The 108,510-nt window shown below is 40.7% G+C and overlaps 14 protein-coding genes, 1 non-coding gene and 2 pseudogenes across 21 annotated transcripts; 11 read left to right on the forward strand and 6 right to left on the reverse strand.

The window, feature by feature from the left end:
- The first annotated feature begins 4,396 nt into the window (after positions 1-4,396).
- Positions 4,397-7,139, forward strand: LOC104423990 (annotated as a pseudogene).
- Positions 7,140-8,487: 1,348 nt separating this feature from the next.
- Positions 8,488-11,556, forward strand: LOC104422785 (3-dehydroquinate synthase, chloroplastic). The gene is made up of 8 exons (XM_010035212.3): positions 8,488-8,956; positions 9,199-9,349; positions 9,446-9,613; positions 9,725-9,951; positions 10,023-10,146; positions 10,815-10,877; positions 10,969-11,112; positions 11,196-11,556. Exons 1-8 carry the CDS (start codon positions 8,613-8,615, stop codon positions 11,325-11,327), a joined length of 1,353 nt encoding a protein of 450 aa, XP_010033514.2. The 5' UTR covers positions 8,488-8,612; the 3' UTR covers positions 11,328-11,556.
- Positions 11,557-14,270: 2,714 nt separating this feature from the next.
- Positions 14,271-28,292, forward strand: LOC104422786 (rac-like GTP-binding protein RHO1). 2 transcript variants are annotated; one of them, XM_039303782.1, is made up of 9 exons: positions 14,271-14,422; positions 14,664-14,934; positions 15,872-15,959; positions 16,045-16,154; positions 16,243-16,306; positions 16,753-16,817; positions 16,920-16,985; positions 17,084-17,205; positions 27,908-28,292. In XM_039303782.1, the coding sequence occupies exons 2-8, from the start codon at positions 14,836-14,838 to the stop codon at positions 17,183-17,185; spliced, it is 594 nt and encodes a 197-aa protein (XP_039159716.1). In that variant the 5' UTR covers positions 14,271-14,422; positions 14,664-14,835; the 3' UTR covers positions 17,186-17,205; positions 27,908-28,292. The 2 variants fall into 2 exon arrangements, with proteins under 2 accessions (XP_039159716.1, XP_010033515.1); XM_010035213.3 differs by lacking the exon at positions 27,908-28,292 and having other exon boundaries at positions 17,084-17,590.
- LOC104422787 (GDSL esterase/lipase EXL3) lies at positions 23,647-27,596 on the forward strand. Its single transcript, XM_010035214.3, has 5 exons — positions 23,647-24,030; positions 25,949-26,079; positions 26,369-26,602; positions 26,739-26,994; positions 27,111-27,596. Exons 1-5 carry the CDS (start codon positions 23,745-23,747, stop codon positions 27,305-27,307), a joined length of 1,104 nt encoding a protein of 367 aa, XP_010033516.1. The 5' UTR covers positions 23,647-23,744; the 3' UTR covers positions 27,308-27,596.
- Positions 28,293-36,371: 8,079 nt separating the features above from the next.
- LOC104423991 (GDSL esterase/lipase EXL3) lies at positions 36,372-40,968 on the forward strand. Its single transcript, XM_010036401.3, has 5 exons — positions 36,372-36,808; positions 38,746-38,876; positions 39,166-39,399; positions 39,536-39,791; positions 39,910-40,968. The coding sequence occupies exons 1-5, from the start codon at positions 36,523-36,525 to the stop codon at positions 40,104-40,106; spliced, it is 1,104 nt and encodes a 367-aa protein (XP_010034703.2). The 5' UTR covers positions 36,372-36,522; the 3' UTR covers positions 40,107-40,968.
- Positions 40,969-48,342: 7,374 nt separating this feature from the next.
- LOC104422788 (GDSL esterase/lipase EXL3) lies at positions 48,343-52,332 on the forward strand. The gene is made up of 5 exons (XM_010035215.3): positions 48,343-48,782; positions 50,735-50,865; positions 51,155-51,388; positions 51,525-51,780; positions 51,896-52,332. Exons 1-5 carry the CDS (start codon positions 48,497-48,499, stop codon positions 52,090-52,092), a joined length of 1,104 nt encoding a protein of 367 aa, XP_010033517.1. The 5' UTR covers positions 48,343-48,496; the 3' UTR covers positions 52,093-52,332.
- Positions 52,333-53,230: 898 nt separating this feature from the next.
- On the reverse strand, positions 53,231-55,984 carry LOC104422789 (F-box protein At4g35930). The gene is made up of 5 exons (XM_010035216.3): positions 55,824-55,984; positions 55,009-55,459; positions 54,234-54,308; positions 54,002-54,111; positions 53,231-53,905 (listed from the first exon to the last, which is right to left on the reverse strand). The coding sequence occupies exons 2-5, from the start codon at positions 55,360-55,362 to the stop codon at positions 53,647-53,649; spliced, it is 798 nt and encodes a 265-aa protein (XP_010033518.1). The 5' UTR covers positions 55,363-55,459; positions 55,824-55,984; the 3' UTR covers positions 53,231-53,646.
- Positions 55,985-70,140: 14,156 nt separating this feature from the next.
- Positions 70,141-76,559, forward strand: LOC104422790 (protein MID1-COMPLEMENTING ACTIVITY 1). Of its 4 annotated transcripts, none has more exons than XM_039303565.1 (9): positions 70,141-70,709; positions 70,896-71,519; positions 71,787-72,205; positions 72,913-73,022; positions 73,908-73,979; positions 74,273-74,379; positions 75,702-75,795; positions 76,141-76,259; positions 76,411-76,559. In XM_039303565.1, exons 2-9 carry the CDS (start codon positions 71,118-71,120, stop codon positions 76,510-76,512), a joined length of 1,425 nt encoding a protein of 474 aa, XP_039159499.1. In that variant the 5' UTR covers positions 70,141-70,709; positions 70,896-71,117; the 3' UTR covers positions 76,513-76,559. The 4 variants fall into 4 exon arrangements, 3 of the variants coding, with proteins under 3 accessions (XP_039159499.1, XP_039159501.1, XP_039159500.1); XR_005547008.1 differs by lacking the exon at positions 76,411-76,559 and adding an exon at positions 75,977-76,103 and having other exon boundaries at positions 70,145-70,709; positions 76,212-76,325; XM_039303567.1 differs by lacking the exon at positions 76,411-76,559 and adding an exon at positions 75,977-76,049 and having other exon boundaries at positions 70,145-70,709; positions 76,141-76,282.
- Positions 76,560-77,731: 1,172 nt separating this feature from the next.
- On the forward strand, positions 77,732-79,855 carry LOC104422792 (SKP1-like protein 1B). Its single transcript, XM_010035218.3, has 2 exons — positions 77,732-78,224; positions 79,528-79,855. The coding sequence occupies exons 1-2, from the start codon at positions 77,931-77,933 to the stop codon at positions 79,711-79,713; spliced, it is 480 nt and encodes a 159-aa protein (XP_010033520.3). The 5' UTR covers positions 77,732-77,930; the 3' UTR covers positions 79,714-79,855.
- LOC104422795 lies at positions 79,850-80,839 on the reverse strand. The gene is made up of 2 exons (XM_010035221.3): positions 80,707-80,839; positions 79,850-80,621 (listed from the first exon to the last, which is right to left on the reverse strand). Exons 1-2 carry the CDS (start codon positions 80,730-80,732, stop codon positions 80,306-80,308), a joined length of 342 nt encoding a protein of 113 aa, XP_010033523.2. The 5' UTR covers positions 80,733-80,839; the 3' UTR covers positions 79,850-80,305.
- A 27-nt stretch (positions 80,840-80,866) lies between these two features.
- Positions 80,867-82,857, reverse strand: LOC120285895 (annotated as a pseudogene).
- A 1,971-nt stretch (positions 82,858-84,828) lies between these two features.
- LOC104422794 (SKP1-like protein 1B) lies at positions 84,829-87,240 on the forward strand. The gene is made up of 2 exons (XM_010035220.3): positions 84,829-85,275; positions 86,886-87,240. Exons 1-2 carry the CDS (start codon positions 84,982-84,984, stop codon positions 87,057-87,059), a joined length of 468 nt encoding a protein of 155 aa, XP_010033522.2. The 5' UTR covers positions 84,829-84,981; the 3' UTR covers positions 87,060-87,240.
- Positions 87,241-87,660: 420 nt separating this feature from the next.
- LOC104422793 (pentatricopeptide repeat-containing protein At3g51320) lies at positions 87,661-90,819 on the reverse strand. Of its 2 annotated transcripts, none has more exons than XM_018864052.2 (2): positions 88,325-90,819; positions 87,661-88,154 (listed from the first exon to the last, which is right to left on the reverse strand). In XM_018864052.2, the coding sequence occupies exon 1, from the start codon at positions 90,636-90,638 to the stop codon at positions 88,905-88,907; it is 1,734 nt and encodes a 577-aa protein (XP_018719597.2). In that variant the 5' UTR covers positions 90,639-90,819; the 3' UTR covers positions 87,661-88,154; positions 88,325-88,904. The 2 variants fall into 2 exon arrangements, with proteins under 2 accessions (XP_018719597.2, XP_039159498.1); XM_039303564.1 differs by having other exon boundaries at positions 87,661-88,215.
- A 1,555-nt stretch (positions 90,820-92,374) lies between these two features.
- On the forward strand, positions 92,375-93,398 carry LOC104422796 (UPF0434 protein RPC_0266). Its single transcript, XM_010035222.3, has 4 exons — positions 92,375-92,636; positions 92,713-92,767; positions 92,934-93,074; positions 93,111-93,398. Exons 1-3 carry the CDS (start codon positions 92,521-92,523, stop codon positions 93,054-93,056), a joined length of 294 nt encoding a protein of 97 aa, XP_010033524.2. The 5' UTR covers positions 92,375-92,520; the 3' UTR covers positions 93,057-93,074; positions 93,111-93,398.
- A 1,094-nt stretch (positions 93,399-94,492) lies between these two features.
- On the forward strand, positions 94,493-95,191 carry LOC104422797 (E3 ubiquitin-protein ligase RNF13). The gene has a single exon (XM_010035223.3). It carries the CDS (start codon positions 94,601-94,603, stop codon positions 95,021-95,023), a length of 423 nt encoding a protein of 140 aa, XP_010033525.2. The 5' UTR covers positions 94,493-94,600; the 3' UTR covers positions 95,024-95,191.
- A 77-nt stretch (positions 95,192-95,268) lies between these two features.
- Positions 95,269-95,340, reverse strand: TRNAE-UUC. Its single transcript has one exon. It is a non-coding gene; the product is annotated as a tRNA-Glu (tRNA).
- A 1,780-nt stretch (positions 95,341-97,120) lies between these two features.
- LOC104422798 (protein FD) lies at positions 97,121-99,063 on the reverse strand. 2 transcript variants are annotated; one of them, XM_010035224.3, is made up of 3 exons: positions 98,432-99,063; positions 98,148-98,225; positions 97,121-97,698 (listed from the first exon to the last, which is right to left on the reverse strand). In XM_010035224.3, exons 1-3 carry the CDS (start codon positions 98,933-98,935, stop codon positions 97,627-97,629), a joined length of 654 nt encoding a protein of 217 aa, XP_010033526.2. In that variant the 5' UTR covers positions 98,936-99,063; the 3' UTR covers positions 97,121-97,626. The 2 variants fall into 2 exon arrangements, with proteins under 2 accessions (XP_010033526.2, XP_039159388.1); XM_039303454.1 differs by having other exon boundaries at positions 97,638-97,698; positions 98,451-99,063.
- Positions 99,064-108,510: the final 9,447 nt, after the last annotated feature.

Consider the following 108,510-nt stretch of genomic DNA (forward strand, 5'->3'; position numbering starts at 1 on the left):
ATATTTGATAAGTCATTTTTTAAAAATGCATTTTCTTTCAAGAGATTATCTTTGCTTTCTTTAAGAGTAGAAACATTCGTGTCTAAATGTTTCAACTTTTCTTTCAAAACATTTTCCTGTTGTTTTAGTGCAAAGTTTTCCTTTTTAAGTTCGGAAATCCTTTTAAGAGAAGTCTTAAGACTAAAACACAGCTCATCAATGTATTTAGAGACTTTAACATGAATTTTAAAGTTACTTACCTCAAATTCACTTTGTTTGAATCTCGAGTCTGTCTCGGAGTTTGAATCGAATCCGATTGTGCCATTAGACATATATTGGCATAATCATCATCACTTTCTTCACACTCGTATCACTCTGGGTTTCGCTTTAAGAGCCTTTCAATACTTTTCAGCTTTTCCTTTCTTCTTTTTCGAAAAGGACGGTTGGGTCGATGTGTCCATTTTTCTTACATTCAAAGCGAGACTACATCTTTGTTTGATTCATCATCATCAACAAACTTGGTATGTTGCTTTTGAAAGCTCTGTTTCTTTGGATTGAATCTTCTTCCTTTTCTGTTCAGCTTTCTGAATCTTCTTATCATGAGAGCAAGCTCCTCATCATCCATATTGTCTTCAGAATCTATGACATTAGAATCATCAATGGATTTTAATGCAATGAATTTCTTACCTTTAGGATCTTCATCTTCATTGATTCATTCCACTTCATAAGACTAAAGAGTTCCAACCAACTCATCGACAGATAGTGGCATGATTCTTTGTGTCTCTCTTATTGAGGTCTTTATGTGATTCCAATCCTTGGAGAGTCCACGTAGTAACTTGTTTACCTTCATAGGATCAGAAATTGGTTGACCTTGATTTTGAAGACCATTCATGATTTCTGTAAAACGAATAGATTCTCCTGATTTCATTTTAAAGGCTTCATATTGACCGAGGAGAATGTTGATTCTGGTCTCTTTCACTCGATCAGTTCCTTCATAGGTGATATGTAATCTATCCCAAACTTATTTTGCTGTATCACAAGAAGATATTCTGTTATATTCAGTAGGTGATAAAGCACAATATAAAGAATAAATTGCTTTTGCATCAAGAGCTTGTCTCTTGATTATCTCTTCCTGAGTCATTTCACTTGACTCAACAGTTTCTTTTCCTCTCTCTCGTGACGGATGTAGCTTTAGGAGTGATTCATTTTTCTACAACGTCCCATTTTAGAGGATCCTTTGATCGTAGAAACGATTTCATCTTGTTTTTCCAGATGTTGTAATCATTTCCATCAAAGTAAAGTGGTCTAGTATTGCTCTGCCCTTCCACTAGCCCTGGAGTTAGCATACTAGCCATGGATCTTTAACTCTGAAGTAAAACACTTCAAACAAAGTGAGTACACAGGCTCTGATACCAATTGATATAGCTAGTATAAGCACCTAGAGGGGGTGAATAGGTGTAAAAATAATTTCTTGAGATATGAAAGCAATACTGGACTAACAACAGAAAGGAAGCTCTCCTTTAGTTAACAAATCGAACTATGATCAAAGTAAAGCGGAGAGTAAGGAAGAGAAAATTGAACACAAGGTTTATAGTGGTTCGGCTTATTCCAAGCCTACGTCCACTCTTCGCACTGACGATGACCTACTAGCTGGATTTCACTATGAACAAAAGAGATATTACAAAGACCTTTGCTTTCCCTTGATTCCACAAAGTGTAGATATTCTATCACACTTCCTCAAGGTCTCTCAAAGTATAGACTCTCTTTTGTGTACAAAATTTCGCTCTTATAAATGAATTGACTAAGAATCAAAGAACTTCAGACTTTGGAATTCTTCTATCGTGCACTCCTCGAACAACTGGAACTTCTTCCTTTTATACTCCTTTGTGCCATCATACCCGTTGGCACTTACCAAAGGGATTCTTCCAATCCTCCCGTTGGACAGAATCAATTAGGAAGATTATTCGAGCTATTAAAGGAACATGTCGATAGCCCATCAATCATGCTCGCCCATACAATCAGGATCTTGGTTTCCATAAGTAGAACCTTCCAGGAATACTTCGTCAATCATCAGATCTTTAATCATTCTTGATTTGAATAAAGGAATCTGTATGTCTTATCCAACCAAGAGATCTTTTCCAGTCGATAAGGCCAAACTCCTTAATGAAGTAGTTCTGGATAGCCTTTCTTCAACGGATTAGAAACTGTCAATGAGAATAGACTTTGAGTCTTGAGTCCGGTAGTCCAGAGGTCTTCAGACTTTAATAGAAGAGTCTGCAAGGCTTCAGACTAGACTGATAGAAACGTTTTGTCAGCTTCAAAATATTCCAGAAAGATTTCTCCAACAGATTCATCCCTGCCATGCAGATCAATTCATTGCAGATAATGTCCATGCTGATGTGCATATGGGATACAGTTTTGTGCCAACTTGGTTGTCCATGGAGAGCCTCTTATTAGGTATTATTAATTTTCAGACAACCCACTAAGGTTAACTTAGATCAGAATGAAGAAGAGATTATAAACTCGAGTTAGGTATTAAAAGTTGTTTGTCCTTTACAGAAATGATTTTAGATTATTTGAATATTCAAACGGCAATCACCAGTTTATGGCAGCGGAGCGTGAAATGGTTTGTTTCTAGGAACTGTAAATTACAGTAACATCCTTGCTATGATTGTGAATTTTTTATTTTTTATTGGTAAAAGTAAGCAATATATTGGGGAGGCCAAACTGTACAAACGAGACGGCTTCAAAAACTTGCACTCATGAAGAACAGGCTCTAAATGAGTGAAAGGAAGCTGCAAGAAAAGACAAATGGCTACAACAAGAACAGCAAGGAAAGGCCCAGGTGGCAAGCACAATCGGCAGCCAAAGGCAACCAAACCGGCCAAAAACTCTAAGTCTGATCCTTAGAGAAGATAATGGGGTCAACATCCCAAGAGCGTTGCAACCTTCTATTTTTTATGGAGTCCTCCACATCCTTGAAAGTGACTGCCTTGTCTTTAACAACTTGAAGGAGATGCTTCTTCATGGCCGGAACAGAAACCTGCTCCCCCTTGAAGAGAATGCCGTTCATGTTCTTCCAAATAATATGGCACATCACACCAAAAGAACAACGGGCAACACACTTATAAAACTCCTTGCCCAAAAGCATAGTTATGGCCCAACGCAGATTATCAAGCCAAGGTCTATTCCACCAAGGAAGATTACACCTAGCCGCCCAAAAGAAAGCAATACTAGCCGTAATGCGACATCCAAAAAAGAGATGATCTATAGAGCCAGGCATAACATTGCAAAAATGGCAAAAAACAGCATTAATCCTACCATAAGACATAATGAAAGACTGGGTAGAAAGGCTATACTTGGTGATGAGCCAAAGGTGAAATTGGTACCGTGGCAGGATATGATTGTTCCAGATGAAAGAATGCCAACCGACACATGCCTTCTTCCACCTTAAAGCCTCCCAAGCCGAGCCGACCGAGAACATGCCGAACGAGCTCTCTCTCCAACAAAAACGATCTTGGTCTCCAAACAAGAAAGGAAGCGGTGAACCCCAGGACTCCAACACCACCCTGACAGCCTGGCCATCTTCAAAGAAAAGGTCAGCCACCGAGGCTTGTCTAGAGAGACCAGAGCTGTGGATGATCGAATATGAGAAATAACCACCCTGACAGCCTGGCCATCTTCAGAGAAAAGGTCAGCCACCGAGGCTTGTCTAGAGAGATCAAAGCCGTGGATGATCGAATATGAGAAATATAAGTTCAAGGGGCCCCTAAGGTGCCAATTGTCGAACCAGAGTGACACTGATAGGCCGAAAAGAAGCTAAGCCGAAATTCTGTCCTGATTTAAAGAATCTTCTTCCAAGCCCAAGAACAACAAGTCAGCTTCGTAGCAACCTAGAAATTCTTTCTTTTTAAGAAGGTGGAGTGGATCCACTTACACCACATTGACTCATTATCTGAAAACAAGATCTAGATATGTTTGAGCATGGCCACCTTATTGCACTCATGCAATTTACGGATGCCAAGACCACCCTCCAACTTAGGAAGGCATACATCATCCCTAGAGACCTTAGCACCCCATCTGCCCAACTCGAGGCTTCACCAAAGAAATTATCTAAGAATACGCTCAATCTAGTCCAGCATTACGCTCAATTTGGTCCAACATTGCCGCATGAAGAATAAAGACACTTGCCCAGAGAGAAGGCCTGAATAGTACGGAGAACTGGCAAGCTTATAATTTGTTTTGCTACTAAAGAACTGCTTTTAAAGCACCGAAGTGAGCCTAACTGGGAAAATAGAGATCTTCACAGAAGGATTAATTATTAACAGAAAGGATGTGCCCCCAAGAATAATTATGGATAAGTCCGACTGGAATTTGTCTAGCCCCAAGGAAAGGCGGATTTGATCTGCAGAAAGCGATGATGGGACAGAGCATCCAAACTGAGCAGATTCTGAGTATGAATGGCGGCTGCAGAGAAGAGAGCTACACTGAGAATTCCAAAGGACGGGTCCCCACTTACTGATTATCACGACTTCTCTCAAATATTTTTAGTTTTGTCAATTAACATTCTCAGGTACAATTACAGTTGAATTAATTATCGTCTACAGGGCTGTTTCTTGTAGGAAGGTGCTCGGTACTTCCGATTATACTGTCAGTCATGTCAGATTGAAGTAGCTACTAAGCAGATAATCTTCTAAATCTAAGCCATGAGTCAGCTCACACAGATGTGATCACAGGAGTAATCTGTCTCCTTAGTTTCTTCTCTTCTTCAATATCAGCAAATGCTATTGAAGCTGAAGACAAGCAATAAAGTCTCTCTAATTTGTTTGATGCCATGGTTTTCTTACACAGCATCTATGAAACCTTTACCGTCAATCCCTCGGTAGTTCTTTCAATTAGTATCCGTCTCCAGTGATGTAAATCAAACCACAGACTCGTAAGACCCCTTAATGCAGCTAGCAAAGTGGTCGTAAAAGCTCATCAGATTCTCCCGATAATGAATGGTGCCAATGCAAAGTTCGCTACAGGATAATATGAAGCAGAATTCTACAACCTCCGGATAAATTTGGTTTTTGATAAACAAACCGAGGGCATAAACAAACTTCAAGAGCAAAGTAATAAGATTTAATTCCACACAAGATGCGTAAATCATCAGCCAAATTCATTGAACACTGCCTTGACATATTACCTTTCCCTCAATACTATGTTGCCCCCATTTAAACTGAAGTTTCTATTTCTTTTCCAGGTCGCACGTCTTTCCAGGATGATGCCAGTGTTGTGCACGGCGCCACAGGATTTCTGTACCACGAAAGTTTCTGCTACCATCACAATCGCCGATCTCGGCTGCTCTTCCGGGCCAAACACTCTGTTGGCAATCTTTGCAAGCTTGAGCATCATCCACAACACGTGCCGCCAACTCGGCCACTCGCCATCACAGTTCCTCATGCTCCCGAACGACCTCCCTTCCAACGACTTCAACACGGTCTTCATGTCCCTTCCAGAGTTCCAGAAGAGGATGAGAGAAGAGAACGGCCTGGATTTTGGGCCATGTTACATCGCCGGAGTTCCAGGTTCCTTCTACAGGAGGCTTTTTCCCTGCGAAGAGCCTGCACTTCGTGCAATCTTCCACGAGCCTCCATTGGCTCTCCCAGGTCCGCACTCACCCTTTTTAATAGAAAATCGAATTTTACTTCCCTCAACCATAAGATCATTGTACTTTCAACCTATAACCATAAAAAGTCTTTGAGCTTTCAAATTTTTGTATGAGCATTCCAGCAGAATTTGATGGCTTCTGATGGTTCTAAGCTTGACGAGAAAAAAGGAGTGAATAGTTCAATGATAAGAATTCTCACCTGAAATTCCCTTCTGCAGGTACCTGTCAAGCTGAGTGACCGATCTAACAAAGCGCTGGTAAATAAAGGGAAAGTTTATATTTCAAGGACGAGTCCACGGGGAGTCGAGTCGTGGAAGCTTATTTGAACCAATTCAGGACAAACTTCTCTTCATTTCTCAAGTGGCGATCAGAAGAAATAGTCCCGGACAACGCATGGTTCTGGCTATCAGGGGCCGGAGGATGCCGGATCCATCTCCCGATGAAAGTTGTCTGCTTTGGGACTACTTAGGACTAGCATTTCAGGATTTGGTCTCACAGGTCCGTGTTGCTCCAAAAGTATTTCTCCGCATCCGTGTGTTCTACTCATTGCATACGCAAGGCTCGGTCTCCGGAATTTTTACAGTCCAAGTTATTAATCAATTTTGCCTGGCCCAAGTTGATCAATCCTGGAGTATAAGTTGCACATTTTTGCAAAACCTGTCACTTGGCTACTTGAATTGAATCGAGCAGCCTGTGAACTTTGCGATTTCTTAACTTTAGCTTTCGCTGGTGATCTTTAAGAAGCTAAAAATGTCACCATTTGACTAATGGATGCTACAGAATCACGAAAGCTAGCGGTCTCCTAAAGCCTGGCCACCTTGCAGCTCTCAGATCAGATGATGAGTCATCGGACTGGCGTCATTGAATACCGCAAGCAGAATGGCGTTAGCAGGGCACCGAACGTTTAACCCTTTCGCACGGTCTAAATACACACCTCAATCAATTTGCTGAAAGAGAAAAAAAAAAAATGTTCGAACCACGCAGGGATTGGTAGAGGAAGAGAAGCTGCACAGCTACAACACGGCATACGACGATCCCTCTGCAGAGGACGTGCGGGCGGAGGTAGAGAGAGAAGGGTCCTTCGAGCTCGACTGGCTAGAGATCATTGCAGTTCCATGGGATGGTGCGGATGGAGGGCACAAGTATGACAGGAGGAAGACAACTAAGATAACGGCGAAGGCCATGAGGGCAATTATTAAAATAATTAAATTATAAATTATTCATTTATCTAACAACTTAAATTTTTAGAATAATCGGTTGTGATCATACAAAATTCTCACATTCTATTGAGTTTAAGTTAGAAGATTTTAAGTTCAAATCTTTTAAAGACCCATTTATCTCACAATAGTGAACGAGTTCATGATCATAGGCCACTTTGGAGGTCAGAATGGACTTCTTGATCAAGAGGTTCACAGACATGGCGGCTAGGGCCACCAAGGAAGTGGAGCACTCTTGTCTTGTGGTGTCTTTGACTAGAAAGTCACCTGAAATTTGCCTAGATTGCTAATTCATAGAGAGAGAGAGAGATAAATTTGTGTGGAAAAGAAAAAAGAAGGGTCACCACCTAACTTAGACAAGGCCATATGTGTGCTGTCAACGGGTTTGCAGTTTGCACTTCAATTGTCATCGTATGTTTTGTAAGTCTTTTTTTTTTTTCCTTGTAAAAAGCAAAATAAAAGAAGTCCAGACACATACATTTAGGAATGTTCCAACCGGTTAAATCTAAGCCAAGTTCATAATTTTGCACGAAACATGGATGGTCGGTGCAAACACGCGATTTGCAAGGGAAAAAATGATGAAAAGAATTACTCACTTTTCAATTAATCACATATTTTCCAAGAAGGAGAGAAGGAGGCAAAGGGTCCACAAAGTCGACAGTTGAGATGTCGGTATCACCAGTACATCAGATAGGCCGTGCTGCCTTTGCCTGCGCAGCCACAAAATGGGTTGACTTTACGGTGAACGAGTCTTCCCCTCGGACAAGCAGCTTCGAAGATTTATGGTTATCGTCGAACCTTCAAAGCACGGGAGAGGATCCCGGGAAGACAAGGGGATTGATTCTCGCTGCTTGAACGCCAACAGGCTCGTGCTCGAATTAAGATTGGAAGATGAACTATGCCCCCCATGTTTGTTCCAAATTATTGTGCCTTTGACCACCGAATCCAAAATTCGCTTTCAATGAACATTAAGAATATGGATCTTAAATTTACCCTATCAGAACCGAGTATTAGATTTTTAGAATCAATAACTAAACTAGTCGAACCTACAACCAGCTGATTTAAAATTCTGGGATCAATCCAACAATCGGTTTTTTTTTTTCTATTTCAGTTTTTTTTTTTCAATTGCTCTATTATAAGTAATTTTTTCTGCATAAATTCTCAATTAAAAAGCCTTGTTGGACTTAGCTTGAATTGGTTTAAAACTAATTCTATCCAAGAACTAGCCTTGAATTGGCCATTGAATTTCAATGGCCTGTTCAAATTTTTCACTCGAGAACTTCAAATGGTGCTTGTGAGGATCGGCTTATAGCAACCAAGTAAGGGTCAAATTCAGATTCGACCCAATTGCTCATCCCTAATTGCCATTAAATCTATTGAAATCACTAAATTAAGCGGATCTAATGAGTAAACCAAATCAACCTAATCAAATTCAATGGATATGAAAATGAATAAATAGCCCCATAAATATTTTCTCAATTCTCATTTCTCACATACTAATTCTCATTTTCCCCAAAATATAAAATTGGCAGGTAAATAAATAAAAAAAAAAAGAAAAAAATTGCAATGATTAGTTCTCACCAAGATTTCCAAAACGAGAGAGACTCCTCCCTCCCCACCTAACCCCACATCCGCCACCAGCGCCACCAGCCCCCGTCCGCTTCTTCTTCCCCGCACCACCACGCAATGCCCACCATTCCACATCTCTCCCTCTCTCTCCTTCTCCCCCGGCCCGACCCGACCCGACCCGATCCCCCTCCCCCATGGCCTCCACCGCCCACGCCTTCCGCCTCTCCGCCTCCCCGAAGCCCTCCGCCGCCGCCGCCACCGCCGCCGACGCGTTCCTCCGCCCCGAGACCCTCTCGTTCTGCTCCTCCGCCGGCGGCGCCCGGCTGCGGCGGAGCGGCGGCGCGTGCTCCCTGAGCGTGACCGCGGCGGGCGCGGCGGGGTTGAAGGTCCGCGCGAGCAGCGCGACGCCGGTCATGGACAAGTCCAAGAGCGAGGCCGGCCCCAAGGCTCCCACCATCGTCGACGTCGACCTGGGCGACCGGAGCTACCCGATTTACATCGGGTCCGGGCTCCTGGACCAGCCCGAGCTCTTGCAGAGGTCTTCTCCTATCCTGTCGGAACGCATGCGTGCTTTGAATCTCGCGTCATTTGAATTCGATTAGAAGAGACTCTTCGGAGGGAGTTTGATTGCGATGTTTTCGATCGTGGATTCTATCGGATGGAGCCTGATCTGATTGAATTTACGAGTGTCCCTGAACTTCGAATGGCTGCTTTGCCTCTAGAGTTGCTTTCAGATTCCTTTGATTAAAAAAACGATTTTTGTGCTTTGCTCTGTAATAGGCATGTTCATGGTAAGAGGGTTCTTGTGGTGACCAACGACACCGTGGCGCCGATTTACTTGGATAAAGTCGTCGATGCTCTAACCAAGGGAAACCCAAATGTTTCCGTCGATCATGTGATCTTGCCCGATGGTGAGAAGTACAAGGACATGGTGAGTCTCTTGAAGCTTTCTGTTCGGGGGGGTTTCCATCGTTTTGTCGCCTGGTGGAACGGGCTTTTGAGTGACGTGTGAGGTTGTTTTGATCAGGACACCCTGATGAAAGTCTTTGATAAAGCAATCGAATCGCGTCTGGACCGCCGGTGCACGTTTGTCGCCCTCGGCGGTGGTGTGATCGGTGACATGTGTGGGTATGCCGCTGCTTCGTTCCTCCGTGGTGTTAACTTCATTCAGATTCCCACGACCGTTATGTCTCAGGTCTCTTGTCACTGAGAACTAGTGAATCCTTTATCGTCAACTTGGCTGTTTATATCTTTTCTCTTGTGCTGCCACGCTGATGGATCATCCTTTGTTTTGTTTCTGGCCCAGGTGGATTCTTCTGTTGGTGGGAAGACTGGCATAAATCACCACCTTGGGAAGAATTTGATCGGTGCCTTCTACCAACCACAGTGTGTGCTTATAGACACCGACACTCTGAACACCTTGCCAGATAGGGAATTAGCATCAGGCCTTGCTGAGGTTGTTAAGTATGGGCTTATAAGGGACACTGAATTTTTCGAGTGGCAGGAAAAGAATATGGATGCCTTAATAGCCAGGTAATATTAATACCGTTTGCTGGGTCCTTGGCTGTTCTTGTGCAAAATGTTGATGAGTTGCTTTGTCACAGGGATCCATCAGCACTAGCATATGCTATAAAGCGTTCCTGTGAAAATAAGGCTGAGGTTGTGTCCTTAGACGAAAAAGAAAGTGGATTGAGGGCAACATTGAACTTGGGACACACATTTGGCCATGTAAGTTTCATGCCGAAGCAATTGGTGTTTGGTTTTACAGCTTGTCAATACATTTTCTTGACCCTGGGATATTCATTTGGGCTTCTGTTTTGAGTATGAAATTTGGGATTTTTTCCAACTCCAAGGCATATTGTAAACTTATTTCTCTAACAAGACATGGAGGGTAAGCATTATTATGTAAGACTGTTATAGAATGACACAAGTTAGTGCTAAGGAGCCTCACAGAAGGAATGTGCTGCTGGTGCATCTGTTAATTGACCCAGATTGCATTAATGCTGCAATTTCAAATAATGAGTTTTCCTTGCAGCATTTTCTTGTGATGCAGTTTGCAGCCCAATGCATATTCAATCATCTGCTGATCTAGGTCTCATGCCCAAATTATAATTGGCAAAGCATATAGTTTAATTTTCCCAAAAGCCTGCTACCTTTGCCTTCTTATATGTATATTAGATCAAAGCCTCATTCTAGTGCAGAGCTGTAGCTAATCCTAACGGAAGATGTACTAAATAGTGAAGTTAAATGGTTCCATGCAGTCATATGTACCTAACAAAAGACTGGTTTAGGAGGATAGTGTCATATGGCTCCTCTTATTCATTAACAGGTCTGTGCAATTCTTTTATGTCCATCCTTTATGGTTTGCAATTTACCATGTACTTCTGGTATTTCAGGCTATTGAGACCGGTTTAGGCTACGGTCAATGGCTGCATGGAGAAGCTGTTGCGGCAGGCATTGTAAGTTCTCTATATTTGTCCCATTGTTGTTTTTACAGCATTATCTTGGCCTGTGTGACCTGTAATGCTAAACGAAGTCTCTGGACTTCAGGTTATGGCTGTTGATATGTCCTACCGGCTTGGTTGGATTGATGAATCGATTGTGACCCGAGTTGACAAGATTCTAAAGCAGGCTAAATTGCCAACTTGCCCTCCTGAAACCATGACCGTGGAGATGTTCAAGTCTGTTATGGCGGTAAGAGAGTTCTATCCACATGATCCTATTTGAGTTTGAGAATCCGTGATCCTACGGGCATTAACATTCGTTTGGAAATGCAGGTCGACAAGAAGGTAGCAGACGGGCTGCTAAGGCTCATCCTTCTAAAAGGGCCTCTGGGCAACTGCGTCTTCACGGGCGACTACGATAGGAAGGCCCTCGATGAAACGCTCCGTGCATTTGTCAAGTCTTGAGAACAGAGATGCGGAGGGAGCTTTCATCCCTGCGATATGTGCAATTTTTTCGTCAGCAGATGTATGTGTAGTTTTTGTTGTAGTGTGGGAAAGCCAGTGTTGCAATTGTTCGCACACCTTCAGTTCGTCGACCTAGATTGTATTGGTGAAATCTTATTGATTGGGAAGGGTTTTTACTTTAGACAGACGGGATCGTTAACAAAAATAAAGATGTTTATGTCTGTCCCTCTGTTCTCTTTTTTTGCAAATAGAATATTTCAAATTGAATGCAGCACTTACATCAAAACGATAAATAAAGGAAGACTCCACTAAAACAATATTTTTATCTCTAGATGGGAGATTGTGGAAAAGAGAGGAGGATGCAGTCCCTGATTAAAATTCCAATTTGTGAGTGCATGAGCAGCTCCAAATGTTAAGCTCCAATCTGGACTGAGTAGCTGTAGGGAGTGAGAATTTACAACCAAAGATTGAATACTCCCATGGATAAAGGCCTAGTTTGGTTCAACATTCTCAAGAGGCTTTAGGCCCTCAAAACCCTTTGAAAAAAATATTAGATATTTGATTTAGCATTTTGAAGCCTCATTGGCCAAATATTAGCATTTTGAATGCTGAAAGCTCAAAGCATTTATGTTTTGGGCTTTTAACATTTTCGGAATACTAAGTAGAGGTTTAATGATTTTTTTTCTTTCCAATATTACACTCACTGATACTCGCGTTTTCCTCTTTTACCCTCAAAAATACTATTCATCGTTTTCTTCCTTGGACTTGTTGCTCCACTGGTGAAGCTCAGCCAACAAAGTGATGTTGCTTGGGTTGCTTGATATCAAGTGAGCCGCCTCCCCACCACCACCAGCACACCACCAGTAACAAATCAAGCCGCCTTCCCACAATTTTGCCCTCTCACCTTCCCACCACCACCACCACCAACCGCCTCCCCACCACCACTAGCACCACAAACAATAGCAACTTGAGCCACCTTTCCCACAATTTCACCCTTTCCAATACTCTGCATCTCCTCTTTTGTTTTTCTTTTCTTTTTGTTTTTCCTTTTTCTTTTCACCTCAAAGTTGCTTTACAAAATATGCACAAAAATGAATATCCAAACACTCTTGCATTCACTAAATGCCCATTCATTCAAAGATACTTGGAAAATCTAAAACCATTTCTCCAAATTTAAACCAAATAGGCCTAAAGATCTTTTTGTTGGATGGTATTAGTTAGATCTTGCAATTGCCTTTAAAAATTGCTTTTTGGATGCTAAAGGATTGAGCATGATTGTAGGCAAGAAGGAGAGCTGTTGTTTCCACTTCCGTTGACGAGTCCCAACGTCCTCTACTTGTCCAAGCCTGGACTGCTAAGCTGCTAGCCAATTGTGCAATAATATCTATGGCTCCTTTGTTATCTTTCCACACGCCATCAACATTAAATCCCTTGATCTGAACTAGTAGCAAGGAGTCTATCCCTCTGCTCTATTCATGTTACTTGAGCCTATTATTATTTAGGCTGCGCATGATAATGCTTCTTGGTTGGAGAATAATTTTTTTAGAAATAATTATTTTTTATTTCTATTCAGGGAATAATTTCTAAATAAAAGAACTCGTTTGGTAACTAAACAAAATATCTACTATTGGAATAGAAAAAGAATAGAAATGTGTTTGGTAACACAATAATTTCTTTTTTATATTTATTTATTTTTATTCTTACTCATGGATCGCCGACCGCCAACTGCCGCCGTTGCATGATCGCTGGCCGCCGTCGTTACCGCCAACCACTGCCACACAACCCATCAGCCACCGACCACCACCGATCGTCGGCTGTGGGAGGTGGCAGCCGATGGGTTATGCGGCGGCGGTCGGCGATGACGATCATGCAACGGCAACGGCGGGCAGTTGCGACAACGACCAATGACCCGGCCCGACAGTAGCACCGGTGACGAGCGGTTGGAGGTGGCCTCGACAAGAGAGAGGAATAAAAGAAAAAAAAAATTGACTTATTTCTAGAAATTATTCCCAAAAATAAAAAGCAACTTTTTTTTGCTTATTGTTTCTGTTTCAAAACCATTTAAGGCTAACTTTCTATCCCCGAGAACAGATTACCAAACAGATTTCTATTTTTTTTTTTGTTCCGAAAAACAAAATAACAGAAATCTTGAGGAATAGAAATGTTATCATGCGCTACCTTAATCTCGGAGCCTAGTTGAATCCATCGGGTTGAACTGAAATGTTATTGGCCTGAAATCGTTGTGTATGTATTGGATCCGGGTAGCTCAAACTTGACCTGGAGTCATTTTTTCCCTAAACTCACTTCCACCTTAAAAATTGAGAGGAAAAAATAATAATAATCAATCTAATTGGCTTACTTTCAAATCCTTTTCCAAACGAGGTTACCCTCATTTTCTTTTCATGTCATCGCCAGCCACGCGATATACGACTCGGCGGGTCGGTTTGGAGATCAAAATTTAAAAACCCGCCTGGCTGCCTCGTAGGCCTCCAACGTTCCATTTCTCCCGGACCACAGCATCGTTGTGCGGTCGAGACACGAAGCATTTATGAAATTCCCGACGTAATCTTGCGGTGGCCAAGATTCGGAATATCGAAAAATAAGAAATCAAAAGGGAGAGGAGAGGAATGAATGAAAGCGAGCGCCACGCCGCGGGGCGTCATGATGACTCGCTCCAATCCCGTTCTATTCTCGGGCGGGAGCTGAGCTGGACGCTGGACGCTGGACTCCAACGTCCGATTCCAATCCGTTTTAATCCCGAAGCAAAGCCCCGAAATTAAAGACGGGTCGCCAGAAAAAGCGACAGCTCAAATTCAAAAATCGAAATCTGGCCCCCCAACCCCACTCCCCCGAATAAAATAGAATAAATAACAAAAGGTGGGTAAAAAATTGAATAAAGAAAATTCAAAAAAATTACGAACATAAATCAAATAGCGAAAAGGGACAAAAGAAGAAAAATCGAAAATTTGGATTTTGGCTTTTGTGGGGTGCAATAAAGACGAGGGAAGGGCTGGTTTCGTTGAGCGGAAAGACTGGTGCGTCTCGTCTCGCTCCCACGAACGCTTCAACGGCACTGATTTCCGGCTTCGGAAATGGTACTTTCTCTCTCTCCCTCTCTCCCTCTCTCTCTCTACTTTCTCTCTCTTGCCCGATCTGCAGTCCGCCATCGTCGTCTCGATCCGCATTTCCCCATCGCTCCTCGCGTTGATTCTCTCGCCCGATCGCCGGTTTCCGCCTTAGGGTTTGAGCTTCGCTCTTCTTCTTCTTCTTCTTCTTCTTCTTCTTCTGAGATCTGGTGCCTTTGCGTTCTTCCGATGCGCGCTCGCAATGTGCCAGATGCGCGGTTGAATTGGCGTGGCTTGGAGGCGGCGGCGGCGGTAGCGGCGGCGGCGGCATTGCGATCGGGTGTGCGGCTCGAGGCGAGATCTGAAGGTGTGAAGTTGGAGGAGGAGGAGGAGCGGGAGGAAGAGGAGGAGGGAGGAGGGAGGAGGGAGGAGGAAGGGGGGAAATGAGCGCGTCGAGGTTCATCAAGTGCGTCACCGTCGGCGACGGTGCCGTCGGCAAAACCTGCCTGTTGATTTCTTATACCAGCAACACTTTCCCCACGGTGAGTACTCGTTGAGAACGCCTTCTTTTTACCGCTTGTCTTCGGCGCTTGCGTTTTCTTTGCGAATTCGCTTCTCGGTCGCTGGAGAATGATTGGATTATGTAGCATTTTTCCGGATGATCTGCTTTGGATCGTTGCGAATTTTTGTGGAGGTTCTTGTTAGGTTCTTTACCTTTCGGGGAACCGAACATAATTGTCAAGGAAAAAGTCTGGTTTTTCTATGTTTCTATGTTTGTTTTCTCTCTCTTTCGTCGCCTAATTGAGAGCAGATCTTTGAGGTTCGTATATCGTATCGGTAGTACATTGCCTTGAATGCGGATACGGATTATAGAAGTCCTTGTGTTACGTACTATGGCTCTTTTCTTCTTTGTGCTGCTTGCTCAATTTGGAAATGTAGCAAATAACATTTGATGTACTCTCTTCTCTGGTTTGCTGAATAATGGGGAAATGCTATTATATGTTATTGTTTCTCTTCTTATGCTATGCTACCGGAAGGTTGGAGATATTGTCCCAATTGTGCACATCATACCCCGCTAGCATCAGTTTGTAGGATACACTCCTGTAGCTTCTATTATATGCCCGCTATAGTGTTGTCTGCTAGATTTCAATTATAGTATTCCGTGTGATTGCTGAGAGTTTTTGGGACTCGATTATTTTAAGTGTATTAGTGTTTATGGATCTTAGTGATATATGCTGCCATTTTCTCATTCTATTGATTATATGGTTCCAGTTGTTGATTTCGGGTAAATGTGTTTCTGCTTTTTACTTACATTTCTTATGAGCTTAATGGAGCAAATGATCTATCAAATTGTTTGGTTTCTCCTGTTAAGTCTGCTTTAAGAAATTTTTGTGTGATTGATTGGTTGGATGTCGAGGGGTTTTTTTATTCAATATTTGAACATTTTCTCATGATTTTATTACTGAATGATGGAAACAGGACTATGTGCCCACGGTGTTTGACAATTTTAGTGCAAATGTGGTGGTTAATGGAAGTACTGTTAATCTGGGATTGTGGGATACTGCTGGTAATTTCTACTTCTTTTGCTGTTGATGATTTTGCCAATTGTTTTGGCATTTATTTGTTTTTGTCTTTTTCATTTCGTTGAACAGGACAAGAGGATTATAACAGATTAAGACCTCTAAGTTACCGTGGAGCAGATGTTTTTATACTTGCTTTCTCTCTCATAAGCAAGGCCAGTTATGAAAACGTTTCAAAGAAGGTCAGAGAGCCTAACAGTGTATAATGGGCTTTTGGTTTTTGGTCTACATGATTTTGTATGCTGATATGTTATCACTTTTTTTTTCCAGTGGATTCCAGAATTAAAGCATTATGCACCTGGTGTGCCAATAATTCTCGTGGGAACAAAGCTGGGTAATTTCTCTATTTAATCGGCATTTAGCTTCTTTTCTGCCTTTTCTCGACGACATTTGTGTGTTTCTTTGTGCTGACCTACATGTGTATGTTTTATATACTCCATTTTGCAAGTTGGAAGAAAATACGATGGCCAACTATTAATAGTTGAACTGCATAGCACTGTTTACAGTTAACATTTTCAAGCAGTGTTCAGAATTTATCAATTAACTCCCCATGATTGATTTCTTCTTTAACAATATTATCTGAAAGTTTTAATTTGTTTGCTCTATGCAGAAACTTCTCTACAACTGTAGTGATCTTAACATGGAGTTGACTTGAATATAATCACTCTTTGGCTTCCCATTTTATATACCCTCTTCCATCCTGTAAACTTGCATTGAAGATGCAGACACTGCATTCTTCCAGGATCTAAACGTATTGAATACTAATGTTAATTGGTCCAGATTTGCGGGATGATAAGCAGTTCTTTATAGACCATCCTGGTGCAGTGCCTATTACGACCCAGCAGGTACTGATCATTGCTCATTGTTCATTTTAAGCCAAATGAATAGTATGATTGTTTCCTATGATTATTCTATTTATATCTGAACCTTATTATTACTTCTTCTAGGGAGAGGAATTAAGGAAGCTGATTGGAGCTCCTGCATACATTGAATGCAGTTCGAAAACACAACAGGTATAGATGATATTCTTCAACGAGATATTTCATCATGAGTAATTTTGCTTTTGAAGATGCCAGTCTTCTTAATGGATGAAGTCCTATCTTGAGCGCAGAATGTGAAGGCCGTCTTTGACGCAGCCATAAGGGTTGTGCTTCAACCACCAAAACAGAAGAAAAAGAAGAGCAAAGCACAAAAAGCCTGCTCAATATTGTGATTGAGACTAGGTGTAAAGAGATGTAACAAGCTTTTCCAACCTGCCTGTATCTCCTTTTGTCCTTTGTTCGTTCTACCAGTAAGCAGGCTGCTTTTGTTGGATCAATCCTCATCGCAACTAACGAGACCCGGTCCTCAGTGAGCATCTGGCGCTATGGGTACCCTTATATTGGTGTCATGATCTCTAATTACAATCATCATCATTGTGTCATCTTAACTCCAGTTCTGATTTTGCTTTATCTATTGTGAGACTCCACTTAGGAAACAAAAACAGAAAACCTGTCTTAACGGGCAGTTATATTTCTCGCTTTGCAATTCCTTGGCAAGGCTTGCATATGTCTGTGCTCCTCTCATGTTCTTGTCTTTTGCTAGTCACTCCTGCAGAATTGGATGAGCTTTTCTGATAGATCCTCCTCCCTCTCTCTCTCTCTCTCTCTCTAACACAAGCACGCACATAATGGCGGCCCACTAAGGAATAAAAGTCAACATCAAAACAGAAAGAGACAGAAGTCATATGTGCTGCAAGATGGGAAGGTTTTGGGATGACCATTTTTTCCTACGCTTGAATTGAGTTTGTAAACGTGACTAGCACTTTGCTCGTGCTTAGTAGTAACCTCTTATGGACACCAAGGTGAACTTTATTTGGACTGGTTCGATCATCTTACTCACTTCTCCCTTCACTGAACAATTTGAGTACGGCTCATCACCGTCTCGAGATTAAAATTTTCTTTTTACAGGGTAAGATCTCTTGGCATCTAAATAAACCTGTGATGTGGGCGCTTCCTATGACAAAAATAAAAGATTCACCATCACCTCCTGAACTTATTTGATCGAGTCTGTGTGAAGCGGGCACAATGGTCAATCTTTTCGGTGGGAACTTCATATCGGAGTCGTAATTAGTGGTAATAACATATGATTTGTCATGATTTATGCAAAAGTTCCCGAATGACCGTTGAGTTCTACTTTTGTGATCCAATAGTGGCAAATGCCTCAAGGAACGGTTTCTCAAGAACCATGGATGCCCTCATTTTCGGTCGGTACGCCTGCGATTAACATTGAGCAACTGTGTTTCTTGCCACCCCCGACAACGTTGCCCCCAATAGTTCTCTTTGCTCGTTTCTTACGTGGCCCTTGGCCTTTCTCCTGTCGACTTCTCTCTTTCGAAGTGCTTCTTTCGTTGTTCCTTCTTGTTCCATCGTTTTTGCATATTCCCATTGTTACCCGGATTCCGCCCCTTCTATATGCAGTTGCAAGTCGGCATAGTACCCAATGCCCATGACAAAGGCTGTCTAGTTACATGGACATAGGCAGTTCAAAAGACTAAAATTGCTTACTCCTAACTCATAAAAATGGAGAGAAAAAACTGCGTATGAGATGATTAGTTGAGGATTTAAAAAGAATATAAAAGAATCCTGGGCGGATTGAGCATACTATATGGTGAACATGGAACATAACCAATCATATATATGTACAGAGCATATATGCAATCAATGTGGTATGTCTTTTTGTGAGCTCTTAAGATATATATTTAAAAAAAAAAAAAAAATAGGAGGAGGAGGAGAAGAAGAAGAAGAAGCGCTATAAAGATCTCTCTAAGTAAAAATCTCAACATATAATAGAGGACATGGAGCCGCAAAAAAGCTGATAGATACCCCCACGATTATATACCAAATTAGTCCGACAGTGGCATGTTCAATTCTAGGTGATTAATTGACAAAATGCCAATGGGCCAACAATACATTAAGTATCATCACCATGGTCAAATTGATCTTGAACATCGGAAATTGAGAACCAACGTTGGGAGTTTTGTGCTCAAATGTAAAGTTTCGAGATCCAAGCATCGATTCCTAATTATATTTTAGAAAAGTTTTATGTTCCTTTCAATGAGGAAATCATCTTCTTAAATTTAAGCCGATAGGAAAATAGTTTTCGTTAATTCATTTTCTTAAATGAAACTACGTTTTCTACTGGACCAGATCAGTCCCTCAATGGGCAGGAATAGGAAAGCGACCTCTTCTATGAAGTCTTTCGTTATAAACAATACAAGAACAGCATGCGGTTGGGACTTAAGAGAGAGCAACGATGCAGCCACAGGATTTGCAGTTGGAATTAATAATTTGTTGGGGAGATGGCAGCTACGGAACTATTTGCAAGAGTTCCCGAATGACCGTTGAGTTCTACTTTCGTGATCCAACTGTTGCAAACCCCTCAAGGAACTGTTTCTCAAGAACTGTCGACGCCCTCCTTTTCGGTTGGTACGCCTGTGATTAACGTTGAGCAGCTGTGTTTCCCGCCGTCCCGGTGACGTTGCCCCCAATGGTTCTCTTTGCTCGTTTCTTACATGGCGCTTCTTTCGTTGTTCTGTCCTGTTCCTTCGTTCCTGCATATTCCCGTTGTTACCTGGATTCCACACCTTCTATATGCAGCTGCAAATCGGCATAGTACCCACTGCCCATGACAAAGACTGTCTAGTTACATGGGCATAGGTAGTTCAAAAGACTAAAATTGCTTGCTCCTAACTCATAAAAAAAGGAGAGAAAAAACTGCATATGGGATGATTAGTTGAGAATTTAAAAAGCATACTAAAGAATCCTGGACGGATTGAGCGTACTATATGGTGAACGTGAAACATAACCAATCATAAATATATATGTACTAAGCATAAATGTAATAAGTGTGATATGTCTTTTCGTGAGCTCTTAAGAGAGTGAACTGCTTGATTTGTAAGGTGTAAATTTAATATAAAAAAAAAAAAAAAAAGCCATAAAGATCTCTCTAACTAAAAATCTCAACATATGATAGCAGACATGGAGCCGTGAAAAAGTTGATAGATACCCCCAGGATCATATACCAAATAGTACGACAAGGGAAGACTTAATTCTAGGTGATTAATTGACAGGATGCCAATGGGCCAACAATGCATTAAATATCATTTTTTGTTCGGTTTAATACTTTCCGTCCGAATTGCCACGTAAAGCGATTCAAACGAGGACCAAACATCTAACCAAAGAGTATTTCAGCGCGCGGTGCCAATCCCAGCGAGATGATCTCAGGCGACATGCATACTTTAACAAATATCTTGACACGTGAACGATGGTTATCGGCTCTTTTGTTATCATCAGTGTGGTTAGCAAATAAATGGTTTTGTCCAAATTCAATTGCCAGATACGGACAAAAATTATTTAAGTAACACCGACATTGACACGTGACACGTAATACGACAAGACACGACAAGACGCCACACGACACAACACGACTCGACACTCTAACACGTATTTTCTAAAAAAATAGAGAATTTCAACATGTTGGGACACATTGTATATTAAATATATATTTTTATATATAAATAATAAATTATCATTTTTATGATTATTTCAATCAAATTAATTTGAATCAAATTCATAAATAAATATAATTAGAAACTCCTAGAATAAATATGCTCTAAGAATATTAATCCGCAATTTATTAATATCATTCATTATTTCAATTTGACAAATTCAAATCTATTTCAATAATTCATAAAATTTGGAGAAAAAACAAGCGATCCATATTCTGAACTTGAATGTTAGATATGTTGAAAGATAATAAAAAAAAATTAAGGGGTGAATTGTATATTACGGGAAGTGGGAGTCAAGAGAAAAGAGAATACTAGGTTTTTATTCTTTCTCCATTTATTATTTTTATTATTGTGTTTTATTTTTTGACATATATATTTTGACCTATCGTTTATTGAACTTTTAAAATTGACCTTGATATTGGAATCATGTATCAAAAATTCATATATCAAAATTCCGACTCGAGTGTCGAAGAGTGTCGAAAGTTGACTAGGTGTCAGATTTTTTACGTGCGTTGACCGAGTGTTCAATAGTGTCGACATGTCCGACACAACACAAACGGCGCTCTTGGAAGTATTGGTTCTTCATAGAAAATTGCACATCAACTTTAGCTATAAATATAATGCGGTCCCTCACTTTTAATTTGTTCAATGTGACCTCTAAACTTTACCCCATTATGTAATGTAGTTCCCGAACTTTTAATCTATTAAGGAGTGGGTTTCGACTCCCACACCGCAAAAGGCAAAGCAAAAATCTAAGAGTGAGTGTTAAAGTAGGATTAGAGTAGGACCGATAAAAAAAAAAAAAAAAATATATATATATATATATATATATATATATATGATCTCTAGACTTTTTGTACATATTCAATTTAGTTTTTAAACTATATGAAAATGTTCAATAGTATCCTTCTATTAATTTAAATTCAGGGACAATTTATAAAGTGTACGAAATTAAAAATCCGCATTGGAGTGAAGTCCAAGTGCTTATATTGAAAAAATTGAAAATAGAGGGATTTCATTATAAATTGAGTTAAAATTCAGATATCGATCCGTCATTATCCCTTTTATTATTAAAGCTAGACATTGGGCTTCGTTGGGTGGGATCGTGTATTAAGTAGCTCCAGCCCCCACGGAGACTGAGGCATTTCTTTCCTCCTTGTACCGCCGCATTCATTGCACGTCTATCATTACACGACCATGTCGCACAAATGCTTCCTCGTTTTGCCTTCTTGAATGTATTTGATTTCACTGTTTGTAAACGTGACTAGCACTTTGCTCGTGCTTAGTAGTAACCTCTTATGGACACCAAGGTGAACTTTATTTGGACTGGTTCGATCATCTTACTCACTTCTCCCTTCACTGAACAATTTGAGTACGGCTCATCACCGTCTCGAGATTAAAATATTCTTTTTACAGGGTAAGATCTCTTGGCATCTAAATAAACCTGTAATGTGGGCGCTTCCTATGACAAAAATAAAAGATTCACCATCACCTCCTGAACTTATTTGATCGAGTCTGTGTGAAGCGGGGACAATGGCCGGTCTCTTCGGTGGGAACTTCATATCAGAGTCGTGATTAGCGGTAATAACATACGACTTGTTATGATTTATGCAAAAGTTCTCGATTCACCGTTGAGTTCTACTTCCGTGATCCAATAGTTGCAAACGCCTCAAGGAACGGTTTCTCAAGAACCGTCGATACCCTCCTTTTCGGTCGGTATGCCTGCGATTAATGTTGAGCAACCTATGTCTATTGGTACGCTTGCGATTAATGTTGAGCAACCTATGTTGCACGGACACATTAACATGCTTCATCCGACACGTGTCGGAGCGACGTTGACACGCTCGGATACGCATTGACCGCGTGTCGGATTTATTGACTAGCCATGCCCGAAGTCGTTACCTTAACCGCAAGGAGGGGGATACCGAAGGCAGGGCTAGGGCTAGTGACTAGAGTGAAGTCGTAACAAGGTAGCTAGATCGAGTTATCGCTACCATGGCCAATAATGTCCAATAATGTCCAATAATGTCCGGTTCTTCTGGCTGATGCCTCGTCCCCACCGTAATTAAAAGAGGGTACGAATTGTTTTGGTCTATGTAGCTGGGAAGACGAATTAAATAAGCGGTCGCGTTGCTTTTATTTTCTGTTTTTACTTCTTTTGGTAATTTGATTGGCTTGTTAATCATATGTTATCCCACATGAAGACTAGGAGGAGGGCCAAAAGATCCATCGATGATGAAAACGACGGGCGGTTATAGAATGGTGTCAAAAACCCCGTCCATCGCATTCGCTAACATCTCAATGGGTATCGGCTTATTGATTGATTTGTCATTCTAAACTCTCATATAATATTAAATTTGACTGTGGTCAAGATTTTTCCTATGTTCATAAATGACTCCTTTCGGGATGGATCAATTATCCATTCCAAGATATTCATTTTTGCCATTTGTTTGCTTCTCTTTTGGAAATCTAAGATTGATGTATGTGTAATTACATCCGAAAAATATAAATGGTTCAATAAGAAATAAGTGCATTGGAAATTTTAAAACTTATTAGAAAAGTGCAATCGAATTATAAAATATGTCAAATGAATCCAACTAAAGTCTTTCCATTGATTGCACTTTTGAGACTTTTAAAACTCGATTATACTCTCATGATAAATTTTAAAACTTTTACTATACTTATCCCGTTAATCTATTGTGTTTCCCTGATAGAATCGAAGGAGCTTGTTTCGTTCTTTGCCTCCCACCCACCCTCCCCGGCAAAGAAAAAGGTTCTCTGTCTCCATCTGTTTTTCTTCTTGGGAAGGGAGAGGTAGGGACAAGTTTAGCAGGCATTAATGAAATCGAAATCGAAGTGACGAGAGTATTTCCTTCTCCTCTCTTTCCCTAGCTCGCAGGGACTGTTATGTGCATGCATGCCCGGACTAAGCAACGAGGGACGATGATTAACATCGTTTCAAAGCCTCAAATTCTTGCTCAGATCTGATATTAAAACCTAATACCAATTACCGCTGTCGCCTAGCTACTCTGAAAGCTCTGGACAGTCGATAAATAGCTTCGTCTTCTCCATGCTTACCTGAGGAAAAACCAAAGCAAGCTCTCTCTCTCTCTCTCTCTCTCTCTCTCTCGTTGTTGTGCTCTTCTTCCTCTCCTTCTCCTTCTCCTTTATATTCTTGTTGAGTTAGAGAGGTTGTGCTAGCGAGAACGTGCCCGTCGAGAAGATGTCAAGCTTTAGGAAACCCTTTGGCTTATCTTCTCCTTTATATGCGGTTATCTTGGTCTCCCTTGCCCTCGTCGCTCGCGGGAGGCTCGCCTCCTCGGCACGGCCCAGGCCCCGGCCGCCCCTGCTGGCGTACATCGCGTTCGGTGACTCCATCATCGACCCCGGGAACAACAACAACATACAGACGATAGTCAAGTGCAACTTCCCACCGTACGGGCGGGATTTCATGGGGGGGAAACCGTCCGGGAGGTTCTCCAACGGGAAGATCCCGCCGGACCTGTTCGGTAATGTGCATAAAAATCCATCTGCTTTGAACTAGTTTCAAAAGCGGGAAAAATCGATCACTTGAGTTCATGTTATTATCATCTTGAGGTGACCAGTGTGTTTTCACCTGTAGTGAATAGTGATACTGATAGATGCATGACTTGTGCCTTTTCCCCCACCTTTGAACTCTTTTGCGTTGATCTTTCAAGTGTAACCATAGATTAGTCAGGGCGAGGTAAGCTTGAGCCTCCAACATGCGCTATTTTATTTCATAAAAACATGTAATTCTATGAATGAACCTAATAACTTTTTAAAGAGTGCGTTTGTTTCATAAAAAACTCCATGATAAAAAAGAAAAAAAATGTACTTTTTAGTTTTCCTTTATTTGGTGATTTTCCGACACATTTCGGGAATATGATTAGTTTTCCTTTATTTGGTCATGTATAATCGAAAATATTTTATGATGTTTGGATCTCATTGGATAAAGATTTCAATCTCATGACTTTATTTTAGGCAAAAAAATCGAAATTTTTATTAATGTTTTTATTTGTATATAAAAATCGAACTTTTAATTACTTTTACTTTATTTTCTTTAAAAGTTTGAATTTTTAATTTCTCTTCTTTTCTCTTTACTTTTTCTTTTTCTTTTTTTTCTTTTTTTCTTTTTCCGACTTTCTCCGCTACAACCGACCAACGAAGGCCATAGGCAAGCTTTAAGCTTACTTGGATCCGGCGAGCCTTAACTTGTCGACTCGACTAGCTCGAGCTCACCTAGATCAACCAAGCCTTGAGCTTGTCAATCGCGTCATGGTCGGCTAGTGGAGGAAGAAGGAAAATAATAATAATAATAATAATAATAATAAGTTTAAAATATTCAAAAAAATTATAAAATAAAAATAAATCAATTTATTTTACCCAACAAATTTATTTTAAGAAGAATAATTTTTATAATTAAATTTTCATAAACCAAGGATCCTAAAACTAGGAAAATATTTAGGAAAACATTTTTTTGGTTCTTTTAGAGGGGAAACCATTTTCTTAAATTTAAGTTTTGATAGAAAAACATTTTTCATTGATTAAAAAATTATTTTTCGTTAACTCATTTTCCTAACAAACCAAACACTAAAAATTGAGGAAAATGGTTTCCATGAATTGCTTTTTGCAAAACAACTGGACCCTAGTGAAAAACAATGTGTTATAATAGACATCAAGTTATAAATCTATTGTATTTGTGCCAATTTAACATAAACTTTTCAATTAGATCAATTTAGACCTAAATCTTTTCCGTTTGTGCCAATTAAGTCTATCCAGTCAATTTCGACTGGAAATTGCTAACATAGATGCCAGTCATACCATGTAACACGACCAACATAAACATGGATAATTTTTTTTATTTTTTAGAGTTCTTTTTTACTTTTCTTTTTCCTTTTTTTTTCTTTTCTTTTCTTCTTTTCTTTCCTTCTTTATTTTTCCCAACTATGGGCTGGCAAGTTTGCCGACCGACCATTGCCGATCACATAAGAGAACCGGCGACCCTCACCTGGTCTAGGCAAGGCAAGGATCGTGATGCCTTCTTTTGGTATGAGATTTCTCTAAGGTTGACAAAAAATGAAAAGAAGAAGAAAAGAAAATAAGATGTTTTTTTTTTTAGCGGTACTAGTCCCTCTCCTTTCCATCAAGATGATGTTTCTAATTCCTATGCCGATTGATGTTTGTGCAAATTTGTTGCCGGTCTCTTTGGAGGATTGTCTATGGTACAAGTACGATGCCAATGCAAGTTTACGAGGTTTCGTCGTGTGATTTTTCTTTGTTAATTTATCCAAATTCAAAAGAACGCCTTTCAAAATAAATTGCGAGGTACCAACACTTTTTTAACATTTTACCATAGCAAACGTTATTAACCCGATTTTACGAATCTTGGGACAAAATTTTCTCCAGTCGAAGCATTTGGAGTTAAACAGTACTTGCCTGCTTATTTGGACCCGAGCCTCAAATTAGAAGACCTCCTCACCGGCGTCAGCTTCGCTTCCGGCGCCACCGGTTACGATCCTCTCACTCCACAAATCGCCGTAAGCTCTCTCTCCTCCCGATCTGCTCTTAGAATTCGACCCTCCTTTCTTTGTTTTCTTGGTAATTAGGAATTTAGGGATTGTCTTAGGCTTGTGCGTCGGTAGGCGTCAATACATGTGAAAGAATAATCGTTATGACACCGAGGAGCGTCGGTGTGTGCTAGTGTGCGCGCTGTATAAACACCAGGCCTCCTCACGAGTTGCTCGAGCTTTGTTTAGTCCAGCTCGATCTTTTTGCAATCAAATGGAATCACCTGAAATTTCTTCCATCATATAATTATTCCGGCAGTCGGCCTTGTCGCTATCAGATCAACTAAACTTGTTCAAGGAGTACGTGAACAAGATAAAATCGGGTGCCGGAGAAGAGAAGGCGGCGGACATCGTCAAGAATAGCGTCTACATGGTGGTGTGCGGGAGCGACGACATCGCAAACACTTACTACTCGACTCCATTCAGGCGAGGGGAATACGACATACCGGCCTACACCGATCTCATGCTCAACTCGGCTTCAAGTTTCATTCAGGTAAAGTCTTGAAAGAGAAACATTCTTTACGAACAATGATGACGACGAGGACGAAGAAAGACCAAAAGACATGATAATATAGGGATTAAATTGCAAGACAGAACTGATTCTGAAGTACTGGTGTACGATTTAGCAGGAGCTCTATGGATTAGGAGCAAGAAAGATTGGCATCCTGAGCCTACCACCGATCGGATGTGTGCCTGCACAGAGAACGCTTGATGGAGGATTAGAAAGAGCCTGTAATGCGCCCGCCAATCAAGCAGCAACCCTCTTCAACTCCAAGCTCTCCTCAGAACTCGAATCCCTCAAACAGAAGCTCCCTGGCTCTAAACTAGTCTATATGGACATCTACCATAAATTGCTTTCCGTCATCCAAAACCCTTCGCACTACGGTAACTCGCTGCGTTATATACTCTCTCTACACAAGATTTTGGCTTTTGCATTCGAATCTCTATCGTCATGCCGTCGGTCAGCCTCATGTTTTGGTCATGTCGATGCATGTGTGCAGGATTCGAAGTGGCAGATAGAGGGTGCTGCGGCACGGGGAACATAGAAGTGAGCATACTGTGCAACCGTCTAGACGATCTCGAGACATGCCAAGATGACTCGAAGTACGTCTTCTGGGACGGTTACCATCCGACGGAAAATGCCTATAAGATCCTATCGGATCATGTGATCGACAATTATGCCGACCAGCTTTTATGAGACCGCTCGGATTTATTAGTTGTTTACAGGTGAAGTGGATTAGATAGTACACCTCGATCGACAATTATGCCGACCAGCTTTTATGAGACCGCTCGGATTTATTAGTTGTTTACAGGTGAAGTGGATTAGATAGTACACCTCGAAGCTTCCATAAGGCCCCCCTGCTTCTTGTTGCAGATTGAAGTTTCCATAAGGTCCCCAGCTTCTTGTTGCAGATTGAAGTTTCCATAAGGTCCCCAGCTTCTTGTTATAGATTGTAACAGAGGCAGTAGAATATCGCACCTATCTTCCAGCCATCTTATTTATTTTGTTCGGCTCAACAAAAGTGTGAAACATTGAACTCTTCATTCAAAATACTCATTATCGAAAATATGATGGTACTTAAGCGAATGTCTCCTTACCTTCATGCTGCGGGTAAGTTGGGCACCTTGAAACTTTAGAGAGTGTCTGAGATACTATCTTAAGGTATTCCGTCAATTACTCCTAACATGGTGGTCCTGCAGCTAAAATAACAATAATTCATTGTCCAAAACAGAAGAAAAAGAAGAGCAAAGCACAAAAAGCCTGCTCAATATTGTGATTGAGACTAGGTGTAAAGAGATGTAACAAGCTTTTCCAACCTGCCTGTATCTCCTTTTGTCCTTTGTTAGTTCTACCGGTAAGCAGGCTGCTTTTGTTGGATCAATCCTCATCGCAACTAACGAGACCCGGTCCTCAGTGAGCATCTGGCGCTATGGGTACCCTTATATTGGTGTCATGATCTCTAATTACAATCATCATCATTGTGTCATCTTAACTCCAGTTCTGATTTTGCTTTATCTATTGTGAGACTCCACTTAGGAAACAAAAACAGAAAACCTGTCTTAACGGGCAGTTATATTTCTCGCTTTGCAATTCCTTGGCAAGGCTTGCATATGTCTGTGCTCCTCTCATGTTCTTGTCTTTTGCTAGTCACTCCTGCAGAATTGGATGAGCTTTTCTGATAGATCCTCCTCCTCTCTCTCTCTCTCTCTCTCTCTCTCTCTCTCTAACACAAGCACGCACATAATGGCGGCCCACTAAGGAATAAAAGTCAACATCAAAACAGAAAAAGAGACAGAAGTCGTATGTGCTGCAAGATGGGAAGGTTTTGGGGATGACCATTTTTTCCTACGCTTGAATTGAGTTTGTAAACGTGACTAGCACTTTGCTCCTGCTTAGTAGTAACCTTTTATGGACACCAAGGTGAACTTTATTTGGACTGGTTCGATCATCTTACTCACTTCTCCCTTCACTGAACAATTTGAGTACGGCTCATCACCGTCTCGTGATTAAAATTTTCTTTTTCCAGGGTAAGATCTCTTGGCATCTAAATAAACCTGTGATGTGGGCGCTTCCTATGACAAAAATAGAAGATTCACCATCACCTCCTCAACTTATTTGATTGAGTCTCTGTGAAGCGGGCACAATGGCCAGTCTCTTAGGTGGGAACTTCATATCGGAGTCGTAATTAGCGGTAACAACATACGATTTGGCATGATTTATGTAAAAGTTCTCCATTGACCGTTGAGTTCTACTTTTGTGATCCAATAGTGGCAAACGCCTCAAGGAACGGTTTCTCAAGAACCGTCGATGCCCTCATTTTCGGTCGGTACGCCTGCGATTAACATTGAGCAACTGTGTTTCCCGCACCCCCGACGACGTTTCCCCCAATAGTTCTCTTTGCTCGTTTCTTACATGGCCCTTGGCCTTTCTCCTTTCGACTTCTCTCTTTCGAAGCGCTTCTTTCGTTGTTCCTTCTTGTTCCATCGTTCCTGTGTATTCTCGTTGTTACCCGGATTCCGCCCCTTCTATATGCAGCTGCAAGTCGGCATAGTACCCAATGCCCATGACAAAGGCTATCTAGTTACATGGACATAGGCAATTCAAAAGACTAAAATTGCTTACTCCTAACTCATAAAAATGGAGAGAAAAAACTGCGTATGGGATGATTAGTTGAGGATTTAAAAAGAATATAAAAGAATCCTGGGCGGATTGAGCATACTATATGGTGAACATGGAACATAACCAATCACATATATGTACAAAGCATATATGCAATCAATGTGGTATGTCTTTTTGTGAGCTCTTAAGATATATATTTAAAAAAAAAAAACAGGAGGAGGAGGAGAAGAAGAAGAAGCGCTATAAAGATCTCTCTAAGTAAAAATCTCAACATATAATAGAGGACATGGAGCCGCAAAAAAGCTGATAGATACCCCCACGATTATATACCAAATTAGTCCGACAGTGGCATGTTCAATTCTAGGTGATTAATTGACAGAATGCCAATGGGCCAACAATACATTAAGTATCATTTTTGGTTAGGCTTACTTTCTGTCCGAATTGCCACAGAAAGCGATTCAGATGAGGACCAAACATCTAACCAAAGAATATTTCAGCACGCGATGCCATTCCCAGCGAAACAATCTCAGGCGATGTGCATACTTCAACATATATCTTGAGACATGAACGATGGCTATCGGTCATTGGTTATCATCAGTGTAAATGGTTTTGTCCAAATTCAATTGCGAGATACGGACAAAAATTGCCCAAGAACTTTAGTTGAATATATAATGCAGTCTCTCAACTTTTAATTTATTCAATATGACCTCCAAACTTCACTCCAATAGGCAATATAGTTCCTAAACTTTTAATTTATTCAATGTGATCTTTAAACATTTTGTGCATGTTCAATTTAGTTTCTAGGAACTATATGAAAATGTTTTCATCAATGTGGTTAGCAAATAAATGGTTTTGTTCAAATTCAATTGCGAGATAAGGACAAAAAATTGTCTATCAACTTTAGTTGAATATATAACACAGTCCCTCAACTTTTATGACAAATTTACCCCAAACTAATTTATTCGACCACAAAAACTCAAAACTGATAAATTTGTGACAATTATACCCTTCGGTAAATTGAGCGTACTATACGGTGAACGTGGAACATAACCAATCATATATATGTACAGAGCATATATGCAATCAGTGTGGTATGTCTTTTTGTGAGCTCTTAAGAGAGCGAACTGCTTGATTTGTTATATATATATATAAAAGAAGAAGAAGAAGAAGAAGTTGATAGAGGACATGGAGCCGCAAAAAAGTTGATAGATACCCCCACGATTATATACCAAATTTGTCCGACAGTGGCATGTTCAATTCTAGGTGATTAATTGACAGAATGCCAATGGGCCAACAATACATTAAGTATCATTTTTGGTTAGGCTTACTTTCTGTCTGAATTGCCACATAAAGCGATTCAGACAAGGACCAAACATCTAACCAAAGAACATTTCAGCACGCGGTGCCATTCCCAACGAAACAATCTCAAGCGATGTGCATACTTCAACATATATCTTGAGACACCACCGGCCATGGTGGCTCCGTTGGGTAGGCTTCAGGCCTTTGAGGGAGAGGTCGGGAGTTCGAAACCCCTGCAACGCAAGTTACAGGGAGGCTAGTGGGCCATTAGGTGATTGACGCGTGGCGCCGGGATGGTGATCTCCCTGCTAGCGACACCTAGGGGTTCACGTAGCGGCTGTCAACCAAGGTGGTTCCTCCAACATAATAAATAAATAAAAATAAATAAATAAATAAAACATATATCTTGAGACATGAACGATGGCTATCGGTCATTGGTTATCATCAGTGTAAATGGTTTTGTCCAAATTCAATTGCGAGATACAGACAAAAATTGTCAATGAACTTTAGCTGAATATATAATGCAATCTCTCAACTTTTAATTTATTCAATATGACCTCCAAACTTCACCCCAATAAGCAATGCAGTTCCTAAACTTTTAATTTATTCAATGTGATCTTTGAATTTTTTGTGCATGTTCAATTTAGTTTCTAGGAACTATATGAAAATATTTTCATCAATGTGGTTAGCAGATAAATGATTTTGTTCAAATTCAATTGCCAGATAAGGACAAAAATTGTCTATCAACTTTAGCTGAATATATAACGCAGTCCCTCAACTTTTAATTTATTTAATGTGATTTCCAAACTTCACCCTAATAGGTAATATAGTTTCTGAACTTTTAATTTATTCAATGTGATCTCTAAACTTTTTGTGCATGTTCAATTTAGTTTCATAGTATTTTTTTATTAATTTAAATTTGGGAACAATATTGAATATTTTCATAAATTTGCATTGGAGTGAAGTCGAAGTGATTATATTAAAAAAATTGAAAGTCGAGGCATCTCATTGAAATTCAGAAATCCTATTGGGCTTCCTTGGGTGGGATCGTGTGTTAATTAGCTCCTGCCCCCACGGAGATTGAGGTATTTCTTTCCTCCTTGCACCGCCGCATTCATCGCACGTCTGTCATAGACTCATTACACGACCATGTCGCACAAATACTTCCCTCGTTTTGCCTTCTTGAAAGTATTTGATTTCACTGTCGTAGCTGAACCTCTTTTAGACAAAAATCAGGTATATTCCGGGTCCCTGCCGACATCCACGCAGCTGTTTCTTGCATCATCACCATGGTCAAATTGATCTTGAACATCGGAAATTGAGAACCAACGTTGGGAGTTTTGTGCTCAAATGTAAAGTTTCAGATCCAAGCATCGATTCCTAATTATATTTTAGCAAAGTTTTCTGTTCCTTTCAATGAGGAAATCATCTTCTTAAATTTAAGCTAATAAGAAAATATTTTTCGTTAATTCATTTTCTTAAATGAAACTACGTTTTCTACTGGACCAGATCAGTCCCTCAATGGGCAGGAATAGGAAAGCGACCTATTCTATGAAGTCTTTCGTTATAAACAATACAAGAACAGCATGCGGTTGGGACTTAAGAGAGAGCAACGATGCAGCCACAGGATTTGCAGTTGGAATTAATAATTTGTTGGGGAGATGGCAGCTACGGAACTATTTGCAAGAGTTCCCGAATGACCATTGAGTTCTACTTTCGTGATCCAACTGTTGCAAACCCCTCAAGGAACTGTTTCTCAAGAACTGTCGACGCCCTCCTTTTCGGTTGGTACGCCTGTGATTAACGTTGAGCAGCTGTGTTTCCCGCCGTCCCGGTGACGTTGCCCCCAATGGTTCTCTTTGCTCGTTTCTTACATGGCGCTTCTTCCGTTGTTCTGTCCTGTTCCTTCGTTCCTGCATATTCCCGTTGTTACCTGGATTCCACACCTTCTATATGCAGCTGCAAATCGGCATAGTACCCACTGCCCATGACAAAGACTGTCTAGTTACATGGGCATAGGTAGTTCAAAAGACTAAAATTGCTTGCTCCTAACTCATAAAAAAAGGAGAGAAAAAACTGCATATGGGATGATTAGTTGAGAATTTAAAAAGCATACTAAAGAATCCTGGATGGATTAAGCATACTATATGGTGAACGTGGAACATAACCAATCATAAATATATATGTACTAAGCATAAATGTAATAAGTGTGATATGTCTTTTCGTGAGCTCTTAAGAGAGTGAACTGCTTGATTTGTAAGATGTAAATTTAATGTAAAAAAAAAAAAAAAAAAAGCCATAAAGATCTCTCTAACTAAAAATCTCAACATATGATAGCAGACACGGAGCCGTGAAAAAGTTGATATTGATAGATACCCCAGGATTATATACCAAATACTTAATTCTAGGTGATTAATTGACAGGATGCCAATGAGCCAACAATGCATTAAATATCATTTTTTGTTAGGTTTAATACTTTCCGTCCGAATTGCCACGTAAAGCGATTGAGACAAGGACCAAACATCTAACAAAAGAGTATTTCAGCGCGCGGTGCCATTCCCAGCGAGACGATCTCAGGCGACGTGCATACTTTAACAAATATCTTGACACGTGAATAGTGGTTATCGGCTCCTTTGTTATCATCAGTGTGGTTAGCAAATAAATGATTTTGTCCAAATTCAATTGCCAGATACGGACAAAAATTATTTAAGTAGCACCGACACTGATACGCGACACGCGACACGACAAGACAAGACACGATAAGACAAGACACGACGCGACACGACACAACACGACTAGACACTCCGACGCATCTTTTTAAAAAAAATAAAGAATTTCAACATATTGTGACACGTTGTATATTAAATATATATTTTTATATATTTACATAATAAATTATCATTTGTATGATTATTTCAATCAAATTAATTTGAATCAAATTCATAAATAAATATAATTAAAAACTCCTAGAATAAATATGCACTAAGAATATTAATCCGCAATTTATTAATATCATTCATTATTTCAATTTGACAAATTCAAATCTATTTCAATAATTCATAAAATTTGGAGAAAAAATAAGCGATCAATATTCTGGACTTGAATGTTAGATATATTGAAAGATGAGAAAAAAAACTTAAGGGGTGAATTGTATATTACGGGAAGTTGGAGTCAGGAGAAAAGAGAATACTAGGTTTTTATTCTTTCTCCATTTATTATTTTTATTATTGTGTTTTATCTTTTGACATATATATTTTGACCTCTCATTTATTGAACTTTTAAAATTGACTTTGATATTGAAATCAAGTATCAAAAATTCGTATAGCAGAATTCCAACTCGAATGTCGGAAAGTGTCAAGAAAGTTGACCAAGTGTCGGATTTTTCGACACGTGGTGACCGAGCGTTCCATAGTGTCGAACACGTGTCGACGTGTCCGACACAACATGAAGGCTCTTGGAGAGTGTTAGTTCTTCATAGAAAATTGCACATCAACTTTAGCTATAAATATAATGCGGTCCCTCACTTTTAATTTGTTCAATGTGACCTCTAAACTTTACCCCATTATGTAATGTAGTTTCCGAACTTTTAATCTGTTCAATATGATCTCTAGACTTTTTGTACATATTCAATTTAGTTTTTAAACTATACGAAAATGTTCAATAATATCCTTCTATTAATTTAAATTCAGGGACAATTTATAAAGTGTACCAAATTAAAAATCCGCATTGGAGTGAAGTCCAAGTGCTTATATTGAAAAAATTGAAAATCGAGGGATTTCATTATAAATTGAGTTAAAATTCAGATATCGTTCCGTCATTATCCCTTTTATTATTAAAGCTTGACATTGGGCTTCTTTGGGTGGGATCGTGTATTAAGTAGCTCCAGCCCCCGCGGAGACTGAGGCATTTATTTCCTCCTTGTACCGCCGCATTCATTGCACGTCTATCATTACACGACCATGTCGCACAAATGCTTCCTCGTTTTGCCTTCTTGAATGTATTTGATTTCACTGTTTGTAAACGTGACTACCACTTTGCTCATGCTTAGTAGTAACCTTTTATGGACACCAAGGTGAACTTTATTTGGACTGGTTCGATCATCTTACTCACTTCTCCCTTCACTGAACAATTTGAGTACGGCTGATCACCGTCTCCAGATTAAAATTTTCTTTTTCCAGGGTAAGATCTCTTGGCATCTAACTAAACCTGTAATGTGGGCGCTTCCTATGACAAAAATAAAAGATTCACCATCACCTCCTGAACTTATTTGATCGAGTCTGTGTGAAGCGGGCACAATGGCCGGTCTCTTCAGTGGGAACTTCATATCGGAGTCGTGATTAGCGGTAATAACATACGATTTGTTATGATTTATGCAAAAGTTCTCGATTGACCGTTGAGTTCTACTTTCGTGATCCAATAGTTGCAAACGCCTCAAGGAACGGTTTCTCAAGAACCGTCGATGCCCTCCTTTTCGGACGGTACGCCTACGATTAATGTTGAGCAACTTATGTCTATTGGTACGCTTGCGATTAATGCTGAGCAACCTATGTTGCATGGACACATTAACATGCTTCCGTGTCAGAGCAACGTTGACACACTTGGATACGCATTGACCGCGTGTCAGATTTATTGACTAGCCATGTCCGAAGTCGTTACCTTAACTGCAAGGAGGGAGAAACCAAAGGCAGGGCTAGTGACTAGAATGAAGTCGTAACAAAGTAACTGGATCGAGTTATCGCTACCATGGCCAATAATGTCCAATAATGTCCGGTTCTTCCGGCGGATGCCTCGTCCCCACCGTAATTAAAAGAGGGTACGAATTGTTTTGGTCCATGTAGCTGGGAAGACGAATTAAATAAGCGGTCGCTTTGCTTTTATTTTCTGTTTTTACTTCTTTTGGTAATTTGATTGGCTTGTTAATCATATGTTATCCCACATTAAGACTAGGAGGAGGGCCAAAAAATTTATCGATGATGAAAACGACGGGCGATTATAGAATGGTGTCAAAAGCCCCGATGTCCATCGCATTCGCTAACATCTCGATGGGTTGGACTTATTGATTGATTTGCCGTTCCAAACTCTCATATAATATTAAATTTGATTGTGGTCAAGATTTTCCCTTTGTTCATAAATGACTCCTTTTGGGATGAATCTATTATCCATTCCAAGATATTCATTTTTGCCCTTTGTTTGCTTCTCTTTTGGAAATCTAAGATTGACGTATCCGTAACTACATCCAAAAAATATAAATGGTTCAATAAGAGATAAGTGCATTTGAGATTTTAGAACTTATTGGAAAAATGCAATTGAATCATAAAATTTGTCGAATTGATCCAACTAAAGTCTTTTCGTTGATTGCATTTTTGAGACTTCGAAAACTCAATTATACTCTCATGATAAATTTTAAATTGATAAACTTTTACTATACTTATCCCGTTAATCTATTGTGTTTTCCCTGATAGAATCGAAGGAGCTTGTTTCGTTCTTTGCCCAAGAAAAGGTTCTCTGTCTCCATCTGCTTTTCTTCTCGGGCAGGGAGAGGTAGGGACAAGTTTAGCAGGCATTAATGAAATCGAAATCGAAGTGACGAGAGTATTTCCTTCTCCTCTCTTTCCCCAGCTCGCAGGGACTGTTATGTGCATGCATGCCCGGACTAAGCAACGAGGGACGATGATTAACATCGTTTCAAAGCCTCAAATTCTTGCTCAGATCTGATATTAAAACCTAATACCAATTACCGCCGTCGCCTAGCTACTCTGAAAGCTCTGGACAGTCGATAAATAGCTTCGTCTTCTCCATGCTTACCTGAGGAAAAACCAAAGCAAGCTCTCTTTCTCTCTCTCTCTCTCTCTCTCTCTCTCTCTCTCTCTCTCTCTCTCTCTCTCTCTCTCTCTCTCTCTGTTGTTGTGCTCTTCTTCCTCTCCTTCTCCTTCTCCTTTATATTCTTGTTGAGTTAGAGAGGTTGTGCTAGCGAGAACGTGCCCGTCGAGAAGATGTCAAGCTTTAGGAAACCCTTTGGCTTATCTTCTCCTTTATATGCGGTTATCTTGGTCTCCCTTGCCCTCGTTGCTCGCGGGAGGCTCGCCTCCTCGGCACGGCCCAGGCCCCGGCCGCCCCTGCCGGCATTCATTGCGTTTGGCGACTCCATCATCGACCCCGGGAACAACAACAACATACAGACGATAGTCAAGTGCAACTTCTCGCCGTACGGGCGGGATTTCATGGGGGGGAAACCGTCCGGGAGGTTCTCCAACGGGAAGATCCCGCCGGACCTGTTCGGTAATGTGCATAAAAATCCATCTGCTTTGAACTAGTTTCAAAAGCGGGAAAAATCGATCACTTGAGTTCATGTTATTGTCATCTTGAGGTGACCTGTGTGTTTTCACCTGTAGTGATAGATGCATGACTTGTGCCATTTCCCCCACCTTTGAACTCTTTTGCGTTGATCTTTCAAGTGTAACCATAGATTAGTCAGGGCGAGGTAAGCTTGAGCCTCCAACATGCGCTATTTTATTTCATAAAAACATCGACACTCAATCCTATGAATGAACCTAATAACTTTTTAAAGAGTGCGTTTGTTTCATAAAAAAACTCCATGATAAAAAAGAAAAAAAAATGTACTTTTTAGTTTTCCTTTATTTGGTGATATATGAATAAAAACATTTTCGACACTTTTCGGGAATATGATTAGTTTTCTTTATTTGGTAATGTATAATCGAAAATATTTTATGATGTTTGGATCTCATTGGATAAAGATTTCGATCTCATGACTTTATTTTAGGCCAAAAAAATCGAAATTTTTTATTAATGTTTTTATTTGTATATAAAAATTGAACTTTTAATTACTTTTACTTTATTTTCTTTAAAAGTTTGAATTTTTAATTTCTCTTCTTTCTCTTTACTTTTTCCTTTTTCTTTTTCTTTTTTTCTTTTTCCGACTTTCTCCGCTACAACCGACCAACGATGGCCATAGGCAAGCTTTAAGCTTACTTGGATCTGGTGAGCCTTAACTTGTCGACTCGACTAGCTCAAGCTCACCTAGATCAGCCAAGCCTTGAGCTTGCCAATCGCGTCATGGTCGGCTAGTGGAGGAAGAAGAAAATAATAATAATAATAATAATAATAATAATAATAATAAGTTTAAAATATTCAAAAAAATTATAAAATGAAAATAAATCAATTTATTTTACCCAACAAATTTATTTTAAGAAGAATAATTTTTATAATTAAATTTTCATAAACCAAGGATCCTAAAACTAGGAAAATATTTAGGAAAACATTTTTTGGTTCTTTTAGAGGGGAAATCATTTTCTTAAATTTAAGTTTTGATAGAAAAACATTTCTCATTGATTAAAAAATTATTTTTCGTTAACTCATTTTCCTAACAAACCAAACACTAAAAATTGAGGAAAATGTTTTCCATGAATTGCTTTTTGCAAAACAACCGGACCCTAGTGAAAAACAATGTGTTATAATAGACATCAAATTCTAAATCTATTATATTTGTGCCAATTTAACATAAACTTTTCAATTAGATCAATTTAGACCTAGATCTTTTCCGTTTGTGCCAATTAAGTCTATCGAGTCAATTTCGACTGGAAATTGCTAACATAGATGCCAGTCATACCATATAACACGACCAACATAAACATGGATATTTTTTTTATTTTTTAGAGTTCTTTTTTACTTTTCTTTTTTCCTTTTTTTTCTTTCATTCTTTATTTTTCCCAACTATGGGCTGGCAAGTTTGCCGACCGACCATTGCCGATCACATAAGAGAACCGGCGACCCTCACCTGGTCTAGGCAAGGCAAGGGTCGTGATGCCTTCTTTTGGTATGAGATTTCTCTAAGGTTGACAAAAAATGAAAAGGAGAAGAAAAGAAAAGAAGATGTTTTTTTTTTTTAGTGGTACTAGTCCCTCTCCTTTCCATCAAGATGATGTTTCTATTTCCTATGCCGATTGATGTTTGTGCAAATTTGTTGCCGGTCTCTTTGGAGGTTTCTAAGTACGATGTCTATGCAAGTTTACGAGGTTTCGTCGTGTGATTAAAATACAAAACACCGCACAATAATGTGATTTTTCTTTGTTGATTTATCCAAATTCAAAAGAACGCCTTGCAAAAGAAATTGCGAGGTACAAACACTTTTTTGACCTTTTACCATAGCAAACGTTATTAACCCGATTTTACGAATCTTGGAACAAAATTTTCTCCAGTCGAAGCATTTGGAATTAAACAGTACTTGCCTGCTTATTTGGACCCGAGTCTCAAATTAGAAGACCTCCTCACCGGCGTCAGCTTCGCTTCCGGCGCCACCGGTTACGATCCTCTCACTCCACAAATCGCCGTAAGCTCTCGCTCCTCCCGATCTGCTCTTAGAATTCGACCCTCCTTTCTTTGTTTTCTTGGTAATTCGGAATTTAGGGATTGTCTTAGGCTTGTGCATCGGTAGGCGTCAATACATGTGAAAGAATAATCGTTATGACTCCGAGGAGCGTCGGTGTGTGCTAGTGCGCGCGCTGTATAAACACCGGGCCTCCTCACAAGTCGCTCGAGCTTTGTTTAGTTCAGCTCGATCTTTTTGCAATCAAATGGAATCACCTGAAATTTCTTCCATCATATGATTATTCCGGCAGTCGGCCTTGTCGCTATCGGATCAACTAAACTTGTTCAAGGAGTACGTGAACAAGATAAAATCAGGTGCCGGAGAAGAGAAGGCGTCGTACATCGTCAAGAATAGCCTCTACACGGTGGTGTGCGGGAGCGATGACATCGCAAACACTTACTACTCGACTCCATTCAGGCGAGGGGAATACGACATACCGGCCTACACCGATCTGATGCTCAACTCGGCTTCAAGTTTCATTCAGGTAAAGTCTTGAAAGAGAAACATTCTTTACGAACAATGACGACGACGATGATGAAGAAAGACCAAAATACATGATAACATAGGGATTAAATTGCAAGACAGAACTGATTCTGAAGTACTGGTGTACGATTTAGCAGGAGCTCTATGGATTAGGAGCAAGAAAAATTGGCATCCTGAGCATACCACCGATCGGATGTGTGCCTGCACAGAGAACGCTTGATGGAGGATTAGAAAGAGCCTGTAATGCGCCTGCCAATCAAGCAGCAACCCTCTTCAACTCCAAGCTCATCTCAGAAATCGAATCCCTCAAACAGAAGCTCCCTGGCTCTAAACTAGTCTATTTGGACATCTACCATAAATTGCTTTCCGTCATCCAAAACCCTTCGCACTACGGTAACTCGCTGCGTTATATACTCTCTCTCTACACAAGATTTTGGCTTTTGCATTCGAATCTCTATCGTCATGCCGTCGGTCAGCCTCATGTTTGGGTCATGTCGATGCATGTGTGCAGGATTTGAAGTGGCGAATAGAGGGTGCTGCGGCACGGGGAACATAGAAGTGAGCATACTGTGCAACCGTCTGGACGATCTCGAGACATGCCAAGATGACTCGAAGTACGTCTTCTGGGACAGTTACCATCCGACTGAAAATACCTATAAGATCCTAACGGATCACGTGATCGACAATTATGCCGACCAGCTTTTATGAGACCGCTCGGATTTATTAGTTGTTTACGGGTGAATTGGATTAGACAGTACACCTCGAAGTTTCCATAAGGCCCCCCTGCTTCTTGTTGCAGATTGAAGTTTCCATAAGGTCCCCGGCCTCCTGTTATGGATTGTAACAGAGGCAGTAGAATATCGCACCTGTCTTCCAGCCATCTTATTTATTTTGTTCGGCTCAACAAAAGTGTGAAACATTGAACTCTTCATTCAAAATACTTTCATTATCGGAAATATGATGGTACTTAAGCGAATGTCTCCTTACCTTCATGCTGCGGGTAAGTTGGGTACCTTGAAACTTTAGAGAATGTCTGAGATACTATCTTAAGGTATTCCATCAATTACTCCTCACATGGTGGTCCTGCAGCTAAAATAACAATAATTCATTGTCCAAAACAGAAGAAAAAGAAGAGCAAAGCACAAAAAGCCTGCTCAATATTGTGATTGAGACTAGGTGTAAAGAGATGTAACAAGCTTTTCCAACCTGCCTGTATCTCCCTTTGTCCTTTGGTAGTTCTACCGGTAAGCAGCTGCTTTTGTTGGATCCTTCCTCATCGCAACTAACGAGACCCGGTCCTCAGTGAGCATCTGGCGCTATGGGTACCCTTATATTGGTGTCATGATCTCTAATTACAATCATCATCATTGTGTCATCTTAACTCCAGTTCTGATTTTGCTTTATCTATTGTGAGACTCCACTTAGGAAACAAAAACAGAAAACCTGTCTTAACGGGCAGTTATATTTCTCGCTTTGCAATTCCTTGGCAAGGCTTGCATATGTCTGTGCTCCTCTCATGTTCTTGTCTTTTGCTAGTTATTCCTGCAGAATTGGATGAGCTTTTCTGATAGATCCTCCTCTCTCTCTCTCTCTCTCTCTCTCTCTCTCTAACACAAGCACGCACATAATGGCGGCCCACTAAGGAGTAAAAGTCAACATCAAAACAGAAAAAGAGACAATTTGAGTTTTTAAACGTGACTAGCACTTTGCTCATGCTTAGTAGTAACCTTTTATGGACACTAAGGTGAACTTTATTTGGACTGGTTCGATCATCTTACTCACTTCTCCCTTCACTGAACAATTTGAGTACGGCTCATCACCGTCTCGAGATTAAAATTTTCTTTCTCCAGGGTAAGATCTCTTTGCATCTAAATAAACCTGTGATGTGGGCGCTTCCTTTGACAAAAATAAAAGATTCACCATCACCTCCTCAACTTATTTGATCGAGTCTATGTGAAGCTGGCATAATGGCCGGTCTCTTCGGTGGGCACTTCATATCGGAGTCGTGATTAGCGGTAATAACATACGATTTGTTATGATTTATGAAAAAGTTCTCGATTGACCGTTGAGTTCTACTTTCGTGATCCAATAGTTGCAAACGCCTCAAGGAACGGTTTCTCAAGAACCGTCGATGCCCTCATTTTCGGTCGGTACACCTGTGATTAATGTTGAGCAACCTATGTTGCACGGACATGTTACACGTGCTTCCGTGTCGTGTCTGACACGCTCGGACATACATTGACCGCGTGTCGACACAGGGTCAACTTTTGTCGACACGTTTTGATACGCGTGTCCGAAGCAGAGATGAGGTCGCGAGCGAATGCGAGCCCGACAGCAAGAGACGGCCAGAGGAGAGACTGAGGCGAGGGCCGTGAGGAGGAACTTCACGGGGGAGGTGTGCGTGGGGGAGAGCGGCGCCGTCGAGTGGGGCAACGGCAAGGGGGAGGAGGAGGAGGAGTTCGCGGCGGTGTGCAGCCTCTCGGCGCGTTCCATCCATGGGAAGTCTCGCTTTCACCGTATTCAACGTGAGCCACCTTCTTTTGATCCCTTTTCACTGAAATTTTTTCTGGTTACTCCCTTTTCTGCTCCTTTGGCGAATGGTGGTGCTTTTCTTGATCAAGTCTTCGATGCTTTCGGAGATAGGCATCGTGCAGTGAAGAGGAGAAGTAGGCGCTGCTAGGATTTTGAAAAGGAAAATAAAATAATAATAAAATAAAAAAGGGACTTGGCATGTTGGAGAAAGGGGGAAGTGACGAGCTGATAATCTGTCAGGTGATGGGGCAGGGAAAAAAAAGTGAAAAATTTGGGGGTGAGGAAAGAGAGGAAGGCAAAAAGGAAGTTTGGGTGCTGGGGGGTCGAGGGTGGACCCCTTTATTTAACCGAAAAAGTTATTAAATGAAATTAAAAAGTAATTTCAAAAATAAAAGTAGCGCATGTTGAATGATTAGTGTAAATTCATTATAGGTTCTTTTTTAACTATTTATTTATTTATAAATTTGAATTAAATTAATTAAAAATAAAAATATTCATTTAATATACAACGTGTCATAGCGTGTCGAAATTTTTTATTTTTGAGAAATAACGTATCAACATGTCGTGTCATGTCACGTGCCCGTACAACCTATGAGCAACCGTGTTTCCCGCCGCCCCGATGACATTGCCCCCAATAGTTCTCTTTGCTCGTTTCTTACATGGCCCTTGGCCCGTCTCCTATCGACTTCTCTCTTTGAAAGTGCTTCTTTCGTTGTTCCTTCTTGTTCCTTTGTTCCTGCGTATTCCTATTGTTACCTGGATTTTGCCCCTTCTATATGCAGCTGCAAGTCGGCATAGTACGGTACCCACTGCCCATGACAAAGGCTATCTAGTTACATGGACATAGGCAGTTCAAAAGACTAAAATTGCTTCCTCCTAACTCATAAAAAAAGGAGAGAAAAAATTACGTATGGGATGATTAGTTGAGGATTTAAAAAGAATACAAAAGAATCCTGGGCAGATCAAGCGTACTATATGGTGAACGTGGAACATAACCAATCATGTCTACACGTGTGGTATGTCTTTGTGAGCTCTTAAGAGAGCGAACTGCTTGATTTGTAAGATGTAAATTAAAATAAAAATAAAAAGCTATAAAGATCTCTCTAAGTAAAAATCTCAACATATAATAGTGGACAAGGAGCCGCAAAAAAGTTGATAGATACCCCCACGATTATATGCCAAATTAGTCCAACAGTGGCATGTTCAATTCAAGGTGATTAATTGACAGAATGCCAACGGGCCAACGATACATTAATTATCATTTTTGGTTAGGCTTAGGGGTGTTTGGTTGGGCATTCCAAGGGGCTTTGGGCCCCCAAAGCTCATTGGGGAAAATTTTTGGTGTTTGGCAAATTTTTTGGAAGCTCCTTTGCTCAAATATGAGCATTCTGAATGCTCAATGCTGAATGCTAGGGTGGGGCAGCATTGAGCATTTGGCATTTAGGAAATGCCATGCCACTATTCATCTTTCTTCTTCCCCTGTCTTCTTCTTCTTCTTCTTGTCTTCTTCTTCTTCCCGGCCACCGGGCTTATCCGGCAGCCGCCGCCGCCGCCGCCGCCGCCTGAGGGTCGCTTGTTGCCGGTGACCACCGTCCGGGGGTGGCGCAACGCGCGACCCAAGTGGCGTCACCTGGTTCACTCGGAACCAAGCGACGCCACCTGAGGTCCGCGCGACCTCAGGTCGCTAGATCTGGCGGTCCGGAAGCCAAATCTCGGCCGTTCGGCACCGCTGGCCGCCGGATTTGATTTTCAGATTTAAAAAAAAAAATTAAAAATTAAAAGCAAAAGCCCATTTGCAATAAGTTTTGCCAAACGGTATTTTTGCACAAGCCACTTTCCAATGCATAATTTGCCAAACGTCCGAGCATTCCCGAAAACTCCTTTACCCTAAAGATATTTGCATTTGGCCAAAGACATTTCACCAAAGTCGAACCAAACGGGCCCAATACTTTTTGTCCGAAATGGCCACGGAAAGCGATGCAGACAAGGACCAACCATCTAATCAAAGAACATTTCGGCTCGCGGTGCCATTCCCAGCGAAACAATCTCAGGCGATGTGCATACTTTAACATGTATCTTGAGACGTGAACGATGGCTATTGGTTGTTAGTCATCATCTGTGTGGTTAGTAGATAAATGGTTTTTTCCAAATTCAATTGCAAGATAAGGACAAAAATTGTCCGTGAACTTTAGCTGAATATATAATGCGGTCTCTTAACTTTTAATTTGTTCAATATAACCTCTAAACTTCATCCCAATACGTAATGTAATTTTAAAAATTTTAATTTATTTAATATGATCGCTAAAAATTTTTGTGCATGTTAATTTAATTTCTAAACTATATGAAAATATTCAATAATATCATTCTATTAATTTAAATTTGGGGACAATAGTGAACATTTTCATAAAGTGTACCAAATTAAAAATCCGCATTGAAGTGAAGTCCAAGCGATTATATTAAAAAAATTAAAAGTCGAGGAATCTAGTGTAAATTGAGTTGAAATTCAGAAATCCTTCGTGTCATTCTCCCTTTCATTATTAAAGCTTCACATTGAGCTTCTTTTTTTGGGGGGGTAGCTTCTGCCAAAGATTGAGGCATTTCTTTCCTCTTTGCACCGCCGCATTTATTGCCTGTCTATCATTAGACGACCATGTCGCACAAAGACTTTCCTCGTTTTGCCACCTTTAATATATTTGATTTGTCTGCTGTACCTGTCCCATCTTTTAGACAAAAAATCAGGTATATTCCCGGTCCCTGCCTCATCCACGCACCATGGTGAAATTGATCTTGAACGTTCGGACTTGAGAACCAATATTGAGGTTTTTATACTCAAATGTAAAGTTTCAGATTCAAACATCGATTCCTAACTTATTTGATTGAGACTGTGTGAAGTGGGTGCAATGGCCAATCTTTTCTGTGGAAACTTCATATCGAAGTCGTAATTAGTGGTAATAACATACAATTTGTCATGATTTATGCAAAAGTTCCCGATTGACCATTGAGTTCTAATTTCGTGATCCAACTGTTGCAAACCCCTCAACGAACGGTTTCTCAAGAACTGTCAACGCCCTCCTTTTTGGTCGATACGTTTGCGATTAACGTTGAGCCATTGTGTTTCCCGCCGCCCCGATGATATTGCCCCCAATAGTTCTCTTTGCTCATTTCTTACATGGCGCTTCTTTCGTTGTTCTGTCCTATTCCTTCGTTCCTGCGTATTCCCGTTGTTGCCTAGATTCCGCCCCTTCTATATGCAGCTACAAATCGGCATAGTACCCACTGCCCATGACAAAGATTGTCTAGTTGCATGGACATAGGCAATTCAAAAGACTAAAATTGCTTACTCCTAACTCATAAAAAAAGGAGAGAAAAAACTGCGTATGGGATGATTAGTTGAGGATTTAAAAAGAATACTAAAGAATTCTGGACGGATTGAGCGTACTATATGGTAAACGTGGAACATAACCAATCATAAATACATATATGTGTGTGTGTGTGTGTGCGCGCGCTAAGCATATATGTAATCAGTGTGATATGTCTTTTCGTGAACTCTTAAGAGAGCGAACTGCTTGATTTGTAAGATGTAAATTTAATTAAAAAGAAAGAAAAAAGCTATAAAGATCTCTCTAACTACAAATCTCAACATATAATAGCTGACATGGAGCGGAGAAAAAGTTGGTAGATACCCCGCGATTATATACCAAATAGTATGACACTGGCATACTCAATTCTAGGTGATTAATTGACAGAATGCCAATGTGCCAACAATGCATTAAATATCATTCTTTGTTAGGTTTAATACTTTCCGTCCGAATTGCCACAGAAAGTGATTCAGACGAGGACCAAACATCTAACCAAAGAGTATTTCAGCGCACGGTGCTATTCCCAGCGAGACGATCTCAGGCAATGTGCATACTTCAACAAATATCTTGACACGTGAACGATGGCTATCGGTTATTTTGTTATCATCAGTGTGGTTAGCAGATAAATGATTTTGTCCATATTCAATTGCCAGAGGAGGACAAAAATTGTACGTCAACTTTTAGCTATAAATATAATGCGGTCTCTCACTTTTAATTTGTTCAATGTGACTTCTAAACTTTACCCCATTATGTAATGTAGTTCCCGAACTTTTAATCTGTTCAATACAATCTCTTGACTTCTTGTACATATTCAATTTAGTTTCTAAACTATATGAAAATGTTCAATAATATCATTCTATTAATTTAAATTTGGGGACAATTTATAAAGTGTACGAAATTAAAAATCCGCATTGAAGTGAAGTCCAAGTGCTTATATTGAAAAAGTTGAAAATCGAGGGATTTCATTATAAATTGAGTTAAAATTCAAAATCCTTCCGTCATTATCCCTTTTATTATTAAAGCTTGACATTGGGCTTCTTTGGGTGGGATCGTGTATTAAGTAGCTCCTGCCCCCGCGGAGACTGAGGCATTTCTTTCCTCCTTGTACCGCCGTATTCATTGCACGTCTATCATTACACGACCATGTCGCACAAATGCTTCCTCGTTTATCCTTCTTGAATGTATTTGATTTCACTGTTGTAGCTGTCCCTCTTTCAGACGAAAAATCAGGTATATTCCGGGTCCCTGCCGACATTCACGCAGCTGTTTCTTGCATCATCACCATGGTCAAATTGATCTTGAACATTGGGACTTGAGAATCAACATTGGGAGTTATGTGCTCAAATGTAAAGTTTCATATCCAAACATCGAATCATGGTCATATTTTAGAAAACTTTTCCGTTCCTTTCAATGAGGAAATCATTTTCTTAAATTTAAGCCGATAGAAAAATATTTTTCGTTAATTCATTTTCTTAAACGAAGTTACGTTTTTTACTGGACCGGATCAGTTCCTCAATGGGCAGACAGGAATGGGAAAGCGGCCTCTTCTATGAAGTCTTTCGTTATAAACAATACAAGAACAGCATGCGGTTGGGACTTAAGAGAGAGCAAAGATGCAGCCACAGGATTTGCAGTTGGAATTGGCAATTTGTTGGGGAGATGGCAGCTACGGAACTATTTGCGTATCTTCCTATTTAGGAAGGTGCGGGGCACCCGGTATAAAGTAGTATAGCGACAGCAGCAGCAGGGGCGGCGGTGGCGGTGGCGGCATCGGATTCCACCATGGCGCCAAAACGCCGTCCTAGACCAGCCCCCCTCCTCGAATCAAGAACCGCCCTCGCGACACGAGTGTATCGGTGGAACACGGGACGGAAACCTAATGAACGGAATGCGCGATCGGAACGGCCCCGGGCGGGTGTGCAGGCCTGAAGGTGATCTTGTGTGCATTTATTTGGTGATTCTTGACAGCAAAGGCGGATCGAGTCATCGCTACCATTGCCAATAATGTCCAGTTCTTCTGGCGGATGCCCCGTCCCCACCGTAATTAAATGAGGGTACGAACTGTTTTGGCCCATGTAGTTGGGAAGGGGAATTAAATAGGCGGTCGCTTTGCTTTTATTTTCTTTTTTACTTTTTTTCTTTTTTTCGTAATTTGATTGGCTTTTTTTTTTCATCCGTGATGATAACGACAGGCGATTCTACAATGGTGTCAAAAGCGCCGTCCATCATGGGTATCGGCTTAATTCGTTGTTCCAAACTCTCATATAATATTAAGTTTGACTGTGATCAAGATTTTCCCTACGCTCATAAACGACTCCTTTCGGAATGGATCAATTATCCATTCCGACATATTCCTTTTTGCCCTTTGTTTGCTTATCTTTTGGAAATTTAAGATCGAAATTACATCGAAAAAGTATAAATGGTTCCATAAAAGATAAGTGCATTAGAGGTTCTAAAATTTATTGGAAAAGTGCAATCGAATCATAAAATCTTTCGAATTGACCCAATCAAAGTCCTTTCGTTAATTGCACTTTTGAGACTTTTACAACTCGGTTATACTCCCGTGATAAATTTTAGAATTTTTACTATGCTTATCCAGTTAATCTATTGTGTTTCTCCTGATCGAATCGAAAGAGCTTGCTTCGTTCTTTCCCTCCCTCCCTCCCTGCTCGGCAAAGAAAAGGTTTTCTCTGTCTCCATCAGCTTTTCTTCTTGGGAAGGGAGAGGTAGGGACAAGTTTAGCAGGCATTAATGAAATCGAAATCGAAGTGACGAGAGTATTTCTTTCTCCTCTCTTTCCCTAGCTCGCAGGGACTCTTACGTGCATGTGTCACGGGCCGATCGATCAACTCTCGATTCACCCGTGCGGCCTTAAGGTTTTACCCAACTTTCGGGCCGTGACATTTGCATGCCCGGACTAAGCAACGAGGGACGATGATTAGCATCGTTTCAAAGCCTCAAATTCTCGCTCAGATCTGATATTATAATCTAATACCAATTAACGCTGTCGCCTAGCTACTCTGAAAGCCCTGGACAGTCGATAAATAGCTTCGTCTTCTCCATGTTTACCTGAGGAAAAACCAAAGCAAGTGCTCTCTCTCTCTCTCATTGTTGTGCTCTTCTCCTTCTTCTTCTCCTTCTCCTTCTCCTTTATATTCTTGTTGAGTTAGAGAGATTGTGCTAGGCGAGAACGTGCCCGTCGAGAAGATGTCAAGCTTTAGGAAACCCTTTGGCTTATCATCTCCTTTACATGCGGTTATCTTCGTCTCCCTTGCCCTCGTCGCTCGCGGGAGGCTCGCCTCCTCGGTGCGGCACAAGCCCCGGCCCCGCATGCCGGCGTTCATCGTGTTCGGCGACTCCATCATCGACCCCGGGAACAACAACAACATACAGACGATAGTCAAGTGCAACTTCCCGCCGTACGGGCGGGATTTCATGGGGGGGAAACCGTCCGGGAGGTTCTCCAACGGGAAGATCCCGCCGGACCTGTTCGGTAATGTGCATAAAAATCCATCTGCTTTGAACTAGTTTCAAAAGCGGGAAAATCGATCACTTGAGTTCATTTTATTTTATTGTCATCTTGAGGTGACGAGTGTGTTTTCGCCTGTAGTAATAGATGCATGACTTGTGCCTTTTCCCCCACCTTTGAACTCTTTTGCGTTGATCTTTCAAGCGTAATCATAGATTAATCAGGGCGAGGTAAGCTTGAGCCTCCAACATGCGCGTAATCCTATGAGTGAACCTAATAACTTTTTTAAGAGTAAGTTTGTTTCATGAAAACCTCCATGATTAAAAAAATGTACCTTTTAGTTTTCCTTTATTTGGTAATATATGATTATGAACATTCCGACACTTTCTTTACCAAAAAAAAAAAAAAAAACATTCCGACACTTTTCGAGAATATGATTAATTTTTTTTTTTTTATTTGGTAATATATGATTGAAAATATTTTATGATGTTTGGATCTCATTGGATAAAGATTTTGATCTCATGACTTTATTTTAGGCCAAAAAATCGAAATTTTTTATTAATTTTTTTATTTTTATATAAAAATCGAATTTTTAATTACGTTTACTTTCTTTTCTTTGAAAGTTTGAATTTTTAATTTCTTTTCTTTTCTCTTTACTTTTTTTTTTCTTTTTCTTTTTCTTTTTTCTTTTTCTTTTTCTGACTTTCTCCGCTACAACCAAGCTTTAAGCTTACTTGGATTTGGCGAGCCTTAACTTGTCGACTCGACCGGCTCGAGCTCACCTAGATCGACTTGACCAACTCGAGCTCACCTAGATCAGCCAAGCCTTGAGCTTGCCAAATCGCGTCAAGAAGGAAAAAAATAATAATAATAATAATTTTAAAATATTCAAAAAATTTTATAAAATAAAAATAATTCAAAATCAAAATTTATTTTAAAAGAATAATTTTTATAATTAAATTTTCATAAACCAAGGATCCTAAAACTAGGAAAATATTTAGGAAAACATTTTTTTGGTTCTTTTAGAGGGGAAACCATTTTCTTTAATTTAAGTTTTGATAGGAAAATATTTTTCATTGATTAAAAAATTATTTTTCGTTAACTCATTTTCCTAACAAACCAAACACTGAAAATTGAGGAAAATGTTTTCCATGAATTGCCTTCGCAAAACAGACAGACCCTAGTGAAAAACAGTGCGTTATAATAGACATCAAGTCCTAAACTTATTGCATTTGTGCCAATTCAACATAAAATTTTCAATTAGATCAATTTAGACCTAAATCTTTTCCATTTGTGCCAATTAAGTCTATTCAGTCAATTTCGACTGGAAATATCAGACATAGATGCTAGTCATCCCATATAACATGGCCAATATAGACATGGATAAAAAAAAATTATTTTTTAGAGTTTTTTATTACTTTTCTTTTTCTTTTTTTTTCTTTTTTTATTTATTTTCTTCTTTTCTTTCCTTCTTTATTTTTCCCAACTATGGGCTGGCAAGTTTGCCGACCGACCCGATCACATAAGAGAACCGGTGACCCTCACCTGGTCTAGGCGAGGCAAGGTTCGCGATGCCTTCTCTTGGTTTGAGATTTCTCTAAGGTTAACAAAAAATGAAAAGAAGAAAAAGGAGGAAAAAAAAGAAGAAGAAAAGAAAAGAAGATGTCTTTTTCTTTTAGCGGTACTTGTCCCTCTCCTTTCCCATCAAGATGATGTTTCTAATTTGTGCAAGTTGCCGGTCTCTTTGGAGGATTGTCTACGGTACAAGTACGATATCAATGCAAGTTTACGAGGTTTTGTCGTGTGATTAAAATACAAAACACCGCACAATAATGTAATTTTTCTTTGTTAATTTATCCAAATTCAAAAGAACGCCTTGCAAAAGAAATTGCGAGGTACAAACACTTTTTTGACCTTTTACCATAGCAAACGTTATTAACCCGATTTTACGAATCTTGGAACAAAATTTTCTCCAGTCGAAGCATTTGGACTTAAACAGTACTTGCCTGCTTATTTGGACCCGAGTCTCAAATTAGAAGACCTCCTCACCGGCGTCAGCTTTGCTTCCGGCGCCACCGGTTACGATCCTCTCACTCCACAAATCGCCGTAAGCTCTCGCTCCTCCCGATCTGCTCTTAGAATTCGACCCTCCTTTCTTTGTTTTCTTGGTAATTAGGAATTTAGGGATTGTCTTAGGCTTGTGCGTCGGTAGGTGTCAATACGTGTGAAAGAATAATCGTTATGACACCGAGGAGCGTCGGTGTGTGCTAGTGCGCATGCTGTATAAACACCGGGCCTCCTCACGAGTCGCTTGAGCTTTGTTTAGTCCAGCTTGATCTTTTTGCAATCAAATGGAATCACCTGAAATTTCTTCCATTATATGATTATTTCGGCAGTCGGCCTTGTCGCTATCGGATCAACTAAACTTGTTCAAGGAGTACGTGAACAAGATAAAATCAGGTGCCGGAGAAGAGAAGGCGTCGTACATCGTCAAGAATAGCCTCTACATGGTGGTGTGCGGGAGCGACGACATTGCAAACACTTACTACTCGACTCCATTCAGGCGAGGGGAATACGACATACCGGCCTACACCGATCTCATGCTCAACTCGGCTTCAAGTTTCATTCAGGTAAAGTCTTGAAAGAGAAACATTCTTTACGAACAATGACGACGACGATGACGAAGAAAGACCAAAAGACATGATAACATAGGGATTAAATTGCAAGACAGAACTGATTCTGAAGTACTGGTGTACGATTTAGCAGGAGCTCTATGGATTAGGAGCAAGAAAGATTAGCATCCTGAGCATACCACCGATCGGATGTGTGCCTGCACAGAGAACGCTTGATGGAGGATTAGAAAGAGCCTGTAATGCGCCTGCCAATCAAGCAGCAACCCTCTTCAACTCCAAGCTCATCTCAGAAATCGAATCCCTCAAACAGAAGCTCCCTGGCTCTAAACTAGTCTATCTGGACATCTACCATAAATTGCTTTCCGTCATCCAAAACCCTTCGCACTACGGTAACTCGCTGCGTTATACTCTCTCTCTACACAAGATTTTGGCTTTGCATTCGAATCTCTATCGTCATGCCGTCGGTCAGCCTCATGTTTGGGTCATGTCGATGCATGTGTGCAGGATTTGAAGTGGCGAATCGAGGGTGCTGCGGCACAGGGAACATAGAAGTGAGCATACTGTGCAACCGTCTGGACGATCTCGAGACATGCCAAGATGACTCGAAGTACGTCTTCTGGGACAGTTACCATCCGACGGAAAATACCTATAAGATCCTAACGGATCACGTGATCGACAATTATGCCGACCAGCTTTTATGAGACCGCTCGGATTTATTAGTTGTTTACGGGTGAATTGTAAGGCCCCCCTGCTTCTTGTTGCAGATTGAAGTTTCCATAAGGTCCCCGGCCTCTTGTTATGGATTGTAACAGAGGCAGTAGAATATCGCACCTGTCTTCTAGCCATCTTATTTATTTTGTTCGGCTCAACAAAAGTGTGAAACATTGAACTCTTCATTCAAAGTACTTTCATTATCGGAAATATGATGGTACTTAAGCGAATGTCTCCTTACCTTCATGCTGCGGGTAAGTTGGGTACCTTGAAACTTTAGAGAATGTCTGAGATACTATCTTAAGGTATTTCATCAATTACTCCTCACATGGTGGTCCTGCAGCTAAAATAACAATAATTCATTGTCCAGCGTTGAGTGGTCACTGACTCATTGTTACAATTCATTTTTCGCATTAATTGTTCGAGCAGAGGGAAAATGATGTGATCAAGAATCAGATCAGAATCCCGGTACCCCCTTTAAAAGAAAACAAGACTTCTTTCTCAAGCCAATTCAAACGTTGCACCCGCAGAATAAGCAGTAAATGAGCCAAAATAATCTAATGTTCGAGATGACAGAGACAGAGTCCACCTGTTTAAGACAGGAAGGATTGATTGCCACTTTACATACCTCAATAATTTATCTGATCAAATTCATTACATGAGACACATCGACAATTTAATTATTATAGCAACCATATAAATGGTGACAACGTGAGATTTCTTATTAAAAAGTTCTGAGACTAATAGAGACAAAATACTCTAAAGTTCGAGATGACAGACAGAGTCCATCTGTTTAAGACAGGAAGGATTGATTGCCAGTGACCACTTCTGTACGTGCCTCAATAATTTATCTGGTCAAATTCATAACGAGAGACACATCGACAGTTTAACTATTGTAGCAACCACATAAATGGTAACATTGCAAGATTTCTTATTAAAAAGTTCTGAGGAGATTAATAGAGACAGGTTAGTCATTATAGAGCTTTCTAACCACAGCAAATTGAAGACATTATTGGATAAGTTCAGGAAATTCTAGACAGGAAGAAAAAAAAATTATACACAAACAAACACACATACATACATACATACATATATAATTTTATATACAATTAGTGACAAGAATATCCATCCCGGCACATCAAATAATTGGATACTATTTCTTAAAGGTAACACAATCCATTACAGGGAACAGAACCTGAAAAGTCATGCGTACATATGTATAGTGCAAGTAAATGCAAATCCAACTTCAACATATACTGCTAAAAGAAAAACCTAATCCCCGCAGCCTGTGTAAGTATATACTTCAAGAGCTCGCCATTCTTTTCAACCACACAAGAAATATACAATATCTATTTCAAACCACCACATCCAGACAATTGTCAGCTTAATATCAATTACCGGTGGAGTACACATCGCCATAACACCTAATGCATCCAACAAAACTACAAAATTGCATCCAGCATCCTATCTAAGAACACCTAGAGGGGGCAAAGCAAACTATATACATATGATAACACCAAGTGACCCAAAGCCACGGGAAAGAATCAACGAAGTTTATTTTGAGCGACAGCCTGACATAATTCCTCCTCATAGAATAAAGCCCGATTTGATGCCAAGGACTTGCATAGAGGCTTTGTTAAAACTGATGGTACCATACATCTGGAAGGGAACGTTGATTCCTGGAAAAGAACAGCTGCGATCTGCCGCATCTCAGCTAACTTAATACGAGAAGGTGGCCGTGGACCATGCCTTGGTGCTTTTGGAGTATGAGGACTCGGCATGAAAACTCCCTTTCCATCACCCCTGGTCGGAGCAATCATATTGAGTATGCATAAATGATGTTTATGGCTTAACCAAGACAAAAATTAGGCATAACAGGATAAAAACCATCAGTTATACCTCTTAAATGGCCAGTGTTCTGTTGGGCGAGGAGTCATGGTTCTTAACATTTCTTGTCGTGAGCGATCTGGCGTAGTGTAGTTGAAGTGAAACTGCCTTGCAATCAAGACCTATAGCAACGATCAAAATGGGACCATCATGTTGAGCTATAGTTTCAATTTAATCCACGTAGACGGTAAGAAGAAGACACAAAAACATAAAGGGAGAGATTGACAGAGTCCAAGACACTTACCGCCTTCCTAACCCTTTGCGAGACATGGAAAACTGCCCTTAGCTGGTCATGATGTAAGTGACACATTATTTTGACCTTAAAATTGGAAGAAAAAGAATTAGATTCTTAAGAGAATAAGATTAGATTCTTAAGAGAATAAGCATTTAGCTTAGGGAAACAAAAGAGAATCATCCAATCAATAATAAGAGGGCAAAGCAAAACTGTACTTTATCCCAAAATAAACAGAAGAGACAAAAATATGAACTTCCAGCCGGAACTCTTATTGCCTTCACTTCTTCCGAAGTTAGTACTCACAAAACAACCAAAACCATGTTGATATAGTAAAAGTATCGTGTCTAATGTCCACACCTAATTACAGGAGCTTTTTACAGTTGAAGCTAGGTATATGACTTACTGGAGGCTCATTTGCAAACTTTAACTAACAAGGGACGAAGGTTTTCGAAAATGCCCCAGAATGCAATACAAACCCCCCAGCCCCAAGCAAACCCACAAAAGAAAAATGGAAAAAGAAACCATCCATGCACTTTACGTCCTTCTCTACGAAGATTCTTACATGTCCCCGACCTGAGAATGCGAATTAAAATCTTTCACCATCTTCAAAACTACACAATGCCAGACCCATAAAAACAGGCAACGCGAGCAAAGAAAGTTTTTCTTAAGCCCAAAAACTAACACCACAGCTCAATCAGACTAGGGAATATGCTGAAAATGCAGACATAACAACAAATAAAGAGAGTGAATCTCGGCCAGATGCGAAGAAGATGGCAAACAGTACCAGTAAATCGATGGGGAGAGCCTCGAGCCTGGATTCAGTTTTACAATCATTGTCTCGAGGTGTATTGGGTGTCCACAGTAAGTTATTTTGTTTAACCAAATTTACAGGGGACAGCAGAAGGGGGCTTTTTTCAACCACTTCATCTTTGAGGATTAAGTCATCCTCAGCCTTCTTAGCATCCACAACCGCAACCCTCTTCTTCCCGATATCAGTACAGGACTTGGCTCCTGAGCCTCTGCTGTATCGGAGCTGAGCTAGAGCCCCGGGTTTAAGATACTTCTTGCTCGAGCTCCGCGATCTCCTCTTTTGCCTCGCACCCTTTGTCTCCCTCTCTTTCGGCGACACTTTCCCCATTTCTACCGCCCGGTCTTATTTCCTCGCTTCAGTTCTTCTGCTTCTCCCCTCGAGAAAAATCCAATACCCGCTTCAATTCAGCATTTTTCACCATTCTCTGAAGCAAAAGGCAAAACTTTTAAATTCCCCTTACACATCAGAACTTCACATCTGCCGCGACAATAAGTTCAAGCGACCAAATCACCGCAAAAGGCACGACAATAACACAAGCTATCCCCAAAGCTACCCGCGAATCGGGAACTAGCTATCCCCAATCCGCATTCCTCGATATTTCCGAAACTACGGCAAATCGCGAGTTCCGCGAAATCGCCAAAAATCGACACGATTGCTGAGTTTTGCGAGACAAATGAAGTCATCTATCGTGGGAACCGACGGCAGCCGTATCTCATCGGAAACCGCGATTAAGCTATCCGAAAGCCGCACATACATTCAGTCCGCCGATCGCATGAGAAAAGGCTTACCTCATCCCGGAGAGCTCCGCGACACGGAACCCTAGAAACCGACGCTGGAAGAGCTCGATCAAGACGAAATCTGCACGGAGCAAGCCTGGAGGAGTTCGATCGAGAGAAAGAATCTGCAGAGAGAGAGGAGAGAGAAAGAGAGAGAGAGAGAGAGGGAAGATGGGAAGCAAAACTAGGGTTTGGCCTGTATTTGAATTGGGCGAATTTGCCCGCCAAATTTTTACGAGCAACAGTTGCTGCGATTTTTTTTTTTTTAAAAGAGGGGAGGAAAAAAAAAACTCTCTCCCAATAAATTGACGTGTTTTTCGGGGGAAAATAAAGCTGGGCGGACACGTGGGGCGGTCCCGTTGGTCGAAGGTTCGCCGCGGTGGGCCCGAGCAGGTGCTTCGAAACCGATGGTGGGGACGGGGGCCACATCAGACGGCGGCGATTGCGTGATTTAGATTATGAGCTGGATCTTCTTATATATATATTCATTTAATATCCGGTCGTCGCTCTTGATTTGAATTTTTTTATTTGATACGAAGCATCCCGGAGCTTTTGGGGAAAAATATAATTACCAAATTATACATTTAATTAGAGATGATGGAAATTTAATTTATATATACTCTCTCTCTCTCTCTTTTTGCGTTTTTTAAAGTGAACGGTTGGAGAAAGTTTACATTTTTGAATTAATTTGAAAATGGAAAATGACATTGTAGTGGGGGCCCGAAAATCAAAATAAGCCGAGGCGGGAAAAGATGAAAAATAATCAGGGAATTCTCGTGCGGGGCGGGGGGGGTGGGGGGGGCGTTAAAATGACGGATTCGGCCTCGTCGCGAGCTATTAATAACGCCGGCGGAACGCGCGCGTAGAGCTCCACGTCGACCGGAACGAGGGTAAACTGGGGAGAAAATCCTCGGGGGCAGTTTCGGCAATTCGGAGCGCGGGTCGAGCGGGGGGAGATGGACATCGGGAACTTCACGTGATGATGGTTACCCGCGTGAAAGGACGGATTAGACCCTCCTTAAATTGGCCAAAAGTTAATGAGCGTGAATGGCGCGGTGTTTTCACGTGAGAATAGTTGGGTGCAATGGAGAGAGCATCCGATGTATTTTAGTTTTTTGACCATCTAAGTAAGTATATATATATATATATATATATATATATTTTATATTATACATATTATTTTATTTTATTTTATTTTTTGCTAATCATATAAATGGAACGAGAATATGTCGGGATTAATGGGCATGAGGACCTCAGGTCAAATATGAAGGGATTAATGGAACATACTTTTTTGCACACTAGTATTTGTTAATTAATGGCCAATAAAAAGCCTAAAGTCGGGTCAAATTATTGCGTTCGATCTCTTTGGCAGGAAGCTCGGCTCATGCCTTGTTCTTTCGTGGTTGAACATGGAATTTCATTTTGCCTCATGTTTGAACATTGAATTTCAATTCGGTTTGAATGTGATTTCTTTCGATCGACATCTGAACAAGCATAAAAAATAATTTGACAAGGCTTTTTAAGTAACAATAAGTATCACACCCGTTCTCTATTGTTTGGAGTTGGGTTGAAAATGGTAATAGGTCTATGAAATATATATGGAGAATACATGAATACTCTTTTTTTGCTAATTACCAAAAAAAAAAAACTAGGCTATTCCTTATCCTAAAGTAGATCATCCCTAACTAGGGATTAGCAAGTCATTGCTCCTCCGTCGAGTATAACAACTTGATTTGAAGAATTAATTAGCCTATAATATAAGAACACTTCAAATATAATTTAACTTGAATCGATTCACATTTCTAATACTTTAACAATTCAAATAGAAATATACATTGTCCTCTAGGATAGTTGCCAGCTTTCCCCGATCTTTGTAGGGCACCTATTTATAAATCATTATTATACTGCGTTCATGCATAAAATGCTTTGATACTTTGATCAAACCCTTAAATATTAAGAATCAATAGTAGAAGTGATCCCGAAATGTACTGTTTCTTGTTTGACCAACTAACCAATAATTACAGATGTTGCTCTTTAGTGGTACTTATTTGGTAGTTATATGCCTTTAATCATGTGAAAAGCATAAAGCTTTACCCAACAAATCTATTGTTCCACGTTTCTTTGACCTCTCCTTTTTTGCAAATTCTTTTAATAATTTCCATCGATGGTCGGTCAAAAGTGCCACTAAGAAACAAAGTGAAGCTGAAGCCATTATGAGTCAAGCATAGGGAAGATTGGACCCTCCCCTAGAGAGACCCACTTGCACCTTTTACTCGCTGGTGGGTAGAAAAAAAAGAAGGTAATTTTATGCAATGAATATACCCATCATGGAACTCGATCTCTTATATCATCTCATCACTATTAGCTATGTAGCACCGACACGAACACACGACACGTCATTTATTAAAAATAGAAAATTTCGACACGTTCCAACACATTATATATTATATATCTTTTTATATATAAATACATAAATAAATAATAATAATAAAAATAGCCTAAAATTAATTTACACAAAAAAATATTAAATAATATCATTCATTATTTTAATTTGTTACAATAATACACAAAACTTAGAGGAAAAAAACATTGTTTAAAGAAAAATGCTGAAATGATATTTTAAAATTTATTTATTTATCATACATAGCATTTTTTATTATTTCTTTCAGAGTAAAAGACTTTTTTAAAAAATAAAACAATTCTAAAAAAATAAAACTGAAAAAAAAAATTTGACCCCGTGTGTGTATATTTTATAACAATTTTATTATTTCTTTTGTGTATATTTATATTTTGACCTCTCGAGTATTATAAATTTTTAAAATTGACCCCGTGCATGTCGGAGCGTGTCGGAAAAGAGTTGACCACGTGTCAGATTTTTTGACACTTGTTGACTGCGTGTCGGACACGTGTCGGAGTGTCGGACACGACATGAAGGTTTCCGGAGAGTGTCTGTGCTACATAGACTATTAGAGGTGTGCAAAAGAATTTGGAACCACTCGAACCATTTAGAATCGGATTGAAACCAACGGTTCCTATAGGGATAAGTCTAGTTCCCAGTTTAAATTTGCTAAAATTGGCAAGTATTGATTCGGTTCCTAGTTCCGAGCATGGAACGGCCCACCCAAATCAATATATATATTTAAAAAATGAAATTTCAAATTAATTACTTAATTATTTTATAGTTTTTTTATCAATATATATGTACATATATATTTGTAGTATTTGATATTATTAACTCATCTTGTTTTTTAGGTGTGTAGTAGGATTGAGTCCCTTACTTTTTGTTCATTCTAATAATACATCTACTTCTTTCTTAGTCAAAACAAAATAAACAACCGAAAATGATGGAGGAGATTGATTGGAGATGCTCAACCCAAATTTAAGGCTGACAAGCTTTAATGTTCTACATAGAAACTAGGTTCACCATGCTATTAATTGATAGATGTGATTTTGGAGGGATTGGAGATTGGTCTCATAGACTCACCCAGGAACTAGATTGGACTGGCAGTTTGGTCCCAAATGGATTTATGAAACCAATGGGCAATTCTCAATTATAATTTTTCAAAATCAGTCTCTAGTGGGTAGTTCCTCGTTCTAAGGCAAATATCATATGCTTGGATCATGTACACTCCTAATTACTGTCATGCAACATATAAAAGAACAAGAGAGACCGAGTGCTAGAGCGTAGACTCTATAGTTTCGACGTCTACAATATAGGGTATTTTGGGTAATACTTAAAAACTAATCTACGAGGCGGCTCGTGTTAAATCATTTTTAACGCCAAAGCGTGATTTTCTTTTTTTCCTTTTTTTTTTATATGAAAAACATATAGCAATTCCAATAATTTCACGAGTATCGCCTGTACCAAATAATCGGGGCCACGACATTTTATTTGTCCTTTAACCCCCATGCCATCGAATCGTCCTAATTTTGTATTTACATGATCGATATCTACATCTAATTTCCGACTTTCCTAAGTATGGGAAAGATTATGTTCCTGATAAATAAAAGATGAAGTGCACCTCGCAGCAACTAGCAAGCCACATCCGAAGGCCGACAAAAAGGCCCGCGGGCGGTAACACACTCCTTGGGCCTATGAGCTTGGCTACCTATGGTGGGCTTCGTGGCCCATGGGTCCAAAAAAAATTCAGCATTTGAGCTACCCTCGATTGAAAATGTCACCGTACAAATTTGTTGGTCGAAACTTATGGACCCCGTGGGGGCCCGACTGTGAAGCATGGTATAGATCCCTGACTTTGTCAAAGGTTACTATAGAATATTCAAACCTGCCTTTGATTGCCCGGATATAAAACAAGATAAAATGAAATTGTACGAAATCACCAGGCTTGTTAATCCCACTTTATTTTCCAAGTAGAAGTACGAGAAATGAGGGACGAGAGAAAAGAGAGATTTTTAGCAACTTACATGATAGGGATTTGCTCGACAACAATGACCATTGTTACCATACATCGTTGTTAATTACTCTCTCTCTCTTAGGCTTCATCTCTTTTTTCCTAAAAAGAAAATCGAACATTTATTTTCATATCGGTTTAGAGAAGATTTAAGCGATTCGTTGAATACCGATGTACCGATAATAATAAGAAAAATTACATAGCCAAATAATTATCAATTTCATGACAATATTCAAATAATAATCCATTGAGTTAGAATCTAGTGAAATCAAATGTTGTAGCCCATACAAATAGGCCGAATATGACTGGTTCTTGGCGCTCCATGGCTTAGCAAGGATAGTCCATGGTCGGCGTTAGGGATAATTTCCAAGTTCACTCGGAGTAAACAAAAAAACATAAAAATCTAGAAATATAATTTTTTTTTGAAACATCCAATTTATACTTATAAAAAGCTCTTGAAAATGATATAACTTTAATTAGACGCATTTGACGCTCGTTTTAGTGTCAAAAATTTTAATATTATCACTTCAGTGTCACTTGTGTTTAAAAAATGTTTGCCCTAATTTGACCACCATTCTGATTCGAACGGCGGGGTTGGACTTTGGGATTTAGGCTGTGGTTAGAGGAGTAGCGATTGTTTCTTTTCACTCTCCTTGTATTTGATTAAGAGGGGTTCTTATGCTCCGTTTGGGAACAGCTTTCCCAAGGGCCTTTAAGGGGCTAAAGGCCTTTGGGCCAAATATTGAGTGTTTGGGAACTTTTTTTCACTTGCCTTTGCAAAATGCAAAGCCTTCCCAAGGCTGAATGCCCAAGGCAGGTTGGGGGCTGCCTTGGGCATTTTCGAAATCTTTGGCCTTGAAGATAATGAATATTTTTTTTTTCCGAAATTGTCCTTGTTAATTTTTTGTTTTTCCGGCTTTACCCCGACTACTGTTCATCGTCTTCATCCTTCCCTTCTCTCTACTGAGAATACGGCCAGCATCTATGCGCAGTCACCGGTGAAGGGCAGGTGGTTCAGCGAAGGGCAGGTGGTTCGGCTAGGGTCCTACGACTCTCCAACGAGGGTCGCTGTGCGGAGGACGCCGGCAACTCAAATCGTGCACAGATCTGGGTCGCGCCAACCAAATCGTGAGCGCCGGCAACCTCTGCGGTGTGGTGGGTTGGCCGCGACCCAAATTGCAAGATCCTGGTCGCCGCGACCCTCGCCGAGCCGTGTCCTCCGCACAGGAACCCTAGCCGGACGCTGCCCTTCGCCGGACAGCCTAACCTTCACCGCGCCGCCTCCCCCTCATTGGACCGCCTACCCTTCGCCAGCGGTAACTGGCGAAGCCTTGGCCGGCCAACTCTCCTTTTTTCCCTTTTTTTTTAATAACAAAAGCATTTTGCAAATTTAATTTATTCAAACACTATTTTACTCAAAGATACTTTACAATAGACTTTCACAAGTACCATTTACCAAACATAATTTGCATTTTGAAAAACTCTTTTGACTCAAGTATCTTTACATTTTCTCAAAGACTTTCCCCAAAAGTCTTCCCAAACGCACTCTTATTTTCCCTTGAATTTCTTGGGCTCTTGGGAGGATTTCTTTCAGTGAATCGATCTTGATCCCTATTCCGAATCTTACCCTTGCAACAAAGTAAAAAGGACGAAAAAAGAAAGCAAGAAATTTCAGCTCAGTGACTGAAAAGCAAGAAAGGATAGAGAAGTGTCGAGTGCACTTTCCATTTTGCAAGCTCCTTCATCCTCACATCTAGTCATGTAATATGTTTTGTCAAATTTTATTAAAAGAGGCACTTAAATAATCACGTTTTCTCTAAAAATGACTTGAAGTGATTTAATGAAAAGTTATGATATTAAGGCAAACATATATGAAAGTTACAACATTTCTAATGTCATTTAAAAAAAAAAACTCACATCCTATCAAATCTTAGTATTATTAAAGTTCCAATGTTAAGATATATCAACAGAGAGCAGAGGATGTTGCTAAGGCTGCTGAAGTTGGCAAAAGAGAAAAGCAAGTGAAGTTGATACAAGCAAGAAGAGAATAAGTGACTGTGACTGATACCAGTAGAAATGAACGACTGAGATGAAGAATAATGAAGATCGCGATTGTTGGAGAAATCCTCTTGAAGTGTTTTGAAGTTGACAAAACGTTTCCATCAGTCTAGTCTGAAGGCTTGCAGACTCTGCTATTTAAAGTCGAAGACTTAGGACAGTCGAGACTCAAGACTCAAAGTCTATCCTCATTGATAGTTTCTAATCCATTGAAGAAAGGCTATCCGAACCTGGATGTTTCATTAAGGATGTGACATTATCGGCGGAGAAGATCTCTTGGCTGGATATGACATGATGGAATCCTTTATTTGATCATAATTGATTCGAAGATTAAGGATCCGATGATTGGCAAAGTATACTTGGAAGGTTCTACTTATGGAAACCGAGATCCTGATTGTATGGGCGAACATGATTGATGGGCTATCGACATGTTCCTTCAATAGCTCGAATGATCTTCATAATTGATTCCGTCCAACGGGTAGATTGGAGGAATTCCTTTGGTAAGTGCCAACGGGTATGATGGCATGAAGGAGTATATAAGGAAGACGTTCCAGTTGTTTGAGAGTGTGCACGATAGAAGAATTCCAAAGTCTGAAGCTCTTTATTCTTAGTCAATTCATTTGTTGAGCGAAATCTTGTAAACAAAAGAGAGTCTATATTTGTGAGAAACCTTGAGGAAGTGTGGTAGAACATCTACACTTTGTGGAATCAAGGAAAAGCTGTGCTGTAACTTCTCTTTTGTTCATAGTGAAATCCAGCCGGTGGGTTGTTAATGCGAAAGAGTGGACGTAGGCTTGGAATAAGCCGAACCACTATAAACCTTGTGTTAAATTTTCTCTTCCCTACTCTTTACTTTACTTTGATCGTATTAAGAGAGAACTTCATTTCTATCGTTTGCCTAGAATCGCTTCCGTATCTCGTGAAATTATTTGTGCACCTATTCAACCCCCCTTTTAGGTGCTTATACTAGCTATCTCAGCGATCAACGATGGAAAATTTGTCAAAGAAGATAAACACGGATTGCGGATTGTGGATTGCCTCTATGAAGACATGTAAAGTCGTTAGTCAGTTAGAAAGTCAAAACAGAAGTTAGTTTTTCAGTTAGTCTTCATCTTCTTAAATAGGAAATGTATATAGTTTTGCAAGTGGTTGTCTTTTGCTTCTTCTGAAAAATGCTCGTAATATTCTCTAAAAATGTGCTCGGAATATACGAGATGAGATAGATGAGAGTATGGAGTCGATATAGAGATTTTCTTTTGATTGATGTACAAATCGTGAAGTACATTGTGATCAAGAGAAGAGAAGAATACAGAGTTTTTCATTGATCAATCTTGAACTTTACAAATATATCTTCATACTTCTATATCTTCGATTCCTCTGTACAAGAGTTTATGAATTGCTAATTCTTCAGTATGAATTCATCACCTTCACATGGTATCAGAGCAGGGCGATCATTACAGCTAGAAGGATTCATTCAGTAGCTACTTGTTTGATCGAGAAAGAAGGAGCTGAAGCTATACAGATTGCTGTATCACGGTAACTGTGTTAGTTTTTTCATAAACACCATTGCTATCCTGTTTTCTCCATAGTTGAAAGAATACAACAATGGCAGCAAGAGCATCGAAGTATCCCTTCCCTATACATGTGAATATTTCTAACTTTGTCACAATCAAACTTGCCGAGGACAATTTCCTTTTGTGGCAAACTCAGATCCATAGGTTTCTAAAAAGTCAAGAACTCTTTGGCTTCGTTAATGGTGATATTACACCACCTCCTCGAATGCTGTAGAATATAGTTGAAAGAGGTGAAGCTGAGGTTGTAAATCTAGACTATATTGACTGAACAAAAACATATCAGCTAGTATCCTCATGGATAAGTGGAGCGGTCTCTGAGAATATACTAAGCTTAATAATCGGCTTAGAAACATCTTATGAAGTGTGGTAGACACTCTTGAATCGATTCACACAAAAGTCAGCAGCGAGAGAGTTTGAATTGAGGGGGAAACTTCAAGCCTGTCAAAAGCATGATTGAGCTCTTTCAGTCTATCTTAGGGAATACAAGTCAATATGTGATCAGTTAAATGCTATCGGGAAACCAGTGGATGACATAACCAAGCTATTTGGTGTATTGGAAGGGTTAGGAGCTAAGTATGAAAGTTTTCGAACAACAATATACTGTCTAAAACCTCAACCTGAGTATGATGAGGTAATTGCACAATTAGAAAGGTTCGAGTCAAGAATGCATAATTATTCTAGGACTTAATTTAACCCCAATATGGCTTACTTTGGACAAAGATACTCTCAAGCACAGTTTAAAGAAACTACTGATGGAGGGTATGTTTCTCAAAATTTAAGCTTTGCAGCTCAAAGAGGTAATTACAGAGGAGGCCGTAGCTATGGAAGAGGACGTTCTCTTAATAACAGAGGCCATGTATTTAGATACCCTAGAGACAATTCAGGTTACAGGTCCAGCAATATCAGTTATATGCAAGAAAATCAGAGAATCAAACCTTATTACAATTCCTCTGACTCTGTTTTTACCTCTGGATTCCGTCCCTATGCTGGTCCATCACAGAGATATCAAGAAGTGAAATCTTATCCTTCTAATCTAACCCTTCATAAGAATGTGTAGGATGAGAAGCCAATTAACAACATAAAATTAGAGTGTCAAATCTGCAAGAAACCAGGCCATGATGCTTTGCACTGCTAGTATAGATTTGATAACTCGTATTAAGTTGAGGAAAAACCAACAGCTTTAGCAGCTATACATCTCGAGGATGCCAAAGGTAGCGAGTGGTATCCAGATACTAGTACAACCGCACACATTACAGCTAATCCTGGTATACTTCAAAACTCTTCTGAATATACTCGATATGACACTGTCATGATTGGTGATGGATCACACTTGTCGATTACACGTACTGGTAACACATTGTTACATACTGAAGAAAGTTTATTGCCTCTGAATGATGTTCTAACCATCCCTGATATAAAGAAAAATCTGTTGTCAGTATCCAAATTAACAGATGATTATCCATGCTCATTTGTCTTTGACAAATTTGGTGTATATATAAATGACAATTGGACCAACACAACCTTGCTGCTCGGAAGGAAAACTAAAGGCACATATCAAGTGAATTCACAAACAACACAAGCCTTTCTAGCTCAGAGACACAGAGCAGTAGAAGATGACACATGGCATCAAAGATTAGCACACACTAATCCAAATATCTTGAAGTATCTGCAGAATCAAAAACTTATTCAGTGTAGCAGTAGGATGCTAAGTGTATGTAGCAGCTATCAAACTGCTAAGAATGCAGCTTTACATTTTCCATCCTCTGAATCTGTAACAACTATGCCCTTATAGAAAATTCATTGTGATATATGGGGTCCATCACCTGTGACTTCATTTCAGAATTTCAAGTACTATGTTCTGTTTGTGGATAATTTCTCTCGATATAGTTGGATATATCCATTAAAGTTGAAGTCAGATTTTTATAAGATCTTTGTTATGTTTCAAAAGCAAGTAGAAAACCAATTTGAGTCAAAAATCAAGGTCTTTCAATGTGATGGAGGAGGAGAATTTCTTAGCCACAGATTTCAAGCTCATTTGCAAGACTGTGGTATAAAACAGAATCTCTCTTGTCCCTATACACCTGCACAGAATGGGATATCTTAGAGGAAGCATCGGCATATTGTTGAATTAGGTCTTGCTATGTTATATCATGGCAGAGTTCCACTGAAGTATTGGGTTGATACTTTCATTACAGCTAACTATGTCATCAACCTACTTCCAACACCAAGATTGTAAATGCAATCACCACATAGAAAGCTGTATCACTAAGAACCAACTTATGATCACCTTAGAGTATTTGGTTGTGCCTGTTATCCATGTTTACGACCCTATGCACAGCATAAGTTTGATCCAAGATCTCTCACCTGTGTGTTCATTGGCTATAGTGACCATCATAAAGGCTACAGATGCCTTGTGCCTTCAACAGGTCGAATATATGTCAGTAGACATGTGAAGTTTGATGAGAAGTCTTTCCCATTCACTAAGTTGTGCTTGACAAAGTATGCACCACTTACAACATTATATCAGATATGGGCAGAAGAAGTTCAGTTAACAGAGTCAGCAAACAAAGAAAGAGTCTTTACTATACCTTATACTGGTTCTCATACATGTGCAGCCCATCTGCAACTCGATAGAGACAATATTGTCATCAATTCTCAAGATTCACAACAAAATTCTATACCCTATACTGATCAATCGAGACATGTCATTTCTACAATGGTCACACATGATGCGGAAACTTCATCCGTACAAAATCTAGACATATCTGATGCTGATACAGCAATACCTAATAGTACAAGCATTGGATCTGACCAAACTATTTCTCATACATCACAAGGGATCCTTTCTAGTCACTCAATGCAGGAAACAACTTCCAGTCATCCAATGCAGACACGATCAAAGTCTGGAATTATCAAACCGAATCCCAGGTATGCATGTCTTGCTGTCTATGCGGTACCTTCTGAACCAAAGTCAATTAAATCTGCATTAGCACATGAAGGTTGGCATAAAGCAATGATAGAAGAAATGGATGCATTATATCAAAATGAAACCTGGGACTTAGTTCCTCAAACTGAACACATGAATGTAATTGGCTGCAAGTGGGTCTTTAAAACAAAACTTGCATCTGATGGTAGTCTTGATAGATTGAAAGCTCGTTTAGTTGCTAAAGGCTTCCATCAAGAAGAAGGCATTGACTTCACAGAGACTTTCAGTCCAGTAATCAAGCATGCCACAATCAGAATAGTTCTATCTATAGCAAAGATGAGACGGTGGCCTATTCATCAACTTGATGTTAAAAACGCAGTTTTACATGGCACACTTAATGAAATAGTCTACATGGAGTAGCCTCCTGGTTTTCAAGACCCACAGAGACCTTATCATGTGTGTCTACTCAGAAAATCACTCTATGGTCTTCGACAAGCTCCTCGAGCATGGTTTGATAAGTTCAGTGATTTTTTACTCGAATATGGATTCTTTTGCAGCTCTACAGATCCATCTTTATTCATATATCATCATAAACAGGATACCATTCCTCTACTATTGTATGTTGATGACATTGTCTTAACTGGGAGTTCCTTTCAATTACTCTCTGTTCTTATTCATTCTCTCAGTCTCAAATTTCACATGAAAGATCTTGGACCTCTGCATTATTTTCTTGGCATTGAAGTCAAACAAAATTTGGATCATTTGTTTCTGTGTCAGACCAAGTATGCTAGTGATCTTCTCACTCGTGCTCACATGTTTGAATGTAAACCAATTGCTACTCCTCTGTCCCTAAAACCAATTATCATGCAACAAGACTCTGTTCCTTTGTCCAACCCTACTGAGTATCGCAGCTTGGTAGGTGCTCTTCAATATCTCACTTTGACACGTCCTGACATAGCCTATGCTACCAATTTACTGTGTCAGAAATTACAGACACCAACTTTGGCAGATCTGTCTAGACTTAAAAGGGTGCTGCGATACATCAAAGGCACTATCAGTCTTGGTCTATTCATTCATTCTCAAAGCTCTTCACATCTGTATGGTTTTTCAGATGCGGATTGGGCAGGGTGTACAGATTCACGAAGATCAACTACAGGATTTTGTACTTATATTGGTTCCAATCTTATTTCTTGGGCAGCCAAGAAGCAAACCACAGTAAGTAGATTCTCTACAGAAGCTGAGTATCGTGCACTTGTTTCCACCTCTGCTGAACTCACATGGATCAGTTTTGTCTTGCGAGACATAGGATGTGCTCTCACCTATCCTACACATCTATTTTGTGATAATAAATCAGCCATTGCTCTCACTGCTAATCCTATATTACATGCTCAAACAAAACATATCGAAGTAGACTTCCACTTTGTTCGAGAAAAAGTCTCCTCAGGATCACTCAATGTTCAGTATGTCCCGAGCAATTCACAAATTGCTGATATTTTCACCAAATCTCTCTCACACTTTACACATTGTCAACTACGCACCAAATTGGGACTTGGTTCTCTACCTATTCCCAATTTGAGGGGGAATGTTAAGATATATCAACAGAGAGTAGAGGATGCTGCTAAGGCTGTTGAAGTTGGCAAAAGAGAAAAGCAAGTGAAGTTGATACAAGCAAGAAGAGAATAAGTGACTGTGATTGATACCGGTAGAAATGAACAACTGAGATGAAGAATAATGAAGATCGTGATCAACGATGGAAAATTTGTCAAAGAAGATAAACACGGATTGCGGATTGTGGACTGCCTCTATGAAGACATGTAAAGTCGTTAGTTAGTTAGAAAGTCAAAACAGAAGTTAGTTTTTCAGTTAGTCTTCATCTTCTTAAATAGGAAATGTATATAGTTTTGCAGGTGGTTGTCTTTTGCTTCTTCTGAAAAATGCTCGTAATATTCTCTGTAAAAATGTGCTCAGCAATATACAGATGAGATAGATGAGAGTATGGAGTCGATATAGAGATTTTCTTTCGATTGATGTACAAATCGTGAAGTACATCGTGATCAAGAGAAGAGAAGAATACAGAGTTTTTCATTGATCAATCTTGAACTTTACAAATATATCTTCATATTTCTGTATCTTCGATTCCTCTGTACAAGAGTTTATGAATTGCTAATTCTTCAATATGAATTCATCACCTTCACATCCAAGACGTTTTGAAAACTAGGCATCATTAAAACAAAAGATAAATGGTGTTATTTATGCGAATTTAAATGTCGATATTTGATTAATCGTGAAAATTTCAGTCAATTCTCGTTATAAAATTTAAAGTGAACAGATAGAGCGAAGGACATTCCGAAACCACGTGACCTAAGAAAAAAAGAGAGAAAAAGTCGTCCCCGCGGGGAAAAGGGAAAAAAGTAAAGAAACTCGACACGTGTCGACGCCTGGTTGCTGCACGGGTCCGTGTCTCTCGCTCGTACAAACGGTGGGGACCACCCTCGTGACCAGCGCCGAGACCGGACGTCTTGGGCCTCGGGACCCAGGAGTCCTCCCGAGCACCCTCCAGGACACGTGACTTCCTCCCGTTCGAAGCTGCAGGTGTATTGACGGTAATACCCCGCAAACTGGGGTGGATCGGTCCCGCCATCCTCTCCGTGCTCAGGTGCACGTTAATTCTGGCCCAAAGTACCATTCCCATTCTTCTAGGACTTGAAATTTAAGACGAAGTCAGCAATCAATTACATGAAACGAGTGAGTTTTCCAATTTTTGTCGCGTTTGACTTGACTTGTGTAATAGTTTTAAAAATTGATGTCCATTCAGTTTTAAAGTCCCATTTCTTTCGTGAAAAAATGAATGATTTGAAATTATTTTTTTTTTTTAAATAATTGAAAGACATTTAGGAGAGTATATAGGAAAATGACTACTTATTTCTAGCGATACAAATAGTTATACCTATGTAAATATTTTTTAAAAGCAACGGAACCTAAACATGCTTAAAAAACGTTTCATCAATTGCATTGGAAAGATATCCACACACCCCCTTAAAAGCACATCTCTCAATTGCACGATATGAGTCAAAGATCTACACTACAACTTCAAGTAGAGAGAGAAAAATATGTTTATATGCAAATAATTGACCTACTATCTTGTCACTCGATAAAAAAATTAAAAATATTGGAATTAACCGTCTTCTCCCTTAAAAGATAAACAATAATTTCACTTTTTTTTTAATATTGACAAATGATTGGTATCTAAGATAAACGGAGTCAAATTAAATTACCTCGAAGGGTAATTAGTTATTATTATTTCTCACATTATTCTTGCATATTTGCGGGCGTGGCCAACAAGGTAATTCAGCACAGAGCGGGGAGACCGGCGGTCGGTCGGTGCCTGCGTGGGGTCCGCCGTGTCGTGGCGAACTGCCCCGTGCGCACTGCGCAGGTCGAAGAAGACGACGAAGGAGACCGAAACGCAGAGACCGAACAGGACTCCACCGACGCAGTAGCGAGCCACCCAGAAATCGACATTCGTCCACCTCTCCCGCACTTCGCGAAGAGCAGCAGCCGAGGAAGAAGAAGAAGAAGAAGAAGAAGGAACGTCTGCCGGGCTCTGAAACCGATGCTTCTCCATCTCCTTCTTCTTCTTACTCCGCGTCGCTTCTGTACGGTCATTCCCGCCGCTGCGTAGCTACGCCTTCCTCGCGCGTTAATCCGCCGGAGCGGCCGAGATCTGGGGGGCCGTACCCCGTTGCGCCGAGCTTCTTCCACAGGAAGACAGCTCGGTTGCCGAGTCGCTGCGTCTCGCGAAGTGCCGTCGGATTTCTAGCCGACGAGCGCGAGCCGCGGCGAGGCACGGCGGCCGTGGAGATCAGTCCGCATTGGCGGCGGTTTCACCGGAGGAGGCGTGTTCTGTCTTCTTCTTTTTTCCTTTTGGGTAATTTTTCTTTTTTTTTTCGTTCGATATAATCGCCTACTACTGATGTCCGAGAGACAAGCTAATCGTCCGTCATTGCTTTATTTATTACCCTTTTCCCTTTGTCCGGTCAATGAGCTTGCTCCATGATCTTCCAAAGCTCCACAATCTCACTTCGCTTTCCCAACTGCTTTTCTTCTTTGGCAGTCGATTGGAACTTAACCCTCTGGAAAATTCCTTGCTCGCTATGGTGGGCTGGGAGTATCATGGGCAGCATTGCGGTCTTTGATAAGTTACGGCACTGGATTGTTGAAAGAATGTTCTGTGAATGCAGTATGACTTGTCGCCCGGTTACTAGTCTTTGACTGGAGGGGTAGATTGAGAGCTGGTATTGTACGCTGAGCTGCGTGCTTTTTCGAGGGGGCGAAGATGGTGTTGGCATGGGATCAGGCCGCTGGTATAGCCCAACTCACGGGACTCGACGCGACTCGATTGATTGGAATGATAGTGCAGGCGGCGAATAGGGCGCGGCTGCACAAGAGGAACTGTCGGCAGTTCGCTCAGCATTTGAAGCTGATCGGTAACTTGTTGCAGCAGCTGAAGATATCGGAGCTAAAGAAGTACCCCGAGACGAGGGAGCCTCTGGAGCTGCTCGAGGACTCTCTCAGAAGGGCCTACCTTCTGGTCAACAGCTGCCAGGAGCGGAGTTACTTCTATTTGTTGGCTATGGGGTGGAACATCGTTTATCACTTTAGGCGAGCCCAGAATGAGATTGATCAATACCTGAAAATCATCCCTCTCATCACCCTTGTCGACAATGCTAGAGTTCGGGTACGGATTTCTCTCACTTTGTGTGTCGGCTGTGCAGTGTAAATGCTATACATTTCACATTTCTCGACATCACATTGATATTGAACTTATCATTCAAAACTTGGTGGAAATACTGAGACCCTTTGATGAATATAAGCAGCACCAGCAACGAACTGTCTGATCTCCAATTTATAAAAATTTTATCAACTTGAAAAGTTGGTTGATTGCATATACGTGGTCCTAAATAAGTGTTCTAAGTTGAAAGAATAATATTTTCGCAACATGCAGGAGAGAATGGAAACTATTGAGAAGGATCAACATGAGTATTCTCTAGATGAAGATGACAGGAAGGTGCAGGATATAATCCTACAACGAGAACAGTCAAAGCATGATGCCATGCGGTTAAAAAAATCTCTTTCCTGTTCCTACCCCAATCTTGGATTTGGTGAGGCGCTGCGAAAGGAAAATGAGAAGCTTCAGCTGGAACTACACCGTTCTCAAGCTACTTTGGATATGAGCCAGTGCGAAGTGATTCAACATTTGATCGATGTCACGGAAACTGTTACAATGAATATGGCGTCAGAGAATGATTCCCCAAAAAAGGGATCCAAAGGGGTTATAAACAGTGCTTCAGACGCTAATAATGAAAAGAATCATCCTTCAGATGAAAGCCGTTCTAAGAAAAGTGATTGCTCTACACCTAAAAGGTAGTTTCTGCTCAAATTCAGCTGAAGTTAAAGAAATTTGTTAAATATGATTATGTTGCAAAAATATACTTCATATTATTGCTAGAGTTGATGAGGCCCCAGTTCAAATATAACAATTATTATTCTAGGCACAGCTTACTGTGAGTGAAACTAGCAGCAGAAAGTAGATTTATTCACAGAACAATGAAGGATCTTTCCTTGTCTTGTTTTTCAAACCATGTCAGCTTGGTTTTGGCTGATGATGTATATGCTCCAAGGATGAACACTTTTTACTCTTAGAACATCTATAAGATAGAGTAAACTAAATTAAATAAGGGGAAAGTATAGGATTATTTTTGTAATTTTGATTGTTCTAGAAAAGTCACATATTATTTCAGGTGGCTTTTGTTATTTTGATTTTTCCAAGGAAAAATCGCCGTGTGTTATACTTTGTGAGACTAAGACAGTGCTTTGATTGACTATAACTCATAAAAGTGGAGGATGCATAAGAACCGTAATGTGTATGTGTAGAAGTCACAGAAACTGCATGCTTCCCCCATCTCTTTCCCTGGAGGTAGATGCATCTGCAGATTATCTTTTTCAATCATGACATATGGTTAATGTGCTGTTTCTTTATATCAATTTTATTAGGATTCTCTGCCGAGCATCATCCATCCTTCGTAGTTTGGGCCATGCTCTAAAACCTGATTCCCTATTCTTCTGTACAGAAAAGTGCCCACTATCTTGTCAGGCCATGAAGCATTTTCAGTTAGAGGTTTGCATCAACATGAAGAATGGCATGCTGACTTGCTTGGCTGTTGTTCAGAACCACTTCTGTGTATGCTTTCTTATGAAACCCTTCTTTGGAGCTATAAGAAAAGAAAATGATGCATAGCAATTTTCAAGAAATGATTCAGTTGATCATGACATCTATCTGTACATTTTTGTTGGTGGATTAGTCACGTGATTTATCTCATGGAAGGCTATTACTCATGGTGTAGTCAGTCTCGCTGGTCCATTGCCATGAAGGGAAAAAAAATCCATATTTCTGTCTTGTTGCTGTTCCCTTTAATGTTAGTGCTCAATAGGGAGGAATAGTTGAAGTGTGATTCTCTAATAAATGGTGGTTATTGGGCATAAGATTCCTTTATGCACAAAAGTCAGACATGCCCCATTAAAAAGATGTTCCTTTGACAAATGAGTTTGATATGAGGAGATTTTTAGAGAGGACTGAGGAGATATTGTGCACAGTAGCATAAGATAAGTGGGAAGGCTATGAAGATGGCCCTAGGTAGATCTTTTAACTCTGAGATTGGAAAGGCTGAAAAGACAAGATTAAAGAGTGTAACATGTAAGGTGCAGCGAGTCTTTGTACTTTAGTCAGCTTGGCACTGACCAGAGCTTAAGATATTCGTTTAACTGCCACTAATGAGAGAATCAATAACCAATAGCTCTAGTAATTGTAGTTAGCATGATTCAAAATTTGGCTTGGTTGAGCAGCTTTATGTGCACACAAAATGTGTGAATTTGGTATGCTTGTTTCGTTATTGGTCATCACCAAGAATGTCTTTGTATGGACTGTTGCAAATCTGGCCTAAGGCATGAGCGGACGATGTTCCACTGCACAGTACAATGCATTGGTCTTATTGAACAAAGTTCTGTTATTCCAAGTGCAATTCTATTGATATAAATACAACTTCTAAGCTGCTCATTTGGTTTGCAGGTGTCAAAACACTCTTATTCCCTTGTGGCACATTTTCAAGGGTTGCTACTGTGGCATCTAACAGGCATATATGTAAGAAACTTCACCTTCTTTTTTCTGATCTTTTAATTTATTATTATGTACTAGCCAGTGGTTGCTTGGTTAATCCAGTGGTACTGACCTTTCAATGTTCTTGTCACTTAATTTCTTGCTGGAAATGTGATTGTGTCATCATTATGGGACAAATCTGCATTTGAATTTATGCCTTCTTATGATCTAAATTTCAACTTTTACTACTTGAATAAATGAGTGCTTTGTCTTCGGAAGTCTATCTCAGTTTGATGTTCTAAAATACTTACAAGAAATTTTCATTACATGGTCATCAGCCTCGGCAGAAGCATGTAATGAGTTGATGGCTTACTCATTGGTATTGTCATGCTGTTGCTATACTTGCTGTGTCAGGAGGCGGCTTCGCATGTTATTGAACATCCAGGTAATAGGATTGGCCAGCTACACAGATTTTTGTTTAACGATGTGTCAAATTCATAAGCACTTGTCCTTTTTTGTCCCTGCCAATAATCCTTCCTTGAAAAGGAATGGCACTTTGAAGTCATATCCTGTTTTTGATTAGAAAAATAAAGAATCTCATCGTTTTCTACTTTAGGAATCAAACCATTGGAGCTTGATCTACTAAGTCCAAACTCAAACACATCTGAGCAGATGATTTCAGCTGATCCTCTACTCATCCTGTTGAAATGGAGAGGAGGGAACAATAAGCATTCCAGAACAACCATTAATTTTACCATTCCATTATGGGCGTTAAATTTGTAAAAATTGTTAGGAATTAGCTAGAAATGGCTGCCAGAATATAGCCAAATATTAGCCATCTCATCAGAAACACTAATTGTTCGGGAAATTGAGCGTCTTGATACCAGGTGAAGTTCTAAATGATTCTAGTAAATATGAAACTCGGGAGAACATGCTCAAATACAGAGTTTTTTTTCTCATGCAATTGGTATTTAACATTACAAATATACCTAGGTTCGTCACGGAACTGACTACCCTTACCACCAACTTGTTACGCTGTGTGGGGTCAGTTACATGGATTGTGTTACTTTATTATGCTCTATTTCGTTTTCAAATCCTCAATATAAATATTGGCATTTTGGTTATGATATCCTTTTGCTTCCTCTTAGGTCTTCTTTGGCACCTCTAATCTGCATCCTGGTAACAGAAAAATGACCTTCTGAATAGGTGATTCTAAATCTAAGGTCAAATATTGGCATTCTAGTTAGATATCCTTTCGCTTCCTCTTAGGTCTTCTTTAGCATCTTTAATCTGCATCCTGCTCACAGAAAAATGACCTTCTGAAGAGGTGATTCTAAATCTAAGGTTACTGTTCTACATGTCCAAACCATCTCAAATGGGTCTCTCTCGCTATGTCCTCACTTGGTCTTCACCAACTTTGGCAGAACGTGCGCATCTCCAGATTTGTCTTTGTTAGGGTGGATACACATCTATCAAAGCATTCTTCTCTCCACTACGCTTGATTTGTTTACCTGTCATACTTGACTGCCCAGCATTTCAGACCATAAACATCTACAATCTTTTTATTCTCTTGTAGAATATCTTCTTAAGTGGTACACTGGGATCCCATGAATCGCCACATGCACTTCTGCACTTAGTCACGAATGGGGACCGAACCTTTAATTTACCTGTAAATTTTTGGAAACACCGATGAACTTCATACAAAGAGCAATCTGCTCTATTTGTTTTTATACTTATGACCTTTTTCATTTTTAATCCGTGTTGCAGGGGGGATGGTTTGATGATTTCCTCTCCCACTTCTTGTGCTGTTGTTGTGCCCTCGTTCAAGAATGGCGGGAAGTGGAGATACGTGGAGTAAAAGGTAAACCTTTCACATAAAACTCTAGCATGAAAGTCAACCTATCAGATGCTTTTATTCCTAGACAGCACTTCATGATGCTGGATCCCCGGACATCTTATGGTTTACCTGTTGATGCTTTTGAACAGCAGTTTGTTTGTTTTTTCTTGGACGTGTGATTCACTTGAACAAAAACACCTCGTAGGTCCAATGAAGACCGAAACCAGCGCTCCATCCTTGCAGTACATGCAATCTTAAATTGGAAGGAGGAAACAACTGTACATTAATCAGAAGTTTTAAGTACAATTTAGTCTTGACATACACGTAGAGAGGTAACGTTTGCTTCCTTTGTTTCTTCTTATTTCTTAGGCTGCCTCAAGTCGGATGAGTCTGCTGTGCCTAAGATAGCCCCGACTAGAAGTATCTCTTCATCATTCCAGGATCTGTTTATCATGAACCACATGGAGAGGATATCTTGTTCAAGAATAGTGGGTTTTGACCTCTATTATCTTGTGTGTTCTATTCTTTCAATTATGGATAGATCCAGAAACCTGTTCATATATTGATATTGATCGGTTACTCTTATGTTCTTCGGGCAATTATCTCTCCTCGTTAATTCCCACGTTTTCTGTGTAGAAGACTTTCCTGCTTTCTGGTGGTTTATACTGCTATTTTTTTCCGCCCCGCATGGTTTTAAGTACGGCCGGACAATTATCCGTTCTCTTGTTTGGCTCAAGGTAAGGATTTGCATCACTTATTCGATATTCATATGCTGTGATTCACACTCTCGCCTTTCTCGCTCAAAGCTTGGTTCGAGCATCACGCTCGCGCATTCTACCGAGCCATTGTAGTAGCATGGACCATCGCGGGAATAATGAGTTGCCAATGGTATTTGGCCGCTGTAGCAACACGGAAATGTACTCTTTTGTTCCATATGGCCACCTAAATATTGATGTTTATGTTGTGTACAACCGGTGTCATTTGTTTTAACCGGGTTGCTGGAACATTTGAGTTCAGACCAACTGATCTTGCCCTAAAAGTTAGCCTTAACAATAAGACACCGTTGGTAAACTAAACTACATATGAGCCTGATTAAAAAATGAGAAAGCTTATATTTCATATTTTTTGTGCTTGTAACACCTTCGTATGAGACAATTTGTGGGTGAAAATGATAGAAATGGTCTTGAAACTTTGGTCCGATGTGCAATGTCGTTTCTAGACTTTTAATGTCCCTATTTCCATGAAAACACAATAGATGAATAGTCATTTTTTCAAAGTGGTTTATGAATTATTAATAAATGATCAATACCATCCCTAGATTACTTTAATTTTTTTTTTTGTTTATTTTGAGTTAACGGAGTTCACTAATGTGACTAATCCATTAAGTTCAAACAGTGAGCAACCAAAAAAAAGAGTTATACTATTCAAATAAGATATATATCTTAGGGGATATGATAATTCATGTTATCAAATAGTGATCTACATGTTGATACTTAATTTTTTTTTACCTAAAGTTGATGGGAAAAAAGATGGATAAATTGTCTTGTCATTTTTATAAATACAACTCAACATATATAATTCATTTTGTCAAAAAATATCTAATTTGACATTCGAGCAAAGAAATGATTATATTGGATATATATATATCAAGTTTATGGACTATATTAAACAAATTAAAAATTTAGACATCGGCTGGAGATTGCGGGTCTGAGCTCAAGAGGCAAATGGCAAGACTCTTGAGAGCGAGAGGGAGGGAGCATTTTTTGAGAAAAAAAAAAAGAGCGCGGGCTTCTTTTTCTCGGGAGATGCAGAAGACAGAGGAGTGAGAGTGTCCTCTAGTTGAAGAGAGAGGAGGGAGGGAGTTTCAACGCGAATGGAGGGGGAAGACCAGCGATTAATAAGGAGAGTGGGATGCAAAAATTTGAAGAATGGTCATGAGATGTATGGCCTGATGGGGTGGGATCCATACCGACACGTGTCGTGTTCTCGCTGCCTTCTCACGTACGCAATATTTTCTCTTTCTCTCACTCTCTCTCTCTATCCGAACGACGAAATCGGCTGCTAGGGTTTGCCGATCCCGATCCCGATCCGAGACCAGCCCCACCCATAGCCGGCGCACGAATCCGCCACCGGGCCAGCGGGGAATCGGAGAATCGACGATGTCGTCGGCGAAGAAGATCACCCTCCGGAGCTCCGACGGGGAGTCGTTCGAGGTGGACGAGGCGGTGGCCGTCCAGTCGCAGATCATCAAGCACATGATCGAGGACGACTGCGCCGACGGGGAGATCCCGCTCCCCAACGTCACCAGCCGGATCCTGGCGAAGGTCATCGAGTACTGCAAGAAGCACGTCGAGTCCGCCAAGCCCGACGACCGCACCACCGAGGACGACCTCAAGGCCTGGGACGCCGAGTTCGTCAAGGTCGACCAGGCCACCCTCTTCGATCTCATCCTGGTCAGTCGATTCTTCAGCTCCTCGGAACGGCTTTCTAGTTTTTTGCATCCCTGCTAAGTAGTTTCGGATTTCGACCTAAAGTCAAAGTGGAGTAGCTGGTCAGCATAGGTTTGGCTTGGAGGGGATGATGTTAAGGCCTTGATGAAATTCCGGGTGAATTACGCGGTCGCGTCCTGCGCTTTCCTAACACCTGGACGGGTATTAGCAGCTACGCTTCCGTGATGCGTTGAGTACACACGGACCATCCTGTTATGTGATGATCATGCACGTCTTTTGTTTTTTCTTTGGAGTTTGATAGAACGTGCCGTTGCAGATTTTGAGGGTGCGTTTGGATGGGCTTTAAAAGCCCATCCAAGCCCCAAAGCCATTTCACCCTATTTTGGGGTGTTTGGCATCCTATCAAATGGAAATTATTTTTCTAAACTAGTGATTAATTTTCTACCGTTATTATCCTTGTATTTATTTATTTTTTAAATGAAAAAGGAGCAGCCCTTCACCGGACCGGCGAAGGGCTGCGGCCGCCGGCGGCCATCGGCGAGGTCGCCCGAGGCCGGGCGACCTCCCGCCGCCCTTAGGTCGCGCGACCCTAAGTTGAGGTCGCCCGACCTCGGGCGACCTCTGGCGGCCCTCGGCTGGGTCGCGCGACCCTCACCGGGAGGGCGCCAAATGGGCTCGCCGGCGGCCACCGGCCCGCATCGCCTGTCCGGCGAAGGGTTTGGCTGAATTTTCAAAAAAAAAAAAAAGAAAGAAAAATAATACCCATCAAGGCCCCTTGTGAAAGTTTTTTTTACCAAACACACATTCAATTTTTTACCAAACACAATTGCATTTTCCCCAAGACTTTGGGTTTTAAGCATTTGCATTGGACTCAAAGCCCATCAAATGCTGAACCAAACGCAGCCTGAGAAGCATGGGAGTGTACAGCTTCGCCGAAGCATACTCGCACTAAGATACTGCTCTCTTATCTTTAACCTTTCAGGTTGTCTGGTTAGCACTTAAGCTGTCCACTTTTAGCTGATGCATTCGATGGCTGTTGGTCTCCACAGAATGATGCCTGTGTTTGCCGATGGTGGTGATCATAGAAAAGTAATTGATTACTGTTTTGAAAGTTCTGGAGTAACTCAGAAAATGTTCCAGAATGTATTTTTCACTGGGATGTGATGTGGGGTTAGTTCCTAATTCTGGTAGATTTCATTCTTGATTCTAACGTTGAGTTATTAAAGCCTGGCAGTTCCGTGGTTAAATGTTGTCTAGATTAGCCATTTCATTGGTTTGATCTGAAGTGTGGCTTTTGTTAAACCAGGCTGCACACTTTTTAGACATCAAGGGCTTACTGGATCTGACATGCCTGACTCTGACAGACATGATCAAGGGGAAAACTCCAGAGGACATCCGTAAGAGTTTCAGCATCAAGAATGATCAAGAGGAAGAGGTTTATCGCAGAATCAGTGTAATTTTGAATGAAAGTGTATCTCTCGAACAAATCTGAATGGGCAGTCCGCCTGTCTCCCTCTGTTAACTGGAATCTGCACTTGTGGACTATGTTAATCATGCTACTTTTGAATGTGAATGCGTGAGAAATTAAACGTGTCCTTTACTGGAGGAATGCAGTGATATTTGTTCAGTTTACACATGCTGTCCACCCACTGTTTATGACTATGATAGTGTTCATCGTGCCATGGAAGTGCTAGAATTCATCTGGTCACCCTCCTATATGTGACTGACGGCAAAGAGAATGCTATCCAATATCTTATTAAGTTGAGGAGCGGCATTATCATGGAGGGTTGCAATCCTCTCTCTTCATGTGAAGTAGTTAATAGACAATAATTTTCGCCCAGTCCAACTCTGAAATCCAATCTCCATTGGCACGATGAACACTAGCAAGACAAAGAAAATGATTCCATTCCACACTGTGTGCGGAGGGGAGCAATCAAATAACAAAAGTAACTATGAAGGAAGACAGCAGACAACACCTTTGTCATGCATGCAGAGTGAGGCTGTGAGATTGATCTAGCGTTGAGTAGTTTCATCTAAGCATATCTGCTCTCTTTTAGATAGAAACATTTTGAAACAGATTACATTTACACAGTGGAGCGAGATTGCTTTAATAACCTCCGCAGGTTCTTCAATGACTGAGCCTTGTGTTGACTACCATGGCTGTCGAGGTATGCGTACTGAACCTGCAAGCTCGCTTCGGCTTCTCCATCTGCCTCCATATGACCTACCTCGTCATTCGTCGGCATCTTCAGCCTGGTGCTCCTCAGCTCCTCTTGACCCAGCTCCCTCCGCTTCACCGTGTTGGCTTCGTCATAGTCACATAGCAGTTTCCCCACCTTCTTGTCGATGCTGACCCCGACAAACATGCAGCAGGAGTCGGTGGAGAAAGTCAGCCAGTAGCTGGCCATTGTCAGCCAGTGTGCAAGAGAAAAGGAAAATGAGAGAAAAGGAGAAAGAAAAACAAAAAGAAAAAGGAAAGAATTACCTTGATGAATATAAGCATGTTATCATAGCTAGCTGGCCCTTATTTGAGACATAGTCAACCACTTTCTGTCCTTACTTGAGACAATATTCACATCAAACCATCTTTTAAAAGAACGGTTCCACTTCACATCCTTATTTGAAATTTCCCCCCAACCGTAGCATCAAAGATAAAAATATGAGAATCATTTTATTTCATTGTATCACTTTTAAATATATGAGTAAAAAATGAGGGCGAACTAAACTAATGGTAACAGTTGGGAGTAAATTTTCAATCGAGTACAGGGAACGCTATTGAGTTTCTGCAGTTCGTTGTCTGGATACAATGCCTCACGCCTGAACTTCCCTGAGATGAAAAACCTCGACCGGCAAGCTTCTTATGCATTCAGACCCATATCAAGGAGCTGCGAAGGCGAGATGTTATCTTCCACATGGTTCCTCTATAAATGCAAAATTCCATCAGGTCCAAAGATGGCGTCCTATGGTATGAATAATGCTGCTTTGATGTACATTGCAGATTTGTATTGTGGCCCCTCAAATTCAGAGTCAGGTCACTCATCGAGTTGTTTCCTCAATTTGACCCTTGAGCAATCTGCATCTCTTCTTGCCAAATATCACTCACTCTGAGCCGATGAACAATGTCGTTCAAGTCTATGAGACCGCACTGCGGTATCCTTCCAATCTTCTTTTTCTTCATCACATCTTTCAACCTGACAACATCTTCCCACTGACCAGCCACCGCATATACGTTTAGCAATAGCTGGTAATACGAGAAATTTTGAGGATCCTTCTCAATAAGCGACTGTGCTATCCTTTCCCCCACTGCCACAGTGCCTTTAAACTGACATGAAGACAACAAGTTAGCCCACGAAGAGGCTTGTGATGACATGTCATCATCATCTTGAGGCATGCACCTCAGTATCTCCTCTGCTTCCTGAACGACCCCAGCTTCAGAAAGCAGATTGGCCATGCACCAGTAATGTGCGAAATTGGGTTTGATTCCGAAACTACTGGTCATTTTGCTGAAGTAGTTTCTGCCCTCTTCCAGGAGTCCGGCGCGTGCACAAGCACACAAAATACCAACAAAAGTAACTTCATCTGGAAAAACATCTCGCCTTTCCACCATCACCAATCCCTTTCTTTTCCGTTTTTTCCTTTTCTTTTTGCCAGAATTGCCTGACCTAAGTCTACCTAATGTGTCTTCAAATAGTTTTATCCCGTCGGTTGGATTCCCATGGATGCAATGGCCTAAGATCATGGTATTCCAACATACTGGATTCTTTACCTCAATTCTGCCAAACAATTTGCATGCCACATCCACCCGTTCACACCTACTATACATATCTATCAAAGCTGTGTCTATCAAGATATTCGATTCCAAGAAGTTCTTGATGAGAAAGCCATGAACTGATTTCCCATCTTTCAGTCTGGCCGACCTTCCACAAGCCATAACTGCGCCAACCATAGTCCTACTGCTAGCTCTCACTCCCTTGGACATCATATTTCAAAACAATTTTAACCCAGCCCCAGGATTCCCACCCTTTACATACCCGACAATCAAGATGTTGTATGCAGCCACATTTTTCTCAGGCATTTTGACAAATATGTTGCGTGCGGACACCAAATCACCTACTCTGACATACATATACATAGTGGCGTTCCAAGACACCGAATCCCTCTGCTGCATTTCATCGAACAACATCCGGGCAATCTCAACAACCCCACAAGAACCGTACATGTGAATCAGCGAGTTCTGCACTGGCAAAACCCCCCTCAACCCCATTCTTGACGGCTTGCCCGTGACACTTCTTTCCGGTTCCAGCACAACCCATCTTAGCACAACAGCCGAGGAGCGGCACATAAGTGTAGCTGTTCGGGACAAAGTCCCCGCGCCCGAGCATCTTAAAATACAACCGAGCCATTGTAGTAGCATGGATCATCGCGGGAATAATGAGTTGCCAATGGTATTTGGCCGCTGTAACAACACGGAAATGTACTCTTTTGTTCCATATGGCCACCTAAATATTGATGTTTATGTTGTGTACAACCGGTGTCATTTGTTTTAACCGGGTTGCTGGAACATTTGAGTTCAGACCAACTGATCTTGCCCTAAAAGTTGGCCTTAACAATAAGACACCGTTGGTAAACTAAACTACATATGAGCCTGATTAAAAAAATGAAAAAGCTTATATTTCATATTTTTTTGTGCTTGTAACACCTTCGTACGAGACAAAATTTGTGGGGGAAAATGATAGAAATGGTCCTGGAGCTTTGGTCCGACGCGCAATGTCATTTCTAGACTTTTAATGTCCCTATTTTCATGAAAACACAATAGATGAATAGTCATTTTTTTCAAAGTGGTTTATGAATTATTAATAAATGATCAATACCGTCCCTACATTACTTTAATTTTTTTTTTTTTTTTTGGTTTATTTTGAGTTAACGGAGTTCACTAATGTGACTAATCCATTAAGTTTAAACAGTGAACAACCAAAAAAAAGAGTTATACTATTCAAATAAGATATATATCTTAGGGGATATGATAATTCACGTCATCAAATAGTGATCTACATGTTGATACTTAATTTTTTTTACCTAAAGTTGATGGGAAAACAGATGGATATATTGTCTTGTCATTTTTAAAAATACAACTCAACATATAATAATTCATTTTGTCAAAAAATATCTAATTTGACGTTCAAGCAAACAAAATGATTATATTGGATATATATCAAAAGTTTATGGATTATATTAAATAAATTAAAAAATTAGGAATGATATTGCTAATTGAGCTAAAATTAACAGATTATTAGTGTCATTTTCTTAATTTGTGGATTCACAACTTTTATGCATGTGTCACAGGCTAACAGTTTCCTTAGCTCCGAAACAACTCGTACGGCGCTTGGCGCCAGGCTAGCTTTCCTTTTATAACTGTTCTAGCAAACAATCCGGTGAATAGCTTCTTTGTAGAGGATTGTACCATGCCCAGCTTCATTTGGGCATCTAGTCCATCGAATGAGATAACATATTTATTTAGGTTCAACAACTGGTTTCAGCCTGCCATGATCTCATCAGGAGAGCGATATTGGCTCCCAATTAGTTTGTGCATGGGAGCCCAACCCTACTTTTAGAGTTGCTTGGTGATATAATCATTTTATTATAAAACTTTTAGCACCAACCGTCGTGACACCATTCTCACGAACTAGTTGTGTTCGTCTCCTCTGCATTCTTACTCTTCGCAAGTGTCACGAGTATGGGAGGATTGACGGATTGTGACATTTTCCCCGACATAATTTTGCAATGTCCTTGTTGCGATCTATTTTGTCGCTTTCTTATGTATCTTAACCACTGATGCGCCACTTTTAGGATTTCACATCGAATCGTCACGCTCACCTAACAAAACAGGTTTTGCTTAATTGATAGCCTCTTTTGATCTCAGTTTGGGCCATTTTCAATCACCTGTGCTTTCCTTAGCAAGTGTAGCATTTTTCGCCAACTGCATCTTTTGACAACACAATTTTTGCCCATTAAGCATTTTGACCCCGCGAACCAAATTGTGGTTTTTTCCTTGTTGAAAAGCATGGCAATAAACCTCTTCTTTGGATTCACCGATGAATCTTATCCTCATTTGGTTCTTCTTTAACTCTACTCGCTCGGCGAGGAACCGACTCTTCCTAGTGCCCCGTTGTCATCCTAGAAACTTAGTTGAGAGTCGCACTTTGTCCAAGCGTCTTTTGTCCGACGATTCACTCTCCGCTTTCGTAGGACTAGATAGACCACTAATACTTCTCAATTCAACCCTGGAGTGAGAAGTCCGATTCTCCGGCTCACCCATTTACTTGAGTGATTCTTACTTTGAGTCAAGTTAGATAACAATTCTTTAGACTTTGACCACGAGGTCTAATCTATCAAGTTAGATAACAGCCCTCTTTAGACGCGTAAGTTTCGAGAGTGGGTTGCTCCCACGCCCGCAAGAGAGGCGAGGCACAAATCTGGAATAAGTAGAGACTAACTAAAAAAAAAAAAAAAAAAAAAAAAAAAACTCAATAAATAATTTAGGCCTGTCTTGACCTCACAAGAGAGCGGCATCACGTGCACGGGAGGCCAACTCTATCTTTAGAGCTCTTTAATAAATAAAAACCTTTTTCATTCTCCCTCTATCCGAACGACGAAATCCGCTGCTAGGGTTTCCCGATCCCGATCCCGATCCGAGACCAGCCCCACCCATCGCCGGCGCACGAATCCGCCACCGGGACAGCGGGGAATCGGAGAATCGACGATGTCGTCGGCGAAGAAGATCACCCTCCGGAGCTCCGACGGGGAGTCGTTCGAGGTCGACGAGGCGGTGGCCGTCGAGTCGCAGACCATCAAGCACATGATCGAGGACGACTGCGCCGACAGCGGGATCCCGCTCCCCAACGTCACCAGCCGGATCCTGGCGAAGGTGATCGAGTACTGCAAGAAGCACGTCGAGTCCGCCAAGCCCGACGACCGCACCACCGAGGACGAACTCAAGGCCTGGGACGCCGAGTTCGTCAAAGTCGACCAGGCCACCCTCTTCGATCTCATCCTGGTCAGTCGATTCTTCAGCGGAACGGCTTTCTAGTTTTTTGCATCCCTGCTAAGTAGTTTCCGATTTCGACCTAAAGTCAAAGTGGAGTAGCTGGTCAGCATAGGTTTGGCTTGGAGGGGATGATGTTAAGGCCTTGATGAAATTCCGGGTGAATTACGCGACCGCGCTTTCCTAACACCTGGACGGGTATTAGCAGCTACGCTTCCGTGATGCGTTGAGTACACACGGACCATCCTGTTGTGTGATGATCGTGCACGTCTTTTGTTTTTTTCTTTGGAATTTGATAGAAAGTGCCGTTGCAGATTTTGAGAAGCATGGGAGTGTACAGCTTCGCCGAAGCATACCCGCACTAAGACACTGCTCTCTTATCTTAACCTTTCGGGTTGTCTGGTTAGCACTTAAGCTGTCCACTTTTAGCTGATGCATTCGATGGCTGTTGGTCTCCACAGAATGATGCCTGTGTTTGCCGATGTTAGGTTTGATTGAATGCATGTTATCTTTACTTAGAAGTGGTCTATGTTGGTAATGCAGTGTTGGTCAGTGCCATGGTCCCATCAGGCAATTTTTGTATTTCCCTTTTCAGTTTTTCTAATGTTTTGATTAGTGATTAGAAGTGCGTCTTTGGGTTTATGTTAGTGTGGTATTGTGTGCATCTGAGTTATGGATGTTGTTTTATACGTCACTATGTATTTGAATTAAACTAGGTGGTTTGAATGCCAAGTTGCCTTATTTTTTGTATCGAGGTGATAATGGAAAGGTTAATAGGAGGTCTCACTAGATTAGGTAGCAATAGTTTCGGTGTAATATATTATTGCCATATTAATTTTGAGGCAGTATAAGATGTAAGTAGATTAGTGTAATTTAGCCTTGTTAACTGTGGCTTTATTGTGTGATATTTGATAAGGTGTCTCGAAGACAAAATGATGGTGCAGCTTGTGTGCTTTCTCCATGAAGATGATTAGGGGGCTGCAAATTTTCTTATATTTACAGATGGGCAGGTTCTGGGAAGAGCTTCTTGTTATATTAACGAGGAACTGGCCAACTTCTCAATCAATTTGCCCATGTCTATTCAAGATGTTACCTCGAATATTCTCAGGCACAAAGCAATCGTGTTCAGTTACAAGAGTATCTTCGTTTGGTCTCTCCTGGTCTATTGAACAAAAGGCTTGTCGGTCAATCACTTTTCCTACTTGCCCAATGTCTGACTAAATAGAAATGCTTTAGAGTAGCATCTTTCTTGTGTCTTAGTGGTGAATAAGAGAATTAGTGGCTGTACTCCTCCTTTCTTTTGCCAATTGACAATGGTGTGTTAAGCTTGGCACAGGATGGTCCTTTTCTAGTTTTCTTACGTTGTCCAAAATTCTTTGGCCTCCGGTGGTGATCTTAGAAAAGTAATTGATTACTGTTTTGAAAGTTCTGGAGTAACTCAGAAAATGTTCCAGAATGTATTTTTCACTGGGATGTGATGTGGGGTTGGTTCCTAATTCTGGTAGATTTCATTCTTGATTCTAACGTTGAGTTATTAAAGCCTGGCAGTTCCGTGGTTAAATGTTGTCTAGATTAGCCATTTCATTGGTTTGAGCTGAAAGTGTGTCTTTTTGTTAAACCAGGCTGCAAACTATCTAAATATCAAGGGCTTGCTGGATCTGACATGCCTGACTGTGGCAGACATGATCAAGGGGAAAACTCCGGAGGACATCCGTAAGAGTTTCAGCATCAAGAATGACTTCACCCCTGAGGAAGAGGAAGAGGTTCGCCGCGAGAATCAGTGGGCTTTTGAATAAAAGTGCATCTATCGAGCAAATCTGAATCTTGCAGTCATGAACTATCTTCCCTCTGCTGACTGGAACATGAAGTTGTGCTTTATTTCATGCTATTCTCCTTTTCAATGTGAATGAGTGACCCACTGTTTATGACTATGATAGTGTTCATCGTGCCATGGAAGTGCTAGAATTCATTTGGTCACCCTCCTATATGTCACTGACGCAATGATCTTGACCCCATAAGAAGCCTCAATTAAGGGAAAATTTCAAATACAGGCCTAATGCAAGAGCTGTTTTCTTAAAACCATGGGCATTTTTTCGAGTTAATTTTTTTTCCCCTTTTCCTCTCTTTTACTTCTTTCTCTTGCAACCGGTTGTTGGCAGCCAAAGTCCTGGTTGTAAAAGATCAGCCACTAAAAGAATGATTCAACATCGCATTAGAGAACTACAATTCCCAAAATCGAGCTTTTGCGTCGAGTCAACATGGACATCTTCACCCTGACGGCAAAGAGAATGCTATCCAATATCTCATCGAGTTGAGGAGCGGCATTATCATGGAGGGTTGCAATCCTCTCTCTTCATGTAAAGTAGTTAATAGACAATAATTTTCGCCCAGTCCAACTCTGAAATCCAATCTCCATTGGCACGATGGACACTAGCAAGACAAAGAAAATGATTCCATCCCACACTGTGTGCGGAGGGGAGCAATCAAATAACAAACGTAACTATGAAGGAAGACAGCAGACAACACCCTTGTCATGCACGCAGAGTGAGGCTGTAAGAGTGATCTAGCATTGAGTAGTTTCCTCTAAGCATATCTGCTCTCTCTTTTAGATAGAAACGTTTTGAAACAGATTACATTTACACAGTGGAGCGAGATTGATTTAGTAACCTCCGCAGGTTCTTCAGTGACTGAGCCTTGCGTTGACTACCACGGCTGTCGAGGTATGCGTACTGAACCTGCAAGCTTGCTTCGGCTTCTCCATCTGCCTCCATATGACCTACCTTGTCATTCGTCGGCATCTTCAGCCCGGTGCTCCTCAGCTCCTCTTGACCCAGCTCCCTCCGCTCCACCGGGTTGGCTTCGTCATAGTCACATAGTAGTTTCCCCACGTTCTTGTGGATGCCGACCCCGACAAACACGCATTGGGAGTCAGTGGAGAAAGTCAGCCAGGAGCTGAGAATGAAGTCAGCCAGGAGCTGGCCATTCTCAGCCAGTGTGCAAGAGAAAAAGGAAAAGGAGAGAAAAGGAGAAAGAAAAACAAAAAGAAAAAGGAAAGAATTACCTTGACGAATATAAGCATGTTATCATAGCCAGCTGGCCCTTATTTGAGACATAGTTGATCACTCTCTGTCCTTACTTGAGACAATATTCACATCAAACCATCTTTTAAAAAAACGGTTCTGCTTCACATCCTTATTTGAAATTTCCCCCAAAATCAATTTCAGAAACCGTAGCATCAAAGATAAAACTATGAGAATCATTTTATTTCATTGTATCACTTTTAAATATATGAGTAAAAAATGAGGGCGAACTAAACTAATGGTAACAGTTGGAGTAAATTTTCAATCGAGTACAGGGAACACTTTTGAGTTTCTGCAGTTCGTTGTCCGGATACAATGTCTCACGCCCGAACTTCCCTGAGATGAAAAACCTCGACAGGCAAGCTTCTTATGCATTCAGACCCATATCAACGAGCTGCGAAGTCGAGATCTTATCTTCCACATGGTTCCTCTATAAATGCAAAATTCCATCAGGTCCGAAGATGGCCTCCTATGGTATGAATAATGCCGCTTCGATGTACATTGCAGATTTGTATTGTGGCCGCTCAAATTCAGAGTCAGGTCACTCATCGAGTTGTTTCCTCAATTTGACCCTTGAGCAATCTGCATCTCTTCTTGCCAAATATCACTCACTCTGAGCCGATGAACAATGTCGTTCAAGTCTATGAGACCGCACTGCGGTATCCTTCCAATCTTCTTTTTCTTCATCACGTCTTTCAACCTGACAACTTCTTCCCACTGACCAGCCACCGCGTATACGTTTAGCAATAGCTGGTAATACGAGAAATTTTGAGGATCCTTCTCAATAAGTGACTGTGCTATCCTTTCGCCCACTGCCACAGTGCCTTTAAACCGACATGAAGACAACAAGTTAGCCCATGAAGAGGCTTGTGATGACATGTCATTGTCATCTTGAGGCATGCACCTCAGTATCTCCTCTGCTTCCTGAACGAGCCCAGCTTCAGAAAGCAGATTGGCCATGCACCAGTAATGTGCGAAATTGGGTTTGATTCCGAAACTACTGGTCATTTTGCTGAAGTAGTTTCTGCCCTCTTCCAGGAGTCCGGCGCGTGCACAAGCACACAAAATACCAACAAAAGTAACTTCATCTGGAAAAATTTCTCGCCGTTCCACCATCACCAATCCCTTTCTTTTCCGTTTTTTCCTTTTCTTTTTGCCAGAATTCCCTGACCTAAGTCTACCTAATGTGTCTTCAAATAGTTGTATCCCGTCGGTTGGATTCCCATGGATGCAATGCCCTAAGATCATGGCATTCCAACATACCGGATTCTTTACCTCAATTCTGTCAAACAATTTGCACGCCACATCCACCCGTTCACACCTACTATACATATCTATCAAAGTTGTGTCTATCAAGATATTCGATTCCAAGAAGTTCTTGATGAGAAAGCCATGAACTGATTTCCCTTCTTTCAGTCTGGCTGACCTTCCACATGCCATAACTGCGCCAACCATAGTCCTACTGCTGGCTCTCACTCCCTTGGACATCATATTTCGAAACAATTTTAACCCGGCCCCAGGATTCCCGCCCTTCACATACCCAGCAATCAAGATGTTGTATGCAGCCACATTTTTCTCAGGCATTTCGACAAATATGTTGCGTGCGGACACCAAATCACCTACTCTGACATACATATACATAGTGGCGTTCCAAGACACCGAATCCCTCTGCTGCATTTCATCGAACAACATCCGGGCAATCTCAACAACCCCACAAGAACCGTACATGTGAATCAGCGAGTTCTGCACTGGCAAAACCCCCTCAACCCCATTCTTGACGGCTTGCCCGTGACACTTCTTTCCGGTTCCAGCACAACCCATCTTAGCACAACAGCCGAGGAGCGGCACATAAGTGTAGCTGTTCGGGACAAAGTCCCCGCGCCCGAGCATCTTAAAATACAACCGAACACCATCGCTCGGCACCGAGCTAACCGAGTAAGCCTCAACCGCGGTATTGACGCAGAAAGTACCCGGAGAACGAATGTACCCAAATGTCAAGATCGCGTATTGAACGTGACCCAGCTCCAGATGTGTCCTCAGGACTCTGCTGGACAGAGCCGCCTTGCGGATGAGGCCCGAAGTGATCAGCCGCGCGTGAACCTGCAGCAGCTCTCGAGCGCTCCGGCAGGTTTCGAGAAGCTCGAGGCTCGAATCAAACAGGGAACTGTCCCCGCTCTCAACCGGAGACGGCCGACATGAATGCGAGGAAAAGAAGCCGAGGCTAGATCTCGCGGTGGAGGCAGCGGCGGCGGCGCGTCGGAGACGGAGGAGTCCTCGCAAAGCGGCTCTTGCCATTCATTTGGAGGCGGGTCCTGACGGGCGGTGAGAGGAGAGCGTACCCGCCGTCGCCATCAACAGTTGTGGAGTTCGCGTTGCAGAGGGAACATAACTGCGGCTCGAAATCTGCGGGGGTTGGCGACGGCGCGATGCGACGGCGACGTGCGTTCTGGAGGAGGAAAAGGGAGAGGGTGTGTCGACGGCGTCGCCGGCTGGTGGACTACATCGGCCGGGCCGGGCCGGGTCATCTTTGGTCCAGGCCCGTTAACATGCAAGGCCCAACCAGACGACTCCCCGTGTTCGATCGTACAAATATGAATTGGTACATTCTATTTTATTTTTAATTGGGAATTTGAAGGGTCCGATTTGCTTAAAATTGATTAACAAACATTTAAGTTCAAGGATCACGGTTATATCTACCAATAAGTTTGTCAAAGCGAAAGAACAGGATTACATTTTCCTCTTAATATTTAGCATTTAGATTTGATCAAACTCTTTTTGGCTTTGCGGATTAAAGAATAGATGCAATTTTCCATTCATTTAAACATAATATTTTTATTTTTTAAGAATAGAATAAAGGCATTCAGGCCGATTATTATGATTACATGCGTGTTTAGTGTAGTGGCTGGGAAGGAGGCCGCCTTGATTATTATCTTCGAAGCTCTAAATAATCTATTGATCAAAAGCTATAAGGGTGAGCTACTCTTGACATTCAATCATGCATGGTGACTCCAAAAGCGATCATCTTTTATATACGAAACTAATTAGCATGATGATAAAGATAAGTGTGACGAATCAACATAAAAAAAGGTTTTAGAGAGTACAAAATTAGAAGGCCAACCGAGTAAAAGATTATGCATGACTGAGCTTTGGAGATTTAAAACTCTTGAAGAGCTTGATGAACAAAGATTTTAATTGATTGCATTGATTATTTTCTTTTTGCTAAAATATGACCTGAAAAAAAGGGAGGGAAAGTTCATGGTCTTTCGCTATCAATTAGTCCAGCTAAAGCGAAAAATGTTAAAGCAGGAAATTGTTTGATCTTGAAGAAACGAAATTTGAAAGATGGTGAGAACCTATGTAGACCGACACTCTCCGGAAGCCTTCGTGTTATGTCCGACACGTCCTGACACACGGTTAATGAGTATCGAAAAACTCGACATGTGGTCAACTCTCTCCAACACACTCTAATATGCAATTCCGAAATTCCGACACGCGATTCCGACACAAACGGAATTACTTTTAAAAAATTTTAATACTTGAAGGATCAAAATATAAATATACAAAAAATAAAAAAAGAGGGAGGGCTGGTGGCCGGGTGCCATTGTCGCCGCCACCTGTCGGAGGAGGCCGGCGACCGCTCATAGGCGATAGTGGGGGGCGGCCCTTGCTGGGCCGGCGATGGCCAACAATCTAGGCTTTAGACATTACTGTTAAAGAGCTTACTAAACAAAGTTTAAATAAATTGTACAAAGTTTTAATAAATTGCACCATCCCTATTCTATTTCTACTTTACATTCACTCTCAGACTTTTGCTCTACCTCAACTCCTAAAACTTACGTGTCCTATCCTATACCCTTGAGAAGGTGGAGATTTGAACCTCTCACATCCCCCTTCTATATTGGAAACGTGGCCACTGGGGTGAATCACAGTAGTTGCACCGCCTCTTTTATTTTTGCCTTTTCTTTTTGCTAAAAATGGCTAGAACCAAAAAAAAAAAAAAAAAAGGAGAAGTAGGGGAAATAAGAAACGCGAAAACCGCAGAACGGCAGTCGTTTTGGGAGCAACGTCGCGCGGCGGTTCGCTCGCCGTCTTCCACCGTCGATCAGCCCCCGCCGAAACGAGAAAAACCCTAATCAGGAAATCGTCTGTGATTTTTGGGGGAGACGAAGGCGAAAAGATGGTGAAGGCGAGCTTCGCTCTCCTCAAGAGCGCCGCCGCCGCCGCGGCGTCGACCGGAGTCGCCAAGTCTCTCTCCGAAATCCTCGTTTGCCCTCTCTCCAAACAACCCCTCAGGTCGCCCCTACCTCTCTCTCTCCTTCCTCTGCTCTTATGGCTGGACAGTCGTTTGACGCGATTGATTTCTTTGTAGGTTCTGCGAAGAGACGAATTCTCTCGTCAGCGACGCCATCGGCGTCTCCTTCCCCGTGAGTTCTCTCCGTTTCTCGAAATGATTTTCTCATTCGCGATGAAGTAGCGTCGAAAATTCAGAATTCTGAAGGACGCATCTTGACTTGGTGATGCTGCGATTGGAAAAAAAAAATGTTTTTTTTTCACTACTATTCCGTAATTCACGTATCGAATTACCTGCAGATAAAGAATGGCATCCCCTGCCTCGTGCCGAAGGATGGCAAGATTCTGGGAAGCGATGATGATGATGATAAAACGAAGTCCGATGATGCCGCGGACCCGGCTTCCGCGAACAGGGCTTCCTGAGTAGGTGGTTCCAGGATCTTTTTAGAAGGATTGAGAGAGACTGCGTGGCAGATATGTTTTTGCCAATTTGTGCTGAGTTCCTGATCGTTTTTTGACATCAGTGAAGCGAGGAGTCTGTTCATGTATGTACGGCTTTGTGCTGTTTTGAATTGAAATCGACGGTTGTTCTGTCATTGCAATTTCTACGTCTAACTCATGCATCTGTTGAGAAGCATTCTTGGAAAGTTAGAGCGACCGTCGTCGTGTTTTGGTGTAATTCGATGAGAAAACTGAAACAGTCTGTTGCTAGACATTGACAATACTTTGTATCATTGATATTCAATGAGATGATACTTCCTTTCATGATCGGTGTTCATTGCTTCATGTTCGCTCCTTTAGGCTTTGCCATCTTAGCTCATGAGAAGATAGCGGTGCGCTGATTATCACTGTTCAATTACCGGTGGAGATAGCTGCTTCGTGAGAACTGCCATTGCTCGATTTGGTATGAAGGGTGGCCTGGGGTTTCTTTACTTGGAATTGCAGTTCTCAAATTCTTAGGCAACCTTCGATGCATCCTCATTGGAACAGAGTTGCAGTTGATAATGGGTTTGTTCTGCCGGCTCGAGCTGCGCTGCTGCCCGCAGTTTATGCAGCCATGCTTGCGTTTGTTAAATCCTGTTTCTCAGAAAGCCTCAACTCTTCCTCATTTTTTGCTTGACCGTAGATTACATACATCTGAAGTGAATATAATTCCTGGAAATAGCTTTGTACTGTTTTGCTCTTGCCGTCGCATTTGAGTCAAGACGTGCCGCGACGCTGTTAGCTACTTTAACCATAGTTGCCAAGTTGGTAACTCTGGATCTGTATCAAGCACGTCACGGGATTGGCATGATGAGTGTTTGTTTCAACTTCTGGGAGCTAACACACTCTCTCGCAGCATGCTCATCAGACATGATACATGCCCCGGAAGCCACTCCGGCGATCACGGCACGTCGAAAAGCAAGATGTAAATGAACGACCAGACCTATAACCGTCGATGATTACCTGGTTTCGCATAACCAAGTTCCGTAAGATCTCGACTTGCAAGGAGGATCGATTTTGATCCTTTTGTCCATATTATCCCCCTAGCAATGGAATTCCAAGCAACCGTTAGATCGAAATGGGCTACGGGGAACTCGAATCAGATGGAAATTTGATCTGACTTTGACGGTCAATGCTGGTCAGACCATGTTGTGCATGTGAAAACAACTTGACACAAGCTGCTTGACAGTCTCTAAAGAGAGAGAGAGAGAGAGAGAGAAGCATTGATCTCCTAGCGGTAGGTAGAAGCCAACATCTATTAAGAAGAGTTAAATTAAAATTGGTCAAGCGTAAACCTCTTCGATTTAGGTGCAACAGCCTTGTGATGGGTACTCAAGATCAGACTCTCCTCAAATGTCTAAACCACCCCTCGAAACCACGCGGATCATCAAAAGGCCATTCCTCTGCACTTGACCTCCCCTCAGAGCCACCACCACACCATCATTAGAAGTTCCTCCGCCATGCAAATCCCACACTAGGACCAAATGGTACTCCACAGACTATTCTCCCTCATATGCCACTACTATGGTACCCCGGGGCGGCCCGCAAGGATCAAGGAACTGGTGCTGCCGCCCTATGGGGTGGCGGTCACTCTCGACATCACGGCGGGCGCATCGGCATCTCCCGTCGGGTCAAGCTCGAGCGGGGAGCCGTTCGGAGGCGAGGTTTGCTGCGTGTGCCTGTCGGGATTGAAGGAGGACGCAGGCGGGGACGTGCGGGTGCTCCCCTGCATGCACGAGTTCCACAAGGCCTGTGTCGACAGGTGGTTCGACGCCTGCCGGAGGACCTGCCCGATCTGCCGGTTCTCGATGGATGAAGCAGGAGGAGATGAAGGGTGTCGTAGAGAGGAGGAGCTAACCGAAGAGATGGTGATCTGGTTTTCCTCTTTCCATGCAGCTGGGTTCTAAAAAACATGTGTCTTCTTCTCGGATTCAAACTTGCATATGTTTTCACATTATGTTCTGCTCCTTGTGTTCTGCTTTGACAAAGTTTTTTCTTCATTGCATCGCAATAAAATGTATTGGCGAATGGCTCAAGCAGGACTATAATGAGAAAAAAAAATAATTAGAATTCATGATCGAATTGCTTCAAAAAAGAAATGCCAAATTCATAAAGAAGATTAAAAAAAAAAAAAAAATTCAAAGTAAAAATGTTCCGTTGCCGGGAATCGAACCCGGGTCTCCTGGGTGAAAGCCAGATATCCTAACCGCTGGACGACAACGGAACTTGTTGACTGCTTATCCAACAATAATATAGTTATATAAAACTAATTCGATGCGAAGACTTTTGCGGGTATTCGGTCGCCCTCCTTCGCCCCTTAATCTGTCAAATTGTTGTTAGTTTGAATGTCCTTGTCGATGTGCGCTTTAAGGAACTCGGAAGAATGTTGATAATGCCCTCTTTCTCTACATTACCGTTGCATGTTCGTCCAAATTGAATTTGGTACACGATTCGTGACTCATCATCCTCATCTAATATTTTTTTCTTCGGTTCATTAACCTTCTCTAATTCAGAGTAGATCCTAGATCCAAGCGTAATTCCGCGAAAAAACCGATTCTCCAAAATCAACTTGCCAACATTTTTTATCCTACTTGAGTGGAGTAGAAGGTAATTGTTTCTCCCTGTTGAATAATCCGTCAAGCAAGAAAGCGATTCAAATCACCTAATTGAAAGAACATCTCGAAAAAGACTGACGCCATTAAATGTTCCAGGAAGTTACAAGGCCGACGCTGGATCTTACCGGGTCATTTTGTATCGCCACTCGTTTGTCAATGTCTTCATGCGAAAAGTGAAATTGAATCAACCTAAAACCTTGAATTCAAACTGACTTCGAGGTATTCATCGATGTTTCCCTTCAAGATCTATTCTGCAGACTAGTCGAGGGGGAAGATAAGCGTAGAATGAAGAAACGATCGAAAGAGAGCGAACAAAGGAAGAGGAAAAGAATTATGTATCGTGCAGTGTTTACCTTTCTTTTGCCCTAGTCTTCTAGTACTACTGCTTTGCTTTTTAGGGTTTGGTACAGCTGCGGTTTCCTATCCTTTTGCATGCAGCTTGTGAAAGATGCAGACATCAGAAGCATCTCTCTCTCTCTCCCTCTCTCTTAAAAACGCAACATGAATAAGCAGACACCGGCTTCACAGCCATTTCACATCGCGTGTAAAGGAAGGGTGGATCCGATAAAGAACAAGCTCTAAACCACAGAAACGCATCATCCACAGACACAACTTAGGATTGCTTCATTTAAAGTGTCCAAAAACGTGGAGACCCACCAAACTTTGTCCTCTTCCCCCTTCTTCCTGGGTTTCTAATGTTTCCTCGGATGACTTTTCCTCTCCTTTTATTTCCTTTCGGCTCATCAAGTTCGCGCACAAACCACGTCATTCAATCACATGAAATCCAATCGAGCTGAGGCTCGCGCGAATCGAATTTATATACGGAAAAGAGATATTTCGGGAAACAAGGTCATGACAAAGCCATAGAGACCGACAAAGGAGGCATCATTGACTCTGGACAATAAGTGGGAGAGAAAAGGGCCAAAAGGGGCTTTCAGGAAGAGTGATGTGGGGGTGTAGAGATAAGGAGAAACGAAAGTGACGGCCCCCAGTGCTCGAAAACAAAGCAGACCCCCCCGGGGTCTTGTCATCGCTGCTAGTGACTTACCAGGACACCGTGCACCACTTTGGGTGCGTTCAATTAAGCTCTCATCTTTCCAAGGTTTTTTGACCTCATTCTTAAGCTCAAATATGCATCCAAAAGGGTTCACATCAATAATTAAGCCAAGCAAGAGAGAAAATAGAGTAATTTCACCCATCGAAAGAAGCCCACTCAAGAAGGAACAAGCCGACCGATCCTACAAAAAACAAGTTAAATGATCCACGCGACTCGACTCCGACTAGGACTTGGAAGCCATATGGAAAGCTCAGCAACAGACGAAGCAAAGGCCCTCTTTTCCCCTGCCTTTCAAGTTGGTAAAAATATCGTGTCATCATGAGAAACACAAGTGAGAACGATGTCCACGTTTAATGAACGCTAGGGTCCAAAAAGTCAGTCAAGAAACTACAAAGGAGCAAACACATGAAGAAAGACCCACCACAGTTCCCTCCATATCCCTCTCTCCTCTCCTCTCTCTCTCTATCTCTCTCTCTAAAGCAGCAGCAGCAGCGGCAGAGTTCCAGCATCCCAGGACGTACAGAAAAAAGAAGGGGGAAAAAAAAGAAGATAAAGGCCTTTGGCTAGTGTAATGCGCGTCCTCACCAACAGAGAAAAAACAGCATTCAAACTCTGGGTACTGTAGGGTAGAGTCACCACTCCCCAACAACAGCAACACAACACCTGCGCAAAGCTTAAAAAAGAAGATTCCTGACCCTCCACAAATACGCTCTCTCACCACTGTTCTTTCGTAACTACTTCAAAGGAACTGTTCTTAGGTTAGCTCCAGAAAGGAACCAAAAGGGGAGAAGAAAGAAAAGCGCATTGTTAAAGGGGCAAACGCCAGGGATCGCCCCCGTCAAAATGGAGCTGTCGACGTTCGATGGAGCGAGTGCTTTTTGGGAATTTGCGATGCTGCAGCCATCCACAACTGCCCAAAACCCACACAAAATAACACGAATATTCACAAGCCATCAGAATAATTGTATCGCTTTGCCAAAAGTAAAAAAAAAAAAAAAAAACAATTTGCAAGTAAAGCCCAGTGTGGATATTATCTGCTTGCAAGTGACACAAGCTGACAACTGAGGTGGACTAGAGATGAGATGACCAAATAATGCATCTTTAATTTGGGTTGAAGGTTTTAAGAGAAAGCAAACTACCAGCTTCTCCGCATGACTTCTCAATAACAATATGAAAAGAAAGAGAAAAGCTGACTAGAAGTCTTTAAACTGAGTAGAGCTCAAAAGGGTAAGAAAAGAACACAGATGGCCCTTTTTAGGGAAGAGGGTACTTATGTCTGCTAAATATGAGAATCTAATTGTTCTACTTCTTGAAACAATGTAAGAGCAAGGAAACAAAGAAAAAAGGAAAAAAATTTACCTGTTCCTGCTGCTTCTTCAGTCTAGCATTCTCTTCCAACAAGTGGGCAACCTGAAGCTCCAATTCGTTCGTATAAGCCTGTTCGACCAAAAAAGGGAAAAAGGCAAAACAAATCAGGAGGAAGAAAAACAGGACCAAGAACATTGGATGCAAGAAAATTTAATTCAACAAAACATCCAGCAAAAGGGTAACAGGCGCAACATCATCGACAGTTACACATGGGGCCATCCACTTTTAGTTCATGCGCAATTTTATTTAAACACGCATAAAAACAAAAACTTTTCCTGCTTCCTAGCTCTAGACCTCGCAGCGGACTCTCTGTTCTTGATCATCCTCTTGTGCCTCCGGTCGCCCGAGCCGCCCTCACTCTCAGACACCCTCTTCTTGATATTCCCAAAAGCGGCGACATCGCCGGGATTCCCAGGATCAGCAGAGCCCGCCAGAGCCTCAAAAGGGCTAGTGCTGAAGCAGGCCATTCCCGCTCTACTGTGGCTCTGAAACCGAGTGGTGCTCAGCCCGAGCGGGCTCGAGTCGTCGAGGAAGTGAAACTCGGGGCCGGAGTTGTTGAGGCTCAAGAAGGTGAGAGGGTGGTGAGGAGGGAGCGAGGAGGGGGAAGTGATGTTGGCAGGGGTCGGCGGGTCCTTGTGGGAGGGCCGCCCGAGGAAGTCCTGCAGGCCGTTTCCCCGCAAGGAGGGGCCGACAGACGAGGGGCTGTGGTGGTGGTGGTGGTGGTGGTGGTGGTGGGGTTGGAGGGAGGAGAGGGTGATGTCCTTCCACACCTCCTCCATGATTCTTGATGGGGTTAGGGTTTGGTGGTGGCTGTGATGGTGGTGAGATGATGGAGATGGAGGTGGAGGAAAAGAAGAAGAGTTGGGAGTAAGATGAAGATGAAGTCGAGGAAGAAGTCGAGGAGGAAGAGTAGGAGGAGGAGGAGGAGACTCTGCTGATGAGAGCTGTGATTTTGGGGTTGCAGCAGTCGGTGTTACCTTCACTAAGACCACCTGATGCTGACAACATTGCGCGACGAGAGAGAGCGAGTCAAGGATGATGGAAATGGAGACTGTCGGAAATCAAACACACAGTCTCGCTCATGTTTCCACGAAAGAAAGGGACAAAATAAAATAAAATTGGAGAGGAAGGAAGGAGAGTGACGTCGAGAGGATAGAGACCAAGTGGTGGGGGTCGGGTTTATACGGGAGGGGAGGGGAGGGGAGGAGCAGTAGAGAATGTGGCAACAAAAAAGTCTCAGTTCCGTGCTTGAATTTGCGTACACTCCCTCCTTCGGTCGGGCTCCATTCAGGACACGCGCGGCAGGAAGCCGTGGACAGATAAATGAAAGCTCTTCGAAACATGCCCACTCAGACGTCCAATCTCCCCTGCGGAAAATACAAGAGAGAGAAAGCCTCCCCTCTTCTCTCCACGTCGTTTCTCGAAATTCATCATGAAAGTCGGTTTCACGCTCTGGAAAGAAAGCGAGATGAAGAAATGCCCCTCGAGACCTTAGGCATTGCGGAATATATAGCCCAAAGTAGTAAAGGAGTTCCGGAAATAAGTGAATGAGCTAAAATAGGTGCATGAACTAGAGGCAAAAGTAGATATTGCCCCAAATGAACGCTTGGACGATAGATTTCGAGGCCTGAGATGACCGCAAATGGGTAGCGCTTGGATCAAGTCTTTCCCCGCATTGTGATATCATGGGCTGCGTAACGTCTTCTAGAATATGATGCTGCGGCCCTGTGTAGCAAAGAGCGCACCATTTTGTCATCGACAGTTGCATGCACTATCGCCCATTTAATAAAAATTGATGTTGTCATTGGAGTGAGGACAAGAATTCAATAGAGCTAGCTCAAACGTAACTTTCCTACAGGAGACCTCACTATTTAGAAGCGAGGTCCGATTAAGTCTTTTTCATCTTCGCAATGCCTTAGAGATGATTGTTAAGGGCAACTTGCTTTTTTTTTAACGTTCTGCTCTTGCCAACTCTGACAAACATGTCACTTTAATTGACTATATTTGAAGTCGGACGAGCTTGGTGCGAAAAAATTACGTAAGTTCAATTATTTAGTTAGACAAATTAAAAGTTTAAGGTCTTGCTAGGGGAAAAAAAGGCCATAACTTCAAGGATCAAAAGTGGGCTTCAAGGATCAAAAGTGGGCTTTTACCAAATAATATTGAAATTCACTAATTATCTTATAAGTGAACCTGCTCTTTTACTAGTTATGAGTCTAATTCATTGGCGATCTAAATATATACCATTTGATTATATGAATTTTAGTTAACTTATGATTGTTGCATCATTATTATACGCCCGTCAAGAAAAAAATGGTAAGTAATCATCTAGAGTATTGCTTGAATAATAGTAATATTCTGTTGCAATTTAAGGTTATAGTTATGATTCAGACCAAAAAAAAAAAAAAAGTTATAGTTATGATAACGATTACACGATATATTCTTGAGATATGGTTATATATTTGGAAATAAATTACTATCGCTATTATTTGACAAAAAAGTTACTAGCCATGCTCGTAAATGGTAATGATTTTTTTCATTTATTATAATTTTAATATAATAATAGGTGGAGTTAGGTTAGGGTTAATACCATATGATATCTCAAACCGGTATAACAATACCACACGTACCCAAAACTAATATTTGCATCACAAAAATTGCAAACCGTTGCACTCATGTTGTCACGTTTACCCTAAATCAATATTCTAAACCCATAACAAATATATACAAAATTTAAGACAAAATTTAGGCAAAATTAGGGATTTTAGGAGATTTTTGAAATGTAAGGGAGCTCTTGAGACAAAGTTAGAAGGTATTAGAAAATTCCCAATCACAGTCCATTTTCTTTAGATCTGACTTCTCCAAAATGACATCATTTAAGCGAGCCACTTACGTTGTTTTCACATTACATTCCGATCATCCGAGTTATTTGCCACACGTGTCTCCAAATCAGCTATTTAATGGGATATTAAACATAAGTTAATAGAGGGTAGATTTATCATGTATATACTAGTTTTATGGTTTTTTGTGACATAAAAATAAATTTGTTAATGACATAATATGGCTGTATTAGTTTGGATATTTTGGTGATATTGACCTCAATTTTATCCCATCAAAGTTTATAATGGGCATTTATTGGTATTTCACTTATTTCTCATGTAACTTGGAACGAGTTGAAAGACTATTTTCATCACGCAAACCAAATTTGAGAATAGTTATTTTATTTAGGAAAAATAAAAAAAAATTAAAAATATTGCGACTGTACTAATTATGTCATTAAACTTTTAATTATGTCAATTTAGTATTGAACATTTTCAAATTTTGCTAATTGAATCAATTGAGCCAATTTTGACTAAAAAATTATTAACATGAACGTCGGCTATCTTATATGGCCTCGCCGGCCTAGATATATATATCAACTATCTTATATGGCCTTGCCGGCCTAAATGTATAGATATATATTAATAATTTTTGATTTTTTTTATGTTTTCTTTCTTTCTTTTTTTCTAGCGAGGGTCGTAGCCCTTGCTCAAAGTCAACAAGGCTGCAAAGCCCCTAAGCAAGGCCATCACGGCCTCACTAGCTATAATGAAAGGAAAAAGAAAAGAACAAAAAGAATAAAATAATAAATTCATTTTTTTAAATTGTCCACATCAACACTGTCTGGACTAGTATCTACATCAATAATTTTCTACAAAAATTGGTCATAAGGTTTGAATTGGCAAATTGTAAAAATATTTAATACTAAATTAGCATAATTAAAATGTTTAAAATTGAATCGACACAAATGTAATGCATTAAAGACTTTTTCTTTTGATACTTTGCCCTATATCATCCTGGTTTGAGCTCTATTTCCAATTTTCATGGAATGGCTACCCATTCCTACCTTATTTCAAGTTGTTAACCATCTTATTCGAAAGATTTAATGCTTTATCCTTCGCTTGGAGGCTAATTTAATAAGATAGGCTTTTAGCATATGAACCCGATACAAATGGATAAAATAATTATGAGATTTGGTGGGATAATTGCCAATTATTTTAAAATGTCATGTTATTAGATGAATGTGTGATTAATATTTAATTACTTCAATACTCCTTCTCACACATGAATTGGACTTTGGTTTAAGCCTAAAGCGTGAAAATATTTAAACTCGGGACGTCTTGCTCTAATAGCATGTAAGATTTGGTGAGACCACTATATATTATTCCAAAAGCTTAGCATGTTAAATGAATACGTGGTTTAATATTTAATTACTTTAACTACAATCATCGAAGTCCGTTGTGCATGAAGGTGCGAAAAATCAGAAATTAGCAAGAGGGCGTGGATATTATCAAAACTTCTAAGGCTAATGTCAACTTAAAATTTTAGTGCACAATCTTCTTTTTTACAATATAGTATGTGCCGTGTTTTCTAGCTTATTTAGGGACAAAGATTCGTGCTAGAATTTCTCCAAGAGCGTGCTCCAATGCTTGCTCTCAAGTCTTAACTTTAACCTCTTATTTATCGAGAAAATACCATGAGATGTCCGAGTTTTCACAAATGACAAAACACGTGTTAAAATATTTAAATATTAAATCATGCATTATTCAACAACTTAAACTCTTAGATAGTCGGTAGTGGTCCACATTGTATCAAAGCAAGAGATCATAAATTTAAATATTTATAGACCCCTATTTGCTTTTCAGTTGCATAATTCTACGTCTTAGACTAAATTATGTATTTATTTAACAGTTTAAACATTTAAAATAATCGATAATAGTTTCGCAAAATCTCTCCATATAAACCAATGTCTCCAAACTATAGATTGCATACCTTACCTTCGGCTAAATTTTGCTCTTATATGCATGATTATCATCCGTTTTTTGAAAAATCGCCCAAGATGTTTCTCACACCCATCCATATCCAGACTTTGTCCGACAAAACATGAATCCTACACCCTGGCTCGGTCACGTTGTAAGTTAATATTGACTATAATAGTCATTCAATTCTGCGCAGCACGACCATTTGTCATTTTTAGCATGATAGGAGATCATGTATCTTCGACCAATTTAGATCTAGCTGGGGTGGGAATAATGTTTTTGCCCAGTACATCAAATCAGATGATGTCGCGTTTAGCAGGATCGCTTTAATCATCAATCGTGCCCTCAGTTTCTCTTTTCCTTCCAGTGATGATTTCATTCCAAAAATAGTAAACGGAACTGCCCAGAAACTATAAATAAATACACAAAAGTCAAAGATTGACTATACACTAATCACAATAAAATAGAGCATTAAAATGTCAATTTGGCACGTTATCACCGTACTAATGTAGGTCCACTTATAATATATGTATTCATGGCCGATTGCGAACGCACTTAGAAATTTATCACCTGATGCCCCCACCAAGAAGCCCAAAATTTGTCATCAAAGGACAGAAGAGGGCCTACTGGTGTTATTCAGAAAAGAACCGCTAGGGGTTCTTTGTCGTTTCCTTGGCCATCCTTTTTGTTATTCTATCTTTGCCTTAGAATAGGGGAAAAGGAGGACAGAACAATGCAGCCTACGAAGTGCACGCCCGGCCTCTTCCCTCTTCTATCTTAATGATGGAGAGGACATCACTTTGGCCTAGGGTTTAGATTCTCCATCTCACTTCAATTATATTGGATCAGACGACTAGGGACGGGCATGGCTTTTGCCCGGGGCCCCGGGGGGGCGGGTACGGTTTTGGGTGGTGTTGAGACCAATTTTTGTCCTAGATAGTTCATGAAATGTGAAGTCGAGAAAGGGACTGGACGGGACATCTAGGCAAACTAGAATTGTTGCCAGGATATTAAGGAGGAAGATGATATGTTTTCTCATCGACCAGTCAGGATTTGATCCGGAAAGCGTGAATTAATGATGAGATGCTTTGCCTTTTTTTTTTTTTTTTTTTTTTTATCTCAATGTTAATGTCGGAACTCTTATCGCAGTTAACATTAGACAGGATCAAATTCCTAAACGAAATATTTGTACTAGTCACACAAGCTAGATGATTATTCGATAGTAACTCCCAAATCATTCATCGAGGTTTCTCTGGACTAATTTCAGATTTGGGATGTCACACCACATGCGTTGAGGGAGAGAGAGAGAGAGAGAGAGAGATGATGACTGATCCGGGAAGGACAGAAAAGAAAATATAATGGCAACACATGTTGAGAAATGTGACATCTGTTGGGGTGGGGGAAGCGAGTTCTGAGAGTCTGAGCAATGCCGCCACAAGAGAATACGTTAAACGTCTGATGTGTTCTGCAAAAATCCAACAAAGATTCCATTTTCCCTTCCCCTTATCCTTAATTTGAATTGAATGACACAAGTCGTCCCACGACATAAACACCTGTCTCTTGTACATGGGATAAATTGCTACTCCCTCCGGTTCTTCCTCAGAGTCCCCATCTTTCTTTTCTTGGAGAAACCATGCCTCTCTCTCTCGCTTTCTGCAATCATTTATTTAACGCTTTGTTCTCGCTTCACTCACTCACTTCTCTCTCTTTCTTTGACTTGCCCTCTTTTGTTTTCTCGACGGAAAATATTTCCCAAATTAATGTTAGGTCCATGCCATGATTGGAAAACCTATTACGAGAGTTTTTTTTTTCTTTTTAATGCTCGGCCTATGTTGTTTCTTAAACTTTATAACCATTTAAAGAAAGCATAGTCCCATCTACTATCCACCCAACTGCAGACAATTTCATATGGTTCGTGAAATGCGAAATGTAGAAAAATCGGCCCAAAACAAGTTTTAACACTCTTTGATGGGACGAGATTTAGCAGCTGCTCCTGCTTTTATGTGCTCATCACTCCTTCAACCTCTAAACCGGTTAACACCATTCTGTCAAAAAGTGGATGGTGGCATTTATGTGCCCTTTTCTGTGAACCGTCCTATGTTCCCAGAGCTTCAATTATTTAACTGATTACAAAGACCATGTAAATGGGAGGAGACATGCATAAGTTTGTATTAGTCCGAATCGCTGTAGGAGCAAGAAGAAAATTTACTAATCGGTGGGTAGAAACTGGGAAGATTAATAGGTCAAATTCGGTTCATGTTATGAAATGCAAGCAGAAGAATATAACCCATATCAAGAAAAAAAAAAGGGACAAGAGAACCGGCAAACACGGAAGAAAAGAAACAGTCGAGAACTGCACTGTTTAAAGTAACTATGACATGAAACAGAAGGAAAACGAAGTAAGAGGAGAGGATCCCGGAACGACGTCTGTCTCGCTCTTGTTGTACGGGGAACCAAGGCGGGTTCGGTCGAGGTAAGTATAAGTACTCAGACGTCGTCGACGAGATGACGCGATTGATGCTTATATCAGATTCTGCAGTGTCCTCCTAAACAGTGAAGCTGCTCAGAGATCTCGTGGCCTTAATTCATTCACAATGTTTTTTTTTTCGGAAATCCGAAGAATAAATGGCCTTGTTCCTGGAAAAACAGAGAAAGCTTCGCTGGTCTTTCCTCGTTGAATTTCACGACAGAAACCCTAATTTTCTCTTCTTCTCCCTTCCTGATAAAGGAGTAAAGCTTTAGTATTATTAGCCGTTTTGAATGAACTAATTCCATGCCTGCATGTTTAAATGACTGGACTTATTAAATAAAGAATTAAGATAACTAGGTTTTTTATTTGTTTGCACCCGGTGAATTTTCACCAGGCGTAGGCAAAATCAAATTTGTTGATTTTTGAGCTCGAAATTGAGTGTGTAATAGATTAGCGGAGACAGAGGGCCCTTGGATACGAAATTTATTTTATTGAGCTCCGATAATTTCGGTGGAAAATTAAAGACTTGGAAAGTATTTACCTTACAATGTTCGCTCGTTTGTTTTTCTTAGAATTATTAGCCACTAAAAATATTTTTTTATTGATAACATTTATATCTAAATAGTTTTGTAAGAATTGAAAATGTTTTTTGTTTATTAATTTTATAAGTAATATAAGAGGTCATTCTTATGAAAATATTTCTTAAATTATTATTTTTTCGCGGAACAAAAGCTCATCAATTAGTCTTTTTAGAAAAAAAAAATCATAGTGCAATCTTTTAGTTTGATGTTATGCGTTGCCCAAAACCTCGAATTTTGTGGGCGCCATTGGCTGGTCTTTTTGGAATGTACGTGGCCCGGGTGTCGCTGGTTGTTCCAACATTAATTCTAACTTCAAATTAAGCTCATAATTATTTATTACTTAAAAAATAAAATTAGAAAAGTATGACGCGAAATATATTTTCTAGCTTAACAATTTGACCGGAGAAATTTATACTACACAGATGCTAGTCTTCTCCCACCCATGTGACTATGAGTGTCCTTTTATTTTTATTTTTATTTTTTTTGTGACTAGGAATGTTCTTTTTCATTGCTAGCAAATTGAATAAAAATATATATGCTATTTATCTAGGACCTCGTAATGGTACTGAAGATGATCATTTAAAGAATGATAACCCATGGAAAATTAAATTTAGAGTCAATGCCATGGAATCATTGGATAATATTTCACTATAAACTCAATACTTCAAGCTCTATCGTAAGTCATCAAAAATTCTAAAGTGTGTCTATCGTGACAACAATATCGTAAAACTTTTTCCGTGTCAATATAACCCCTAAGTTATGCTCATAGCCACATCAATACCTTGAGCTTTTGTCACACTGATATAAAAATTTAGGTATACGTAGCACAAAAAAAAATGAGATATATATGTTGTGATGGTAGAGTTTAAGGATTTCAGTGATAGATAGATGGCAATTTCATTGTATCAGTATAAGTTTGAAGGTTTCAAAGACACGAGAAAATACCTGAGTGTTGTGGTGGGCCGGCTTCCATCGTTAAAATTTCTCTTATCGTACACGTGCGCATAAAATAATTCGTGATCTTGAACGAAACCATGGGCCTATATTCTGTCTATTGAACAGTCAGCACGAACCACCATAATCACTTATTAGGGTAGTCAGAGACGCGCGAGATTTCCACGTTGGAAACACGCTGCCACCTTCATTTGACTTGGGCCGGTACAAGACCTGTCAATCCTTTTTCACTTTTAAGTTTTCTAAGAGTTACGAGCAGAAGGGAAACGAAGGTCAGAGAAAAATACCCAACGTGTGGAGTGGGGAAACAGGGTTGGAGCCCGGATTCTGATTCTTCGAAGCTGTGGATGAATGAATGTATTCGGAGCGTGCGTGTCTGGAGAAGGGGGCGACACTTGTGCCCGTAGAAGGTAGGTCGGGCGGTAGCAGCAACAGTGGCCCTCCTCATCATCATGACCCCCTTCGGATGCTCTATGCAGCACACATTCCAACACCCTCCCCCCGTCCTCCCCGCAAAAGATCAAATACTTTCTGAAGAGGGAAGGGGTGTGGTCCATTCCATTTCACCAGTATCATCTCAGCCCCACCAACCGGACAGGAAAGAGAGGAACACCCCCTCCAAGACCAACCAGATCGTCACACCTCGGTCCTGCCTTTGCTGTGCAGACAGAAGTCTCGTTAGGGTTTTGTTCCATGTGCCCTTTTCAGTGGGTGTAGATGAGAGCGACTGGTCTTGGCAACCCCCCCTCCGAACGTTGTCTCTCGGGAGTTCCGCGTTCGTTCTCGACATGAAGTTCAGTTCGGTTTGAGTCAGAATTGAGCGAGCTTGTTGTCGCTAGCGATGCTGGTGAGAGTAGTGCCTACAGAACAAACCCTAACTAGAAAAAATATATATTTATAAAACCGATTACTTGTATAATCTACAAAAATAACTAAAGAAAATATTTTTATCTTCAACAAAAATATTCAGACATATAACATCAAAGCTAATGAAAATATTTTCCATTAACTTATTTTTTGAGTGATTCAAAAAGTTTTGTTTGGGGAATTGTTTTTCAAATTATACGCTTTCAAACTAAATAAATGCACTTAACTCGAATTATAAGTCTTAGAGTGAATGTTGTATTTGGTATGGAATGGAATCAGAAAATAGGTTGGAACCGTAATGCCATGATGATTCTAATACCTTTGCTAAATTGTGGGAATGCAGTGCAATGGGAACTTTTGGGTTTAATTGTAAGCAAAAAGTTTGTGGAAATAGAATTCAATGAGATTTTTTTAATAAATTGAATTATATTGCACTCACGGTATTAGTATAATAATTAATATTAAGGATTGATCTTTAATCATTATCCATAGGAGAATAGTATAATATTGATGCTTCTCAAACGTCAATAATTATTATGAATTACTTTATAGTAATCGTGTTATTCATTAGTTATATTTATTAACTATAATTTAAATTTACAAATAATTGAATAATGTAACAACTAAAATTTCTTAAATAGAATTTATAATTTATAAAATATTAATATTAAGAAATTAAATAT

This window comes from Eucalyptus grandis, chromosome 10, assembly GCF_016545825.1.
Source record: "Eucalyptus grandis isolate ANBG69807.140 chromosome 10, ASM1654582v1, whole genome shotgun sequence".
NCBI classification, from domain to species: domain Eukaryota; kingdom Viridiplantae; phylum Streptophyta; class Magnoliopsida; order Myrtales; family Myrtaceae; genus Eucalyptus; species Eucalyptus grandis.

What these genes read in the sequence shown, in the direction of transcription:
- LOC104422797 (XM_010035223.3), top strand. Translation starts at nt 94,601, where the DNA reads ATGGTACTCCACAGACTATTCTCCCTCATATGCCACTACTATGGTACC.
- LOC104422794 (XM_010035220.3), top strand. Translation starts at nt 84,982, where the DNA reads ATGTCGTCGGCGAAGAAGATCACCCTCCGGAGCTCCGACGGGGAGTCG. An exon ending in CCCTCTTCGATCTCATCCTG is followed by an intron (nt 85,276 to 86,885) that starts GTCAGTCGATTC and finishes TTGTTAAACCAG; the next exon opens with GCTGCAAACTATCTAAATAT.
- LOC104422787 (XM_010035214.3), top strand. Translation starts at nt 23,745, where the DNA reads ATGTCAAGCTTTAGGAAACCCTTTGGCTTATCTTCTCCTTTATATGCG. An exon ending in GATCCCGCCGGACCTGTTCG is followed by an intron (nt 24,031 to 25,948) that starts GTAATGTGCATA and finishes AATTTTCTCCAG; the next exon opens with TCGAAGCATTTGGAGTTAAA. An exon ending in CGGCTTCAAGTTTCATTCAG is followed by an intron (nt 26,603 to 26,738) that starts GTAAAGTCTTGA and finishes ACGATTTAGCAG; the next exon opens with GAGCTCTATGGATTAGGAGC.
- LOC104422788 (XM_010035215.3), top strand. Translation starts at nt 48,497, where the DNA reads ATGTCAAGCTTTAGGAAACCCTTTGGCTTATCATCTCCTTTACATGCG. An exon ending in CTCTCACTCCACAAATCGCC is followed by an intron (nt 50,866 to 51,154) that starts GTAAGCTCTCGC and finishes TTATTTCGGCAG; the next exon opens with TCGGCCTTGTCGCTATCGGA. An exon ending in CGGCTTCAAGTTTCATTCAG is followed by an intron (nt 51,389 to 51,524) that starts GTAAAGTCTTGA and finishes ACGATTTAGCAG; the next exon opens with GAGCTCTATGGATTAGGAGC.
- LOC104422796 (XM_010035222.3), top strand. Translation starts at nt 92,521, where the DNA reads ATGGTGAAGGCGAGCTTCGCTCTCCTCAAGAGCGCCGCCGCCGCCGCG. An exon ending in CTCTCCAAACAACCCCTCAG is followed by an intron (nt 92,637 to 92,712) that starts GTCGCCCCTACC and finishes ATTTCTTTGTAG; the next exon opens with GTTCTGCGAAGAGACGAATT. An exon ending in CCATCGGCGTCTCCTTCCCC is followed by an intron (nt 92,768 to 92,933) that starts GTGAGTTCTCTC and finishes AATTACCTGCAG; the next exon opens with ATAAAGAATGGCATCCCCTG.
- LOC104422795 (XM_010035221.3), bottom strand. Translation starts at nt 80,732, where the DNA reads ATGATAACATGCTTATATTCATCAAG. An exon ending in ACATGCTTATATTCATCAAG is followed by an intron (nt 80,622 to 80,706) that starts GTAATTCTTTCC and finishes GACAATGGCCAG; the next exon opens with CTACTGGCTGACTTTCTCCA.
- LOC104422798 (XM_010035224.3), bottom strand. Translation starts at nt 98,935, where the DNA reads ATGGAGGAGGTGTGGAAGGACATCACCCTCTCCTCCCTCCAACCCCAC. An exon ending in GGTCTAGAGCTAGGAAGCAG is followed by an intron (nt 98,226 to 98,431) that starts GAAAAGTTTTTG and finishes TTGGTCGAACAG; the next exon opens with GCTTATACGAACGAATTGGA. An exon ending in TGAAGAAGCAGCAGGAACAG is followed by an intron (nt 97,699 to 98,147) that starts GTAAATTTTTTT and finishes GGTTTTGGGCAG; the next exon opens with TTGTGGATGGCTGCAGCATC.
- LOC104422786 (XM_039303782.1), top strand. Translation starts at nt 14,836, where the DNA reads ATGAGCGCGTCGAGGTTCATCAAGTGCGTCACCGTCGGCGACGGTGCC. An exon ending in GGGATTGTGGGATACTGCTG is followed by an intron (nt 15,960 to 16,044) that starts GTAATTTCTACT and finishes TTCGTTGAACAG; the next exon opens with GACAAGAGGATTATAACAGA. An exon ending in GCAGTTCGAAAACACAACAG is followed by an intron (nt 16,986 to 17,083) that starts GTATAGATGATA and finishes TCTTGAGCGCAG; the next exon opens with AATGTGAAGGCCGTCTTTGA.
- LOC104422793 (XM_018864052.2), bottom strand. Translation starts at nt 90,638, where the DNA reads ATGGCAAGAGCCGCTTTGCGAGGACTCCTCCGTCTCCGACGCGCCGCC.
- LOC104422785 (XM_010035212.3), top strand. Translation starts at nt 8,613, where the DNA reads ATGGCCTCCACCGCCCACGCCTTCCGCCTCTCCGCCTCCCCGAAGCCC. An exon ending in CAGCCCGAGCTCTTGCAGAG is followed by an intron (nt 8,957 to 9,198) that starts GTCTTCTCCTAT and finishes GCTCTGTAATAG; the next exon opens with GCATGTTCATGGTAAGAGGG. An exon ending in TGGGACACACATTTGGCCAT is followed by an intron (nt 10,147 to 10,814) that starts GTAAGTTTCATG and finishes CTGGTATTTCAG; the next exon opens with GCTATTGAGACCGGTTTAGG.
- LOC104422790 (XM_039303565.1), top strand. Translation starts at nt 71,118, where the DNA reads ATGGTGTTGGCATGGGATCAGGCCGCTGGTATAGCCCAACTCACGGGA. An exon ending in GGCATCTAACAGGCATATAT is followed by an intron (nt 73,980 to 74,272) that starts GTAAGAAACTTC and finishes CATGGTCATCAG; the next exon opens with CCTCGGCAGAAGCATGTAAT. An exon ending in GGATATCTTGTTCAAGAATA is followed by an intron (nt 76,260 to 76,410) that starts GTGGGTTTTGAC and finishes TCTGTGTAGAAG; the next exon opens with ACTTTCCTGCTTTCTGGTGG.
- LOC104422792 (XM_010035218.3), top strand. Translation starts at nt 77,931, where the DNA reads ATGTCGTCGGCGAAGAAGATCACCCTCCGGAGCTCCGACGGGGAGTCG. An exon ending in CCCTCTTCGATCTCATCCTG is followed by an intron (nt 78,225 to 79,527) that starts GTCAGTCGATTC and finishes TTGTTAAACCAG; the next exon opens with GCTGCACACTTTTTAGACAT.
- LOC104423991 (XM_010036401.3), top strand. Translation starts at nt 36,523, where the DNA reads ATGTCAAGCTTTAGGAAACCCTTTGGCTTATCTTCTCCTTTATATGCG. An exon ending in GATCCCGCCGGACCTGTTCG is followed by an intron (nt 36,809 to 38,745) that starts GTAATGTGCATA and finishes AATTTTCTCCAG; the next exon opens with TCGAAGCATTTGGAATTAAA. An exon ending in CCAAAACCCTTCGCACTACG is followed by an intron (nt 39,792 to 39,909) that starts GTAACTCGCTGC and finishes GCATGTGTGCAG; the next exon opens with GATTTGAAGTGGCGAATAGA.
- LOC104422789 (XM_010035216.3), bottom strand. Translation starts at nt 55,362, where the DNA reads ATGGGGAAAGTGTCGCCGAAAGAGAGGGAGACAAAGGGTGCGAGGCAA. An exon ending in CGCAAAGGGTTAGGAAGGCG is followed by an intron (nt 54,112 to 54,233) that starts GTAAGTGTCTTG and finishes TCGTTGCTATAG; the next exon opens with GTCTTGATTGCAAGGCAGTT. An exon ending in GAACACTGGCCATTTAAGAG is followed by an intron (nt 53,906 to 54,001) that starts GTATAACTGATG and finishes TGCTCCGACCAG; the next exon opens with GGGTGATGGAAAGGGAGTTT.